Genomic DNA, 144,179 nt, shown 5'->3' with positions numbered 1-144,179 from the left:
AAAGTTACTGGATAGTAAGGAAGATGTGTTCGTTTTCGAAAAAAAAATGGGCACTAGATCGTAGAGAGAGTCCATGGCAGGGTGGTTGTGTTGGATTATGTAGTGGTTGTGTTGGATTGTTAGGTAGTTCTGTTGGATTGTAACTATACTCTTCTCGTAAGATATAATATTTGCTTTAATTCACCTTTTTCTTTCTTTTTCTTCGGACAGCGCATGTGCGGATTTTAGACAATACAATTTGGATACAAGAGTTTGATGGCAATCAAAAAGCAAGTTCTAGATGGATGGTGTGTTCGATGGATTGTATTTTTAAAACAACGGTTGCTGGATAACAGGATGTAAGTGTCTGTGTGTATGTTTGTGTGTGTGTTGAATTGTACATAAAAATGTAGCATTACATTTTCGAATGTTTGGCTCAATCGTGCCATTCTCAGTTTAAATTCCATTTATGACTATATCAATTATTTTGACTCGAAACAACTTTTGACCGAATAGATTTTAACCCCATAATACTAAATCCACGTTAAAACTATGAAACAGTTTAACATAGAATTTCTCATACGTTCCAAGTGAATCTTAATGACATCCAGTACCCCGTTATACCTACGGATATCAGACATTGATATACACAAACATGCAGACATAAATTGCAAGAGTGGCAATGATTAACTAATCTTTCTTTCCTAGAGAGCAGAGTGGTTCGCTATTATGCATTTTCTTTCTGTCACAGAATTAGGCAAAAAATAACTTGGCATTGCCTTAGAACTAGTTGACTATTTTTCGTTGTACATACGTACAACGTTATCTAGGGTGAATAAGTGTTTTGCCAAGTAAGCGACTGTATTAACATGTACCTCGCCGGAAATTACTTGCGACGATGGACATTAATAACATGATATGCACGGGTATTTTACCCTGACTATTGCTCACTCTCCTATGGATGTAAGTAAGATCAATTTCTAAACCGACACTGGTCGTTTTGGTTCACGTCAAGGAGTGTACGCTGTCCATTGTTCTCCAACCATAGGGGTAAGTGTTAAATTTATATTTCATTTGATATGCGAAGCTTATTCGGTTTGTAATGTCTTATCGCGTAATAATGCATTTATTGCAACGCAGATTTGAACTTTGAGTTACAAGTCACTATTAGAGGTAAATGTATTAGCATATATCTAGAGATTTTACAGAAACTATTATTATGACCAATTTGGTTTTATTGTAGCTGACTGTGACTATGACTAGAGTTGACTATAGATGTCTAGAGCTATCTGAAGCTGTTTAAAGCAGTCTGGAGTTTCCAGAGTATTTAAGGCTGCATGCTGTCGATACGTATGTATGTATGTACGTATGTCTGAGCCACGGACGTAGACGTAGCTAATTCAAAAGAGGGTGCTGTATGCTGTCTGTACGTGTGTATACGTATGACTGTACATGTGGTGGATCCATGAAGGGTGCGAGCGGCCGATAAGAGTGTGGGCCAACCCAAGGAAACGTGCTCCTGTACAAGGGCCTAGAAGCATACGTTTGGTTCAATTGTTGTTCCAATTGGGTGCATTTATATGCTCCAAAGATTATTTGAATCTTATGAGTTGTATACGTGAGATTATGTGAATCTCTTATAGTTAATGACATAATTTTGAAACACATTTGAATATCATAAGATTATTTTGAATCTTAATCAGAGTACATACTTGAGATTATGTGAATCTCTCTTGTAGTGTATAATACTGTTTGAAACGTATGTGCAGTCCATGAGGTTCTTGGATCTGTATGTCATATTGAGTTCATATTCTTGGTTTACTTTCAATGTGTGAATGTTTCTGTAGAGTGAGTGGGTCAATCGTATGTTGAGAGCGTGAGAGAATCATAGTACTTTTAGACCATATATTTTTCTTTATTAATTCATTTCATAAATTTCCATCTTTCACACATTGTGTTTCTCTTATTCATTTAGTCCAAAAACGCACTCGGTTTCTATTCTGCGATACTTTCTATATAAGTGAATTATCACATTCTTAGTTAAACTTTAGGTCGTTAAAAAGTTATGTGAGGGGAATTATTTATTTAATATAATCATTCGTTGGAATTGCAGTACTTTAATATTCATTATAGACTATTTCATATATTATAGCTGTATGTAATTATTTAGAGTCATTCAGAAACACTTGGATTTATGACTGTATTGGAATTATAGTGAATTCATTTAAAGACATTTTTAGATTATATAGATGATTTTTTCTTTGATGTTGACATATTAGTAGAGCATTGACATTATTCGGAATACCTTTGGAACTTATTCGGATTACTGTTCGATTTGATAGAATTTCAGGATTTTTTGAATTCATTTAACATAATGTAAGTTATTTTTAATTCTTTCAGTTTGTGCTTTAGGAAAATAAATTATTATTTTAGATTATACAAAACTTGCTGGTTATTGCTTTTTCTTGTTACCTAGTTTAAGACCCTACAGTCGTAACAAAAAAAAAAAAAAAATGGGGTTCCCGTTCTGGATTTGAATTTTTTAGTTTATTTTAAATATTTCGACATTTTAATATTTCAGAGATTTAGAATTTCAGATAAATTAGAAAATTTAAGTTTCACTTTGTTTTGAAATTTTCTTAGTCTCTGGTATTTTAATTTTACTTATTGGGGAAATTTATGGTGAGACCATCAAACTTTCAACATGACATCTAAAGTAAAAACTTTCTTGCAGATCCTACGCAGGAGTGGTTACAGTCCTTAAAAATGGACGGCCTACATGAGCTTGCCAGATATATTGATCTTTCTGAAGCTAAGGGTTTTATAACGAAGACGGAGATCAAGAATATTTTTTGATGTATTATTTTGTGATTAAGGATATTCTTGTCTAAAGTGTTTTGGGTTAGATAAAGTAGTTTCGGTTTTGATGCGGCCAACAATGAGCTTGGCAACCCCTTTAAAGATAATGAGGTAGATAACTATTTTCTTAGTGTTATGAAAATTACTGAAAACTCAGTGTAACCAAAAAGAGCATTGTACTCTCTTATTACGAAGTGTACTTACTGGCAAAGCTAATGAAGTTTACACTTCACTCTCAGTAGTGCAAAATGACGATTATCATTTGGTCAATTAATCCCGAAGGGTTTTGCTTTGGTGCCTGAGACATCGTCAGATGTTTAGAAATTATAGAAGAGAAGCTGAGTCATAACGCCATATGTAAAATACATTCGTGTTTGTCATCACCAAGATCAATTCAATGCTATTACTTACATCACAGGATTTCTCGGATATCGATATTATTGCCAAAACCAAAGTGCCTGTGAATTATTGAGATTTGTCTGGTACGAACGAATTAGCAAACGTAACACGTTTGTCCATGAAATAAACGACGCTGTTTTTGTAACCAAATTATCGACTTCATCAGTGTTACAATATAAAATGTGACAACAACGTCGAAAAAGTATTAAATGACGATTACAACAAGAATAGATATAATAAGAAACGTGCGGGTTTTATTTTATCTTTTTATATACTTTGAATATTTACAAGACCCTAACCCTAACTAACCCTAACCCTAACCCACATCCCTAACGTTTGAGTAGGTCATAGTGGTTATGACAAATGCAAAATAACTCTAACCCTTTCGTTGTCCAAATTTTAGTGTCATTCCAGAAGGACGATACAAGATATTTCATGGGCCCCATACACATACTGATTTTGCCGAATGGAGTTTAGACCCCGCCTACGACACTTGGAGCTCAGAGAATGTCAAGCGTTAAGGACGCTGCCATCAATACGCTACCGTATGAGCTTTATAATCAGCAGAAAACACTTTTAAGCATATGCAATGACAAGATTACAAAAACAAACACCATGAAATTATAAAACAAAAACAGGCCAACAATAATTAAAGAAAATGAACATTATTAAGTCTTTAAAACTGTAGCATGTAGTCAAAATGTAGCTACTGGAAATTAATGATAAATTGGGTGTTTGATAGTGCTAAAAAGTGGGTGTTTTGAGGAATAAAAAGTGGATTTGGGATGGTAATTAAAAAGCGAGTGTTCAATAGTAGGGAAAAGTGTTTGCTAGAAAATAATGAAGAGGTACATTTTGAATAGTACTCAAAAACTGTTTGTCGGAAATAAACAAAAATGTGACTGTTCACTAGTATCTAACAATGCTAACAATGCCTTTCCCATATAGGGTCAGAGACCCAGCAATTTGAAAATATGTTTATGTCCATACGTTACAACAACACGAAATCAGGCGCTGAGCTTGGTGTAAATGGACTCGCTGGACCAATAATATCGAAAATAGGAACCAATAAAAAATTAAAGTACATTCCGATTTGGAAGGTTATGATTGCTTGATGATGCAAAGTAAACTTCAAACAAAACTTTTGAGAGATTATCCGATTTGTTACTGAAATACGTAGAGATAATTCTGTAGATGCAAATTCTTTTACAGACTTGACTTTGGAACACTTACATTCTGTAGATGTAAATTCTTTTACAGACTTGACTTTGGAACACTTAAATGACTGCAATTAGCATGTTTGTTGAGGTATGGAATTTAAAATAAACGTTTCAAAGAACTGTATGCATAAACAATGCAGCTGCTCATATGTTTATCGAGGAAGTTCTCATCAGGACTTCGTTATATAATGAGAGATTGATTTCATCATGAGTATTTACAATGTTATAAATTCCTCAGTATAGTTGAATATCCATGGGTTTGTTATGGGAATAGCGTTGGTATCGTGCGTCTTTATGTGCCTTAACCGTTGTGTGTTTTGATGGTTCTCATTTTGTTTAAATGGTTGCACAATGATGGCATGGTCGTGAGTTACCTAGTAACCCTAAAGCTTATTACATGAAACATAGGTAATCATATTTTCAGAAGCAAGGTAAAGATCGTACAGAATTTCACCTAGCAAGTGCCAGTCAGTCTCCTAGTCCTAAACCTGATTCGAAAACCTAACTTTAACCTTAACAATGCAAGAAAACTTTAACCATAACCATGCCACAAAGCCTTAACCTCAAGACCGCGAGTGGTCATCCCGACAGACAAGCCGGTCATAGGCATATGGACTAAAATAAGTTCCACGTGGGTGGTTTAAACGTCAAAACCCCAAATGATGTTCATCAGGCGGATATTTTGTTTTTATTATACGACGTGGTACGTGGACACCGCACTTCAACGCGGATATCCAAGTGCGCTTTAGCCATCGTCGTTGTCGCTGGTCGATATAAAGAAGCTAAACCGTTAACGTCTGAAACGACCAACTCGTGAAAAGGTAATAGTAAGACTTGCCAACGTCTTTTCCAGGTGGCCGGACAAAATGGTAGCGGACAAAATGGTACGGACAAAATGGTATGGACAAAATGTTAAGTGGACATAATGGTACTGGACAAATTGGTATGGATAAAATGGTGCCGACAAAATGGTACGGACAAAATGGTATGGGACAAAATGGTACTAGGATTAAATGGTACAGACAAAATGGTACGACTACAAGTTTATTAATACGACATGTAAAAAAAACAGACAAGTTTTTACTAAATAACATTAATAGGCTGCTATTGTGAACTGACCATGGATGATTGATAAGAATTACCTATACAAACAATTTTAAAATAAAAAAGCAATTCAAGAAAAATAAAGTGCAAACTACAACCTCTGACTACTATACAATATAATTTAGAAATAGAAAAAAATTAACTAAAAAATGTCACACATCCAAGTTATACTCAAATAAAATTTATCATATGAGGTCAAACTTTTTAACCTAGTCGCAGTCAGATAACATTTATATTGAGCACTCTAGCAATGTCTCCCAAATATGTAACCGGATCTCGGTTATTGTAATCGACCACTATGGTGTGAAATGCTTCGTTGGTGCGAACATATGTTTTCTTCTTCTTTCCGGTTGTTGTTCCCAGTTCCATTTGACGACGCTGAATTTGAGTGCTATGCTGCTCCTGTTGTAGTTTTCGCGCCAAATTTGTGACGGATGGGCAAAACGAACAACGTTGTTAAAAGCATTGTGCCAACCCTCGAGTGCATTGTTGCTGCGAGGTAGGTTATCGATGTATCTAGAATATTGGTTCCACAACTGAATTGCGAATCTTGGTGTACCTCTTCTTCCTCTCCTTGGTCTTCCGATGAAGTTGACCTCCATGTAATCACATATTACTTCAGTTTCTCGGTATGGTGGATATGCGGTCAGAATTTCGAAGACTTCTATGACGCTATCTGTTGGAATAAATTCTAGAGCGAGAAGACGCTTGACAAGAAGCGCGAAATCAGGTTCATCTCTATAACGTTCTGAAAAACCTTCTGATTGCAGTTTCCTCCAGACGCACTGACCGAAGTGAAACATGTATCCAGTTACTGTTGCCATCGGAAATATAAGTAGTGAAGGGGGACACTTTACGTACAATGGGAATTAGCATTAAAAACACCCTTGGGACACTTTACGTACAATGGAAATTTAACATGGAGAAAAATCGTGGGACACTTTACGTACAAGGGGAATTAACATGGAATAAATCGTGGGATACTATACGTACAAGGGGAATTTAACATGGGAATAAATCGTGGGATACTATACGTACAAGGGGAATTTAACATGGGATTTTTTTTTTTTTTTTTAAAAGTTTTTTAAAATTTAAATTTAAATTTAAATTTAAAAAAGGGGTAGGCAATTCAAAGACTATCTCTTTTCGAGAAATATGGCTGGCCCTGAAAAGGGCCTTTGGGTTTTTTCTTCTTCTTCTTTTAACTTTTTAACTTCTTCCACCATCCTCTTATTTTGTCCATCATTCCTTTCTTCTTTTTCTTTTCTGTTTCCGGCAACCAGTCCGGGTGGCCCATGACCCGGAACTTCTCTTGGATTTTCATCCAGTTTGTGTTCAGTTTTTCAAATTCATCCCTTTTTTTTCTATTTTCTTCTTCTTTTCTTTCCTTTAACCACTTTTCTTTGATCTTCTTGACCTCTTCGGTCAGCACATTCCTCATTAGTTCTTCAGCTTTCTTAAGTTTTTCTAACCCCCACTTCGCGAAACACCAATCTGTCCATTCTGCAATGTCTTCTAGAAAGCACCTTGCACTCGTCACATGATCTATCGCTTCTTTTAACTTACCCACTTTGACATACGGTGGGTTAATTAAACCTCTGATTCTCTTCTCCTCATCATCTATCATTTCTTTTACAATATTTACGGATAAGTGTAGGCTGGTTACTTGTCTTGAGACGAAGTCTTTTGTCACTGCATACCTCCATTCCTGTTCAACCCTTTCTACTACACTCAATCCATCTACCATCCAATACCAACTTCCCATAAGATCGTTGTATAAAGCTGAAGCTGCTGGCATCTTCTTGTTTGCTTATTCCGTAGAATGGGTTCCAATGGCCAACACTGTTAGTTTTATACTCAAAGCGCGAACGTGAAGGAAAACATCCCCTAAAAACATAAAATGGATCTTACCTAGATCATGACCCAACAACGCGCGTACGTGAAGGAAAACATCCCCCTACTTTCTCATTTCATATAATAAAACCCTAACTATACTCTTCACATACGCTAAGAAACCCATAATCTACTATTCACACAAACATACCTGAGCTCTTACAAACACACAAACACACAAACTCATACCCTCACACTATCTTAAAAAAGAGTTAGTGTTTATATACACACTACTCTACCTACACACATTGGCAAATCGATCGTTATTTCTTTTCTAGAGTATTGGGTAGCCCTGAAAAGGGCTGTTTTTTTTAAACTCCAGATGCACCTATCTAATGGTTGCACCGTCCTGGCCTGGCGCCGCACACGCATCTTCTTCCCCAGTCTTCTTTCACCTTTCTTCTGGGGAGCGCAGAGGGAGGATGATTCGCTTCAGCACCCCAATCCTCTGTTTCAGGAATATTAAACGACATCATCTCTTCTCTTTTCTTTTCCTCCTCTTCCCTCTGTCTTCTCTCCTCTTCTTCCTTCTTTATTCTTGCTTCTTCTACTATAGCCTCCGCTGATAGTTCGTTTACTATCCGCCTGGCATATTCCAGGTGCATCTGGAGTTCTAACAGTTTCACTATTCTGCTAGTCATTCTTCTGGCTGTGTTGATCAATCAACAAGGGTAGCTGGACTGCCGAACGAGTTTCAATTTCTACTGAAAGCGCGAACGTGAAGGAAAACATCCCCCTAAAAACATAAAATTCATCTTACCTAGATCATTAACCAGAACAACGCGCGGACCTAAAAGAAACACTCGCTCACTTTTTATGCTACCCATCACTTCAATAGACTATCCACATACGCAAAGCAATCCAATCTAACCCCAAATATACACCTCAAACAGCCCAAAAAACTAACATCATTTTAATCTACTATCCACACCAACCTACTTTATCACTTACAAACACAAACACAAACACACAAACACATACCCTCATATTTTTTAAATAAAGAGTTAGTGTTTATTTTCACACTACTCTACCTACACACATTGGCAAATTAATAGTTATTTCTTTTCTAGAGTATTGGGTAGCCCTGAAAAGGGCTGTTTTTTGTTTTGCTATGGCATTCTTTTTTCAGTTTCTAAGAATGCGATGTCCTCTGAGGATAGACTTTCTGGCAATAGGTCTGCTTCTTCGGAAAGAGAAGAAGAATTCTTTGGTGTCGATACGACAATCGACAAAGCCTCTGTCAACTTCAGGTTGCTGCTGCTGCTGTTGCTGTTGTTGCTGTTGTTGCTGCTGTTTTTGAAGTCTGTACTTCTCTGTCCATTCTTCTTTCTCCCTGTTCATTTCTTCTCTGAAGAGCTCTTCTATCAGGTCTTCAGTGATTTTTAACATTCTCACATTCTCTATTTCTTCTGGTTTCGGTATCAGACTGTGTCTGACCCTATGCAAATTCACGTAGGCTTCGTTGAGCTTAGCTAGTTTGGAGCACATCTTCTTAGGAGGATGAGTCGACAATGGATGGCTAGACTGGGAACAACCCGGTTCTTAAAGTTAAAGCGCGGACGTGAAGGAAAACATCCCCCACACGGTTTTCGAGCCGCAACGTTCATGAGAGGGATAGTAAGAAATGAAAGAGCATCAATCCAACATTCTTCTAGCTAAACAAAAGACAAAGGCATTTTTTTCTAAACACAACATTTTTTATTCAAAAATCACTTAACACTAAACAACAACATTTTTAACAATAATCCAACACTATAACATCAAACAATTTTTTTTCAAATCACAAACATTTTTTTCTTCAAATACAATCTACTTTAAACAAGGCTGACAACGTTGTGAATGAAATTGTGATTTCCACTGTTGGAAATCATTAGGCCATTGATGGACACTACGTTTCCTAGCTTGAGACAAAAGATAAGCATAATGGTCACAAAACCATCGATCTACTTTCACATCGTTTCTAGCAGAAGACCGAGGATCGAAATGAGTCACTAAATGTTCTAAGGAATAGCCCAGGCTGCGATGATGCAGAAAATACACACAGTACTGTCCACACACCAAGGAATCTGTGCCTTGTAATTTCACGTTATTGAATCGGGTGGTTTGAGCATTTCTTCTCATAAAGTCGATGATATCGTCTTCCAAGGGGGGCAATCCATACGAATCGAAATATTCCACACATCCTTCTTGAGGAAAGTAGACGGCTACCCAGTGGGTTCCTGGGAGATGACTATCGTCCGTGTTGATCACGTAAGCTTGATGGTCTTTAGGTTTGCGATGAGGGAGTTCATCTTTAGCACAGACGACGGGATTCCAAGAAGCCGTATACGAACTGTGGTTCAAAAGGTAATAAAGTTCCCAGGTATCCATTGTTTTGTGTTTGTTTTCTTCTTCACAGGTAATAATAAGTCGTCAATTCGATCCTGACTTTTTGCTTGAAAATGTCTGACGAATAAACGGTTATTCGTTCTGTTTCCTCACTCTGATTCAGGAGAGCTTCGATACGATGGATCTCTTGAGTGGTTAATGGTGGACAAGAATGTTCACGCAAGTCTTTATACCACTGGTGCAACACGTCTTTGTTCGAGATGAGACTCCAAGCTTCGTCCAGATACTCGTCCAATTTTTCTTCTTGACTTAACATTAGGCATTTATCGTGTTGAATTTGACTGGGATGATCGTTTTGACATCCATAGCAATTTTTCTTGATCAATTCCGTCATTTTGTCGACCAAGTGTTTGGCAAAACAGCAGACTAAATGGGCTTCTTGTTCTGGCCATCTCGACTTCATTATGATATCTTCTTCGTCTTTGTCTTGAGATTCTTCTTTTTCCACGGTCTCCTTACATTCCATCTCCAAAGTTTCTCCACTAGGTAAAGAGGGATAACAGTCTTCCATGGCTTTCTAATAATCTAGAATGACTTCTCTCAAACTGTTGATTTCTATGGTATTATCGAATTCTGCATACAGGATGACGTTCACTGTCTGTTTCAGTTGTTCTGCAAACTGAAGTTCCACACGAATCTGGCCGGATTTTATAGGGTGGAAATGTCCCTCGTCGCTGCCTTGGTCTGGAGTGAAATCGAAAGCCCACAAAGCATAGCCTCCTGCATAATCCTCATACTCAATGCCGTGACTGGTGTTGGTTCCTAACTGACCGGTGGCTTCGTACAGGGACAAGTACGATCTCAAGTAATTCATCTTCTTGTCACTAAAGTCAGGTTCGAAAGGTCGGGTACACAAGGTCTTGCCATCACGACTGACTTCGACTTTCTTCACTAAAAAGTGTTGAAAGTTGAAAGGATTTTCTTTGAAGGCTCCGTTGAAGGCTGAATTCGTGACCATACCAAGGATCAAACGTTTGGGTAACTGTCCTTGGAACAGATGATCTTCGGTTATGGATTGTAGTCCAGCAGAAATGGTGAACGTTTTCACTTCCACACGTCGGATGGGATACTTGGCGGTTGTTCTGCTCAACGTTTGACTCATGTCGTTACCCACTTTGGGTAACACTTCCACGCGTCGTACGTAGAGTTTGGCCTCCTGGATTATGCTTTTAGGAGCCTTAGCAGGATCAGCAGCTATCAAATGGAAAGCGGCACTGCTGCGATTCAGTCTCAAGCGGACATTGACCCCGTTCAGCAAATATTTCTCTTGCAACCACATGTCCAAATGCAAACGATCCATCAGTTCTAAACTCTTCTTCTCTAAGATTTTGCTTTCTCTTGCCTCAAAGCCGGAATTGCTTCCATCTGTTTTTTCGAACTTGCCCGCTTCGTCAGCTACCCACAGCACGCAGGCATTGAGATGACTATCCTTGGCATCTATTCCGTACGTCAAGAGATTTTCCAAGTAGGCACGGTAAGGGTATGTATCCATGCTGCTGCTGACTAGTTTGTTATTCAAGTACAAATCCACTGAGCTGAACAAGGAATGCATGAAATTGTTGACGGGAGCTATTTCGTCAGCGTCATCTACTCCACTATCATCTTTTTCTAGAACTTGGACTTTCAAGTACAAGTAACTGCTATTCAGATCGATGTAATCTTCGGGCTGCCCCTTGATTTCAAATTCGATGGGAGCGGAATCGGTCAGTGAGGAGATGGGATTAAATTCCACCCACTGGGATTCTTGCATGGTCATCATGGTGGGGGGCATGGCAAACAGATCCAGTTCCGTCTTGGAACAGGCGCAAGACTCTCGGTGCATCATTTTTTGTTGTTGCTGTGTCTCAATAATCGAAAACGTCTAAGTCTCGAACGGTTCTTCTTTTCTTGGCCTTTCTCGCTTGAAGTCTGGTGAAAGGGTGTTTTCTTCTTCGTCGTCTCTTTCTGCCTTGTCCTTGCTGAATGCTTGACTCGGTAGCATGCAGGGCATTTATAGGTGTGTCTCGTCGGCCTAAAATGTCTTTGCCCGTTTGCAGCAAGACATTTTTACCTGCCCTCATGAAGGCTTCTTTAGGGTTTTGTTTGTCGATGATGACATTTTGGAGAAATTCTTTGCCTTGTGTCAGTGCCGCATCTTTCAAGGCGTGCAATCCGCGTGTCACCATCGGTTTCAACACCGGGGCCACCGAACGAAAGGCCGATTTTAACATGTCTCCTAAACCGTGTCCTCGCTGTCGTGCAACCCCTCGGTACACTGGATACATGACTTACTTACGAATCGTGAGAGAACCGTTTTCGAAAATGGAGTTTCACCGTGACTTTTCCTTTGGTGAATGGAATATTTTGCCCCAGATCTCCTTTTATAGTAATGTTGACCGTGTCCAAGTACGACTTGCTGACGGGTAAATAGTGAGGATGGTCAAATTCGCGGTGAACGTGGTAAGTGTTTCCACCTTCCTCGTCAGCGTTTGTGGCAGAATCCACTTTGAAAGGAATGACACGCAGTAACGGCACGGAGGTGTGTCCCACCACGTTGTACTCCACTATATCGGAATACACAAAGATCAAATTCAGTCCTTGGTTCAGTTCTACCGGGAAACGAAAATACCTGGCAAAAATATCGTTGTCGGAAATGACTGGCAATTCGTTTTTCTTTATCATGACCATTCTCATCTCCGTGTCACCGCCCAATATGTCAAACAATTCAGGACAAAATAAGAAAGACATGAATTTTTTGGACCCCTCGGAAAATTTCATCAGAAAGCGACGAGCTATTTTGTGGTATTCCAGGGTGACACTTTTTTGGACATTACTCAAAGCTTTATGGAACACGCCATTAAACCTGGAAGCTATGGCGCTGACCAAATGATGACCACTGAAATAATAGCCTGGGAGAATGGACAAGTTGTAGGTCCACGTTTTAAGTTTGTCATCATAGGTTCTATTGGTAGATGTGCCAATTTTATCCAACTCCACTTGCAATTGTTGGTCATGAACTTCCACCTTAAACCAATTTTGCTGGGCAATGACATTTTGGACTTGGGTCGGGTGAATCATTTCTACTAAAGCCACTTCCCAATGGGCTTCGTGATCTAAGGGGATGGCTTGAGGTAATTTGGCCGTGTAACAGCACAACGTGTTGTGGGGAAACACCTCCATGGAACTGTCACTGGGTAAGGTTAAGTAAAATTGGTTTTGGTGACTCATAATTCCAGAGTTCTGTGGCTGTCCGAGGGGTTAGTGGACGTCAGAGGCGTGTCTCCGCCCAAAATGGGGTTCTGGTTGTGGTTGTTGGAGTGGTGACTGGCACTGGCACTGGACACAACGTTCCCGTTCGAGGAGAATTTCAGGGAGGGATTGGGAAGTAGGTAACCGATGCAACTGCTCAATAAAATGGTCCACAATTGTTTGTCTCCTTGTTGCAAACTCAAATTGGCGATGGCTGCCCCGATGACACAATACACCACGAAGATTTGGCAGAAAAAGACGATTTGCGTTTTAGGCACACGTTCTCCACACCACACCCACAAGGGTTGTTTTTGTAAATCTTGCACAGAAGAACTAGGGGAAGAAGGACTGGTCGACGTAGCTGCGTCTGATGTGTGAAAGGGCATGATGGTCACTTCTTCTTTTTATAGTCGATGACTTGCGAAGCGTCGATCCAAGAATCGAAACTGGGTGGATATCCTTTCCAACGTACTTTGACTTCTTTGACACGTCGTTTGCCCACTTTACGGGTTCTGCGTTCGAGAATGCTTTCGATGTCGTACACGTCGTCTTCTTTTTTGGTGACACGTTGTAACTCGGGCAAATAAAACGTTCCTTTGAGTACTTCTCCGTTCATGTCTTCCAATTTATAGACGGCAGGATGACGGCCATGTACTCGTCCAGTGACGCGAAACAGTTCGGTCGTCCAGTTAGGTAAGTAACCTTTGTCGACAGTGCGTTTGGTTTTGCCAATGCGCACCCAATCTCCTACGGTCAACTCTCCACTTTTCTTGGGGACAGCCCTCGTCGGGGACGTACCGAACAGGCGCTCGAACACCAGCACTTCGTTGTCGGGAGTCACGTCTTGCGGGGCACGTCCGATGCTTCGATGGTAAGATTGGTTGTACGCTTGCACCAGGTGCGGTAAGATGTCGATGTACTTCAGAGTGTGGTGATGCGTAAAATATTTCCACATGCGTTCTTTCAAAGTGCGTTGAAAACGCTCCACGATGCTGGCTTTGGTTTCGGGATTCTCGGTGGTAAAAAAATGAATGTCACGTTTCTTTAATTCTTTTTGGAAAGCTTGATTCAGAAATTCGGTGCCTTTGTCCGTTTGCCATCGAAGAGGGCGACGACCGCTTTGTTTCAACACCCGTTGCAGGGCTCGCACTAACTCGCTGCTGGATTTGGAAGTCAAGGGTACGACCCAGGCAAATTTGGAAAAGACGTCGATGACACAAAACAAATATTTGTAGCCACGATTGTAGCTGGCCAAATGAGAGACATCGGCTAAATCGGCTTGCCATTGATGATCGATGCCTTCCACTCGGGTGCGACTTCTGGCAAACTTGCGTCGAATGGGTTTGTGTAAAGTGTAGGTAGCTTGTTCTTGTAACCATCGTTGCACTTGAGGTAAACGGAGACTTTTCAGTCGCGTTTTGGCAGCACGATACAATTTTTGAACTCCTGCGTAACCTGCAGGATGGGAGGGATCGTAGTAAATGCTAGCTAAGACTTTTTCCATTTTTTTGTGTGGATTGGTGTCTTAATAAGGCACCCACTCTTGGAAGAGGCTACTCTTTTTCTCTTGGGGTATTTTCTTGGATTGCAAGGCTTTGCGTGTGCGGCCAGCAATAGGTGTCGAAGAGGAGGAGGATGTCTGAGCAGCGGATATCGGTTCTTGTTTCACTTCTGTCTTCACTTCTGTCTTCACTTTCTTTTTCTCTTGTGAGGAAGAAGGGGTGGCCATCATCTTTTTAATCCATCCAATTCTGGAGGTAGGTGGTGTTGTTAACTTGCGTACTTTTTCTGGTGGAGTTTGAAACCCTTCTTCTTCTTCTTCTTTTCCTTTTTCTGTCTTGGTCACGGGTACTGGTGGTACTGGTACTGGTACTGGTGATGGTGCTGGACTTTTCATCAAGGTCTTAAAATCTTTCAAAGTGGGTAGAGCTGTTTCGTCTAAAGCTTTCTGGTGAAAGAGTTGCAGTCTTTGTAAGAGTTGACCGTACTTTTGCGATTTTTCTGTTTCGGACAAATCTTGGCGATCCAGCAAGGATTGCAATTCGTGTTGTAACTGGGACATCTCGCTCAAATTGGGATTGGGAGGTAAATACGGGGTGCGTTGTTCTTGCCACCGATGGTATTCCATCCATCGTTTGTAAGGCACTAAAGCTAGTTTTCGTCCTTCCATGGGGTTGTCAGGGGTGAATTCTGAGATCTTGGGACTTCCGAAGGCCTTTTTATCTTGCTCCCATCAGTCCTCCCAACATGGTTCCCAAGACTCCTTTCAGTATGGGGCCTAACAAGAGAGGTAAAATGTCTCCACGTTGGACCAACATCTTCTTTTTTTGACGAATGGGAATTTTCTTTTGAACCATTTTCCGAAGAACGTGACGATGTTTGCCTAAGCATTGTTTCTGGTGTTTGGACAAAGGGATCGTGCCTTTCAAAACGTTCAAACAACATTCGCACACGGTATCGATGACCTCTTTGGAGGCCGTTTGAATGAGTTTTTTTCGTAGGGGTGGAGAAGCTTTGGACAGGACAGATAACAGGTCCCCATGTTTGGCTAAACGTGGTGGTAGTCCTTTCCTTTTCTTTCCTTGGGGTTTTCTGGAGGGTGACATCTTTGAGTCTTTAGGAGCACCTAAAAACACTGATACCCTACTCGGTCACAGGCCTTTTTTATACTGGAACGCGTCGCCACTGATTGTCTTTACGTTTTATCAGTTTGAGGACAGGCATGACACGTCGTGCAGGGGTACGTAACGGACTAAATCGAGCCAGTTCTTGCTTGGACAAATCCAGTAAACTTTGTAACATGCCCGATCTTTCTTGAACTTTGATTTTGGGAGAAGGTACTTTGTGAGCAGCAGCCACTGCCGCTAAATGGGAAGGTCCTGCCACTGGGGAAGTTCTTTTGGGGGTCATCAACGGAGAAGTTCTTGGTGTAATCAACGTCTCCAAGTACTCTTCAGTTCCTGGTGACATCAACGGAGAAGTGGACAAACGTGAGGCTGCCGGAGACGTTGTGGCAGGTCGTGGCTTGCGAGTGTAAGGTTGCGTCCTGGCCGAAGTGCCTCTCTTGCGACTAGTTTTCTTCTTCTGTGGACTTTTCTTTTTTTGAGGACTTTTTCTCTGTTTCTTTTTCTGGGGGCTTCTTTTCTTTTTCCGGGGTGATGGTGGTGGTGTCTGGTAAGAGGAGGGTCCCGCCACTGGAGAAGTTATTCTTCTTGGGGACTTGGTCTTTTTCTTTTTCTTCTTGGGGCTTCGTTGGACTTTTGTCTTGGGGATAACTTTGGGGGCATTAGGATCCCATCTTAAGAGTGAGCGAATGATGACCCCTCCTAGAGTACCGCTCCCTCCAGGTTTCAAAATGATTTGTTTTTTGGTTTGAGTGTCGATGCGGGGATCGGCCAGTTGGACCAAAGCGACTTTGTTTCGATCGAAAAAGCGTTGGGTTTGATGAGGAATCTGAATGATTCCTTGGAGTAATTGACGTGCCGTCACCGTGAACCATCGTAAGACTTCTTTGAGACTAGCTTCTAAGACACGGGCTCGTGTTTGTGGATCTTTTTCTCGGCTGATGCCATACAAGGCACGAATCAATTTGACGGGAAGATGCGACTGAAGGGACGTCATGTTCACACTGTGTGAGATAGACGAAAAAGGGTCTGAGGTTTTTATAGATTTTTTTCATGGGGAGTGAAATGAAGTCGAGGACGGAGACGTGTACAGGACAGGCCCTCCGTCTTGGCACCAGTGGTGAAACAAGTGGGTACGAAATCGCAAATCCTCGGGAGTCGTAGGTTTCAAATCGACGAGTAAATAGGCGTGTGGCGTTTGAGTGGCATCGTCGTACGCCTGAGTCAGCCAAGGCGTTCCTAACTGTTTGGCTAAGACTTGCACTTGCGATTTATCTCGAGGGCTTTTAAACAAGACCACGTAATGCGCATTGAGACTGATGGTGCGATGGGCTTTACTTTGTTGAAACAAATTTTGGGTGATGTAAACGACACTGGCATTACGGTGATGCCCTTTGCGCGTGAACCACAGTTTAATTTCTTCTTCGTCTTCTCCTAACATGTCGTCGAAAATGACCAAATGGGTTAGACGGGAGTCAGAGACGATGCCATCGTCTTCTTTAGGAATGCCTTCCACAAACACGATGGAATCGCCTTGACTTTCTCGCAAGAGGCTGTACGCCGATTGCCACTCTTTGTAACACCACACGATCCGTTGAGGGGGCCGATCGATCAAATGATGTTTATGTTCGATCAAACGTTTGACGAATTCGGTTTTGCCCGAACCGCTAGGTCCAGCAATGAGCATGTTAAAGGGATGGCGAAGATACAAAGCCTCCCAACTGGCACGATCTAAGTGTTCGTCGATGACTTTGACAGTAGAGGAAGAGGGAGCAGAGACAGCAGAGGTAGCCATGGTATGAGAAATGTCACTTGTGACACGAAAAAACAAACAAGACAAGAGTTTATATACTTTTTCAGAACACGTTTATTGAATGTTTTTTTTCAAATATGAACACGAAAGACAAAAATACATACAACCCAAATAGTGATGTACAGGAATATAAAACACATCAAAGCGATCAAAGTGAAATATAAACAAGTGTCTGTACAACATGTTTTGGGTAACCAAGATGTCCTAGGGACAGTGTGTAATGTTCTTACAGTCTCTACATGAGGTATTGTCACACAAGTGTCCTCCCGGAATGACCTTTCAGGAATGTCCATGACAGTCCTGTCCTGAAGCGAGTGGTTGTTCTCGGTGACGGGTTCTTCTGGCACCGTCACTAACACAGGTTGAAAAGTAACTTTTTTCCTTGAACAACTCTTGTGCATACTGGGCCACTTCTTGGTTCCAAGCCTCAAAACCCTCCTTTTTCCAATCACGAACATCTGTCCAATGAGGGTGTAAGTCACAAGCTACACACACATCGTCATACACGTCTTGGGTCGCTAAAAGTTGACGAATCTTTTTTTCCTGTTGAGGTCGAGAAGTATCCAGATGAAAACGCAAGGCTTTGAACAAAAGGAGTTTTTCGTGACCATTTAAGGCCATGGAGGTGGTAAGTACTGATCGTAAAGAGTCCACAAGGAATCGGCTGGTAAACGAAATCCCAGAAAACAAGTCACTAAGACACACACCACTTGTCGTCCAAAATTGAATGGATACAGTTCTTGTAATAATTGATGGTAATGATCCACGGTTTGAATATGGTCATTGAGTTCCTTCCACGGAATCTGTTGGATGACATGTGACATAAACCGTGGCATGGCAGCCTGTTTTTATATTCTCTTTTTTCCGGATGCAATAGACGTACTTTCTAGCCAGAGATCTTCGTTCTCCAGTAGGGAATCTAAATCTTGCATACTGTAACCGAAACGTCAGAGTTCGTTTAGGTGTTTCCTCTTCCTCTAAGTAGATTCCACGTAAAATATGTTGGTAATCCTTTAACTTGTCTTCCTCAATGCATTGCACTAGGTGAATCTCGAAGTAACCATAATCATGAACATGTCGATCATTAGCGACCTCAAAGTTTTGAACAATGTCTGACCATTGAAAGAATTTCTGACGAATCAGTTCTCTTATACCATTCAAGTACCAGTGGTTAAAGATCTGGTGACGTATCGGATGCAATTGTTCTTTACGTTTCACTTGTATTTTCACCAGCTCTCGGTAAATGCGTTCTCTCAACTCCACAGGCAAAGCACGAATGTTCTCTTGTAAAGTATCCATGAATAGGTCATACTAAATCCTCTTTGGTCTGACACAAGAAATGTACTCTTTGCACAAACATGGTTTCACTTCAGTGTCGAATTTAAATCGTTGAGTCACTAATCTACACATTACAATTCGTTCAGAAGTTTCCTCTTTCACCAAGTTGACATTGTGTGAAAGATGTTGGTAATTCGTTAACTCTTCCTCTGGAATTCGATGCAATACGTTTACAATGTAGTAGATAGAATCGTCAATACCAAACCATTCCTTTTTATAACCAGGAGGTCGTTGATCAATGTCTGTCCAATGGAACACTTTCAATTGAATCAGTCCTTGTATAGCCTTCAGGTACCAGTGGTTCAAACACCGGTGACGTATCGGATGCAATTGTTCTTTACGTTTCACTTGTATTTTGACCAGCTCTCGGTAAATGCGTTCTCTCAACTCCACAGGCAAAGCAAAAATGTTCTCTTGTAAAGTATCCATGAACAGATGATTATGGTAAGAAGTTACTTCAATGTCTCGGTCCCACTAAAGGTAAGTAATGACAATTCGGTGACCATCGAGCATGTTCTACGTAGGCCGAATCTTGCGGTTCCCAGTGGTGAAGTGACACACCGCAACTGAAGCACTTGACTTTATCTCCTTCGCCCAAGTAGAAAAATCCGGCTCTGGCTAATTCTTCGGGGGTCGGTCCTCCCAGATACTTAGGCCATTTTCCTTTGAACGATTGAAGACGATTTTCAAAGTCGCAGTATTCCGACAAACGCACAGGGAACGAATATTCGTCTTTCACAGGTTCGTTTCGATGAGGGTTGAGTGACATGGGTAGGAGTTTGCTCAGGGCTGGATGACATCCGTAGGGAGGTAAACGTGAAGGTCGACATTCCCCTTTAAAACGAAACCCAGTAAAATGTCCAAGAGGACGAGCAGCATCGCTTTCGCATCCCACAGGTTTGACACGCACAGCATCACTTTCCATGACAGGGGTAGGGGCACTAAAGTTCCCATGATGCTTTACGGCATCGCTCAGTTCACAACGTACAGCATCGGTCCCATCGCAAGGCTCACAATCGCACTCGTCTGCAAACTCCGTTACGCAATTACAATGGTAACCACATGGACAATCGCAGTTTCCTTCCGGACATTTTCCGTCGCAATGCATGGGTCTTATCCATCCAGTATTAGTCGCACTAGAGAAAGATACAGCTTTTTTACAATCCCCAAACTGGAACGAAGTCTTTTTCAAAGTATTCATCTTGTTCGCTCGGTCTTGGTAGTCACAATGAACTATCGATCTTGACCATAGCCCCCTTTTTATACTAGTCTCAATGCAGTCTCCAGCTTGTACATCTTTCCTTTTTTACGTTTTTTATGTCTTGTTTCGGAAGGTACCGTCTCTAAGGTACCGTCAACATTGTACCGTAGTGTAATGAGTGGAAAGGCCATAGAAAGGTAAGGGCAGTGCGGAGACCATCGAGTATGTTCCAGAATAGCTGAATCTTTATAGATACATAGATCCATTCGTAACTTCAGTCCGCAAGCGAAACACTGTACCTCGTATCCCAATCCTGACTCAGGTCCCAAGTAGACAAATCCTGTTCTAGCTAAAACATGCGAAGAAGGTAATCCTTCCCTATCCGTAGGCCATTTCTGAAACGTGTCCAATCGACGGGCACAATCACAATAGTCAGGTAAGAAGACTGGAAAATGGTAGGGTTTGAACTTGGAGTTCTCATCGGGTTTCTCACTCGATTCTTGCTGTGGCGAAGTCATCTTTCTGGTGGGTAATTATCCTCTTACAACCAATGTTTTATACCAACGTGTCCATACGGTAAGGTAAAATGATTGGGAAGTCGAACTCGCTTCTGGTACACGATTTGATAGACTTTTTCCAAGGATCGACTGACGATGTGGTGAGTGGGTAAACGTACAATCTTGTTCGGTTGGTAGGTGGTCACTTTAAAGTTTCCATCCTCTCCCGATTGCAAGGCTTCTTTCAATACCCCAAAGTTGACCACTCGACTGGTACGATAATTCAGAGTCAGTCCTTTCACTTTGCACGTCGTGTGCACTTCTCCTTGTTTGTCACGGTATTCGTAGCCGTAATTTTTGGGACCGCCACTGACGAAACTTAGAATCTTGTCGTCGGGATGCTCGTCTGTCCAGGCTCCTAAACGGTCTCCTTCGATGTCAGGGTGATGTTGAATCGGGTGATGAATGTAAATGCAACTGTCCGTGTCAAAGTACAGGACGCGTTCTTCTAACAGTTCTAAAGCTTCGTACAATTTTAAGCGAGCATGGGCTGTCACGTAAGCCGCAATGATGACATTTCCAAAAGGGTCGTCTTGTACAAAGTCCAGATCTTCTTCGTAATTGACCAAGATCAAATTCTCTCGAACGACGTCCACGTGTTTCATGTATTTGGTTTTGTCGTGAATCATCTGGAAGTAGCGGGAAGGTTCTGTCAAATATTCCGTCTTGGGTAAACACGGTCGTTGTGCCATTTTACCCCACAAGCAATTTAACATCACTTTGGCAAACGATCGCCTGCCTTCGTTTTTCTCGATGTGGTCTAAAGTGATGCCTTCTTGTTCGTAGTATTTCTCTTTGAATTGTATTTGGTCTTTGGGAGTGTGACACCAGGAAGGATAGCCGCTGGCTTCTTGCTTCAGTTTCAAAAAGGCATCCACGTAGTCGGCGAAAATGCCTTTCTGCGTGGGGTCACCCTTGCGGTATTGTTGTGTCTTGGGAAAGTGGCAAATTTCGTACACTTCTAACAGTTGGTATCCCATGTCCAGAGCTTTGAACAATTCTACGCTGACCCAGGTTCCCGTCAAGGCCCGTTCTTCCTGGCTGTGATGGCAAGGTTGGTCTTGGTTGCACGTTTCGGCACAAGTACGGCACAAGGGAAACATCAGTTTGCCTTGACAATGGTGAGGTAAGACGGGATGGTATAGGTTCGTGGGAGGCAAAACTTTGCACTTGATCAAGCCTTCGTATTGTCGAATGTTTTTCAGGTCAATGTGTTCCGTCAGCAATTGCGGGTGCCCTACAGGAAAGCGACAATATTTGCACACGTAGGGATACAGCGAACACACGTCCAAGTATTTGATTTCTTCTCCTTTCTCTTCGTCGGCTTGGTACAGCAAACAGGTGGCATTGGTCCTTCCTCCGTACAAACTATCCCTCGGGTTCAGCGGGTCCATGAACTGGTAACTTTCCACGAGGCGTTTAAACTCGGGATCGGTTTTCATACGGTGATCGTACTCGTGTTCCCACATTTCCACCACTTGGTATCCTTGCTGTTCTAACTTTAGGCGTCGCTGACAAGTGTCCTGGTACAAGTCTTCCATGGTTCGTTGCAAAAACTGATTTTTAGTGCCACGGTCAGGGTAACAGACGGGACATCCGTGAAATAAGCAACCGTTAAACTCGTACACGATCTTGGGGTTTTCTAAGTCCCAGCCATCGACCGAATACGTTCCGATGGTCTTTTCGCCTCCTCCGTTGCGGGCATGCTGAATCCACTTGTCTTCCTTGTCGCACAAGTAATGTAACCAGCGTAGGGCTTTGACCGAGTATTGACGTTTGACAAAGTGGGTCGTTTGAGGACTGATGACAGCCACGGTCTTTTCAGGCATGAATCGTTGTCGATACACTAAGGAACACGCTTTGGCAATGGTGCAAGCTTCTTTCAAAGGATCGACCCCTCCGTGTTCCATGAACAGTTCTCGAAATTTTCCACAGCAACGTCGTAAAATGTCCACGTCGGAACGACAATACTTTAGCATTTCTTCCTGAAAGTCGAAAGGGTCCGAGGCGTGAGCCTGGTACCAAGCGTAGAAAGCTTCTCGTTGTTCGGTACGCATGTTGTCGGGGTCGTAATAGTGAGCCTCTGGTAAATGGGGTAGAACGACATGTTGGTTGGCTTCCGTATTGAAAAAGTGTGGAAAGTACCCTTTAGCCATTTCTGTCATTCCAAACGTTTTAGGCATTCGACTCAAAGGCATGGCCAAATAGCTCATCGAATCTTTAAACTGTACTTGTCCCACTTGCATGAAAATGATTTTGGCTCCGTTCAAAGTCACTTTAGGACGCTCGGTGCCTTGTTCCGTATAGTACCTCAAAAGAAACTGTCCATCGTATCCGGAGAAATTGTGAGCCATCACTGTGGCATGGCGATGACAATCTCGGTAACGTTCGATGTCCTCTTGGCTCCATGTCTTGTCGATGGGGTCTAAGACCCATTTGGCAAAATCGTCTAGCGTCTTTGGTCCCCGAAAGATTTTTTCACGCCCTCCGGGTATCTTGCTGCAGTGAGGGCAATGACTGAAGATAGGTTCTTGAATGCACTTCTCGCACGCTCGATGAGCCACGCAGAAATTAGGAATGTGAATGCCAGTCTCTTGCATGCATTCGAAATCGAAAAAGATGAAATTGCCTTTCTTCTTGTGACCGTCCTCTTTCTCTGGTGGGGGTTGGTATTTTTGCACGTAACATTGGTGTTCCAAGTCCACGATGTGGTGACAAATGTGACATTTTTTCTTTCCTGAACATACGTGTGCCTTGGTATTATTGGTACGTATGACTTGTTCACACGTAGAGCACAATCTCAGCAGTTGACAAGCGCATTTCTTCTGTGAACCTTGCGTTTTCAGATGTTGTTGGTAACAGGTAGGGCTGACAAACGTGCGCAGACAAGTGGAACAAGGCACTGGTTCTTCGCTCAGACAGGGTGAAGAGGCCAAACATCCTGTGCATTTCGATCCACAATGCTTGTGTTGCTCTCGATTGTTATAACCATGGTCACATTTCTCACAGTAATAACCGTATTTCAGGAATCCAGTGATACTGGTAATGGTATCGAAATGTTCATCGTGATGATAAAGGTGAATGTATTTTCCGTCCTTAAAATGTTGGCCTCGAAACAACAGAGGCCCGCGCATTTCTTGAGGGTGCACTTTCAAGGTGTAGCGTGGAGCTAGGGCATCTTGCAATTTTTGCATCTCAGGAATGCCACAGGGTGTGTCTTTGGACAGGCCAGCTTGTTGCAACAGGAGTTCTGCTTCGTTTAGTTGCTTGGCTCGATGGGAACGTTGAATAGTGTTCCAGGTTCTTTTCCATTCTACCGTGTCGTTCTTGTCGGCATAGGTTCGTCCCACCACGATGGCACGGGCTAAACACATCTGGTCATGAGAGTTGTTAATTCGGACGAGACTCTTTTTGGTGTTGCGAAGGTCGTCCACCAATAACATCTTTTTGCGTCCTGTCCCTTGAGGAGGAGAGACGTGGGTCATGTCCAGTGTGGCTTTACCATCGGTGATGTCAAACTGATCATTAGATTGTTGTACGTGTTGAATCTTGTCCATGACTTTGGAAGCAGTCAATTCTGCAGGGGTGCTAAACTCGATCCAAACAGGGGATTTCAAACCGTCGTGTTGTATGGAAAGTCTCAAACGATCGTCTTCTTTGGGTTGACATTGTCGCTTGAGTGCAGTGAGCAAAGAATCCCACACCTCAGTGATGAACACTTCTGCTTTCTCTAACGGCACTTCAGCCTTGAAATCTTTAAACTTCACCGTGTATTTGTAAGCCGTGGTTCTAAATTTTCTAGAGGAGCGCTTTTCCGTCTCTCGAATGGAATAGTACTTTTCAGGGTTGACTAAGGGTGGTGAACTTGGTTTAGAGGGTTCGGATTCTGGTTCACTCATGTCCTCTTCAAAATCACTGGCATGAATTTGTGCCAAGATTTCAGCCCTGGTACGAGGCGATAGATCACGTTTCTGCCTCTTACTTTCTTCTTTCTTCTCGAATGAATGGGATCGTTTCATCTTGAAAGCAAAAAGTCAAATGACTCAAGTTCAAACACCATAAACTACTTTATAGTCATAGCAGACCAGCGTATATAAAAGGGTGTGTGTCCTGTCCTTTCACTATTCATTTCACTCTCAAGCCGAACACAACGATGGAAGAGACTGACCAGATGGAACGTTTCGTCAGAGCTTTGCGAGGGGTCATTAGAAAATTCTCTTCAGACCAGCCTACGGACTACTCTCCTTCCTTTAGAGATAAAAGTCAAGATACTTGCTATATCTGTCAGAAGAAAGGGCATTGGTCTTCAGAGTGTCCAGACCGTCAAAAAAGAAAAAAAACAGGAAGTAAAAGAGACAAAAGTCAAGATACCTGTTATTATTGTCAAGAAAAAGGACATTGGTCTCCAGATTGCCCAAAAAAGAAACAAGAGGAGTCAGAAGAAGAGAGGAATTCTTCAGAAGAAGAGAGGGATTCTTCAGAGGAAGAGAGGGATTCTTCTGAGGAAGAAAGAAGACAGGTGAAGAAAAAGAAACAGGAGAAAAAAAGAAGAAGGGAAGAAAGCGAGGAGGAAGAAGAGGAAAAGAGTGTGACGGTGAAGAAATTCAAAAAACAGAGAGACTAAACAAGGAGAAAAGAAGAAATCAATGAACTTATTATTAAAGTGTTGTGTTGTGAATTGTGAATTGGATTGTAAAAAATGGAGAAAAGAATAAATGAATGATATAAGGTAAGAGTCTTTGAGTTGTGATTTTAAAATAAGAAGCTACACTCACGCACTCATACACAGACACGTACCATAAGGGTAACATGGGTGGGGTTTATTTTTTGACTTATTGGCAAATTGAAATTGTATTTCTTTTCGAGAAATGTGGGTGGCCCTGAAAAGGGCCTTTTTTATTTCGGTGCAGGGGTGAGTTTAAGCAATCAACTTTAACTGCCTTATGCCTTTGCCACGGCCAAGGCCTACTTCTGGACTGCGTAATGTTGATGATGATGATAATGATTGGGTTGAAATTACTAAGGGTGGTACGGTAGGCTTAGTCACAGGGTTGACATGTTTGGCTCGGGAAGGTCGTATTCTCTTCGGTCGTGATAAAGAAGTCTGATACATTTGTTTCAGACTTCTTAACTCCGCTAAAATGTCCAACAGTACCGTGACCGTTTGATTTTCACCCTCTTGTTTCTTTGCTGCTACTTCTTCTTGCTGTTGTTGCTGTTGTTTTTTTCTTACCTCTTCTTCTTCTTGTTGCTGTTGCTGTAGGAGAAAAGCCTGTTCCGCTTCCTTTTGTCGTTGTATAAATTTCTCCAATTCTTCTTTCTGTCTCTGTCTAAAATTCTCCACTTGCGGTAATGAAGAAAGTAACGAAGGTTCCGGAACAAATTCTTGCGAGGAGAGAAAATCCACAAAATCCCAATTCACCTCTTCTGAAAGTAAGTCCGAGTTCCCTTGGGCAGTCTCCCCTGCTGGTGCACCCCAATGGACCGTTTTCTGAGTTTCCGTCATGTTGAATCACTGTCGCATAGACTGACTGCACACAAGCGCTAGCGAATCTATATTGACTACGTGACGTCACAGACTGCTCTCTTCGGATTGGATGCGAGCTGACTGAATTCTGTAACGCGTGTTCGGATTGGTGAATGAACTCAATCCGTTTCAATCCTTTCTGTCCCTATAAATAAGTGCCGTTCAATGCATTGATTCACCTGTTCTCGTCGCTTCAAGATGTGGACTACAGTTGAGTCATCCACCCTTGTGTCTTCCATGATGTTTCGGATAGACTTGCTCATGTATGTCCGATCCAAGTGGACCGTTGTCCACAGGACAAACACCAGCCTGTGGATACGTAGGATCTACGTAGAAAGACAAGGATGCCTGAAAAGAGTGCTGATGTACGGACCAACAGTAAGACGCAGCCTAAGGACAAGAAGAAGACCAATGCGGTGCCATTTATGTTAATGAATACATTAACATAAAACCCAAAGGCCCTTTTCAGGGCCCCCATATTTCTCGAAAAGAGATAGTCTTTGAATTGCCTACCCCTTTTTTAAATTTAAATTTAAATTTAAATTTAAAAAAAACTTTTTAAAAAAAAAAAAAAATCCCATGTTAAATTCCCCTTGTACGTATAGTATCCCACGATTTATTCCCATGTTAAATTCCCCTTGTACGTATAGTATCCCACGATTTATTCCATGTTAATTCCCCTTGTACGTAAAGTGTCCCACGATTTTTCTCCATGTTAAATTTCCATTGTACGTAAAGTGTCCCAAGGGTGTTTTTAATGCTAATTCCCATTGTACGTAAAGTGTCCCCCTTCACTACTAATATATTCTGAAAAGCTCTAATTGCTGCCAATTCAAAATCAAATACAACAGTAACTGGATCTAAACCTGCATGCAAGGTGAGACTTTCTTGAAGGAGTTGTTGATATGCTTGTTCGTTTTTTTCGGATAGTAATGCATACACTGCAGGAAAAACTTCGCCATTGAAAAAGCCATGTATCGTGTAGAGTTGATCGTATCCACTCGGGCTGACTCGAAATGTGCCATCGGCAAACCAATGTTGGCATCTCGAAAGGAAATCCAGATCATCGTCGGCTGCAAAAATGATCATGTTATCTCGGTTGACACGGATGAATGGGTGGTTGTTCTGTGTCTGAGAATAAACCATAATGTCTTGTTGATCATTCGGTCCAGCCATTTGACTATGCCTTCGTACATCTCGTGATAAGGTTGCTCGTTTTGGAAGTAGATGAGCGGCTGCAACTGCAACACTCAGCAATTCATTGTGAACAATCGATCGTGTTGCTTCTTCGGTTGTTTCTGCTCTCCTTTTCATGTTGGCACGAGCTGTTTCAACCTCGACTTGCTCATGCGCTACCGTGTGATTATGAACTTCAACTTCAAGAACGATTACATTCGCTTGTGTATGAATTCGTGCCTTGCACGTTCTTCTTTCACAACACCAGAGCTCCTTGCCATCACTGCCATCGGTGTTCTTGGTAAATAAATAACCTTGAAATACAAGCTTGCGAGTCCCTTTTTGAGAAGTAACATATTCTAACATGATGATTTTTTTTACAAGTTTAAAATATAAATAATCAAGACAATAAAGTCCTCTTAAAATGATATGCAACTGTTTTCAGCTTTAGATTCAAACTACAAAACTTAAGGCACCCCAGACGTTAGCGCGCAGTTCACTTTGATACTTTGATCGATAAACTCTATGTGCCGTACAATACTGTTGTAACTCAGACTGCAATTTAGTTTATTGTACTCTGTCAGCTTAGTCTGACACCAGATTGGCTATATTTTAAGTTCAACTCGCGCAGTTCGGAAAATGTCACTCGTACGAGTGAAAATTTTGCACGGCAGACCGTCACCAAATATACGCAATATACACAGGTCTCGTAAGTCTTACCAGGCTTTCTAGTGTGTCACTTTTCCGCTAATCGCAAATGTCACAATTGCTGCAATATATTGTCGGCGCGTTTTTGACATGGGCGCAAACGACGGGACACCAAAAATTAAGGGTATGTAAAAGAAAAACAGTCATTAAAATTGCATTAAAATATTATTTGGTATCGTTGCATTTTGAAAGATTCGACATAAGTTATTTGCCGTTTCACTTCATTTTTTAAAAATAAAATACAATTAACATTTCCGAAAGTACACGAATTTAATAAAAAATCATTTGTATTGGTATCTTTTTCAGTTAGTTTATGGACGCGTGAATATTTTAATATGTAAATAAAAATTAAATTTTATTATGATTTTAGGTAAATATTATTTTCATTAGCAATCGAAATTCTAATATATTTAACATTTTATCCTGTTTTGTCCCATACCATTTTGTCTGCACTATTTTAACCATACCATTTTGTCTATACCAATTAATCCTAGTACCATTTTGTCCCATACCATTTTATCCGTACCATTTTGCCCGCACCTATTTATCTATACCAATTTGTCCAATACCATTATGTCCACTTAACATTTTGTCCATACCATTTTGTCCGTACCATTTTGTCCTAGTACCCTTTTCCACGTTGAGCAATGAAGTGATACGTGATGGCGATGAGAACCGTGTCGGCAATCTCCCTAAATTAAGTAACAACTGTTCAGCGCCTTTTGACGAGTAATCTGTCTGCGTGAACCCACACTAGGGCGCAACATTATTCTGAGATATTTGTACGTGTCAGGAGAATTAGAAGTGGAACAAGGAAAGCTACTGATCCCATCTGGTGTTTTACCTCGCCAGGATTTCTCGCGTAACCCGTCACAGCAATACACCAGCGATATATTATCTACAAAGGGACTGTAGGTACCAGTAACCAAGCATTGTTTTGTCCGTGAGGAATTGCAGGTGATATCCGGATACATGCAATTACCGCTTGAGTGGATATACACACGGGGTAAATCAGATAACTGAACAGCGCCTGGGTTGATAGCGATTTGACCACGGTTACGCTCAAGGTACGCCAACAAGACGATGTCGCGTTCATGACCTAGCCGAGTGTCAATGTAAATGATGATGAACTGTCCAGAATCACCAGCGTGATAAGTCAATAATATTTCGATGTTGCACTTGTGGCAATGGTTGTCTTGCCGTTGTGCTATCGTATGATGTACATGATAATTAAGTCAAGTCCGTGTTAGCTGATGCTATCGGTCGCAGCGTCGGTATGAGTTTAATCTTTTTTCTCAATCAACGAGCACGAGAAACTATTTAGTGAGTTGGGAAGCATTGTGGTCTGTAGACTAGTGATCTGACTGAAAATCACTATGGGCATCTGTGTATGTATGATTTGGAGTTTCACCGTTGTTTTAACAATTTTCAGTCTTATCGTTAAGATGTCTGCAGACTGTCAGTTTATAGTGATGTCTAGCACTGGGGCATCATTCCGCGGACATGTAGCATGATGTCCCACCCAGTCACATTATCCTGACACCAGGCCGACCAGTCCTAACATTAACCTCTTAATGCTAAGTGCCAAGCGAGGCAGCTGCAAGTACCATTTTTGTGTCTTTGGTATGACTCAACCTATTGTTTCGAACTCGTGACTTCCAAAATCTGAGGCGGACTCTATAATCACTTACGCCACCGGAGCGGTTCTGGAGATCTTCAACATGTATTTGGCCCATGACATGGTCGGTTAGTGAGATCTGACCATTCGATGCAATCGTCGATGGTCTGGACATGTTTTGGACGCAATATTGCTAATCCTTTATTATGGAACCTAGACACCTGTGGTACGGTTTAATGGCTGGTGATGTAACGTCTGTCATAGGTTTTAGTGTCAGCTCTACATTTCTTGCGGACACGGATACAGGACTTCCTTGAGAATCAGTGCCAGTATGTACTCGTGTATTATCTGGCAACGATTTTCCTCTGGATGATACAACAGTGGCACGGTCGCATCTGAGAATCCTAATTAAAGAAGTTTAAACAAATCTTGCTGATCTTTATCGAGCATTTGCTTGCTTGAAACCGCAATGCTATTGTCTGGAGTCCACGCACGCATATATGTTTTCATTGGCTTTACTGGAATACTTGCACGCATCTCCGCGTACTTAACTTTATCAGAATTCAAGCTGATTCTGAATTTCAGTTGTTTTAAGAGCTTGTCCATCGCACCAAATTAGAAATTGACGTCTTCGTACCATTCAGCATAACTACGCAGCCAGTCATGGGAAGATTCACCCATATCTGGGATGGTTGTCCCTGATCTTCATGCGTTATAACGCACATAGGTTTTGTGCAACCCATGTGAGAAATGTTTCCATAGTTTTTCTCGGGAGAGTGCAGATTTCATCTCAGACGATCACATATGGAGTGTATTCTGTCCCAATGCGCACTGAATCCCACACGTCGCCACACCATCCAAAAAATAAAAAAATGATACGTTTGTGATTTTTCATTTCTGTGTCTCGTCTCTCGTGCAAACGTTTGTGTTTTCGCCAGCATGATCACATCCAAGGGTGAAACAGTTTGATAGCACGCGCTGTCTTACCTGAACCTCCACTGCAGTTGAGGTACAGGAATATATGATGCCAATAGAATCATTCAATGACATTGCCGTTTACATCGTTGAGACCGTGGTTGAATTATTAAAGATAATCTTCGACGTCGCGCTTGTACTTCAACGTGATGGTGAGCAATTGTTTGTGAACTCTTCAGCAGAAACTGATCGACAAGGTCCGATATAGGATCACTGTTGAAGTACAAGAATCGCACTAGATGATGCCGTGCTGTCGCGAAGAGATCACTGCGATATAATGTAACTATGCGTCTTATGGGAAATTGCAGATCTGGTTATCATGCATGTGCTTTATGCTCGATAAGCTGCTGCCGCGCTGAGATTGACCAGATTTGTTCAGAATACCACACGTTGTTGTTGTGTTGACCATCCGACACTTTATTATGCATTCAAACGCTGGTATGTCAGTGAGTTTTGCACCGTTGTCGCGAACATTTGATTCTCAGTATTTGGATTTTGTTTCGCTTCTGTAACACTAATCCGTGGCATTAGTAATGTGCTCGATAACATACTGAGCTAAGCAATTCATTGTCCCCTAAGGCATTGGCGACAGATTGTCAACAAAGGGTATTTCATCAATAAACACCATATATTATAGCATTAACAGGATATGTATTCTCTTGACAAATTTTATCAATGCCAATTAGCAGACCAGGCTGGGACGTTTTTGATAATACAACAATTTGCTGTTCGTGTCCACGTTCCTCTCATACTGGTTCCATCTTGTCTCTTGTCGCCGTCGAGATTTTGTAATACAAATTTAATATTGACAATATAGTTGCGGTCGGGCAGAGGCTTGATAATTTCACGAGCACGTGTAGCGTCCATGTCTGTCTCATAGATGATGTGGCAACCGCGAATTCTAAGATACGACTTGAAATGTCGGGACGTTTAGTTACGTCTCGTTGCTCGACTAGCCACGCTATAAAGACATTGAAAGCATGGTTAACGGTAGACTCAGACCAGCCACGCTGCAAAGACATGGAAATCAGGGTTATGATAAAGGCATGGAAAGCACGGTTAACGGAAAACTCATCTATGGCATGAGATATTTCGCAGAATTTTCATCCGTGAGGAACTGACCGGTCAAGGTTAAGCTTTGTGTCACTAACATATTCGATTTAGGATTGTCACTGTAGTCCATCCATAAATATAATCATGTCAATCGTGGCATGAGATCATCCAGTTTCAAAATTGCTCGTGGCCAAGGAGACGATTCGAGTCAGCTAAGAATATTTTTTCCAATGGAGAGAGAGAGAGAGAGAGAGAGAGAGAGAGAGAGAGAATAAACATGCTTTTGTGTTGCTATACCATTGTCCGGACGTTGCTGTCTACTGCTCGTGTTACATCGTTCGCGATACACATATAGCATTTGTTAAGTCTTTCAGGTCCAATATCATCTTTGTAAAACCATCCGGAGACTCCTCACAAGTCAGTCTGCGATGCCGACGAAGTGCGAGGCGCGAAATACAAAAATAACTATTCTTCCACAACTGTATCAAATTTTTCTTCGCCATCCTTGTTAGTTCTTCACTGCTATGTTCTAGCATTTGACCTTGGAGAATGATGATGATAGTTTTCAAAACGTTCAACATGTTCGAGAAAACCTCGAAGACACATCAACGGATTAAATTAAAGTTACTCAATGTACCTAGCCCTTGTTATTTATACTATGCAATGAAAATTCATATTGCGAGGTACGATGACATTATATATCTGTAATACTGTTCCATTGTTGTCCTTGTATACATACAGAACAATATATCTTCAATTTAAAACTCACTATTATCCCGCACACACATGCAGCTTGGATGATCAGTACCAGTCGCCAGCGTAGTCTACGACCAACACATGTCTTGCTCAATGCAATTATTCCTCGCAGACCTTTCCCACGTTGGTTGCACGAAACAGGACCATCACTCTTGTGATTACGATTAGTATGATTCCAGCAGTATTTTTTCACACACTGTGGCTCCCATCGAATTGTTTTTCCCAGGAAAAGCCATGCACTTTGATTTTTTCTCTAATCATATGCATTACCGTTATAAATTCCAGTTAATAATTTATTAATTGTGCATGCTTGTTTTGTTTTCCTTTTTGTGTGGAGGCGTGTGCATGTAAATATTCCTGCAAACCGCAGATTTGGCATGCAGATCCACCTAAAACCCTCGTATCTGAAAATTTTTAATCAGACACGCCAAATATTAGGCAGCACCACACAAGACCGCAATCTCTGCTGTTGGAAATGGAATGGTCCATTACTCACTGAAGCATTTCAATCGGAAAATTGCTCAGCCATTTCCATCTAGTTAAAAAAACATAACCTCGTAAGTATTGCACGAATGCACATACATTTTTGTGATACAATTGCAACATATATTAACCAGTACTTTGCTATATCAACCAGTACTTTGCTATATCAACCAGTATTTTGCTATATCAACCAGTACTTTGCTATATCAACCAGTACTTTATATCAGAAGGTCGACAATGTTCATACTGTGACTTTGTCTTGTTCTGCCGTTAAATTGTGTCGTGCGAGCAAAAGTAGTTCCAAATATAGTTAGTTCTGCATGGCAGCTAATTAGAAATGATATTACTTTCTCTCCATTATTTCATTATCATGTTGCGGGAATAAAAGTAAAAATTACAAGTGAAGGCATTGAATTATATGTCAAAATCTCGTACTGTTTTCTTTTTAACACCATTCACTTTGAAGTTTGGGATTATCAAACAATTACTTCAGAGTCTCCTTAAGAGAGTTGAAGTTATTCGAGTCTTATCAGAAAAAGAAGAGGGTGATCCGATTGCTCTTCTATTTGGGAGGTAAATAGAGCTTACAAGTAGTTTGCAGTCTTAGAATGCATAAACGGCATGTGTATGTGTATGGTGATTTAGATTTTTAACATAGCTTTAACAATTTCATTTTAGCCATTTTGCTACGATGTCTGAAGTGTGGCAGATTATAGTTATGTCTAGCACTGGAACATCTTGAAGCAAACGTGTAGCATCAGGTCCCACTAAACCGACCAGTCCTAACACTAACCTCCTAATGCTGAGTGCCAATCAAGGCACCTGCTACTATTATTTTTGTTAGTCTTGGGTATGAATCTGCCAGGGTTCGAACCCATGACATCCTGCGTTCGAGCAGACGCTCTAACCACCAGGGCCACCGGAGAGTTTGCATACACGGAATTGATCGGCTTGAAAAAAATGGACTGACCTTTTTAATTTTGTGATACGTATTGGTAACGAGTGATGTCGTGTATATATCATTTTTAGAAAATCATGTCATTTGGGGTTGCGCGATAATCGGTGATTTTACTAAATCAGACTACCTTAAGCATGCATTGCGCGATGGCAGATCAGGGTCTACATTATTCGCATTTTGGTGTACATTAATCTATTAGCAGAAGGGCCATAGGTCAACAACGTTCGGTTAACTCCATCTTTATCCCTGGTTATTATTGAAATTCCTCAAACGTCTATATGAACTATTTGAAATTATGGTTAAAAAGGACACAGTGGGTACTTTGTCAGGCTTTTAATGGTGTATGTATGCATTTGTCGAGGTAGGGGTGGGGAAATTGCAACGCTTATGTATAGGGATTGAATTTATGTATGGATTTTAAAGCTGCCACAAGTATGTAGATGAAGCACGAATTATATCCTTCTTCAGACGAACTAATTAATGATACCCGAGTGCAATTACGAAGGACAAATCAATGAAATAATTATTTACTGTAAAGTGACATCATTTGAAACGTTTCTGAAATTATCCAACGTGTCTGAAAGTCCCAATTTGAATGCGGAGTGCACGCACAGAAATAAAGAATAAAATAAAATTAAGACCTTTACCGACTTTTAGATTTTATACTTATGTAGGATTTCTATAAAAAACGAAACAATAAACAATAAAAATTCAGGAAAAAAGTAGGATGATTTTGTTATTTTACAAAATGATAGAAGCAGCTTTTCCTTTTAATGCAGTTGCAAAAAATACAGGACATCAATTCATTCATTAATAAAGAACATCAATGCATTCATTAATAAAGGACATCAATATATACATTAACAAAGGACATCAATATATACATTAACAAAGGACATCAATATATACATTAACAAAGGACATCAATATATACATTAACAAAGGACATCAATATATACATTAACAAAGGACATCAATACATTCATTAATAAAATACATCCATACGTTCATTAATAAAGGAGATCAATATATACATTAATAGCAAGTAAAATATTGACAAATGTTGTTACAGAAATGTGACATAATTTTTACAGCTAATTCTTTTGTCGTTTAAGTATCAGATTTGTCTTTATCCAGAGGTATATTAGATCCAAATTTCCTTGGACACAAAATCAATTAAATCCATAGATAAATCAACAGCCCTGTACACAAAATAAATTAATTCCACGGATAAATCTTCAACCTTGGACAGAAAATAAATTAAATCCATAGATAAATCATCAGCCAGTTAAGTATTTCATGACATAGTAGCCATGCGAAAATAATCGTTCTATGACACAGTCCTTTAAAGCCATAAATAAATAACCAATCATTTAATTATTTTGTGTACTATATTTTATTTTGTTCATTTTCAATGCTCACGGTTAACAAAATATCTTAAATCAATTGACAAAAGATGAATAAAAGAATATGACGTAGCATTTGTATGAGATGCGTTTGTGTGTCGGTGGGTGTGATTTGGATTTTTAACTTTAACAATTTTCAGTCATATCGCTATGATGTCTGCAGTGTGGCAGTTTATAGTGATGTCTAGCACTGGGGCATCATGCCGTAGACATGAAGCATTATCTCCCGCCCAGACACATTATCCTGACACCAGGCTGACCAGTCCAAAACTAACCTCTAATGCTGAGCGCCAAGCGAGACAGCTGTTACTACCATTTTTTAAAGTCTTTGGTATGATCGGCCGGGGATCGAACCCACGACCTCCAGCATCCGAGCCGGACGCTCTAACCACTAGGCCCCCGGAGCGGCAGTATTATGAGATGCCGTAAATGACAGTGTTTCATTGTTTGTACAATAATACAGTGTTTCATTGTTTGTAGAATAATACTTGCATGATAAAGGGGTGTGAACAATACAAAAGTAGCACACTCGCTTAATAATCCTGTGTTTCCTCATTTGATATGGCAGGATGTGCAAGGGCTGCACACCAAACGTCAATGATTTCTGACGGATTGCACCCTGCGGCCTTTCTGCTGGGGGTGTATTATCCAATAGGCACAGTAGGCACTGTGCCTAGGGCCTATGACAACTATTTCCCTCTCCCCCCACTTTCAACGATAATACTTACCAGATCATAGTACCTTAGAAGAACTATTACTACCTCGCAAATCCAGCCATTTCAGTTAAAACGTTTTAGATAAATAGCTAAACGTTATTTGCCCACCTAGGTCGCAGTAAGGTAGAGTGATGTCCCTTTGATACCAGGATTAGCGCGACAAATCCCGTGCACTCGTCAGTTTCTACTGGAGTGGAAGGCACGCTCTCTATAATGTTAGGTATATGATGATAATATAATGGATAACTACAGTTAGAGAACAGTTCGCTCATATATAGCATATGAGCGAACTGTTCTCTTGCTGTAGTTTGCTGCGACTGTCCTAACTTCGTGAGCAGATATGCAAAGCAAATTCATTAGTCTAGGTTTAGTCCGATTTGCGGAACAGATAGCTTATATATTCATGACGAAAGCATCCATGTTGTTCCATCGCTCTTCGACTCTATGGAGTCAAATGAGTAGTGATGTCCCTCGATGCACTGCCTTGGTCTTCCTGAAATAATACGCCAGAGCTCGCACTGGGCCTGTAGATGTCACTGAGATGAATTATCCAATTTAGGCAGGAATTATTATAAATATCTGAGTACCATGAATGATAGTCTGCAATTAAGGGGCTTCTTCACTGATTTTGCCTGCCAATCGTCAAAGCAGTGAGTAGGCATGATATATAAAGAGGTGAACTAGTGAAGTTCTTGAGATCAGTTCAAAAGGGTATCTTGTTCAGGGAGGTTAATCCTAATGATACATTCCTCTTGGGAAAGGATCCAGTGTCATTGGCCAGGTGATATCCAAAATGAACAGAAAATTGGATAGGTCTTTGGTTTGATTGCTATCCTTTCTTCCATTATAACATAGGGTCCAGTGATTGTGGTACTGTAAGTTTAATTGTGATTGTTGCCAAATAATTCTCACTGAAGAGTCATAAGCATGGCTGCCTACATTGGTATAAAGTGCTCTTATGCGCTCCTCTGAGAATATATTCCATTGCCTTCGTATGTCTTTAATGTGGATGACCACGTCACTTGAGGGAATCTCCACCACTTGTTGTAAGAAGTATTTGTTCTTAATAAAGATCCGTACATGCAGGTTCGTTAGCTATATATTGGGATGAAACTCCTGACACAGTGCATGCGTAACACTCATTCTTTTGATTCCTGTATCAGCTTCAGAACTGAGGTATCGGAGAAGTGTATACATTTGGCCATCCAATTCCCAGAATGGGTATCAATTAGCCATGCCTTCTGGATCCGGGACATGTGAGACAAATGCTCGGAGTTTGGAAGTCCACTTGTCGCCAATAGGTCTATTACACATCGATTCCATCGAGCATCTATGGAATGAAAAATGAGGGATGAAGAGACCATCCCGTTTGTATTAGTTCCTTCTTTAGTACAATGAGTCTGCCAGCCTAGGATACGTCGAACTTAAGTGTGGAATTCTCACTGAGGACACCGCTGTATAAATCCCCCCCACCAAAAAAAACCAAAAAACAAAGTTGTCGGACATAATGAGAACTCCATTCCCATTTAGGTTCGTCTGCCACCAATGCAAAGCTTTCAAAATGGTTTGCATCACTTGAACGTTGATATGTAAATAATGTTCCTAAGTAGACCACACTCCTACGTCATTCCAAAATGACTGGAGACTAGCTCCCCCAGTACACGAATCCGAACTGAATGTGATTACCGGAGGTTTTACGTGCAGTGGTATCGCCGATGCAAGTCGATAGTGATTTCCATGCCTTCAAGATGCATTCTCATATTGTGCATATTGTAAAACTTGGTACAATGGTAAATGTTCGGCTCCATTTCAACCACGGAATCATTGTTATGTATGTCCAAGAAAAACAACAAGGGACTAAGACGTCAGCTGCTACATTAACCGAAACTCGGCAGATGAAGGAATTCTTTGCAGATGGAATGTTCCATATAGAGAAGAAATCTACCATTGCATTATTTTAATTCTCGTTCCTGGGGGAAATATATTCTTACCAGAATATTGATTCCAGACATGTGAACCAAAACTTTTAAATGGTACGAGGTCGGAGATGTCCTTCTTGACAACTAGATTGAGAATGAGAATGTAACTCGTGAAATCATGTCTTTCTCCAGAATACAACTACCCTGCTGTTTTGTAGCCTGTTGTTGGCGAATAACAAAACTTCTGGAAGTCCACTGCTGGTATACGATGTCAATCTTGGTGCCTCAGTTTCTCTGAGGTGTCTTTACTCGCCCTCAAGCCTCTGTCACCCAATGGGAGCCTCTACTTAGAGACACCTTACAAGGAATGGGACTTGTTTCTAACGTGATGCAAGTGTTGTGAGACATCATCCTCGATATTCCTCTCCAACTACTTCACAGGTAGCACAAGCAACATTTGCTTCACTATCTTAATCCAGAACCGATGAAAACTGACCCTCAAGTTCCCTTGTCGTTAATAGACTTTACTATGATGAGTGAATTTCCGCTTTACAGGCCTGGGCTGAAGAAGTTTTTCACCCACTCCCATCAGAGTTCTAACCTCCTCTTTTCCTCTACATCACCTACCGGGTCTTCATTTCCGACATTAAGTGCAGGTATGTACCAAAGGCGCCTAAGAGAGTTTTAAGACAGCAAATTGATAATATACTGAAAGTTAGGAAGCTTTGTCGTCGGCAATAGGAAGAACAGAAGAAAAAAAATGAATTTTATGTATGGAGTATACTTTCCTTCGAAGATGAAATTACTCCAACTTGTTTTGAGGTATAAAACTTCCAAACTACTTGTTTGAATTTTGCGAGGCCTGCAGAGAACATAAAACTCGGCACAAGCAAAAGTAGCAAATGGTGAATTCTTGGGATTTTGTTGTCAATCCCATTATTAATGGGAGATAATTATCTACTCTACCACCTAGATGGACAGATAACCTTAATCCGTTGTGTGCTTATACATTCTAGATAGTAATGCTCTAGAGTGCATTAAGTTTCAGTAACTGTCGTAGTCAGTATGGTACACCTTGACTAGACATAAAGGTTAGGGTTAGGGTCATAGTCAGTATGGTACACCTTACCAGTACATAAAGGAGAAACAACATAGCATGAAAATCACCAGATAGACTACATGTACTAAGTTTCAAGACAATCTGAGTTTAATAAACAACAATAAACTGTGGCAGGAGCATGTCGAAAATATTCTTCTTTGTATCATCATTTTTGTATGCATCTGTCACAACTGGTTATATATACACAAAGTAATAGCCAATACAATGGTGCAGTAAGCAATTCGACCACCTGCCTGCACACAAAACTTTATTATGGGGCACAATCCCAATAAAACAGTCACTGCATGAGAATTTTACCCACCCACCCCTCCTGATCACACTCCCATCCAAGCAGATGAAGCGGTTACTTAGGTGGTTGCTACGCCACTCAGCCAATAACGAGGATTACATAATACAATGTAGAACAAGGATAATATAGTAAACATTTAGTTGAACCGATGCATTCATCACTTTGTAAAAGGAGAAAAATACTAATATTTGAGATGCTCTCTCTCTCTCTTGATCGATCATCTTCTCCAATAACATTATTTGACGACAGCAAGCTGTACAGATGCCATGATATTGAAATGAATTCTACAGATTGATCCTCTCCTCGAATATTGCCAAGATAATCAAAATGGCCGCGCCTATAAACATCCCAATATTGTTATAAATTACGATGCGGAAACTTCTCTCTTTCTTGCTTTTGTGAAGAAGATCTGGAAGCTGCGAATAATAATAATAATAATAATAATAATAATAAATATGCATCACTTAAAATAACAATGGGAAAAATAATAACATTAAGTATTAACAGAGAACATAACTTAATACAAATTCCATCGTGCAAAAAGGATAACTGAGAATGTACTATGCATCTTTTCTGTACTTAGCATGAAGCATTCTTCTCTATTGCACGAATTCATAATGAGTGAATTATACTCCTTGAACACAATGTGAGCATGAATGATAATGTGTATAAACGCGTAGTATCTATGAATGCTGTTGCTGTATTTAACACCATTTTTTCAGCACATGATGGGCTATAAATGGCGGCCAGCATAAGGAGGAAGAACCCGGAAAACCCACGGCAAGAATCACAGACCCATGGGAAGGTACTGGCAAGCTTTCTGACATACCAACATTGATCGAGTCCGAAACTTGAACCCACGCGGACAGAGGTAAAATGATAGTAATTGGAAAAGGCCAGTTGTCCCCAGCATGTATGAATTATACTATGGTCCCCAGTATGTATGAATTATACTATGGTCCCCAGTATGTATGAATTATACTATGGTCCACAGTATGTATGAATTATACTATCGATGAACTTGGAGTTCGCATGATTGATATATGGTAAAAGCTCATATATAGCACGTATAAACAATGTAATGCGTGAATTAGTAGTGTGTATCAACGATATATTGCATAAATTAGTAGTGTGTATCAATGACATATTGCATGAATTAGCACTGTGTATCAACGATATATTGCATGAATTAATAGTGTGTATCAACGACATATTGCATGAATTAATAGTGTGTATCAATGATATATTGCATGAACTAGTAGTGTGTATCAGTGACATATTGCATGAATTAATAGTGTGTATCAATGATATATTGCATGAACTGCATGACTTCGTAGTATGTATCAATGATATATTGCATGAATCGGTAGTATGTATCAACCACATATTGCATGAATTAACAGTGTGTATCAACGATATATTCCATAAAACTAGTAGTGTGTATCAACGATATATTGCATGAATTAGTAGTGTGTATCAATGATATATTGCATGAATTAATAGTGTGTATCAACGATATATTGCATAAAACTAGTAGTGTGCATCAACGATATATTGCATGAATTAATAGTGTGTATCAATGATATATTGCATGAATTGCATGACTTCGTAGTATGTATCAATGATATATTGCATGAATCGGTAGTATGTATCAACCAGATATTGCATGAATTAACAGTGTGTATCAACGATATATTGCATAAAACTAGTAGTGTGTATCAACGATATATTGCATGAATTAATAGTGTGTATCAATGATATATTGCATGAATTGCATGACTTCGTAGTATATATCAATGATATACTGCATGAATTGGTAGTATGTATCAACGACATATTGCATGAATTTATAGTGTGTATCAACGATATATTGCATAAAACTAGTAGTGTGTATCAACGATATATTGCATGAATTAGTAGTGTGTATCAATGATATATTGCATGAATTAATAGTGTGTATCAACGATATATTGCATAAAACTAGTAGTGTGTATCAACGATATATTGCATGAACTAGTACTGTGCATCAACGATATATTGCATGAATTGCATGACTTCGTAGTATATATCAATGATATATTGCATGAATCAGTAGTATGTATCAACCACATATTGCATGAATTAACAGTGTGTATCAACGATATATTGCATAAAACTAGTAGTGTGTATCAACGATATATTGCATGAATTAGTAGTGTGTATCAATGATATATTGCATGAATTAATAGTGTGTATCAACGATATATTGCATAAAACTAGTAGTGTGTATCAACGATATATTGCATGAATTAATAGTGTGTATCAATGATATATTGCATGAATTGCATGACTTCGTAGTATGTATCAATGATATATTGCATGAATCGGTAGTATGTATCAACCAGATATTGCATGAATTAACAGTGTGTATCAACGATATATTCCATAAAACTAGTAGTGTGTATCAACGATATATTGCATGAATTAATAGTGTGTATCAACGATATATTTCATGAACTAGTACTGGGCATCAACGACATATTGCATGAATTAATAGTGTGTATCAACGACATATTGCATGAACTAGTACTGTGTATCAACGATATATTGCATGAATTAATAGTGTGCATCAATGACATATTGCATTAATTGCATAACTTCGTAGTATGTATCAATGATATATTGCATGAATTGGTAGTATGTATCAACGACATATTGCATGAATTAATAGTGTGTATCAATGATATATTGCATGAATTAACAGTGTGTATCAACGATATATTGCATGAACTAGTACTGGGCATCAACGATATATTGCATGAATTAATAGTGTGTATCAATGATATATTGCATGAACTAGTACTGGGCATCAACGATATATTGCATGAATTAATAGTGTGTATCAATGATATATTGCATGAATTAACAGTGTGTATCAACGATATATTGCATGAACTAGTACTGGGCATCAACGATATATTGCATGAATTAATAGTGTGTATCAACGATATATTGCATGAACTAGTACTGTGTATCAACGATATATTGCATGAATTAATAGTGTATATCAACGATATATTGCATGAACTGGTAGTGTGCATCAACGATATATTGCATAAATTAAAAGTGTATCAATGATATATTGCATGAACTAGTACTGTGTATCAACGACATATTGCATGAATTAATAGTGTGTATCAATGATATATTGCATGAATTGCATGACTTCATAATATGTATCAATGATATATTGCATGAATTGGTAGCATGTATCAATGACATATTGCATGAATTAATAGTGTGTATCAACGATATATTGCATGAACTAGTAGTGTGCATCAACGATATATTGCAAGAACTTGTATTATGCATGAACATTACTATTCATGAACTCGTGTCATGCATACAAAATAGTCTGCAAATGCCCCATATTGACTTTCAAAATATAATTAACGACTTGTTTCCTTATATCTTTGATACCACTGAATTTCCAATGACTTTTACCTGACACAAATGCTATGATTGTGGCTAGAACATAACATTGAAAAAGGATCCAATATGTGTTCAGTCTCTCAAGGCCTCTACAGAAACACATAACCCTAACCCAAAACCACTAGGACTGTTTAATATAAATATATCTGCAATATCATACTGAGAACATACAGAAGATAGAATGTTTTGTGTCCATGAAAGCGCATGTATTTATGTGTCTGTGTCAGTATTACCTATAAATAATTTCAATAGCGTAGTCATACCTCATAACGTTTCCTGCAATCGTCAGGATTAATTTATTTGGCATACACATGTTTCGTTTTAAAGATGTACGTGTATGTGTATATGTATATGTATATGTATGTATGTATGTATGTAGAGAGAGAGAGAGAGAGAGAGAGAGAGAGAGGGAGGACTGAGGGATAGTGAGTGAGATTTACCAGATCTGCAAGAGCTATGTACAGGAAGAGCCCAGATGTGACGGAAAATATCCATTTCCTAGTAGTGGCATGTACGGACACTCCCAGCCCTAGATACAACCCCAAAAGGGCTGTAAGGGAGGACATCAGATTCCAGAATATGGCTCTGGCTACAGTGAACCCGGAGCTCAGCAGTACTGCGAAGTCACCTGTTTGGGATGGATATATATATATATATATATATATATATATATATATATATATATATATATATATATATACTGCATAACAATTCTCAGAATTATTTGAGGATTACGGACAGATCAAACGATCGCATTTTACATCTTCAAACCATACTCTCGCCACTTTTTAGAAAGAAAGAAAATAATGAATTAAAGATAGAAAGAGAAAAAAGAGAAAAACAACATAAAGTTATATTTCCCCATTTATGAGGACATGTACAATAAGGAAGGATTCGTATTTATGGTATCAGAGTTTTGCTGATGAAAACCGTGCATGGAGTTTGAAAACAGATGCATATCCATTACATCCAGGCATTTAACATTATATATTATGTGCACTCTGCTGATAAAGGAGATCAGAAGCTAAAAAAGCAAATAAAGAAACAAACAAAACAAGGAAAGCTAAAAACAAAACCTGAGAGACTTAAATGTTCTTATTAGCATACTAACCTCGGGTGTTTAGCTAAAATTTTAAAACATTTTTCCTATTGATTGAAAACTAATTTGTACATGTCTCAGTAGGTACCAAAAGCATTATAGCATGTGATACATCAAAATAAAAAAACTGATAGAAACAATTGTTATATGATAGAATTTTCCACCAAGTGATAAATGAAACGGAATTCACCACCATGATTGTCTGATATTTTTTCATCGATTTCATGTATTTTCTTCAGCGTGATTACGAAGATAATTGGTCCTCTTTAGCAACTAAAATGTTTAAAATGTTCTAATTTGTGAATGCGAGAAAATAGTTTGAGATAAAAGAGACCTCAGACTTACCGAATTCGTGTGGAAGCTCATGACATAATACAGCTATTGTGGTGGCAATGCCAACAGTGACACCTTGTGTGAAGGCTGCACCTATAGCTAAACCATCTGCAAAGTTGTGGATGGCATCTCCGATTATCACCATCAGAGCCAGAGGAGCTATCGCTAAATTTTAAAAAAGCCAACCGCCATTATATTAGCAGAAATACAGAAAGAAAACACAATGCACGCAATCAAGCAATTCATCGTAACATTATTAAAAGTCACTCGTGTTTATATACAGGCAGAATTTATGAGGGATGTCCTTGCAAAAAAAGACATTCACGTATAATTTGCTCACTTTAACTTCGAGTTTACTGCCAAATAATCCAGATCGCAGTTGGAAAAAAAAGTTTTTACAACTTATATCATCCTTTCCTAACATTGTGAAAAATTGCATTTTGGATATAAACATACAACCCATCCCATCTTTAACTCACTTTACATGGATGGCACGTTGGTCACTAGGATTTATGTTTAACATCCAATAAACGTGTCAGGAATTTAGTTGAAAACACAATGTGTGGACATATGATTTTAGAGCACTATAATAATAATAATAATAATAATAATAATAATAATAATAATGATGATGATAATTTACATAATTAGCTTAAGAACTAAAATACCTCAAGGACCTCTTAAAAGTAACATGATTATATACAACAAAAAAACCCCCCAGACAATCACATACACATGCGTATAATTAGCAGCATACTCACATACGCATGCGTATACTTAGCAGCATACTCACATACACATTTTATACTTAGCAGTACACACATATGCATGTATATACTTAGCAAAAAACACTAACATATGCATGTATATACTTAGCACACACTCACATACACATGTATATACCTAGCAGCACACACTCACATATATATGTGTATACTTAGCACACACTCACATAAGCATGCATATACTTAGCAGTTCGAGTCTCGGATTCGGCCAATGTGGGTATGTGAGAAAGCTTGCCAGTAGCTTCTCGTGGGTCGGTGGTTCTTTCCGGGGTTTTCCCGGGTTCTTCCTCCACCATTAATACTGGCCGCCATTTATAGCCTATCGTGTACTGAAAAATGGCATTAAACCACACACAACACCATATACTTAGCAAAAAAAACACTAACATATGTGTATACTTAACACACACTCACATATGCATGTGTATACTTAGCATACACTCACATATGCATGTGTATACTTAGCATGCACTCACATATGCATGTGTATACTTAGCACACACTCACATATGCATGTGTATACTTAGCATACACTCACATACGCATGTGTATACTTAGCACAGACTCACATATGCATGTGTATACTTAGCACACAATCACATATGCATGTGTATACTTGGCAGCATACACTCACATACACATGCATATACTTAGCAGCACACTCACATACACAGGCATATACTTGGCAACATACAATCACATGGCATGCATATCATACTTAGCAGCATACACTCACATATGCATGTGTATACTTAGCAGCACACTCACATATGCATGTGTATAGTTAGCAGCACACTCATATATGCATGTGTATAGTTAGCAGCTCACTCACATATGTATGTATATACTTAGCAGCACACTCACATACACATATGTATACTTAGCAGCATATACAACCAATCTATTCAGTTTCTTTAATCCTCCTCACCAACAATCATCAATACATACGAAGCTGCATAATCAATAAACATGTAATAAGCAATACAAATGTCTCATTGTCACTGCATTACACATGCTTAGTTAATCATCTACACCTAACATATATATATATATATATATATATATATGTGTGTGTGTGTGTGTGTGTGTATTTGTGTTAGTATATTTCCTGTATAATTATAGGTTATGTATAATTGTATTTTGTACTTATCCTTCTGAAGTTCACTGTGAACCTTGCTAGAGACACTGACGTTTTTATTTTGTAAAAAAAATAATAGTGGTGATATGTGATTGGGCTTCAGTGGGATTCTCTCATAGGCAAAGGTGTGGGGACCCTATGGCCTCACTGGGAAATTAACATGGGAATGGCATTTGAGTCTCAGTGGAAAATTAACATGGAAAAGGCATTTGAGTCTCAACGGGAAATTAGCATGGAAATGGCATTTGAGTCTCAATGGGAAATTAACATTGGAATGGCATTTGAGTCTCAATGGGAATTAATATGGGTGACATCACGGTACTGGAGACTGGCTGACTTCAATTGGGCTGGAATTTAGTAAAGACTGGGGGTGGGTGGGAAAAGTGTTACAAGCAGCTGACCTCTGTCGGGTTGTAATTAAGTAACAGTGTTTGAGTTGACTTCAATATGTCACTATAATCAAATAATGTTTATAAGCTGAAAACAAAGACAATTTGGGGTGGGGGGGCAAAAATAGAAGAGTTGGTATTGCCATAATTTTGGATGGCCTTGAGAGCATTGGATTCTATTATTACAAAGTGTACTTATTGGCAAAACTCATGATGTATATACTTCACTGTCACAACAAAGTGTTGATTATGATATGGTTAAGGAATCCATCTTGAAGGATTATTAGTTGGTACCTGAGACATATCAACAAAGGTTTAGGAACTGTAAATAAGAAACGACAGACCCATGTCAGTTTCACACATAGTTTTGATGTGAACAAAATACTTTATTGTTGTTCTAATATCAGTCTTTGTGGAATCAGGTTTAGTTATTTCAGATATAATTTGAGAAGATTTATTCAAATTATTTAATGGAATTACAAAGTACTCATTGACATTATAAACCAAACCACTATACTGGGGATTATTGTGAATTCATTCAAAGACATTTTGGATGGTATTATTGTGATACATCAAAGACTGTTAGCACATTAGCACATTCAAGCTACTGGTACATCAACATTTTCAAGATTGACTTAATTTGACACATTTTATAATTCTGAACTCATGTTAGGACATTTAGTATTATTTGGGGTTTAAGTCACAATATTGTAAGTTCCTATTAAAGTTTTATTTCGTAACTTTTTGAATTTTGCTAAACTTGTTGGTTTTGCTTATTCTGTTACTTAGTTTAAGACCCTAGAATCGTGGGTGTGCTTAGAACTTTTAATGTAGCTTTAACAATATTTCAGTCCTATCACTTTGATGCCTGCAGTGTGGCAGTTTATAATGTTGTCTTGCACTGTGGCACTTTCCCATCCAGTCATATTATCCTGACACCAGGCCAACCAGTCCTAAAATTACCCTCTTAATGGTGAGCACCTAGTGAGGTAATTGCTATTACCATTTCTGTAAGTCTTTGGTATGAGTCTCCCATGATCTCCCATATCCGAGGTAGATGCTCTTACCGCTTAGGCTAACAGAATTGTCAAAAACGCATGAGACAGAGAGAGAGAGAGATGGAAAAGCATAGGTTTTTCCAACAAAACTGTATAGAATATCTAAGTCAAACAGAAATTGGAGTTAATGAAAATAACTTGAAAAATATTATTATGTTTTTTATGGAAATTCATCGCTGATCTAGAGATTGTGGGAGTGATAGTCTACTACTGAAACAATATTGAAACTTGTGTATTCATGAGGCATGGGCATATCACAGTTTGAGATACCAACATTATTCATATATCAAATTGCATTATGCCAACATCATAAAGGTTTCTTCCGATCATTTTCATCCTGGAGTTTCAAAATAAATCAAACATATTTACCCAAGTAGCTCATCTGGTCGAGCGTAGGATTTGTAATTCTAGGTTTGTGAGTTTGAATCCTGTCCAGCCAGTAAGGGTTGAAGCCTCCGTGTTTCCTAGGGAATGGCATTGTACTTTCATTTTGATCTAGTCCATAATGTCTTCCAAAAATGGTTTCAAATACCAACCATTTTCAAAATAAAATCAGATACTATGTCTCGAGGTCAAAATAATAATTATAATGTTTTCTATCTATGGAACACTACAGATGATTCAATAAAGCGGTGGTGGCACATCTGTAATTCCTGTCCTACTCCACGATGAAAAACTTCCTCCAAATGCATACAGGGGAAATAATACCTACCTCTACACAATGGTGGTTTGCTGATAGCATGAACTGATTTCTAATTTTGAAGTCACAGACAAATATATATTTCACAAACTATGGAACAAGCTCAAGAGGCAGAGTATTAAATACCTTTCTTTATTTTTGGCTCTGACAGGCTCATGTCTGATTTCCCACTCTCACACAGTTCTGCCTGTGAACCTGTATTTGACTGTAAAAATATAAAGGTAACTGAATATGACATGAAATGTCTTAAAAACTAACTGATCATGTCAACATATAAAACATTCAAGTGAAATATTTGATATAAAGATTAGACAAGAGCCATGGAAAGGAGCTGTGGTTATTATAATGGACTCACTTCTAGGGGGTTCAGGGTTCCATTCCTGCTTCGACCAGATGGGATTGACTGTAGTCGTGTAGTTTTGGGCAAGGCACTTTAATTCTATTGCCTTGACAGTAGCTTTCATGTTCTGATATCACAATTAAATTTGATAACACATATATCAACCAATCAGATTTTATAGCACATATATCAACCAATCAGATTTTATAGCATACATAACAACCTATCAGACTAGACAGCACACACATTAACCAATCAGACTAGACAGCCCACACATCAACCAGTACACACATTAACCAATCAGACTAGATAGCACACACATCAATCAATCAGACCCAACAACACATACATCAACCAATCAGACTAGACAGCCCATACATCAACCAATCAGACTTGACAGCACACACACCAACCAATCAGACTAAACAGCACAAACATCAACCAATCAGATTTTATAGCACATATATCAACCTATCAGATTTGATAACATACATATCAACCTATCTGACTAGACAGTACACATATCAACCAATCAGACTAGACAGCACACACATCAACCAATCAGACTAGACAGCACACACATCAACCAATCAGACTAGACAGCACAAATATCATGCAATCAGACTAGACAACACACACATCAACCAATCAGACTAGACAGCACACACATCAGCCAATCAGAGATGATAGCATTCACATCAACCTATCAGACTTGATAGCACACACATACTTGACCTTTCTGACCAGATCGTCTAACTCGAGTAGATTCTGATCTTGCTAAAAACTGTTAAATTTATACAAAAGTGATTTTCTTTTTAAAGTTTTCAAAAGATTCATCTGCAAAACATGGAAAGAAGAACAGATCTGAGTCTAATGTCATGATCTTTAAATCTGTAGCTAGTTTGGCAAAGCCCCGATCATATATACAAGCACTTGCAGTAAGCTCAACTGAATTGGATTGCAGGAGTTATTTCCCCTTATCAAAATGAGTCTCTTTGCATTTGGCTAATGTTAAGGACTCAATGTACTAATGTAGCTTCCACAATAAATGCATTCAATAACTTTAAATTTCTGAATGTGCATGACAAAGCCTCTAATTTTCAGTGCAGAGATATCCTTGCTGGAAGCTTCTGTGTAGAGTAGACCATGTTAATTGCAGAATTTTGGGATCAAAAAGTGTTTGAGATATGTATTTTCAATTCTGCACCCAAAAATCAGTTGCTAAATTACAGTAACGAGTTTTCAAACCTTAAATCTGTCAGATGTCTGAAATTCCATCAATAAAACATTGTTTTCCTATTTATTCCAGTTACAAGTAAGATAAACTCTCAAAAGAAAACATTTTGCTAAAATATGGCTTTCATTGTCCTGGCCAGCCAAATCCATATGTACTTTATTTTATGTGTACCTCTTTCTTGATTGGTTCCCATTACTCAATATAATTAGTACTGTGAGTCCTATATCCATTCCTGACAGACCAATGTATGGTAGAATAATGCAGGAATAAGCAGTGCACATAGTTCTGATTGTCCAAGATTACATTTGTCAAATTTAAATTATATTGCAAGTTCATGCGTAACAACAATAGCAATGGTGTATTTCCGGCATCATATAAGTATTTGAGCTTCATTTCAGAAAATAAAAAATTTTAAAATAAATCAGTTGACTCAAAAGTTACCTTGTTTGTTATCATCATTTATCTCCCTTCAATTAAGAATAAAATATATTTTCTGCCTTGACATCATTGCTTTGATATATGCAATACATTTACAATGCATATTTTGATTAAGGCACTTCTGAGAGAGAAGAATTCTAAAAGCCAACGAATTAGCAAAATATGAGATGTGTGTCTGTGTGAATAGTAACTAAAGATTTTGCCATTTCTGCTAAAAGGCAACTTGGCAAAGGGACATCTCACAAAAGTCACATATATTATAATAGGAAGTGGTTCTACATGCAATTTGCTTATTCTGGCTAGATTCTGAAAAGACTTTTGTACGAGTCCACTGCTTCTTCTGTGGCAAAGTATTGTTCTGGCCTTTGTGAGAAAGAGATTAATACTCTGTTAATTGAAATCGTCATTAACCTGGAAAAAGAAACAATCACGTGGAAGCAAAGTGAAATCAGTAAAAGATGATAAATTGTCCGTACCATATCCTGTTTGTTTTTTGTGATGGCAGAAATTTCTATGTCATGAGAGTGATGCAAATCATCTTCACTATTGTTGTTTCCCGACTGAAATTCATAATGTAAAGACACAATGTAAAGACATAATATAAAGACATGATGTACTTACTCTTATATAGGTTAGACTTGTCTTCAAGAGTTTTCACAACATATGAGTTAATAGTAAATAGACTTGTCTTCAAAAGTTTTCATAACATGAGTTAATAGTAAATAGACTTGTCTTCAAAAGTTTTCACAACATATAAGTTAATAGTAAATAGACTTGTCTTCAAAAGTTTTCACAACATATGAGTTAATAGCAAAAGTTGATATAGTGACCAAATACAATTTTCCTAATTTTCTAAGGACTGATATCAAAGCATGATAATTTCAAGAACAATGTCTTTAATATTATTTCATTGTACTGTTGCAACAAAATACAGAATACATTTGAACAAATAATGTTCTCAGAGTTTTTGTTATTTAATAAGCATCCTATTCATCTTTTATGTGTATATCACACTAAAGGATGATAGTACATTTAACTGATCTTGATTTGACTGAATCAAATTGAATTGCCGAAAATAAAAAAAAGAAATCTTGTGGAATGATTGTCTGATTAGAGGAGATTGTTTACTCAATAACTTTCTTACCTTACTGATCTGAATACAGCTCATAACAAGTTCAAGTAGATAAAATAGATAGATTCCTGAAAAATATATACGAACACAGTGGTAAGTTGTTGTTGTTGTTGTATGGTTTAACGCCATTTTTCAGCACACGATAGGCTATACATGGTGGCCAGTATTAATGGTGGAGGAAGAACCCGGGAAAACCCCGGAAAGAACCACTGACCCACGAGAAGCTACTGGCAGGCTTTCTCACATACCCACATTAGCCGAATCTGAGACTCGAACCCACGCAGACAGAGGTGAGATGGCAGTGATCTGTAATGGTGAGCGCTTTAGACCACTCGGCCACTCGGGGCCCACCACAGTGGTAAGACTCCAGGTCTTAAAATATGTAACATAAATAAACATAATCATCAATTTAACAAAATCTATAAGACTTTTTATTTTTCTACAATACAAATTGAATATTCAAGAAACACTTACAGTTTTGTGGATCAAATTCCATCTAATCCCAAATTAGTGTATATCCAAAACCAATGTCTGCTTAGTAATTCAAATGAATAATTTAAACAAATAATTCCTCTCGAATTAAATTTGAACACAACTGTAAATTGTGAATAAAGAGGATTTCCAGAGACTGTTCTAAAATAGGTCTTAATTATTTGTTGACCAAATCCCTAATTATATGCATTTTCACTTGACTTTCAAGGTAATACAATGTCTAAAGGAAATACCAAGTCCAATTGTAAACATAGATGACCTTGAACTCTTGATATGTAAACATGCAAGTAACTGTGACATCTCACAGCATTCTGTTCTACATGTTCTAAAGTCATTATTATAAATCGAAGTCCTAATTCTGAATAGGTTTGTTTGGTTTGGGTTTGTGATTTTGGGGGTTGTGTTTGGGATTGGGGTTTGGTTGGGTTGGCTTCGGATGGGTTTAGGTTGAGTTGGGTTGCAGTTATGTTGGGTTGGGCTAATTAGGGTTTGTTTGATTGTTTAGTCAGCATATCAATGCATGAAAGGTTATACTGCTGAGATGATGAGAGTCAAGTGCTTTGAACACTAACGTCAACTGAGGGATAAGCTAATATATGTAAGGCTTTTTGCACCTTATTTGAACCATATATATTGCTAACATCTTTCCCCATGAAGAGCTTTTATGTTACAGCTGGTACCCACCATTTCGGGTAAGAGAGCACCACGTGACGTCACATACAGTATAGAGGTGCGCAAGCATTCCTGCGAAGTGAATCGATGTGACATTGTTTGAGTATGGCTGAAACTAGGAATGTGAAGTATGGGAGTGCGCCTGCAGTGGAGACGAGAAGTGATGATATGCTGGCTACAAAAGCCATGGTCATACTTCCAGAAGAATGGATTTTCATTTCTCTTCACCAGCATTTGTACTGGCAACAGTACCTTCACTGCCTTCGTCCTTGTTACCTTGAGTAGAAGATTTTAGACAGAGACAGAATTTTTATTAGATAAATGCTTACAACAGCAAAAAGAGGCAGAACATTCCTTTGTCATTCAACAAAGCAAGAGGAGTAAATGAATAAAACTAGAAGAGACGAGAAAGTGTGAAAGAGTCAAGGATTTTTGTCAAAGTCAACGTCAACATTGTGGTCAAAGTCAAACGTTGACTGTGCTGCTAGGCAGTTTCGGCAGAATTAAGATATCTGAGAAAAATGTATCAGGCTTCTTTAACATGACCCAAAAGAAACAGACCTTCCAGTGCCAAGTCTTCCAACCCACCCATCACTACCTGTATGCTCACAACCACTGAGAGGCCATCATCAGCAATGACCCACAGCAGCAGGAGTAGAAGCAGTAATTGGTTTGCTAAGGGTATAAGGCAGTTAAAGTTCAACGTATGTTAACAAATACATATATCCAACCGTCTTTTTAAGGGCCACCACCTCTTTAGAACTGATATACTATGCAAAGATTCAAATACGGTACAAATTAAATCAATCCCTTTTTCCATCATGTTTGAATGATGTACATGTGTGAGTTCATGTGTGTTTGTCCATAGTATAAAAGATCAATGCAACAGAGATACTTACTTTTCCTTTGGTATATTCACTTTTGCAAACCACAACAAAATTTCACAACACATGACCAAAGGTCCATTTTCTTCTTCTTTCACTCCTTTTGAATTTTGTCACTGGTACGAACTCACCCTCATCATCACTTTCTTCTCGTGCTCTGGATTTCCTGCTTTTCGGGACTACCATTGGTTCTTCTGCATTTTCGAAAGACCTCTCCTCTTTCCTCTCTTGTTTCTTTGGTTGGTACTTTTCCTTCTTAGAGCAATGAAAACAGGTATCTTGGGCTCTGTTTTTCTTTTCCCCTGCCTTTTCTTCGCTTTGACAACATGGGCATTCTAGAGCCCAATGTCCTTTCTTCTGACACATATAGCTAGCATCTTGGCGTTTATCTCGAGGATTAGTAGTCCGTCATCTTCTCTAACTAAAGATTCTTATGACACCCTTCAAGGCTCTGATTAGAAGGGTAAGTTTTATTCTTAACTGAACGAATACTCTGACTCTAAGATAACTAACCCTATATATAGGGAGCCTTCTGCATGTAATGAAATTTTGCAATTAAGATGAAGAGATCGCACGATTTAAATGAGAAAGCAAAAAGCCAAGACCTATATGTCGAATCACACACGAGAGGTACACCTACAATGTGAAATTTGGAGTTGAAATCAAACGTATCACCTCCGAAAGTAGGTTTCATCACTAATTTGTGGGATTCCTTGTTAGCAACCCTGAAATGATGGCAGAACCAAGATGAGCTTTTGAGACTCTTCTTTCATCACAAAAGTTCGAAGTCATGCGTATGTATCGAGTTTAGCATCTTGGCATAACTGAAACCCTCCAAAGTCGTGGACAAAATTCATCATGTTCAGCAATCCAATGACAAGCTTTAAATCAACGATGGAAAAGCTACACTTTATATGACCCTGTCGCTTTCATATTGATACTTCTCTATTTCTGTGTGAAGTAAAGATTTTTGACACTTTCTTGACTTTGAATGCTTACGAAGATGTGTGTGCCTTCCCTGAAATATTCCAATAACAATGGTAGTCTCTCAGCCCCAAAACAGCAGCAACAGCCCTCTATTAGAACCTTTGGAAACTCCTTTTACATCGAGCAACTCATCAGAGAGCAGAACCATCGAATTATGAATAGCCACTTTTACTTAACTTTCAGTTCCATGGATGGTTTTCCCAACAGTACCTTGTGTTGTTTAATGTCCAAATTACCTCAGCTCATCCAGTTGGACCAGGAAGTGCATTGGGAAGTCAGTTTGATAGAAATAATTCATCCCACGCAAGTCCTGAACATCAGTGGAAATCAAACGATGTTTACTGTCGAAATCCTCAACAGACAGGTGCAAGACCACTTGGACAAAAATGATCCTTGCTTTCACGAATCCAAAAGACCATCGCCAGTCTATCCTCAGTTTAGCATCTATACCATGTAAATTCCTACAGGCTATTATTTTAGTGCTAAATATCTGGCATAAATGATTGCAACTATCTTCAACGATCTGTTTGTCAAAGCCCTTTACAAAACGAAACAGTGAACAGATAAAATACTATAACATAGCTGGTCGACTGAAGCAGCAGAGGGGGCGAATCGGACATTTTGTCCAATCGTTATTTTGCTTAATTATTACTTTCTGCACTCAACGATCTAGTGTCGTCAGCGCCTGGTAAAAAAAAAACGACGTCGGTCCATCCTACACGATGGTGACGTCATTTGGTTTAATTAACACCTTCTGCGCGTCGATCCCCAGCGTCGTCAGCGTCCGGTAAGCACGTCGACGACCGCGTCGATGTCATTGCCCCCCTGCTGCTAAGGAGTTATTTACAATGAGGGTCTTTATGATCTTACAATTTAACCGAATATTTGGTCGAGTCCGATACGATATCGTGTCCGAGGGTCATGTAAATTTATCGTTACAAATCCATGTGGGGTCGACTGAGCATGACTAAAAAAGTTTCGAAAAACATTAAAGTCCATGTCACCGCCGCACCATGTCTGCCAAATATTTCGTAGCGTGTGTGTATCAACGCCGTTGAATACAGCAAGAATATTACAGTTGTCTCTGATTACTTTTGGAATCTGAGTGTATCGTTGAGTGACATATATCACGTCAGTGTTTTTATGCCTGCCTCTGGAAAATATCCTAGCTGGGTTTTTTTGATTGTCTAACATAACATCATCGTACACGACTAGATTGTTAACGTCGCCATCAATATCATCGATACCTGGTGCATCATTGATATCTGTAATAAACTCGATGACATTTTTTTTAGCGATCGCTGATGCATTCTCGTTGAAATCTTTCAACACCTCGTAGCATCGTTGATCATCTACGCTAGGGGCGATTAAATACAACTTATCCCACTTCATCCATCTCATTATTAAATTAAGTAACAATTGCGTCTTGCCGGATCCAGATGGTCCGATGATAATCATCCGGATCGAGTTTGGTAACGCTGCAACATGCTTAACTGGTTCTCTTGTTTTAGTCGCTGAAAAGTCAATTATATTCATGTCTCTATATATAAATTATGGATCTATATTGTGTAAAGTGTAGAGTGCGTACTGGCACAAATGATATGACAACCGCTACAACAAGAAATAACAGATTGGCGCTTACTGGTAAGTGTGTACAATGCGGTACAAAGAAATTTAGATTTATTTCTATTAGACCCGGAGATGTTTTAAAAAAAAGCGAGGAGGTGACATCGCAGCCAAATTGGCAAAACTCCCCGGAACACCGTGGGCAAAGTATCCAGGAGAAAAACACCTCCCAGGATATAACTACTGTGGCCCCGGAACACGATTAGATATTAGACTCGATGATCAAAATCAGCCCAAACCCGGTGAGTATCCAATAAACGCTATCGATAAGGCGTGTCATGCTCATGATGTTGCTTACAAAAGTAGCGATCTGCAACAGCGTCATATCGCGGATGTAAAATTAATTCACGCGCTAAATGCTATTCCTGATAAATCCGTCAAAGAAAAATTGGCCTCATGGTTGGTAAAATCGGCTATGAAAGGTAAATTAATGATTGGCGCTGGTAATTAATAACAATCATCCAAGAAAAACGATGGATTCCATCTATTATTCTCCGAGAGGATACTGGAAGGGGAAGGCCGCAATTGGTAAGCTTGCAAGCGCTGCAAAGGTAACAAAGACCACTGCGGCTAATTGGTTATCCAAACAGGCTATATGGCAAATCTATCTACCACCGCCTAAACAAATCAACTTCTCGCGCTTTGATGTCAGCGTACCTAATGAAGTTCATCAGGCTGATATACTATTTCTGCCGCATGACAACGGTTACAAATACGCGCTAACCGTAGTTGATGTTGCGAGTCGATACAAACAAGCGGAACCGTTGAAAACAAAGTCAGCAACTGAAGTAGCCGATGCGTTTGAGCGGATTTATCGAAGAGGTCCTCTGCGCTGGCCAAATCTATTACAAGTTGATCCTGGTAGTGAATTTCGCGGCGCTGTTTTATCAACGCTGAAACATCATAGCGTCGCGATACGACGAGGTCATACTGCGCTACATCGTGATCAGGCAATTGTTGAACGATTCAATCGGACTCTCGCTGAACGGTTATTTGGATATCAATACGCGAAGGAATTCATCCAAGAAAAACGATCTCGTGAATGGGTTAAAAGGTTGCCAGGTGTAATTGTAGCGTTAAATAACGAGATTACCCGAGTAATCAACATGAAGCCCAGCGACGCGATTAAATACGAGTATATACCCGGAAAATTAAAAATAAATAGCGTTTCTAAGCCGATTCTTGGCGATGTCACTGTTAGATATCTATATGAACCAGGAGAGCTTGAAGGCGGTAAAAAAAGGGCTACCGATCCTATTTGGAGTGTTACCACACATAACATATCAACGATAACACGATCAACTGGTAGACCACCGATCTATAGACTGGATTCAACTGCTCCTCAGCGCGGATTTACACGCGAGCAACTACAAGTGATACCTAACGATACTCAATTACCCCCACGTGGTCTTAACTAGCGCCGTTGCGTCTATTGCACTCAAGACAGGTCAACCTCACATTGTTTTTGACATGACCGAGACTGTTATCGATCCTATCCACGGTAAATTGGCGAGTGTCTTTATCCGAATAACGCCAACTCATTATACAATTGCAACTCGCGCAGTGATTATTCTGTTGTTGTCGTAGCGAGATTATTAATTCGGCATCAATATCAAAACGCCGCTGTTTTTTTTTATCCTGTTGGCGGTAACCCGAGAGTTTTCTATCAATGACGCTTGCATCGATGGTGACTTTGTCGCCGGCTTCGTCAGTGACTCCGTCACCGGCTCCGTCAATAACAATTCTTCGAAGCTGATTTATCCTCCGTACTCTGGACACTGCAAGATAGACTAGATTCGACCATTCGATGCGATTATCAACTATCCAAACAATTGTGTCCGTGATGGTTAGTCCCTGCGAGGAATGTATTGTTGTTGCGTATCCTAGCGTCCACGGGGATTTATCAGCACGTAGCGCGTCCTCGACGACACCGATATCAACGAGCACGATATCATTCAGCACGAGAATTTGTTTTTTTGTCCCCGACGCTGTCGGGGCTGGAATTTCAACTTCAATGTTTTGCCGCCGTGTGTCCGCGGGTCTATAACATAACGGCACTGGACGCGTTGGAAACTTTTCCTTATGCAACGTAAACAACTTCCGCTGAAGTGTGTCTCTGACTATCTTTCTACTCGCTACAATCAAATCGTTTGGTCTCCATGTTTCCCAGAATTCATTTAACGGCGTTTCCGGAATTACCTCGCGGATTATTTCACATTGAATTCTATCCGGCTGTAATCTGATTAGTTTCTTAACCTCGCGCAGTTGTTCATCAAGTGCTCGGTAATCAGTATCGGTTTCTTCATAATAGTCCACAAAACCCTTTAACCAATCATGTGGGCCCTCGCCGACAAATGGTGGTGGTTGGCCATGGTCGCCACACATGATTACCGCTGTATTCGCGCGCAGCAACCACTCAAGAAACATTTGTAAAGTATCTAACGAAACAGTACATATCTCATCCCAAATGATAACCCCAGGAATAAATTTTTCACCCATTCGATCAGGAGTCCACTCACCGCCGCTGTATCGAAAGAAGCTGTGATAAGTAACGGCGTCAACATTTCGTTGTTTTATCTCTCGCGCTAGTCTATGGGTCGGTGTAAGCACGATTATACTTGCCCGCGTACGAAATAATTCAATTGCCCGAGTCGTCTTTCCTGACCCTCCACAGCCGCTTAAATAAACTGTTTTGTGTCTACAAATTGGATCAGAACACGATGGTGCATTAGACCATTCTGATAAATTATCACCGCGTAGGTAATTGTTCTCAACGGTGACATCTGCTGACGGGGAATAATCGCGTCGTATTTCTTCTTTAATTCTCCATGTACCCCAACTCTCGTCCGGACTAGTAAACTCGGCTAAGTTTCCCTTATACGCTACGTTAACATAAAACGAATCAACGGCTACTCTAACCGCGGTATCGGGGAATCTATTTATCATCGAGAATAAATTGATAGCGGCATAACCCAGCATAGACGCCCTCAAATGTGGATACGCGGGGCTGTCTCCATCGCCGTAGGTAACAACTGTACCCAACTTTGTTCCATTGGACAAGAAAGCTGTTTTGCAGTTCACGTATCTATTTTTTGCCACTGCGTCCTTGATTACGAAATCATATTCTGCGTCATCTATAATCAACCGTGAGCAATATCGTTTGTAATCGCAGTTTTTTCCACCTTGTGTAAACTTACCAATTATTCTTCTACCGAGATCTTTTGCCTCGTGGTTTCGTTGGTTGAATATCCTCCTGGACCATTCGATGATATATTCCTCGTCGGCATCAATGTGTGCTCTGGACTCGTCAATTATGCTATCTAGACGCTCCGGTTCTGGTAACCAGACTTCAGTCTGCGCCCGGTATGATATAATCGCGTCACTGACAATCAACGAAACTAGCATGCTACAATCAATCATGTACCGTAGCAACGCTATTGGCAGCCACTTTTTTTCAGCCATGTGTCTACCGATCCAAATATAACAACAGCGATGAAGTCCTGCTGCGAATTCAAATGATACTATGCGAGCGAATCCGGTTAAATCAAAATCAGGCAGTGGTCCATTAATAGCAACACGAGTCATTTCATGTCTGGGGTGTCCAAATCGTTTGAAATACTCAGCGGCGGATCCATACCCGAGAAAACTCGCTGGATAACAGGCAACCATATCAACCGAGATCATAGCGTCGCGGTTGTATTCAGTGTTCCATAGTCCACCGTGATAGTATTCCAAACAACTGGATTGTACATCCGGTAGAAATTCCTTGCGCGTTGGTCTCCACGCATTTTTCCTTGCTGCAACATGAGCTACAACCGATGGAATCGTAAAACAATTTGTTAGCAGTTGTTCATCATGCTCTTCAAATTCCATGGCGGTTTTTTTCATCTTGTTGTGAAATGCTTCAGTGCGATATAATTCACCGTTTGGTCTTACAAACTGATCAAAGGTATCCACATCGTTTTCAGCGCTGCGAAGTAACCACACTGATACAGGGTCGTTTTTACACAAGTAGGCAATAGCATCAAATAGTTTCCTCTCCGCGAGAAAACCGTCCTTGGAGAATTGTTCTTCCAGGAATTCTTCGGGTATATACTTTACTGTTCTATCCCGTGGAAATATTGTGATCGCGGGCGTCCATGCGTGTTCGTTATGATCAATAATTTTGATTGGGGCTCCCTTCGATTTATACTTTGATTCGTATAATACTTCACCGGTTATCGTTGTAACGGTTATTGGAAATCTCAACGACGTTTCTAATCTCGCTATGTCGCTGATGGTCGCTCCAGGCTCTTTTACGGTTAGTTCCCACTGGTTGATTTTGCTATGTCGTAAATCAGTCAATTTGTTTCCTCGACATGCATTTGTAAAATGCTCTATTATTCGTTCTGCTACACAATTTATCCCCGTTGACTGTTTCATCGGTTTCAGTTTTCCGATATCAGGTTTCTTATTTAACGGGTATATTCCATAAACAACTGCTGTTTCAGGATACGCTCGTTCATAGTATGGTCTGTCAATTCCGGTTAACAACCCCGGCTTGGAGTCGCGGCTGACAGTGACTGTTTTCTTGTCGCTGAAAACTGGTTCAAATTTATCACGTATGATCCAATCGCCTGATTTCACCCGGACAATGAATTTTACTCTGAAGAAATACCTTTTACCGTCAAGTTGTGATATTATCATTGCTGCGCGGTTGTCGTTCATGGTAGCATCAACAACACCATCAATTCGAAATGTTGACCAACTATGAGATGCACCATCACGTTTGAATTCATCGATACAATCGCGTATTTTATTCAACAGGGTTCTATCGTTTATTAACGCTTTTGGTGTGTCCTTGAGGACTCTATCGAGATTGAACTTAATATTTTTCCGGGGCTTAATTACTGCTAATCTCTCAAACTCATCCATATAATTAAAACAAGTATTTAAATGAAAGAATATAGTATAATGAATAAATGCAAATGGTTGATGATTGGGTCGACAACCCCGTGCAATAAATCATGTAGAGGTGAATTCTGCGGGTATCATTTACAAAGCGTTCGTAATGGTTCTCTTGGCCCCCTCCCGTGCTTGGTTTGCCACGTTGGTGTAAGAGGAAAATCGCAGTTGTGTATCAATTGTGGCGGAAAGCGATACAGGGAACTAAAACGCTATTATGACAAGCGAATTAAAAATGCCGTCATTGACCCCACCGCTGACTTCGTCATCAAAACCCCCCAAGACTACGTTGAAAGATTCATAATTAAACCAAATAATAAATTAGACAAGTAGTATTATTATACAAATGGACCAAGAATTTCAGCCGCATCCCCTGCTCGTCAATTACGAGGCATCTCGCGACGGCATTGTTAGAAACCGCAAACTGAAGAAGCCGGTTGGTACCGTGAATAATCGGGGGTATTTAATGTTTGGTGCCGGAAAGAAGAAGTATTATGTTCATAGGATGGTATATGAAGCGTTTAACGGATTAATCGAGAATGGGCTTGTGATTGATCATATTAATAATAATAAGACTGATAATTCTCTTACAAACCTGCAAGCCATCTCTCAGAGCGAAAATATTAAAAAAGGCCAAACCGGTAAATACCCAAAGAAAGCAAGAGGTGTCAAATCGTTTAATACATCAACGCACGAGGAAAAAACATTTCACTCCATGTATGCGGCAGGAAAATACTTTGACATTTGTAAGGCCTCAATACGAAGAGTAGCAGAAGGAATACAGAATTCAGCGATTTCAAAAAAGACGGATCACAGAATTCGATTTTCATATATAACAGAAATCAGTGAGTGACAAGGTCACCAGCGCCTATGGCGCTGACAAGGTCACCGTGACGAATTGTCTGTTTAATACTTAACACACCTTCGGAATTGATACACGGGGGTTTCATTTTTTTTTATATTTAAAAACAAGATGTTTTATAAGAATAATGAATATCGAAGACATCAATAATATATTAGCCGAGATTTCAAAATTAAAAAATCAAGGAATTGAATTATCTGATGGTCTCGACAGTGAAAAAATATTATCCGATTATGAGATTATTAACGAACAGTCGAAACGGGGGCGTTTTACCCTGGCCCGCGAGTATTTTTTTATTAAACGATTACAACATACGATCAATGAAAACTTGTACCACAATGACGCAAATGCATTCATTGGACTATTTACTGCCGTTGAAATAATACGAAAAAAACTCGGGCGTGTTTATGAACGACGTCGAGAAATCTCTAATAAAATTAAAAACATTAGAAGGATTATAGACGAAAACTCCGTGGAACCCCCGATGGTACACTCGGCGGAAAATTAGAAATTACGGAGCAATTGCAATAATGGTAGGCGAATCACTTACTACTCGGCTAGCCAGAGAGCGGCTAGCAGCGCTTAAAAAGTTCATACCGTTACGAGACAGGGTCCGAGAACAACTTCAAACGCGGCAACAACTACAAACTGATTTTGCTGTTGGAAGTGAACAGTTATTTACCCCGGTAACTAAAGCAACTAAGGATGTTACAGCGGCAACTGTACCCGTCCTCGATGCGCTTGAAAAGATAGCGGCAGAGACAAAACAAACAAAAAGGTCTTTAGAAACACTAGCGGCTGCTACAACACGGAGGCCACCACCACTCGCTATAACCGAACCACAAGAACCCTATGTTACAATGGCCGACGAAGAAGAATTAGGTGCTACTGCGAAAGAACCAGAAGAAGAAATACCAGAAGAAATACCAGAAGAAGAAATACCGGAAGAAAAAGAGGGGAACATACCCCGTATTGTACTCAAGAAGAACACAATAGATCAAATTAGAGGCTTCAGCAGCAGGGAAGAATTAATTAATTTTACTGCCAACAATTTTGCTAAGAGCATACGAGATAAGAAGCATATCAATAGCGGTTACGAGAAAAATATAAAGTCGTTAAAGGACTGGGCAAGAATAGTGTATTTAGCGAGTAAACATAAAGAAGCATTACCACATCGTGGTGATCCCGATTACGATGAATTCCACAAGGAAGTTAAGAGTATAACACCAAAAAAAGGAAAAGGATACTCTGTTGGTAAAGAATCCTACGGCGTTACCTGTCCTGGTAGTGTTCTCAGTGATATATCACGGCTAGAGGTACTAATTGGAGGAAAACGAGCCGGAAATAACTCTCCGGAAATAATCAATGAGGCCGCTGATATTTGCAAGCGTTTATTTGCAGGCGGTATTATGGACATTAATGCATATCGAACGCTCATAGACGAACTCGTGGATGATTAATTGGAAAACTGGTGTTTTTAATAAGGATGATCATACACTACAACCACGATAAACCAGTACTCGTCTACGTGGTAAACTCGCGATTGTCTGTTTACCGCGCGTACTATGGAGATGGTCTCGGTAGCACCATTGCGGGGTTATTTACAAGAATGGCTCCAAAAGTAGCGCCGTTAGCCAAACAATTAGGAATGAAGGCTATTGATGTTATTCGTGATAAGGGAATCAGCGCTATTGGAGATGTTGCCGGAAAGGCGCTTTCAGCCGCGCGGGACAAACTAATGTCATTGGTGAAATCTAGGGGATTTTCAAAAAGAAAACAGAAACCACCGGTAATGCCATCAACGACAGTGATGCCTGCAAATGTCAGTAAAGTAATAAATAACGCCGTGGAAGAAAAATTAGAGTCGTTGGCGACGACTCAGTCGTTGGCGACGACTCCGTCGTTGGCGACTTCGCCATCCGCCGATGCGGCAACCAACGCGCTCATGAACGCGATAGCGGGAAGTGGTTTAAATTCAAAGAATTTACGACGAAAAAATCGCAATTGAAAACATCAACATGATAAATAATAGAATGTTTGCGCGTACCGCTGATCCCGCGTTTGATATGGATGCCCCAGTGCGCAGGGATGATTCTGTCCGTGATTATCAATATTATTCTTATTATGCAGCGCAACCTGACCTACGATCGCGAATTGAACTTCAAGTCCAAGATACCAGTAAATACTTTCTGCCGTGTGAAGCGTTTATCGAAATCGAGGGAGAACTCGTGACAAATGCCGCCGATAATGCACCATACCCAAATGACCATCGTGTTCGAGTTGGCTTCGTCAACAACGGTATCATGGCGTTATTTGAGAGCGCCAGATATCTTATTGACGGGCGAGAAATTGAATCAATAGAACGCGAGGTTGATGTTGCAACGACGATAATTGGGTTAGCGAGATATTCAGATGATTATACAAGATCGGCGGGCCCATCTATGATGTTTGCGAAGGACACCACCGATAATGCTGACCATCTTCAGTACATCAACGTGCTGATGGGAAAAGATACCGCAATTGATCAGGTTGAAGCAAATAACCCAGACCGCAGAGTAAAACCAAACGCTGATTTCACTGTTATAAAAAGTCTTAACGATAATTACAATATGGGATTCGCAGCACGAGTAGGGATGTTGCAAAGACCACGCCGACAGTTTTCATGCGCGATTCCACTCCATCACATATTCGGATTCTGCAGAAATGTCAGGAAGGTTATCTATGGGGCTAAGCATACAATCGCGCTGACGCGAAGGGGCGATGATAACAATGCAATATGGCGTGCTGCTGGCGTCGCTGCCGGTAAAGTCGTTTTAACTAAAATGGCATTGTGGATGCCGGTGCTGACTCCATCAGTTACCACGGAAGCACGATTGTTAGCATTTATGGAACAGGGGGGGAAATCGTTGTTGAGTTGGCTAGCGGTAACAACTGATGCTAAAGAGGATAACGTCGCCGATACGTTTACATGGCACCTGGCATCAAAACAGGGTGTTTCAGCCCCGCGTCATATATTCATAGCGCTACAGAATAGGGAACGATTGGGTAATCAAGAACGCAGCCATATGATATTTGATCAATTAGGAGTCATGGAGGTTTCGCTGAGAATAAACGGACAACAGGAACCATCCGAGGATATACAGCTTAATTACGGTGACAACCATATTGCACGTGTCATCGATTGCTGTCATATATGGGCCGTGATCAAAACGTCGACACCGGTTTGCAAATATCACAACTTGATTTTAAAAACCTGTATCCGATTTATTACTTTTCGTTGGAACATCTTGATTTAACGAGACAATCCGTCGTTGATATACACTTCCGAGCTCGTATAGCCCCGGCTGGTGCCAATTATAGAGCGGTTGCTGTCATTCTCAGCGATAAATCAATGCTGCTAGAAGGTGTTGGTGGACGAATGAGAATCGTTGATGCGCCAGTAGAAAACATGTAATTGAAAGCACAAAACGCGTTTACAATAAAATGTCGTATAGTGTCGTCAGTGTAGAGTTGACTGATGGTCAAGTCAAGAAATTACGATCAAAGTCGGCTAAACAATGCGGGACCACAATAACGCTGAAGCCGTCACAGATGGCGGGTGGTAATCATAAGATATCGTTGACGGCGCGTCAAATAAAACATTTCAATGATGCGATGAAGAATAAAAAGGGTGTTCAAATAGATTTTTCAGCCGCAGCAATTAAAAACATGGAAAAGACCGGTGGGATATTTCCGCTGTTAGCTGCGATTCCAGCGTTGATTGCCGCGGCCGCACCAGCAGTGGCGAAGGCGGCGGCGTTAGGAGCCGTTGGTACCGCGGCGGGAATGGCATTGAAGAAGGCAACCGGGAAAGGCTACAAAAAAAAACGAACCGTGACCGGAAAGGGTCTAAGACTACCGGGAACCCCGTATTCATGGTACTCGGGAAAGGGTCTAAGACTACCGGGAACCGTTTATTGACTCGGGAGTCAATGACTCCTGAGTCTATGACTCCTATGTCTAATTTTGATTTAATAGACGCTGAAAACGCGTTAGCGATAAAAAACTTCAGAGGTGTTTTCATGAGGGATCAATTACCGACAAAACCAAGAAATATTGAAACCGGTATAATTAACCTCGATAAATCCTCCGGAGCGGGGACTCATTGGGTTGCGTACGCGATTGATCCGCGTGCGATTGTCTATTTTGATTCATACGGGTTAGCTCCGCCGAAAGAGTTCATGCGGTATGTCCGGGCGTGTTCAGCCCGGGTTTTTTATTCCACGCTGCCAACACAGCGATTAAGTGACCCACCGATATGTGGTCGTGAGGTATTGAACGTACTCGCGGCGATTTCATCATCGCGGAAACCACCTCATGTGGTTGTAAACGAATACACTAGTGGGGTCGTAGAAGCTCAACGGATTTTAGAGAATAACATTTACAATAATAATGATTGATATTTGGGGACGATCGGTTTCGGCGCTGAAAAAACCCACGGAAACGGCCGCCACCGATGACATAAAAAAACTAATTGAGGATGAAATCGCTGATACGTTGAATTTAACAAGTGTTGACCCAGGCGAAATAGTTGTATTTCAAGACCGTCAGGGTAAATTGAAATCCGGTAATGTGTCACTGAATGACGTTTTAATACGAAAGCGTGATACCGCCGAGGACACTATCGCGTTGTTTACCAGCGACGGACGAATCAAACCGGGTGAATCCATCTTGACGATAAATGGAAAAATAAGTACACTTGGCGAAAATTATATAACCATGTCAAATTCGTTAAAGGGTTTACATAGTGAATTTAACTTGCATGAAAAACAGTTCGAGGGGGTACAAGTATCTGTCGTCGGTATGCAATTCATTATCAGTAGTTTTTTTGGAACCACGACGATAACCGAACCAAATCTTGAAACAATAAGAAATGCTATTTTGGAGTTTACGGCGATGTCAGCCAATTTATCCTCGTTACGAAAAAATGTTAACAAGATTGATAGCGCCGTTGATAAATTCTTTGGTAAAAAAAATATCAAACCGGATGAAATCACAATAACTATAAATGATATCACTGCGTATAGACAGGAAATAGAAACAATCAAATTTACTGTTGAAGCGATTAGAAAAGAACTATTGAGAACAGAGCAATCCGAAAAAATAAAAATCCCTCATGAGAATATCATCAACACAGTATACACAATTCAGCATGGATCATTCGATTGGACTCCTACACAGAATACAGTAGATATCACCGCAACTGTTAAGGGTATTTATCGATTGACATTGATTTCGGCGATGCAGTTTAGTATATCATCGTCGAGTTCATCCGGGTTTAACAATACAATATCAACAATTATAGACAAGGACGCAACTGAACGGTTTGTGATTAAGGCCGTTGATAGCAGTATATTTAGGACAGACATTACATGGTATGTGGAATTTGTAGCGAATCTAAGTAATTAAAAACACTAGCTCTTTTAAAATAAAAATGACCACCAAGGAAATTGAATCAGAGGTATCACCGACGTCACATCAATATCGATTCGATACCGCAAAAGAATTTTCCGCGAATTTGAAAACGCTTTCCGAACAATACCGTGCAAAAATAAAAAAATACCGTCGTAAAATAACCGCCATCGACGCGGTCGTGTACTCGGTGTCGGGTATAGTAGCTGGCGCCGGTGTTATTTTATCCACGGTGACCACGATAGCCCCGATCGCTGTTCCAATCGCTGTCTCCGCAATGACAACAATTGCTGGAGTCGCCAACGCAATCACTAGGAAGATATCATCGTGTTTTCAGAAAAAACTCAACGAGTATACAGTAAAACATCAAATAGTATCCGACGCGTACTCGAAATTATCCGGGTTGATCTCGTTGTCAATTGATAATTTGTTCGTATCCGATGTTGAATTCTCCACGATGGTCCAGTTGTATAGCTCCGCGATGTCAAAAATCGAGGATTTTCAACTGGAAGCCGAAACCACCTGGTTGTTGAAATTAGACACTAAAGAAAACGAATAATAATAATGTCGCTGAACCCCGAGGGGGTTCAATTACTTCAGCGGATCGCGGAGAACACCACTCCGGTACAAACAAATATGATATCGATAACGTCAACGAAACCCGAATTCAGTGTGAACTTCCCATCGCCGGTTCCAGTGAAGGAAATAGCGCTGGCAAAATTGCGAGTATATCACAGTTGGCCTAATATTCGAGCAGACGCATTTAACGGACAACAACCTAATAACTCGCTGGTTTTTGCATGGACAAATAAGCCCGATGGGACCCCAGACTGGAATGAGGTTACAATACCAACTGGGTCATACCAAATAGAACAAATCAATAAAGAATTTCAACGCAGGATAAAATCGATCACAGGAAAAGAATCAAAAATCGCTATTACGGTTCATGAACCGACGTTATCGTCAACGATTGAAATAAACACACCGGGGTATATGGTTGATATTTATAACAGTTCAATAAGAACCATACTAGGTTGGCCTAAGAATCCACCCGCGGACTTGCACACGAATGAGAAATCGTATCATGAGATTAATCCCGGGTATCGAGATAATTTGTCTATTACGAAAAACACGTCATTACCCAGCAGGTTTATATTTCAAGACATGGACGCCATGCAGTGGTATTTTCAGTATGACAAAACCCCTGAATCGATCGTCGTATTAACAGTTAATTTAAATGATATCACTAATGCGTTTGCCGAGATTAATTATATTTACCATTCACAACTAGAACAACTACGGCAAACAAAAACACGAAAACACGTTGAGGTGTTAAATCAACTTATATCAGACATGGAATATATCAATGAACGAATCGTTAAAATAATATCCGCTAACAGCGATGGTAATAAACAAAAACTCCTAACCGAGTATAATATCACAGAAGCCGATTTACCCGATTTAAAGTTTTCAGGATACAACGCACCAGAACTAAGAAAATCTCTTAATGATTTTCTCGGTCCATCAACTCATATCCTCAGACACGATAACGGGGATGATGGTAGGCATATTGCCCCGTACAACGTAAATATCGCATCGGTGATAGCAATCAATCTAGTGTGTGATGCTATCGAAGGGAGTTACCAGGTGGATACCAATCAATCAAATCAAGCTCAACAGGGATATATCCTTTATTCATTTTCACCAACAGCCCCTCCGGGATATTTAATCGTTGAGAATCCGATTAATCCGGTCTATATGCGATGCCATGATCGGTTTTTAACGAGAATTAATTTTAAACTCACCGATCAGTCAAATAACCTAATTGATCTACAGGAGGAGGAGTTAGTGATCACTCTGTTTGTAAGATCATAAAGACCCTCATTGTAAATAACTCCTTAGCAGCAGGGGGGCAATGACATCGACGCGGTCGTCGACGTGCTTACCGGACGCTGACGACGCTGGGGATCGACGCGCAGAAGGTGTTAATTAAACCAAATGACGTCACCATCGTGTAGGATGGACCGACGTCGTTTTTTTTTTACCAGGCGCTGACGACACTAGATCGTTGAGTGCAGAAAGTAATAATTAAGCAAAATAACGATTGGACAAAATGTCCGATTCGCCCCCTCTGCTGCTACTGAACCTAAAATTTTTGGATGCCCAAACATTGTCCATCACTTTTACTCTCAGTTTTGTTTCATATTTGATATTCTGGTTTGATACAACAAAATAGCCCTGAATTCAAAAGTCATACACAACAAGGATCAATTTTACAACTATTGTCATTGCCATGTGGAATTGAATGCAGGAATGAATTTGATCTCTGTGTATTCCAATGTGGTGGAGTACAACATGGCGGGAAACACAGCTGCTCGATTACTGAGAGTCATTCATTTCAAAGTGCATCTTGCCGACAATGCTTACAAGGAAGGTGGAAACATGTATCAAGTTCACCATTAATTTGTACAGCCTCAGTATTTGCCTGTTAGTAAGTTATATTTTGACAGGGTCTACATTGGTATAAATGGAGATCAGGGACAAAATATTCAGTTCTTCAAAGGAAAAGTCAGGGTGAAACTACATTTTCGAAAAACGTCTGTCTGGTGAATTGTAAACCATGTATCATGTTCACCGAGGAGTCGCTCGGCAATGGGGACAATGGTTCGGAAAAATGCTCAAATCTGCTTTTAGTATGGTGACTCTCTTCTTAACTTTATGGGATAAGGCGAGAAAGGAAAAGGAGAATGAGAGGAAACAACAAGATTTGGAATGAAGGATTGAGAACTGGTAAAAGGTTAAGGAAAAGTTTAGAAAGATGGGACATCCAGACTAGGTGCCTTAAAGTTTCTAGGATCCATCAAGAGATGGTGGAAGAACTGGAGGTAAGGGTGGAAATAGAAGAAACTAACTGGCCCTTTTCAGGGCCACTACCATGCTTAAAAAAAGATCATATTTCACTCTTGCCAAAAATGTGTTTTGTCTCTGTGTTGTGTGTCTATGTTCATTTGTGTGTTTACAATTTAACCTTAATAGTCCTTTCCCTATCCCATTTGATCCTATCAACCCTTCTGTCCGATCAACCCATTCACATGTTCAACCTATGAATCCCTTTCACATAGGATTTTCCAACCCCCATATAGTGACGTATTGAAGTCAACTCAAACACTGTTACTAAGTTCCTACCCGATTGAGGTGGGCCTCTTCTAAAATTGTTCCCATTTTAAACCAAGTGCAGTGACGTCACCAATGTTATATTCCTCTTGTCACTAACAGCCCCCTCCCCCAATGTTAAATTCACATTGTCACTAGCAACCTTCCTCTTTTTAAATTTACCCTTGTCGGTAGCAGCCTCCCTTTGGCATATATTGCTATTAATGTTTGTTGGCAATTTTAGACAATGTTTGCATGCATATAAATTTTTGTCAATCCATTTCACTCGGTATTATAGAAGCACAGACAGAAAATGCTTTTTGATGTGTTGCAAATTATTACTTTTCCACTACTTACGAGAGAGAGAGAGAGAGAGAGAGAGAGAGAGAGAGATTGTATGACCTGCAAGAGTGACCATCCCGTACCAGATGTACTCCTCAACAACTATGGGCCCTGCTGAATGTACTTGACCTGCCTCTGCTTGTGAGTCATGATCATGAGCTCCGAAAACCTGTATACAAACGTGGAACCTACACTCTTTGAAATAAGCACAGCCTACTCAAATACATGCAACCATAATATTAATAATCAAGGTAATGTAGGTCACAGCGAGCTTTGTTTTTAATGGCAGCATATGCATTCTTTGCATACATTTACAACCAAAACCTTGTGGCAGTCAGGACACAATAGGTTTCAACTTAATTTACTACTTTTTATATTGATTTTTCCAACGAGTTCTACCTTTAAAACAAACTAATAGGTATGCTAGCACTGAGTGGAGGAAACATACTAATTTAAACATATATATATATATATATATATATATATATATATATATATATATATATATATATATATATATATATATATATATATATATGTATTCCATAAAACGGTTCAGTAAAATGTGGCCCAATCTGAGCACTCAGATACTCAGGTAGGTATAAACATTGGCATTTTACAGGGATAGTTTCTTGGTCCGACATGTGTTTGTCCAACCGTGTGCATGTTATCTAGACTGTCTTCTACAGGGATATTTTGGCAGCCAGACAACTGTTTGTCTACACATGTATGCCATCCATGCAGCCTTGTAGAGGGATAGTTTGGTGGTTCTTTAAGTGTTTGTCTAACCTTGGTCACCTAGTCAGTCCTGTTGATATGACATTATAATGTCAAGTCTTTATTAACTCTTAAAATTTTCGTTCAGTTTTCACATGTAATGCAATCTGTAAACTACTGTAATTTTGATCCCTACCCTCCCATTACCTATTTAGTGGAAGTGGCATTTGTAAATTATGAGACATCAATCATATATGTTAGGTCAGGGGTTTGTACCGATGACCAAGGATATATAAGGCAAGTGCATTACCACTGAGCCACTCGTGTCCTAAAGTTTTTATCACAATGTTGCATGAAAAAGTTCATGTCTGAATCAATGAGAACTTTGACTCCTTGGATGTATATGAGTGCAAAAAGCTTGCAAAAATGCCAAATTTTCTGTGAAACGATATCAGTCTTTAAATGGCATCATTTTAAACTAGGACGAGGACAGAGTCAGATGCATTTTTTGCATCTGAGCTTCAGTCATTCTTTGACATGTCGAGGAGCTTTGCTAATGAGATATGTACAAGCAATGTACAAACTGAATATGTGTAGATCCAGTTGTTATGAATTAACTGCGTTTTCTATGTTCACATTGGATATAAACAGTTACTTGATACTGATTTGGAATTTTTTACGCATTGATAAATTGTGCGGACTACTTTTGGTTCCCTGTTTTCAGGTCATTTGATGTGAATTTTATCTATATGAACGCCTTACACCCTAATAATAACAACAACCCTAACAGTAACAACAAGCCCCCACCCACCCACTCCTGTGATTTCTGATTAAAAGTTCCACCTCCCAGATTAAATCGACCATCAGAAGGTAAATCAATGTAATTGTACTTCCTGCGCTCCAACACTTAACTCTTTTGCCGAAGAAGGCATAGGACAGGCTTTAGAAGCCAATGTTTGGAAATTACAACATGTTGCCTCGACAATATGTTCCAGCAGCTGTTATTAAAGGTCAGGATCATATGTTAAGCAAGGGATATCACTAAAAATAGACATGAATTTGCTTTCAAAATATCGTAATGCATAGAAGTGACAACTACAAATGCTATAACAACACGTGCCATACGTAAACATAATTCTTGAAAAAAGGAATAACCAGGTTGAAACAGCATCAACCAATGTCATGCATATTAAAATAATGATTATAACAATATATCACTGGCATGACCGGCTATGACACTCTACCCTATATTATTGTATAAAGAATCGATGACTCTTGGCTATCGAAGATTGGGCTTTGTATTCTGTCGCAGTTAAGAGACTAACTAAAGAAAACTTTGACTGAATGTTTTGTTTTGATGAAATCTGCTGATCTGATAACAGAACGAAAGTACATTGGAATTATAAGTATTAAATGATCATGCTTGGGTATTTATTGTAAATTGTTATCTAATCACTCACAAAGATAACACGTATATATGTATATATGTATGTGTGTGTGCATGTATGTATGTATGTATGTATGTATGTCGACATTAAAATAAAATTAGTAAATTGAAGAGTCAATAGGTAAGAAGGTAGGCATATAAATAGGTGAATAGATTGATTGTCACATGATAAGGATTGCAGGTTGGTGAATGGGAAGTAGGTTGGATATGTGGTGTGAAAGGTGGCTAATTAGGTAAGCTGATAGGTACTACTTAATTAATAAAGATAAAAAGAATTTCTGAAAAATTAAATAAAGAATATCTGTTGACAATGATACTATATTAAGGAGATTACCTCAGGAAGCAGATGGAGTATGGGATCGGTAACCAGAGTCCCCACTGCCAGACCCTTGAATACCTCCATCAGAATTTGGAAAACAGATCGCTTGACTACGGGAAGAAATACAGCACCCAATATGGAACACAGACAGACAAGTACTACAGCAACTGTCGCATATCCATATCCTGAGGAAGAAAATATGAAACTGAATCTGTCCATACTTCTGCTGAATTTCAAAGATGTCCTATATAGAAATTTTTTGATATGTCACTCAATTTAATATTATGTTACATTTCTAAACTACTATGCTTAATCTTGTTTAAGGCCGTATTAAGCCATTTCAGGTCATTAAATAAACAGGACTGAACGGTAATAAAGCCATTTCAGGTCATTAAATAAACAGGACTGAACGGAAATAAAGCCATTTCAGGTCATTAAATAAACAGGACTGAACGGTAATAAAGCCATTTCAGGTCATTAAATAAATGGAACTGAACGGAAATAAAGCCATTTCAGGCCATTAAATAAACAGGACTGAACGGAAATAAAGCCATTTCAGGTCATTAAATAAACAGGACTGAACGGAAATAAAGCCATTTCAGGTCATTAAATAAACAGGAATGAACGGTAATAAAGCCATTTCAGGTCATTAAATAAACAGGACTGAACGGAAATAAAGCCATTTCAGGTCATTAAATAAACGGAACTGAACGGAAATAAAGCCATTTTAGGCCATTAAATAAACAGGACTGAACGGAAATAAAGCCATTTTAGGCCATTAAATAAACAGGACTGAACTTAAATGAAACCATTTTCAGGCCATTAAATAAACAGGACTGAATGTAAATGAAGCCATTTCTGGCCCAATAAATAAACAGGACTGAACGTAAATGAAACCATTTCAGGCCATTCAATAAACAGGACTGAATGAAAATGAAGCTATTTACGGCCCATTAAATAAACAGAACTGAATGTAAATGAAGCCAATTTGGGGCCATTAAATAAACAGGACTGAATGGAAATGAAGCTATTTTCGGCCCATTAAATAAACAGGACTGAATGTAAACGAAGCCAATTTTGGGCCATTAAATAAACAGAACTGAATGGAAATGAAGCCATTTTCAGCCCATTAAATAAACAGGACTGAATGTAAATGAAGCCAATTTTGGGCCATTAAATAAACAGGACTGAATGGAAATGAAGCCATTTTTGGGCCATTAAATAAACAGGACTGAATGGAAATGAATCTGTTTTCGGCCCATTAAATAAACAGGACTGAATGTAAATGAAGCCAATTTTGGGCCATTAAATAAACAGGACTGAATGTAAATGAAGCTATTTTCGGCCTATTAAATAAACAGGACTGAATGTAAATGAAGCCAATTTTGGGCCATTAAATAAACAGGACTGAATGTAAATGAAGCTATTTTCGGCCCATTAAATAAACAGGACTGAATGTAAATGAAGCCAATTTTGGGCTATTATATAAACAGGACTGACTGGAAATCAAGCTATTTTCGGCCGTTAAATAAACAGGACTGAATGGAAATGAAGCCAATTTTGGGCCATTAAATAAACAGAGCTGAATGGAAATGAAGCCATTTTCAGCCCATTAAATAGACAGGTCTGGATGGAAATGAAGCCATTTTCAGCCTATTAAATAAACAGGACTGAATGGAAATGAAGTCATTTTTGGGGCATTAAATAAACAGGACTGAATGGAAACGAAGCCATTTTTGGCCCATTAAATAAACAGGACTGAATGGAAATGAAGCCATTTTTGGCCCATTAAATAAACAGGACTGAATGGAAATGAAGTCATTTTTGGACCATTAAATAAACAGGACTGAATGGAAACGAAGCTATTTTTGGCCCATTAAATAAACAGGACTGAATGTAAATGAAGCCATTTTCAGCCCATTAAATAAACAGGACTGAATGGAAATGAAGCCATTTTCAGCCCATTAAATAAACAGGACTGAATGGAAATGAAGTCATTTCTGGGCCATTAAATAAATAGGACTGAATGGAAACGAAGCTATTTTTGGGCCATTAAATAAACAGGACTGAATGTAAATGAAGCCAATTTTGGGCCATTAAATAAACAGGACTGAATATAAATGAAGCCAATTTTGGGCCAAAAAATAAACAGGACTGAATGTAAATGAAACCATTTTTAGTCCATTAAATAAACAATAATGAATGCAAATGAACCCAATTTTGGGCCATTAAATAAACAGGACTGAATGGAAATGAAGCCATTTTCAGCCCATTAAATAACCTAGTATAAACTGTCACTTGCCGACTCATGCAGCTTACATACTGCCCATTGAGCATTATTTGCTGTGTTGTTTGGCCCATTAAATAAGCAGGACTGAATGGAAATGAAGCCATTTTATACTAGGTTAAACTCAGAAAATGACAACATTAAACTCTTATAATTGCAGTTCTCTATAAAAGTATGAATTCCTTTATTTTTTTTTTTTTTTTTTTTTTTAAAGATATCTCCTATCAGTTTTAGAGCCTAGTTTAAGCATATGAATTTTTGTTGAAGGGTCTGCTTCAAAGCTATTTACAGAACAAGGGATTCTCAATTTGTAATGTAATAGCTACGCCAACATCAAACAGATAATTCTACCCATGGTAGGGTAACAAAGTGTTTCAACAGTCCACATCATGGTCTTAATATTTTATCTAGATTGACGTACATGTTCTGAGTAGTACTTCAATGCTCAAAGCACAGGATGTGGGGATTTTCTTGACATATAAATGATTCTTGGATGTCATGCTTTCATGAGCTGACTGTGACTTGGCTGAATAATTATTGTCAGGAAATGTGAGTAACCATATTTTCTTTCTTTAAATCTATGTTCGTGTTCATGAAAAGTTTAGGCTGCCTACAGGAGCTACTAAGAAATGAAATTAAGACTGTTGGTAAACAGTTATAGTGATGAGAGTCCAATAGTAAAACAGTGCAATACATCGACCCTGACAGTAACGATGGGGGAGTAGCAGGATCTATCTTCCACCCACCCCACATTGTAACCATCAGGGTTGGCATCTTACATTGTAAAAAAGTGAGTAAAATTGTTATAATGTTAGTGTTTGAACCCACCCCTCCCAAAACCTATATTCATTTACATAACCCTAACCCTAACCCTAACCCTCCCCCCAAACCTATATTCATTTACATACATATAGTTTTAAATTCATTTATAATGAGCTGTGTTGTAGCCCCAATGTTCTTCTTGGTATATTTTGAGCTTACCAGCATTTTGTTTTAAGATTAATAAAATAAAGAATTATTTATCTTCAGATAAAATTTCAAAGATTTGTTGTTTGATTTAGTCAAGTTAATTTGTTCAACTTTCTAAATATAATCCTGATGTCTTTATTTCATTTTAAAGGTGTGCAGTGTGTATACCTTCCAGCTGAGTATTCAGTATGTCACTCTGCATGTGACTATTTATAGAAGTTAGTATAAAGGAGATCTCCGTACAGTTGATACAGAAATAAATGCAACCAGGCCTGATCACATGGTCATGTTCTGACCAACGGAAATCATCCCTACATTAATCAACTGAAATATTGCTATTATTTGATAGGTGGTGCTCAGCCAAGAAAACTGATCAAAATTACAATAACCTCAGAAAAGTCATAGTAATTATTGAAGTCAAGAATTGCGTTCATAGTGAGGAAAAGACCTATCTTGATGATCAAAAAGAGGAAACTTTGGAAAATGCTGCCTGTACAGTTGATGACTATTCCTTGACTCCAAAATTTATGTAAGTCTTCCTCTCAGCACTTTTTTCGTGGAAAGTAATCTCAGTCATATATGAGCAAATTTCCAAATCTCAATCCAGCACAAATGCTAGGAATCAAACATCTGATACAACTGATCAGAAATCTCTATGCCTTCTTACGTGCACTTTTGTAAGACACATGGGCACATTATTTTGTATTTCTACATATTAAAAAATAAGCAACATAACATAAATACAGTGATCCCAAAATGCTGTTGTTTCAAATAGGTCAGTACGATTTTGAATTGCAAACTATATTTTGGCCGAGTCAAGGAAATCCCAGTCTGATTCTATTATGGAGAATTATAAGCAACCGATTTGAGACGGTCCTATATCACTCATTGGTGATTCTGCCAAAGCTATTCTTATTTAAATATTAAGGGACACAGGAGCTTCTCAGTCTTTTATTATGAAGCCTTCATTTGAGAAGTCAAAGTTGGAATTCAAGAAGAATAGTGCAGCTTTGGTAATACTTCTCTCCATTGTGGCATCAGAATTGGTATCAGAACCTGTGACTGTCGGAATAGGACTTCTTTACCTATTGAGGGTATTTTTTATGACAAGACAATGACCTAGCTGGATATAAGATTGTGGTTAATCCACTTGTATCTGACAAGCCTTGATTGGATCAAAATGTTCATCCTGTTAAAAATGAAATCCCAGAATTATATACCCTGCTTGTGCAATTGCTAGAGCTATGGCAAAAGGAGCACTCGAGGATGATGTTGATGAGGAAAGTATTTCTTCATCTGACACATTTATTTGTCAGTCTTTTGATGATGTCACTTTTGCTTCTCGTACTGATCAATCAAGGGATATTTGTCACAGTGGTCCTCTGTTTATTACTCATCCTCTCTATTCAAATCCAGATGACAAAAGACAATCACTCGTTGTAGAACAGGAACAAGATCCTGAGACCACCCGTTTGTTTCAGAGGGCTATCAATTAAAATGAAGACATACAAGTATCAGTTTGTTATTTTTGTGAACAATGGGGTCCTTCACTGAGCTATCAAATTGTTATTCATTAAGTCACATCAACAGGAACTTCAGAGTCCAGCCTATGAAACTCCCTTGGCTGGTCATTTAGGAATCAGTAAAGCTTATGACAAGATCTCAAATCATTTTTATTGGCTGAAGGTTAAAGTTCAAAATACTCTATATCTGGTAACACTTATTAAATGATAGGAAAACCTAAGCAGAAGAGCTCACCCTATTCATGCATTTGATGAACCATTTATCGGAATAATGGTAGACTGTGTCGTTCCCTTACCTAAAACCAGATCAGGCAACCAATAATGTGTGCACTCACAAGATTTCCAGAGGGAAATCCTTTGAGGAATATTAAAATTAAAATCATAGTAAAGGATTTGCTATTTTAACACCTTTTGGCCTACCCTTGTCCTAGAATCGTAACACTTTCTAAATGTAATCCATGATTACAGTAATAAACATTGGAATGTGTTCTCTGTACTTATGTCTCTGATTGACCTTTAACCTTGCTAGATTTTAGTGAGTATCCATTCATTATGGGAAGCCGTTTATGGAAGACAATTCTCCAAAAGATTAATTAGCAAAATTTTAGGAGCAGATATCATAATGACGTACAATATTCATGAAACTTTATGGTAGAATGGACTAATGGTTGGACAATCCTTAATTCTTAACGTATGGCATTTTCAGGATATTCTAACATATACGTGTTTTGTAATTTGAGACAGGAATGTATCTTAGCAATAATGTGTTTAGGTTGTGTTTCGTGATGCATGGCATATATTACCAATAATCGACATGGAAAGGCTTACTAATAGGTAATAAAAATCGGAAACAAAAAAACACATAAAAAACCCATGCAATTGTGAAATGTCTGGACATTAGGTTATTAGAGGAATTTATCTATTGTCTTTGCTGTTTAAGGACCTTTCAGTTGCCATACAGATCCTTGGAAACAGGGGAAACATGACCAAGCCAGATGCACACAGTAGTTGTTTGATTCACTCGGTAGTGAGATCCCCAACTGTTTGTTACATTACCATCGCTCATATGAAGGTTTCTCTCTCGCCTTCATGTCAAGGTTGTCATATCTCTTAATATGAAGTGATTACTATATATGTGGATTTTGTCTGTACATACGTTGAGCATCAGAGACAGTATGTTGTTCTACTTGGACCTCCTGAGAAGAGTCGCATGCCCCCTTTATTTTCTCTAGCACTAGTGCTGGGCAGATATCAGCAAAATCGGCCTTTGTAATGTTCTTGCCCTCTGGTACAGAGAATATGGACAAAAGTTCTTCTCCCGAGAAACACCGTGTCCACTGAAAACAAGCATTGAAAAGAAGCATTAGCAATAATAAATGTTGAAATTATTAGTCAAGGATATATTCACGCATATTCACACATAAATGTTAGGCAATGCATATTCACACATAAATGTTAGGCAATGCATATTCACACATAAATGTTAGGCAATGCATATTCACACATAAATGTTAGGCAATGCATATTCACACATAAATGTTAGGCAATGCATATTAACGCATAAATGTTAGGCAATGAAATACAGTCCCGTAGAAAACACTTTACATAATCTTGCATTCTACCGGCCCTTTATCTTCCAGTCTCTATCCTAAACAATTCTTTACATGCATCAATATTTGCAGTTCAGTTATATGTTTAGTCAGTTTTGTTAAACACACATGGATATAATTATATTATTCTCACTTTCCCATCAAAAATGTGCAGACACCTCCCTCATTTCCTTCCTGGGGCCATGAGTGGCCATGTGGTCTAAAGTGCTCACTGTTACAGATCACTACCATCTCACCTGTCTGCGCGTATTGAAGTCTCGGGTTCAGCCAATGTGTGTATGTGAGAAAACTTGCCAGTAACTTCTCGTGGATAGGTTGTTCATTCAGAGCTTATCCCGGGTTCCCATGTATAGCCTATCTTGTGGTGAAAAATGGCGTTAATCCCAACAACAAAAACAACATACTTTCCTCCATCTCTAACAATAGAGGTCACCAAATTTATATTGTGTACTGATACTTCGTTATGAACAATTAAAATATTGTTATTGGTGTTCTAAATGAAGTCCGCTAACCCTAACCCTAACCCTCCATCAAATCAGTTTGTAGGCCATATTTGAAATAGAACTGAATAAAGGAATATATGTAGAAAGTTTAATGTTACATTTATTTAGAATATATATGTAGTTTTCACACACACACACACGCAGATATATATATATATATATATATATATATATATATATATATATATATATATATATATATATATATATATATATATATATATATATATATATATTGTTCTTTTATTTGTAGTGCTCAGCTCCTGGAACCATGTTAGAACAAAGTTATAATTAAACAAATACACTATATTTGATTTGATGTATCTAGCATCATGGCATATATATATATATATATATATATATATATATATATATATATATATATATATATATATATATATATATATATATATATATATATATATATATATAAGGAAAAGCCCTATAACCCTAACCCTAAATCCTCAACCTAACCCTAAAAACATGGGAAATAATATATACATCACAATGTCTGCGATTCAACATTTACAGAAAAATGTTAGAGTTTCTTTATCATATAGTGTAGAAACTGTACAAATAGTGGGTTAAGGTTAATATTTTGGCGTGTCTAATGGTTATTGTAATGCGTCTGGTGTGGCATTATAATGTGGTAGGGCATGTCGCTCTCGCTTTCAGCTTTCTCTGCTGGCTAGTAGCAATGAGGAAAGGAGAGCCAAGTGCGTAAGCCTCTACCTGCCAGTATAGAGCCTATCCAGCAAAATGCCTCATGTAATTCCTCCTTGTGGAGAGATACGGAAATTGAGTACCCTGCAAATTCAGGCTCAGATACAGAGGACTTGGAGGTGATCTTGTCCCGAGACACGCAGCATTCAAGACTACCAGAGAAAAACGACACACTGTTACACTTGAGCCAGATAAATAGCTATGGGCAAATAGCTCCGCTGTCTTGAGTGTGCCTCAGGAGAGACAAAGGCTAACGGAGTAAAACCCAAATAAACAATTAGGAGTGAAGCCCCTAAGGCGGTGATATGACATCTGGCAACTCCATGGCAGCTCCTGCAGCTGAACTGATACCAATTGTATTGGGATTTCCTTTTCTTTGATGTATCTATTGAGGCCAAGAGGGGGACCCTGATGTACGGGCAACCCAGGGTCTTCTGGGCCCAGGAGATGGTACTTCAGCTTAGCCATATGGTGCCAACACAACACCTGAATTAGCAGTTACCAATCATAATACCTTCTTTTTCATCCTGCTCAAGTGTGCTTTTGGAACATCAACATAAGGTATGTACGCTAGCACTAGATCGGACGAGAGGCTTTTCAACCTTTGAAGACTTAGGGCAAAAATAAAATTAAAACTGAAATGCATTAGGGACTTCCGATTTACTGACAACACAGCAGTCCCAACCCACTCAAAGGAGGATCTGCAATGACTCATGGATTGCTTTGCAGACGTATGTAGACACTTCGAGTTCACCATCAGTCTAAACAAGATGCAAGCGATGGGAAAGGGTGTGGACGATCCTCCATCAATCAGCATTCAAGACTTCGAGCTTCAGACGTTTGGGGTCAGTAGTCACAGGCAATCTTTCCTATGAAAGCTAACTTAATAGGTGCATCGTGAAGGCGGCCACCATACTCTCCAGACTGACAAAACAAGTATGGGCCAATAACAAGCTGACGGAATACACCAAAGTCCAAGAATACAAAGCTTGTGTGTTGAACACATTCCTATTCCTTAAGAAAGCTGCACCTGCACTGTATCAGGCTCGTAATGAACATTTCCTGGAGAGAAAAGTTCCCAACAGCACCCTGCTTGACAGAGCAGGGATCATGTGTATGTACACCCTTCTTAGGCAAAGACACTTGTGTTGGTTGGGCCATGTGTCGAGAATGGAGGGCAGCTGCATTCCCAAGAACCTCCTCTATGGGGAGCTGAAAACTGGGAAAAGACCGATCGGAAGACCATGTCTATGCTTTAATCATACATGCAAGCGTGTCTTAAAGGTATTTGACATCAGAATCGACACTTGGGAAAAGGCTGTTTTAGATAAGCATGTGTGGCAACATGAAGTGCAAGAGGGTCGCAAAAAGTACAAGTGTGATCTTAGGGGTAAAGCACAAGAGAGAGTATTTACAGAAAGATTCAGCACCAAGAAAATAAACCAAATAAAGATCATAAGTGCAACAAGTGTGGCAGAGACTGCCACTCTCACATCGGACTTTGCAGACATAGATCCATGGTCTCATGAGACTGAAGGATTTCTACTACTACTTATTTCATTTTATATTACAACACGTTAGCATATCACTTTATGTAATTCTGATTGGTCCAAATAAACCCATGAAATTCTTGCACAGTATTCCTTGTACTGATTGGCTACAATCGTAGGAAAATTTTCTGTAATCCCGCCTGGTGGAATGGATTTTTTAAAAAGAATAATACTATGAAAATTTTGCGGCCATTATTTTCATTTACTACCCAAAGGGAATTGGGACAAAATTGTCACATCTTCTGAATACGGCAAATTTATCCTACATGAGCTCATTACGCCTATCATTAGCGTTAAACGCAAAACAAGAAAAACAACAAATAAAACTAAGGGTATTTATTAGTCAATTCATAGCGGATGCGGGAGTCGGGGGTCGGTGATAGTCCTTAACCTGGAATACTCCCTACATAGAGAAGTGGTCTTGTGGAAGTAAATAAACTCACATCTCTTCATAAAAGTGTGTGGACATCAAACGGTCTCCCGAATGACAGAATGTCAGGCTTATCAAGCCATAGCATATATACACGGTAAAATAGCTCAAACTATCTAATGTTTCCCATGTGATGCAATTCCAAATGTCAGCTGTTCTACATTAACTAATACAAATATCCACTCACAAACAAATTAAACTAAATATGGAATTTATTCATCACGTAATCATTTTTTCCAATAACTTTCAGTGTTGAAACTGACATACCTTAGGTGTTAACAGTATTATATTGATTGTCTAAGATAAACGAATCAATCAACGTGACATCACATGGAACTTACATATACATTCTGTGTTCAAAAATGATGTTGCCTAAGTCAAGTGTTTTATTTATTCGGAATGACAGTTGCTCTTTGAATTATAATTTGCAAAGAAAAATATGACTTTAAATTAAATTGATTATAAAACTGCACACAAAAAATCAACAGGCATTTGGGACTATTTTTTACGCTCAACAAATTAATGGTTCATCATCTGAGTCAGAATGAACAAAATTTTTCTCTCTATTTCTATTAAAATAAAAAGTGTGATAAACATAATCTCAAATGGGTAATGATTTATTATTAAAATTTATGAAACTCGTTGAATAATACAGTATCCAGATTTTGCTTGCCAAGGCTCGCAAAAGCTGGACATTATTCAACTCATTTCATAAATTCAATATTAAATCCTTACCCATTTGAGTTCCTCTTTGTATGTCATCTTTATAAGGAGATATCTTCGGAAAAGTTCACTCAGTACAGAAGAGGCAGCTCGAAACAATACCACCTGAAGCAGGAAGAATCAACCTTGGGGCAAACAAATCCACGTCATATGCTAGAAGTTTACAAGATATGATATTGGGAAGACTTCAATAAGACACCAAAAACAAACTTGTTCACTGATGATCTGAACAATGTATTCGCCATCATCTTGAAAAAACATATTGACTGGTCAAGTTTAAAAGGAAGGGATATAATCCACGATGCACAGCCTGGTTTCCCAAAGTGGTAATATCCTGTGTCTGGTCAAGTTTGAAAGGAAGGGATCTAATCCACGATGCACAGCCTGATTTCCTAAAGTGGTAATATCCTGTGACTGGACAAGTTTGAAAGGAAGGAATATAATCCACGATGCACAGCCTGGTTTGCCAAAGTAGCAGTGTCCTGTGACTGGTCAAGTTTGAAAGGAAGGGATATAATCCACGATGCACAGCCTGATTTCCCAAAGTGGCAATATCCTGTGACTGGTCAAGTTTGAAAGGAAGGGATATAATCCACGATGCACAGCCTGATTTCCCAAAAGAGTAATATCCTGTGCATAACATGTATATTTGCCATAATGCACTGCATACAAGTTTTGATTAGACATGGTGGCAAATTATTACATTTTGTCAAATTTTTGTTACGTTGTTTTTGCTGCATTCGGTTTATTACTCAAAACCTGTTATATGTTTTAGCGAAGAAGGCGAGAGGAGGAAGTTTTTACGTATCATATCATCATTGTATAACAATCTTTGTGCATGTGTGTCCAGGTTAATTAGCAGTTCACAATGATCTTTTTGTGCATGTGTGTCCAGGTTAATTAGCAGTTCACAATGATCTTTTTGTGCATGTGTGTCCAGGTTAATTAGCAGTTCACAATGATCTTTTTGTGCATGTGTGTCCAGGTTAATTAGCAGTACACAATAATCTTTTTATGCAATCTGTCCGGCCTAATAAGCAGTAATGTTACGAGTCTATGCTCTTAAAATAAGTAACAGCAAAGAGTGAAAGACAACAAACTTTGTAAAATTTAACAAATAATTTATTTTCCAGGAATACAAAATGAAAGTGAGAAGAAAAAAAGAACTTAAGGTATTGCAAATTAAATCCCAAAATAATCCAAAGAATTACAGACACAAGTCCTAGTAATTTAAAGTGCTGAATTAAACTCAGTACAAGTCCCGAAGAAATCAAAAGCCTGAAGTCAATGACATGTCTGTTATAGCTTATGGAGTGTTGATGAGTCAACAGTCTTTTGTTGAATCACAGTAATATAATTCCAGGTCTGAATTCAGTACAAATTCCAGTGAATGTCTTTATCTAAGACTTTTATCAGAGCACTTTTGTATTTCCAGCGAAAATAATCACTTGAATTCAATAATTATAATTTGAACAAAAAACATTCCATCCAAAAATTACTGGTCATATCATATAATATACAACTTGAAAGTGCTAGATATTAAAGCACGAATGATCAAGTCCTCACAATTACATGATTTTATAGTTCTCTACTTGACCTCAGGTCACAATTAGCATTTTCTAAAAAAAAAACCCATAACCTAATGGAAAATAACCTTCTAGAATGATCCTGATGTTTACAAAATCAAAACCAAACTTGTATTACACTCAGGAAATTCCAAAACTTAGACCCAAATAAACATATTTACTTCTATTAATAATGATCCTGATATTAAGACACAAACACTTGATTCAGGGATAAACTAATGTGTACACTCACCAAAAACACAAGTTAACTAACTCTCGCAGGTCTCAATCTGACCCCTCAATGACTCCAATCTAATTTTCCGATACTATCTGCGCATTCAGTCACTCATAACATACTCCACTGTAAAGAAAACGTACACCACTAAAGAAGACACTCCACATCTTTCATCCATCACCATTTAAGTAATCTTACTGATTCTGAAGGGCCAATTTGCGAAACGTTTATCCGTTGCTTCGTGTCTTCCACACATAGGCAATAATTCAAGGGCTCAACTTCTGGTCTACTTCGGAGTGAATGCGATTATTGGGCAGGATGTATATAAGCAACGAGTACATATAAATAAGAATGATCAAAATTAAAATTAAGTTAATTTTCTTTCAGGATCATTCAGTCAATATTGTATCGTATATTTTTTTTCAATAATTTGTTCATTTAACATATTTTACGTGTATCATTGAGGTCATGACACTTTAACATTTGCATAAAAGAAGAGATATCTCGAAAAGAGGGAAATTGAAAATATTTTTTCTTAATACGGAAATCACTAAAACCCAAACGTTTAGCACGATATAAAGCTTAAGAAAATCTGGTTAATACAGGGAATGACAGAAATTCCTGTGACAGTATGTATGTATGTATGCATGCATGCATGCATGCATGCATGTATGTATGTATGTATGTATGTATGTATGTATGTATGTATGTATGTATGTATGCATGAATGTATGTATGTATGTATGTATGTAAATAAAATGTCGTAATACCTGTACTTCAACAGCCTCACGTCGCCGTCGTTTGTGGTCATGTCCTTCATTCACACCTGTCATCCCAGAGGTGACTGTTGTCCGTAGAGATCCCAAGATAGTGGTTAGAAAATCTGAAATAGCCTTTAATTATATATTTTATATGGTGTTTTTACAATACACATGCATATCATATATACTGTATGTTTTACACTTGTTTGTATTTAGGCACATGTATGTATGTATGCATGCATGTATGTATGTGTGTATGATGTATGTATGTATGTATGTGTATGTGCGTGCGTGCGTGCGTGTGTGTATGTATGTATACATTAATGGATGTTTGCATGTATGCATGTATGTATGTATGGAAGGATGTATGTATGTATGTATGTATGTGTGTATGCATGTATGTATGTATGTATGTATGTATGTATGTATGTTTGTATGTATGTATGTATGTATGTATGTATGTATGTATGTATGTATGTGTGTGTGTATGGAAGGATGGATGCATGTATGTGTGTATGTATGTATGTATGTATGTATGTATGTATGTATGTATGCATGTATGTATGTGTGTATGCATGTATGTGTGTGTATAAATGGATGGATATATACATTCATGCAAGCATGCCTGTCTGTTTGTCTGTCTGTCTGTATGTATGTATATATGTATGTATGTGTGTATAAATTAATGGATGTTTGCATGCATGCCTGTCTGTCTGTCTGTCTGTATTTTTGTCTGTCTGTCTGTCTGTATGTATGTATGTATGTATGTATGTATGTATGTATAAATGGATGGATGTATACCATGCAAGCATGCCTGTCTGTTGTTGTTGTAGGGTTTAAAGCCATTTTTCAGCACACGATAGGCCATACATGGCGGCCAGTATTAATGGTGGAGGAAGAACCCGGAAAACCCCGGAAAGAACCATCGACCCAGGAGAAGCTACTGGCAAGCTTTCTCACATACCCACATTGGCTGAATCCGAGACTCGAACCCACGCAGACAGAGGTGAGATGGCAGTGATCCGTAACGGAGAGCGCTTTAGACCACTCGGCCACTCGGGGCCCCCTGCCTGTCTTTCTGTATGTACGTATGTATGTATGTATGTATGTATGTATGTATGTATGTATGTATGTTATGTATGTATGCATGCATGCATGCATGCATGCATGCATGTATGTATGTATGTATGTATGTATGTATGTATGTATGTATGTATGTATGTTGGTATGTATGCATGTATGTATGTATGTATGTATGCATGTATGTGTGTGTGTATAAATGGATGGATGTATACATTCATGCAAGCATGCCTGTCTGTCTGTATGTATGTGTGTGTATGTATATATGTATGTATGTGTGTATAAATTAATGGATGTTTGCATGCATGTCTGTCTGTATTTTTGTATGTAAGTATGTCTGTCTGTCTGTCTGTATGTATGTATGTATGCATGTATGTGTTTATAAATGGATGGATGTATACATTCATGCAAGCATGCCTGTCTGTCTATATGTGCGTGAGTATGTATGTATGTATGTATGTATGTATGTATGTATGTATGTATGTATGTATGTATGTATGTATGTATTCAAGGATGGACCGATTACTGGCTTGATTGATTGACTGATGGGTGGGCTATTGCATCCATCTGTCCCTTCCTCCGTCTATCTATCTATCTCTCTATTTATCTATGTGTCCATCCACTAACAGACGCGTGACTTGTTTATTAGTGTGAGCGTTCTTAAGATTACGGACCCACCAATACTTTTCCAAAATACAGACAACAAGAAAGAACAATGAAAAGAAACATCAAGAAAGAACAATGAATACAAACTGCAAGAAGTAACAATGAAAACAAACGTCAAGAAATAACAATGAATACAAACAGCATGAAGGGCAAACACAATGTAAATCTTTTGATATCTTAAAAAGATGTTTCAAAGGAAAAGAAAGCACATACCTGTTCAAATTGTTTGCTTTTGTTGTTTACAAAAAGCAAAAAAAATTCTACATTTCAAATTGTCTTTGGTCCTATTTTTAATTTGTTTCATCATTTGAGTTAAATATGTACAAAAAAAAGTATTTCCGTTATCTGATCTTCAAACCTCAGACAGATTAAAAAAAATAAAATTAAATGAAAATTCAACTTCATAGCCAGAAAATCAGGATCCATACTGTATGCTAATGTGCTAGTAAATCGGGGTCAATATTGTATACCTGTCATCAGAATGTGCAGGTAAATCAGGGTCAATATTGTACAACTGTCATTAGAATGTGCAGGTAAATCAGGATCAGTAGCGTACACCTATCATCAATCAGAATGTGCAGGTAAATCAGGGTCAATGTGTTATACTTGTGATCAGAATGTGCAAGTAAATCATGGTCAATATGGTATATTGTCATCAGAATATGCAGGTAAATCAGGGTCAATGTGGTATACTTGTCATCAGAATGTGCAGGTAAATCAGGGTCAATATTGTACACCTGTCATTAGAATGTGCAGGTAAATCAGGATCAGTAGGTACACCTATCATCAATCAGAATGTGCAGGTAAATCAGGGTCAATGTTTTATACTTGTGATCAGAATGTGCAAGTAAATCATGGTCAATATGGTATATTGTCATCAGAATATGCAGGTAAATCAGGGTCAATGTGGTATACTTGTCATCAGAATGTGCAGGTAAATCAGGGTCAGTAGCCTACACTTGTGATCAGAATGTGCAGGTAAATCAGGGTCAATATGGTATACTTGTCATCAGAATGTTTAGGTAAATCAGGGTCAGTAGTGTACATCTGTCATAAGAAATGTACCAGTAAATCAGGATCAATAGTGTACACCTGCCATCAGAATGTGCTGGTAAATCAGGGTCATTATTGTGAACTTGTCAACAGAATGTGCATGTAAATCAGGGTCATTATTGTACACTTGTTACAAGAATGTGCTTGGTATCATAATGTGTACGCAGATGGGGTCTATACCATATCCTTGCCACCATATGGCCCTGACAAATATCTGGTCCATACTGTACACTTGATGTCGTAATGCGCTACCAGATCAGAGCTAATACTGTGAAACAGATTAAGGACTGTACTATAATCTTGTTGTCATAATGAGCTGATAGATTAGGGTCTATACAGTGAACTAGTTGTCATAGTGATATGATAGATTAGGGTCTATACAGTAAACTAGTTGTCATAGTGATATGATAGATTAGGGTCTATACAGTAAACTAGCTGTCATAGTGATATGATAGATTAGGGTCTATACAGCAAACTTGTTGTCATAGTGATATGATAGATTAGGGTCTATACAGTAAACTAGTTGTCATAGTGATATGATAGATTAGGGTCTAACAGTAAACTTGTTTTGAGAATGATCTGATAGATTAAGGACTGTACTATAAGCTTGTTGTCATACTGATCTGATAGATTAAGGACTGTACTATAAGCTTGTTGTCATACTGATCTGATAGATTAAGGACTGTACTATAAGCTTGTTGTCATACTGATCTGATAGATTATGATTTGAAATCTACGCTTGTCGTCATAATAATCTGATAGATTACAGTTTGAACTGTAAGTTTGTTGTCATAATGATCTGATAGATTAGGGTCCGAACTGTAAGTTTGTTGTCATAATGATCTGATAGATTAGGGTCCGAACTGTAAGCTTGTTGTCATACTGATCTGATAGATTAGGGTCCGAACTGTAAGTTTGTTGTCATAATGATCTGATAGATTAGGGTCCGAACTGTAAGCTTGTTGTCATAATGATCTGATAGAAGTAGTGAATGGGGTCACCCTACGTACAATGGGAATTAGCATTACAGGGACCCCTGGGTAACTCTACGTACAATGGAAATTTAACATGGCGAAAAATCGTGGGTCACTCTACGTACAAGGGGAATTTAACATGGGAATAAATCGTGGGTCACTCTACGTACAAGGGGAATTTAACATGGGAATAAATCGTGGGTCACTCTACGTACAAGGGGAATTTAACATGGGATTTTTTTAAAAATTTTTTTAAAAAAAGGGTAGGCAATTCAAAGACTATCTCTTTTCGAGAAATATGGCTGGCCCTGAAAAGGGCCTTTGGGTTTTATGTTAATGTATTCATTAACATAAATGGCACCGCATTGGTCTTCTTCTTGTTCTTAGGCTACGTCTCACTGTTGGTCCGTACATCAGCACTCTTTTTAGGCATCCTTGTCTTTCAACGTAGATCCTACGTATCCACAGGCTGGTGTTTGTCCTGTGGACAACGGTCCACTTCGATCGGACATACATGAGCAAGTCTGTCCGAAACATCATGGAAGACACAAGGGTGGATGACTCAACTGTAGTCCACATCTTGAAGCGACGAGAACAGGTGAATCAATGCAGTCAACGGCGCTTATTTATAGGGACAGAAAGGATTGAAACGGATTGAGTTCATTCACCAATCCGAACACGCGTTACAAAATTCAGCCAGCCGCATCCAATCCGAAGAGAGCAGTCTGTGACGTCACGTAGTCAATATAGATTCGCTAGCGCTTGTGTGCAGTCAATCTATGCGACAGTGATTCAACATGACGGAAACTCAGAAAACGATCCAGTGGGGTGCACCAGCAGGGGAGACTGCCCAAGGGAACCCGGACTTACTTTCAGAAGAGGTGAATTGGGATTTTGTGGATTTTCTCTCCTCGCAAGAATTTGTTCCGGAACCTTCGTTACTTTCTTCATTACCGCAAGTGGAGAATTTTAGACAGAGACAGAAAGAAGAATTGGAGAAATTTATACAACGACAAAAGGAAGCGGAACAGACTTTTCTCCTACAGCAACAGCAACAAGAAGAAGAGGTAAGAAAAAAACAACAGCAACAACAGCAAGAAGAAGTAGCAGCAAAGAAACAAGAGGGTGAAAATCAAACGGTCACGGTACTGTTGGACATTTTAGCGGAGTTAAGAAGTCTGAAACAAATGTATCAGACTTCTTTATCACGACCGAAGAGAATACGACCTTCCCGAGCTAAACACGTCAACCCTGTGACTAAGCCTACCGTACCACCCTTAGTGATTTCAACCCAATCATTATCATCATCATCAACATTACGCAGTCCAGAAGTAGGCCTTGGCCGTGGCAAAGGCTTAAGGCAGTTAAAATTGATTGCTTAAACTCACCCCTACACCATGAAGAAAAAAGGCCCTTTTCAGGGCCACCCACATTTCTCGAAAAGAAATACAATTTCAATTTGCCAATAACTCAAAAAAAACTCACCCATGTTACCCTTTTAGTACGTGTCTGTGTATGAGTGCGTGAGTGTAGCTTCTTATTTTAAAATCACAACTCAAAGACACTTACCTTATATCATTCATTTATTCTTTTCTCCATTTTTTACAATCCAATTCACAATTTATAACACAACACTTTAATAAAAAGTTCATTAATTTCTTCTTTTCTCCTTTTTAGTCTCTCTGTTTTTTGAATTTCTTCACCTTCACACTCTTTTCCTGTTCTTCCTCCTCGCTTTCTTCCCTTCTTCTTTTTTTCTCCTGTTTCTTTTTCTTCACCTGTCTTCTTTCTTCCTCAGAAGAATCCCTCTCTTCCTCTGAAGAATCCCTCTCTTCTTCTGAAGAATTCCTCTTTTCTTCTGACTCCTCTTGTTTCTTTTTTGGGCAATCTGGAGACCAATGTCCTTTTTCATTACAATAATAACAGGTATCTTGACTTTTGTCTCTTTTATCCCCTGTTTTTTTTCTTTTTTGACGGTCTGGACACTCTGAAGACCAATGCCCTTTCTTCTGACAGATATAGCAAGTATCTTGACTTTTATCTCTAAAGGAAGGAGAGTAGTCCGTAGGCTGGTCTGAAGAGAATTTTCTAATGACCCCTCGCAAAGCTCTGACGAAACGTTCCATCTGGTCAGTCTCTTCCATCGTTGTGCTCGGCTCGAGAGTGAAATGAATAGTGAAAGGACAAGACACACACCCTTTTATATACGCTGGTCTGCTATGACTATAAAGTAGTTTATGGTGTTTGAACTTGAGTCATTTGACTTTTTGCTTTCAAGATGAAACGATCCCATTCATTCGAGAAGAAAGAAGAAGAAAGTAAGAGGCAGAAACGTGATCTATCGCCTCGTACCAGGGCTGAGATCTTGGCACAAATTCATGCCAGTGATTTTGAAGAGGACATGAGTGAACCAGAATCCGAACCCTCTAAACCAAGTTCATCACCCTTAGTTAACCCTGAAAATTACTATTCCATTCGAGAGACGGAAAAGCGCTCCTCTAGAAAATTTAGAACCACGGCTTACAAATACACGGTGAAGTTTAAAGATTTCAAGGCTGAAGTGCCGTTAGAGAAAGCAGAAGGGTTCATCACTGAGGTGTGGGATTCTTTGCTCACTGCACTCAAGCGACAATGTCAACCCAAAGAAGACGATCGCTTGAGACTTTCCATACAACACGACGGTTTGAAATCCCCTGTTTGGATCGAGTTTAGCACCCCTGCAGAATTAACTGCTTCCAAAGTCATGGACAAGATTCAACACGTACAACAATCTAATGATCAGTTTGACATCACCGATGGTAAAGCCACACTGGACATGACCCACGTCTCTCCTCCTCAAGGGACTGGACGCAAAAAGATGTTATTGGTGGACGACCTTCGCAACACCAAAACGAGTCTCGTCCGAATTAACAACCCTCATGACCAGATGTGTTTAGCCCGTGCAATCGTGGTGGGACGAACCTATGCCAACAAGAACGACACGGTAGAATGGAAAAGAACCTGGAACACTATTCAACGTTCCGACCGAGCCAAACAACGAAACGAAGCAGAACTCCTGTTACAACAAGCCGGACTGCCCAAAGACACACCTTGTGGCATTCCCGAGATGCAAAAATTGCAAGATGTCCTAGCTCCACGATACACCTTGAAAGTGCACCCTCAAGAAATGCGCGGGCCTCTATTGTTTCGAGGCCAAGATTTTAAGGACGGAAAATACATTCACCTTTATCATCACGATGACCATTTCGATACCATTACCAGTATCACTGGATTCCTGAGATATGTTTATTATTGTGAGAAATGTGACTATGGTTATAATAATCGAGAGCAACACAAACATTGTGGATGGAAATGCTCAGGATGTTTGGCCTCTCCACCCTGTCTGAGCGAAGAACCAGTGCCTTGTTCCACTTGTCTGCGCACGTTTGTCAGCCCTACCTGTTACCAACAACATTTGAAGACGCAAGGTTCACAGAAGAAATGTGCTTGTCAACTGCTGAGATTGTGCTCTACGTGTGAACAAGTCATACGTACCAATAGTGTCAAGGCACACGTATGTCGAGGAAAGAAAAAATGTCACATTTGTCACCACATCGTGGACTTGGAACACGAATGCTACGTGCAAAAATACCAACCCCCACCAGAGAAAGAGGACGGTCACAAGAAGAAAGGCAATTTCATCTTTTTCGATTTCGAATGCATGCAAGAGACTGGCATTCACATTCCTAATTTCTGCGTGGCTCATCGAGCGTGCGAGAAGTGCATTCAAGAACCTATCTTCAGTCATTGCCCTCACTGCAGCAAGATTCCTGGAGGACGTGAAAAAATCTTTCGGGGACCAAACACGTTAGCCGATTTTGCACAATGGGTCTTAGACCCCATCGACAAGACGTGGAGCCAAGAGGACATCGAACGTTACGGAGATTGTCATCGTCATGCCACGGTGATGGCTCACAATTTCTCCGGATACGATGGACAGTTTCTTTTGAGGTACTATACGGAACAAGGTACCGAGCGTCCTAAAGTGACTTTGAACGGAGCCAAAATCATTTTCATGCAAGTGGGACAAGTACAGTTTAAAGATTCGATGAGCTATTTGGCCATGCCTTTGAGTCGAATGCCTAAAACGTTTGGAATGACAGAAATGGCTAAAGGGTACTTTCCACACTTTTTCAATACGGAAGCCAATCAACACGCCGTTCTACCCCATTTGCCTGAGGCTCACTATTACGACCCCGACAACATGCGTACCGAACAACGAGAAGCTTTCTACGCTTGGTACCAGGCTCACGCCTCGGACCCTTTCGACTTTCAGGAAGAAATGTTAAAGTATTGTCGTTCCGACGTGGACATTTTACGACGTTGCTGTGGAAAATTTCGAGAACTGTTCATGGAACACGGAGGGGTCGATCCTTTGAAAGAAGCTTGCACCATTGCCAAAGCGTGTTCCTTAGTGTACCGCCAACGATTCATGCCTGAAAAGACCGTGGCTGTCATCAGTCCTCAAACGACCCACTATGTCAAGCGTCAATACTCGGTCAAAGCCCTACGTTGGTTACATTACTTGTGCGACAAGGAAGACAAGTGGATTCAGCATGCCCGCAACGGAGGGGGCGAAAAGACCATCGGAACGTATTCGGTCGATGGTTGGGACTTAGAAAACCCCAAGATCGTGTACGAGTTTAACGGTTGCTTATTTCACGGATGTCCCGTCTGTTACCCTGACCGTGGTACTAAAAATCAGTTTTTGCAACGAACCATGGAAGACTTGTACCAGGACACTTGTCAGCGACGCCTAAAGTTAGAACAGGAAGGATACCAAGTGGTGGAAATGTGGGAACACGAGTACGATCACCGTATGAAAACCGATCCCGAGTTTAAACGCCTCGTGGAAAGTTACCAGTTCATGGACCCGCTGAACCCGAGGGATAGTTTGTACGGAGGAAGGACCAATGCCACCTGTTTGCTGTACCAAGCCGACGAAGAGAAAGGAGAAGAAATCAAATACTTGGACGTGTGTTCGCTGTATCCCTACGTGTGCAAATATTGTCGTTTTCCCGTAGGGCACCCACAATTGCTGACGGAACACATCGACCTGAAAAACATTCGACAATACGAAGGCTTGATCAAGTGCAAAGTTTTGCCTCCCACGAACCTATACCATCCCGTCTTACCTCACCATTGTCAAGGCAAACTGATGTTTCCCTTGTGCCGTACTTGTGCCGAAACGTGCAACCAAGACCAACCTTGTCAGCACACCCAGGAAGAACGTGCCTTGACGGGAACCTGGGTCAGCGTAGAATTGTTCAAAGCTCTGGACATGGGATACCAACTGTTAGAAGTGTACGAAATTTGCCACTTTCCCAAGACACAACAATACCACAAGGGTGACCCTACTCAGAAAGGCATTTTCGCCGACTACGTGGATGCCTTTTTGAAACTGAAGCAAGAAGCCAGCGGCTATCCTTCCTGGTGTCACACTCCCGAAGACCAAATACAATTCAAAGAGAAATACCGGGAACAAGAAGGCATCACTTTAGACCACATCGAGAAAAACGAAGGCAGGCGATCGTTTGCCAAAGTGATGTTAAATTGCTTGTGGGGTAAAATGGCACAACGACCGTGTTTACCCAAGACGGAATATTTGACAGAACCTTCCCGCTACTTCCAGATGATTCACGATAAAACCAAATACATGAAACACGTGGACGTCGTTCGAGAGAATTTAATCTTGGTCAATTACGAAGAAGATCTGGACTTTGTACAAGACGACCCTTTTGGAAATGTCATCATTGCGGCTTACGTGACAGCCCATGCTCGCTTAAAATTGTACGAAGCTTTAGAACTGTTAGGGGAACGCGTCCTGTACTTTGACACGGACAGTTGCATTTACATCCATCACCCGATTCAACATCACCCTAACATCGAAGGAGACCGTTTAGGAGCCTGGACAGACGAACATCCCGACGACAAGATTCTAAGTTTCGTCAGTGGCGGTCCCAAAAATTACGGCTACGAATACCGTGACAAACAAGGAGAAGTGCACACGACGTGCAAAGTGAAAGGACTGACTCTGAATTATCGTACCAGTCGAGTGGTCAACTTTGGGGTATTGAAAGAAGCCTTGCAATCGGGAGAGGATGGAAACTTTAAAGTGACCACCTACCAACCGAACAAAATTGTACGTTTACCCACTCACCACATCGTCAGTCGGCCCTTGGAAAAAGTCTATCAAATTGTATACCAGAAGCGAGTTCGACTTCCCAATCATTTCACCTTACCGTACGGTCACGTCGGTATTGGTCTGTATATAAAAAAGGAACCCTAGGCAAGATCGATAGTTCATTGTGACTACCAAGACCGAGCGAACAAGATGAATACTTTGAAAAAGACATCGTTCCAGTTTGGGGATTGTAAAAAAGTTGTATCTTCCTCTAGTGTGACTAATATTGGATGGATAAGACCCATGCATTGCGACGGAAAATGTCCGGAAGGAAACTGCGATTGTCCATGTGGTTACCATTGTAATTGCGTAACGGAGTTTGCAGACGAGTGCGATTGTGAGCCTTGCGATGGGACCGATGCTGTACCTTGTGACCTGAGCGATGCCGTAAAGCATCATGGGAACTTTAGTACCCCTACCCCTGTCATGGAAAGTGATGCTGTGCGTGTCAAACCTGTGGGATGCGAAAGCGATGCTGCTCGTCCTCTTGGACATTTTACTGGGTTTCGTTTTAAAGGGGAATGTCGACCTTCACGTTTACCTCCCTACGGATGTCATCCAGCCCTGAGCAAACTCCTACCCATGTCACTCAACCCTCATCGAAACGAACCTGTGAAAAACGAATATTCGTTTCCTGTGCGTTTGTCGGAATACTGCGACTTTGAAAATCGTCTTCAATCGTTCAAAGGAAAATGGCCAAAGTATCTGGGAGGACCGACCCCCGAAGAATTAGCCAGAGCCGGATTTTTCTACTTGGGCGAAGGAGATAAAGTCAAGTGCTTCAGTTGCGGTGTGTCACTTCACCACTGGGAACCGCAAGATTCGGCCTTCGTTGAACATGCTCGATGGTCACCGAATTGTCATTACTTACCCTTAGTGGGACCGAGACATTGAAGTAACTTTTTACCATAATCATCTGTTCATGGATACTTTACAAGAGAACATTCGTGCTTTGCCTGTGGAGTTGAAAGAACGCATTTACCGAGAGCTGGTCAAAATACAAGTGAAACGTAAAGAACAATTGCATCCGATACGTCACCGGTGTTTGAACCACTGGTACCTGAAGGCTATACAAGGACTGATTCAATTGAAAGTGTTCCATTGGACAGACATTGATCAACGACCTCCTGGTTATAAAAAGGAATGGTTTGGTATTGACGATTCTATCTACTACATTGTAAACGTACTGCATCGAATTCCAGAGGAAGAGTTAACGAATTACCAACATCTTTCACACAATGTCAACTTGGTGAAAGAGGAAACTTCTGAACGAATTGTAATGTGTAGATTAGTGACTCAACGATTTAAATTCGACACTGAAGTGAAACCATGTTTGTGCAAAGAGTACATTTCTTGTGTCAGACCAAAGAGGATTTAGTATGACCTATTCATGGATACTTTACAAGAGAACATTCGTGCTTTGCCTGTGGAGTTGAGAGAACGCATTTACCGAGAGCTGGTGAAAATACAAGTCAAACGTAAAGAACAATTGCATCCGTTACGTCACCAGATCTTTAACCACTGGTACCTGAATGGTATAAGAGAACTGATTCGTCAGAAATTCTTTCAATGGTCAGACATTGTTCAACACTTTGAGGTCGCTAATGATCGACATGTTCATAATTATGGTTACTTCGAGATTCACCTAGTGCAACGCATTGAGGAAGACAAGTTAAAGGATTACAAACATATTTTACGTGGAATCTACTTAGAGGAAGAGGAAACACCTAAACGAACTCTGACGTTTCGGTTACAGTATGCAAGATTTAGATTCCCTACTGGAGAACGAAGATCTCTGGCTAGAAAGTACGTCTATTGCATCCGAAAAAAAGAGAATATAAAAAGAGGTTGCCATGCCACGGTTTATGTCACATGTCATCCAACAGATTCCGTGGAAGGAACTCAATGACCATATTCAAACCGTGGATCATTACCATCAATTATTACAAGAACTGTATCCATTCAATTTTGGACGACAAGTGGTGTGTGTCTTAGTGACTTGTTTTCTGGGATTTCGTTTACCAGCCGATTCTTTGTGGACTCTTTACGATCAGTACTTACCACCTCCATGGCCTTAAATGGTCACGAAAAACTCCTTTTGTTCAAAGCCTTGCGTTTTCATCTGGATACTTCTCGACCTCAACAGGAAAAAAAGATTCGTCAACTTTTAGCGACCCAAGACGTGTATGACGATGTGTGTGTAGCTTGTGACTTACACCCTCATTGGACAGATGTTCGTGATTGGAAAAAGGGGGGTTTTGAGGTTTGGACCCAAGAAGTGGCCCAGTATGCACAAGAGTTGTTCAAGGAAAAAAGTTACTTTTCAACCTGTGTTAGTGACGGTGCCAGAAGAACCCGTCACCGAGAACAACCACTCGCTTCAGGACAGGACTGTCATGGACATGCCTGAAAGGTCATTCCGGGAGGACACTTGTGTGACAATACCTCAAGTAGAGACTGTAAGAACATTACACACTGTCCCTAGGACATCTTCGTTACCCAAAACATGTTGTACAGACACTTGTTTATATTTCACTTTGATTGTTTTGCTGTGTTTTATATTCCTGTACATCACTATTTGGGTTGTATGTATTTTTGTCTTTCGTGTTCATATTTGAAAAAAAACATTCAATAAACGTGTTCTGAAAAAGTATATAAACTCTTGTCTTGTTTGTTTTTTGTGTCACAAGTGACATTTCTCATACCATGGCTACCTCTGCTGTCTCTGCTCCCTCTTCCTCTACTGTCAAAGTCATCGACGAACACTTAGATCGTGCCAGTTGGGAGGCTTTGTATCTTCGCCATCCCTTTAACATGCTCATTGCTGGACCTAGCGGTTCAGGCAAAACCGAATTCGTCAAACGTTTGATCGAACATAAACATCATTTGATCGATCGGCCCCCTCAACGGATCGTGTGGTGTTACAAAGAGTGGCAATCGGCGTACAGCCTCTTGCGAGAAAGTCAAGGCGATTCCATCGTGTTTGTGGAAGGCATTCCTAAAGAAGACGACGGTATCGTCTCTGACTCCCGTCTAACCCATTTGGTCATTTTCGACGACATGTTAGGAGAAGACGAAGAAGAAATTAAATTGTGGTTTACGCGCAAAGGGCATCACCGTAATGCCAGTGTCGTTTACATCACCCAAAATTTGTTTCAACAAAGTAAAGCCCATCGCACCATCAGTCTCAATGCGCATTACGTGGTCTTGTTTAAAAGCCCTCGAGATAAATCGCAAGTGCAAGTCTTAGCCAAACAGTTAGGAACGCCTTGGCTGACTCAGGCGTACGACGATGCCACTCAAACGCCACACGCCTATTTACTCGTCGATTTGAAACCTACGACCCCCGAGGATTTGCGATTTCGTACCCACTTGTTTCACCACTGGTGCCAAGACGGAGGGCCTGTCCTGTACACGTCTCCGTCCTCGACTTCATTTCACTCCCCATGAAAAAAATCTATAAAAACCTCAGACCCTTTTTCGTCTGTCTCACACAGTGTGAACATGACGTCCCTTCAGTCGCATCTTCCCGTCAAATTGATTCGTGCCTTGTATGGCATCAGCCGAGAAAAAGATCCACAAACACGAGCCCGTGTCTTAGAAGCTAGTCTCAAAGAAGTCTTACGATGGTTCACGGTGACGGCACGTCAATTACTCCAAGGAATCATTCAGATTCCTCATCAAACCCAACGCTTTTTCGATCGAAACAAAGTCGCTTTGGTCCAACTGGCCGATCCCCGCATCGACACTCAAACCAAAAAACAAATCATTTTGAAACCTGGAGGGAGCGGTACTCTAGGAGGGGTCATCATTCGCTCACTCTTAAGATGGGATCCTAATGCCCCCAAAGTTATCCCCAAGACAAAAGTCCAACGAAGCCCCAAGAAGAAAAAGAAAAAGACCAGGTCCCCAAGAAGAATAACTTCTCCAGTGGCAGGACCCTCCTCTTACCAGACACCACCACCATCACCCCGGAAAAAGAAAAGAAGCCCCCAGAAAAAGAAACAGAGAAAAAGTCCCCAGAAAAAGAAAAGTCCACAGAAGAAGAAGAAAACTAGTCGCAAGAGAGGCACTTCGGCCAGGACGCAACCTTACACTCGCAAGCCACGACCTGCCACAGCGTCTCCGGCAGCCTCACGTTTGTCCACTTCTCCGTTGATGTCACCAGGAACTGAAGAGTACTTGGAGACGTTGATCACACCAAGAACTTCTCCGTTGATGACCCCCAAAAGAACTTCCCCAGTGGCAGGACCTTCCAATTTAGCGGCAGTGGCTGCTGCTCACAAAGTACCTTCTCCCAAAATCAAAGTCCATGAAAGATCGGGCATGTTACAAAGTTTACTGGATTTGTCCAAGCAAGAACTGGCTCGATTTAGTCCGTTACGTACCCCTGCACGACGTGTCATGCCTGTCCTCAAACTGATAAAACGTAAAGACAATCAGTGGCGACGAGTTCCAGTATAAAAAGACCTGTGACCAAGTCGGGGGTATCAGTGAACTTGTAAAAGATGTCACCTCCAAGAAGCCACAAAAGAAAGAGACAAAGGCAGACGCGTCATCCGACAAAGCGCTTAGCCAAGCATCGACGTTACCCTAAAAAAAGACACAGTCGTTCCAAGAAAAAGAGGCGTCAACAAAGGGGAGGATTCCTTGGCGATTTTCGGAAAAACATTGTCACCTTTATGACAAAGCGATAGTCCCAGAAAAAAAGATAAAAGGGTGTGCGTTAAGTCATCGACGTTAGTGTCTGTTCGGTGAATGTCCCGGAACCCACAAGCAAAAATGTCACCCTCCAGAAAACCCCAAGGAAAAAAAAGGAAAGGACTGCCACCACGTTTAGCCACACATGGGGACCTGTTATCTGTCCTGTCCAAAGCTTCTCCACCCCTACGAAAAAAACTCATTCAAACGGCCTCCAAAGAGGTCATCGATACCGTGTGCGAATGTTGTTTGAACGTTTTGAAAGGCACGATCCCTTTGTCCAAACACCAGAAACAATGCTTAGGCAAACATCGTCACGTTCTTCGGAAAATGGTTCAAAAGAAAATTCCCATTCGTCAAAAAAAGAAGATGTTGGTCCAACGTGGAGGCATTTTACCTCTCTTGTTAGGCCCCATACTAAAAGGAGTCTTGGGAACCATGTTGGGAGGACTGATGGGAGCAAGATAAAAAGGCCTTCGGAAGTCCCAAGATCTCAGAATTCATCCCTGACAACCCCATGGAAGGACGAAAACTAGCTTTAGTGCCTTACAAACGATGGATGGAATACCATCGGTGGCAAGAACAACGCACCCCGCATTTACCTCCCAATCCCAATTTGAGCGAGATGTCCCAGTTACAACACGAATTGCAATCCTTGATGGATCGCCAAGATTTGTCCGAAACAGAAAAATCGCAAAAGTATGGTCAACTCTTGCAACGACTGCAACTCTTTCACCAGAAAGCTTTAGACGAAACAGCTTTACCCACTCTAAAAGATTTTAAGACCTTGATGAAAAGTCCAGCACCATCACCAGTACCAGTACCAGTACCAGTGGTCAAGACAGAAAAAGGAGAAGAAGAAGAGGAAGGGTTTCTAACTCCACCAGAAAAAGTACGCAAGTTAACAACACCACCTACCTCCAGAATTGGATGGATTAAAAAGATGATGGCGACCCCTTCTTCCTCACAAGAGAAAAAGAAAGTGAAGACAGAAGTGAAGACAGAAGTGAAACAAGAACCGATATCCCCTGCTCAGACATCCTCCTCCTCTTCGACACCTATTGCTGGCCGCACACGCAAAGCCTTGCAATCCAAGAAAATACCCCAAGAGAAAAAGAGTAGCCTCTTCCAAGAGTGGGTGCCTTATTAACACATCAACCAACACAAAAAATGGAAAAAGTCTTAGCCAGCATTTACTACGATCCCTCGCATCCTGCAGGTTACGCAGGAGTTCAAAAATTGTATCGTGCTGCCAAAACGCGGCTGAAAAGTCTCCGTTTACCTCAAGTGCAACGATGGTTACAAGAACAAGCTACCTACACTTTACACAAACCCATTCGACGCAAGTTTGCCAGAAGTCGCACCCAAGTGGAAGGCATCGATCATCAATGGCAAGCCGATTTAGCCGATGTCTCTCACTTGGCCAGCTACAATCGTGGTTACAAATATTTGTTTTGTGTCATCGACGTCTTTTCCAAATTTGCCTGGGTCGTGCCCTTGACTTCCAAATCCAGCAGCGAGTTAGTGCGAGCCCTGCAACGGGTGTTGAAACAAAGCGGTCGTCGCCCTCTTCGATGGCAAACGGACAAAGGCACCGAATTTCTGAACCAAGCTTTCCAAAAAGAATTAAAGAAACGTGACATTCATTTTTTTACCACCGAGAATCCCGAAACCAAAGCCAGCATCGTGGAACGTTTTCAACGTACTTTGAAAGAACGCATGTGGAAATATTTTACGCATCACCACACTCTGAAGTACATCGACATCTTACCGCACCTGGTGCAAGCGTACAACCAATCTTACCATCGAAGCATCGGACGTGCCCCGCAAGACGTGACTCCCGACAACGAAGTGTTGGTGTTCGAGCGCCTGTTCGGTACGTCCCCGACGAGGGCTGTCCCCAAGAAAAGTGGAGAGTTGACCGTAGGAGATTGGGTGCGCATTGGCAAAACCAAACGCACTTTCGACAAAGGTTACTTACCTAACTGGACGACCGAACTGTTTCGCGTCACTGGACGAGTACATGGCCGTCATCCTGCCGTCTATAAATTGGAAGACATGAACGGAGAAGTACTCAAAGGAACGTTTTATTTGCCCGAGTTACAACGTGTCACCAAAAAAGAAGACGACGTGTACGACATCGAAAGCATTCTCGAACGCAGAACCCGTAAAGTGGGCAAACGACGTGTCAAAGAAGTCAAAGTACGTTGGAAAGGATATCCACCCAGTTTCGATTCTTGGATCGACGCTTCGCAAGTCATCGACTATAAAAAGAAGAAGTGACCATCATGCCCTTTCACACATCAGACGCAGCTACGTCGACCAGTCCTTCTTCCCCTAGTTCTTCTGTGCAAGATTTACAAAAACAACCCTTGTGGGTGTGGTGTGGAGAACGTGTGCCTAAAACGCAAATCGTCTTTTTCTGCCAAATCTTCGTGGTGTATTGTGTCATCGGGGCAGCCATCGCCAATTTGAGTTTGCAACAAGGAGACAAACAATTGTGGACCATTTTATTGAGCAGCTGCATCGGTTACCTGCTTCCCAATCCCTCCCTGAAATTCTCCTCGAACGGGAACGTTGTGTCCAGTGCCAGTGCCAGTCACCACTCCAACAACCACAACCAGAACCCCATTTTGGGCGGAGACACACCTCTGACATCCACTAATATTCCCTCGGACAGCCACAGAACTCTGGAATTATGAGTCACCAAAACCAATTTTACTTAACCTTACCCAGTGACAGTTCCATGGAGGTGTTTCCCCACAACACGTTGTGCTGTTACACGGCCAAATTACCTCAGGCCATCCCCTTAGATCACGAAGCCCATTGGGAAGTGGCTTTAGTGGAAATCATTCACCCGACCCAAGTCCTCAATGTCATCCCCAATCAAAATTTTTTTAATGTGGAAGTTCATGACGAGTCATTGCAACAGGAGTTGAATAAGAAAGTCACGTATGACAATAAAATCTATAATGAGAAAACTCAAAAATGGACCTACCACTTTTTAATTCCCCCAGGTTATTATTTCAGTGGTCAACATTTGGTCAACGTCATAGCTGCCAAGTTTAATGGCGTGTTTGGGAAAGCTTTGGAGCATGCCAAAATAAGTGTCACCATGGAGTACCACAAAGTAGCTCGTCGCTTCTCGATGAGATTTGAGCGGAGTAAAATCATGTCCATTTTATTTTGTCCTGAATTGTTTGACATGTTGGGCGGAGACATGAACCTGAGAATGAGCATACTCAAGAACAACGAATTACCCATCGTTTACGACAACGAGTCTTTTAGCAAGTTATTTCGTACCCCAGTAGAACTGAACCAAGGACTGAATTTGATGTTCGTGTACTCCGATGTGGTGGAGTATAACGTGGTGGGACACACCTCCGTACCGTTACTGCGTGTCATTCCTTTCAAAGTGGATTCTGCCGCGAACGCTGACGAGGAAGGTGGAAACACTTACCACGTCCACCGCGAATTTGTCCATCCTCACTATTTGCCAGTCAGCAAGTCGTATTTGGACACGGTCAACATTACTATAAAAGGAGATCTGGGACAAAATATTCCATTTACCAAAGGAAAAGTCACGGTGAAACTCCATTTTCGAAAACGGTTCTCTCACGATTCGTAAGTAAGTCATGTATCCAGTGTACCAAGGGGTTGCACGACAGCGAGGACACGGTTTAGGAGACATGTTAAAATCGGCCTTTCGTTCGGTGGCCCCGGTGTTGAAACCGATGGTGACACGCGGATTGCACGCCTTGAAAGATGCGGCACTGACGCAAGGCAAAGAATTTCTCCAAAATGTCATCATCGACAAACAAAACCCTAAAGAAGCCTTCATGAGGGCAGGCAAAAATGTCCTGCTGCAAACGGGTAAAGACATTTTAGGCCGACGAGACACACCTATAAATGCCCTGCACGCTACCGAGTCAGGCATTCAGCAAGGACAAGGCAGAAAGAGACGACGAAGAAAACACCCTTTCACCAGACTTCAAGCTAGAAAAGCCAAGAAAAGAAGAACCGTTCGAGACTTAGACGTTTTCGATTATTGAGACACAGAAAAAATGATGCACCGAGAGTCATGTGCTTGTTCCAAGACGGAACTGGATATGTTTGCCATGCCCCCCACCATGATGACGATGCAAGAATCCCAGTGGGTGGAATTTCATCCCGTCTCCTCTTTGACGGATTCCGCTCCCATCGAGTTCGAAATCAAAGGACAACCCGAAGATTACATCGATCTGAATAGCAGTTACCTGTATTTGAAAGTCAAAGTGATCAAAACTGACAACACCAATCCTGGAGCCAATGATAGGGTAGCGCCCGTCAACAATTTCATGCATTCCTTGTTCAGCGAAGTGGACTTGTACTTGAATAACAAACTGGTCAGCAGCAGCATGGATACTTACCCATATCGTGCCTACTTGGAAAATCTCTTGACGTACGGAAAAGAAGCCAAGAATACTCATCTGGATGCTTGCGTGGTATGGAAACCTGACACGATAGGCACGTTTAACGACACAGCCCTGACAGAAGATGACAGTCTTCACAATGTGGGGTTTAACACACGTAGAACTAAAATTTTGCAAGGACGTAGTTTAGAACTGATGGATCGTTTGCATTTGGACATGTGGTTACAAGAAAAGTATTTACTGAACGGAGTTGATATTCGCCTGAGACTGAATCGTAGCACTGCCGCTTTCCATTTGATGGCCCATGCCAACGAATACAAAACTGTTATCCAAGAAGCCAGACTTTACGTACGCCGTGTGGAAGTGTTACCTAAAGTGGGAAACGACATCAGTCAGACGTTGAGCAGAACGAACGCCAAGTATCCCATAAGACGTGTGGAAGTGAAAACGTTCACCATTCCTGTTGGACAGCGATCCATGATCGAAGATCATCTGTTCCAAGGACAGTTACCCAAGCGTTTGATCGTTGGTATCGTCAGGAATTCAGCTTTCAATGGACTTCACAACGAAAATCCTTTTGAGTTTCGACACTCTAGCGTGTCCAAAATCGAAGTCAGTCGTGACGGCAAGACCTTGTGTACACGACCCTTTGAGCCTAACTTTGCCCAGAACAATTACTTGAGATCGTACTTGTCCCTGTACGAAGCCACCGGACAGTTAGGAACCAATACCAGTCACGGTATTACGTACGAAGATTATGCAGGAGGCTACGCTTTGTGGGCTTTCGATTTCACTCCAGACCAAGGCAGCGACGAGGGACATTTCCACCCTATAAAATCTGGCCAGATTCGTGTGGAAATTCAGTTTGCAAATCGAGACCCTGCTGATCCAACGTTGAACGTGATCCTGTATGCAGAATTTGACAATACGATAGAAATCAACAGTTTGAGAGAAGTCATTCTAGATTACTAGAAGCCATGGAAGACTGTTATCCCTCTTTACCTAGTGAAGAAACTTTGGACATGAAATGTGAGGAGACCGTGGAAGGAGAATCCCAAGACAAAGACGAAGAAATTGTCATGATGAAGTCGAGATGGCCAGAACAAGAAGCCCATTTAGTCTCCTGTTTTGCCAAACACTTGGTCGACAAAATGACGGAATTGATCAAGAAAAATTGTTATGGATGTCAAAACGATCATCCCAGTCAAATTCAACACGATAAATGCCTGATGTTGAGTCAAGAAGAAAAATTGGACGAGTATCTGGACGAAGCTTGGAGTCTCATCTCAAACAAAGACGTGTTGCACCAGTGGTATAAAGACTTGCGTGAACATTCTTGTCCACCATTAACCACTCAAGAGATCCATCGTATCGAAGCTCTCCTGAATCAGAGTGAGGAAACAGAACGAATAACCGTTTATTCGTCAGACATTTTCAAGCAAAAAGTCAGGATCGAATTGACAACTTATTATTACCTGTGAAGAAGAAGAAAAAAACAACACAGAAAACAATGGATACCTGGGAACTTTATTACCTTTTGAACCACAGTTCGTATACGGCTTCTTGGAATCCTGTCGTCTGTGCTAAAGATGAACTCCCTCATCGCAAACCTAAAGACCATCAAGCTTACGTGATCAACACGGACGAAAGTCATCTCCCAGGAACCCACTGGGTAGCCGTCTACTTTCCTCAAGAAGGATGTGTGGAATATTTCGATTCGTACGGATTGCCCCCTTTGGAAGACGATATCATCGACTTTATGAGAAGAAATGCTCAAACCACCCGATTCAATAATGTGAAATTACAAGGCACAGATTCCTTGGTGTGTGGACAGTACTGTGTGTATTTTCTGCATCATCGCAGCCTGGGCTATTCCTTAGAACATTTAGTGACTCATTTTGATCCTCGTTCTTCTGCTAGAAACGATGTGAAAGTAGATCGATGGTTTTGTGACCATTATGCTTATCTTTTGTCTCAAGCTAGGAAACGTAGTGTCCATCAATGGCCTAATGATTTCCAACAGTGGAAATCACAATTTCATTCACAACGTTGTCAGCCCTGTTTAAAGTAGATCGTTCATTGAGAAAAAAAGTGTTTGTGATTTGAAAAAAATTGTTTGATGTTATCATGTTGGATTATTGTTAAAAATGTTGATGTTTAGTGTTAAGTGATTTTTTGAATAAAAAATGTTGTGTTTAGAAAAAAATGCCTTTGTGGTTTGTTTAGCTATAAGAATGTTGAATTGATGCTCTTTCATTTCTTACTATCCCTCTCATGAACGTTGCGGCTCGAAAACCGTGTGGGGATGTTTTCCTTCACGTCCGCGCTTTCACTTTAAGAACCGGGTTGTTCCCAGTCTAGCCATCCATTGTCGACTCATCCTCCTAAGAAGATGTGCTCCAAACTAGCTAAGCTCAACGAAGCCTACGTGAATCTGCATAGGGTCAGACACAGTCTGATACCGAAACCAGAAGAAATAGAGAATGTGAGAATGTTAAAAATCACTGAAGACCTGATAGAAGAGCTCTTCAGAGAAGAAATGAACAGGGAGAAAGAAGAATGGACAGAGAAGTACAGACTTCAGAGACAGCAGCAACAGCAGCAACAGCAGCAGCAGCAACCTGAAGCTGACAGAGGCTTTGTCGATTGTCGTATCGACACCAAAGAATTCTTCTTCTCTTTCCGAAGAAGCAGACCTATCGCCAGAAAGTCTATCCTCAGAGGACATCGCATTCTTAGAAACTAAAAAAGAATGCCATAGCAAAACAAAAAAACAGCCCTTTTCAGGGCTACCCAATACTCTAGAAAAGAAATAACTATTAATTTGCCAATGTGTGTAGGTAGAGTAGTGTGAAAATAAACACTAACTCTTTATTAAGATATTGTGAGGGTATGTGTTGGTGTGTTTGTGTTTGTAAGTGATAAAGTAGGTTGGTGTGGATAGTAGATTAAAATGATGTTAGTTTTTTGGGCTGTTTGAGGTGTATATTTGGGGTTAGATTGGATTGATTTGAGTATGTGAATAGTCAATTGAAGTGATTTATAAAAAATTTTAAAATAGTGATGGGTAGCATAAAAAAGTGAGCGAGTGTTTCTTTTAGGTCGGCGCGTTGTTGTTGTTTTTTGGTCATGATCTAGGTAAGATTAATTTTATGTTATTAGGGGATGTTTTCCTTCACGTCCGCGCTTTCAGTATAAATTGAAAGTCGTTAGGCAGTCCAGCTACCCTTGTTGATTGATCAACACCAAAAAAATGAACACGAGACTTGAGAAACTGTTGGAGCTTCATGTGCATCTGGAATATGCCAGGCGCATATTAAATGAACTGGCCGCGGAAGCCATTGTCGAGGAGGGAAGGATAAGAGAGGAGGAAAGAAGAAACAAAGAAGAGGAGGAGAGAAGATATAAAGAAGAAGAAGAAAGAAGATATAAAGAGGAAAGAAGAAACAAAGAAGAGGAGGAGGAAAAGGAGAGAAGAAATTTCAAAATCCCGGAGAGCGAAAATTGGGATTCTGAAGCAACATATCCTGCCTCTGCTCTCTCCCCCCAAAAGGTAAAAAGTAACTGGGGGATAAGATGCGTATGTGGCGCCAGGCCTGGAAGGTGCCACCATTAACCAGGTGCCCATGAAGTTCCAAACAAAACAGCCCTTTTAAGGGCTACCCAATACTCTAGAAAAGAAATAACGATCAATTTGCCAATGTGTGTAGGTAGAGTAGTGTGTATATAAACACTAACTCTTTTTTAATAAAAATGTGAGGGTATGAGTTTGTGTGTTTGTGTGTTTGTGTTTGTAAGAGCTCAGGTATGTTAGTGTGAATAGTAGATTATGGGTTTCTTAGCGTATGTGAAGAGTATAGTTAGGGTTTTATTATATGAAATGAGAAAGTAGGGGGATGTTTTTATTAACGTAAGCGCGTTGTTGGGTCATGATCTAGGTAAGATTAATTTTATGTCTTGGGGGATGTTTTCCATCACGTCCGCGCTTTTCGTATAAGAACTCACAATATTCGTCGTTCAAACCATTATAGGAATAAACAAAGAAGATGGAGGTGACAAAATTATTTAACGATTTGAGACATAGCTATTTTTGGATCATGGATGGAACTTATGTAGTAGAAAGATTGAATAAGGAAGGAAGATTTGAAGGTAGCCTGAACAATGTGAAGAATCTTGGAGTAGCAAAAGATCAAATAGGGGGAATGATTGAGGAAGAAGTAGAAAGAATCAGAGGATTCATTGACCCACCTTACGTGAGAGTAGGTACTTTAAAGGAAGCCTTGGATCACATCACAGAAGTCAGGAGCTTCCTAGAAAATATCTTTTATTGGACTGACTGGTGGTACGTAAAGTGGGGTTGTAACCAGTTGATAAAAGCAGAAGAACTAATTAGAGAGGTAATGAAAGTAGAAGTGATGAAGATAAAAGAAAAATGGAGCAAAGAGAGAAAGGAAGAAGAGATTAAGAAGAAGAAATTAGAGTTTGAAAGATTGAATAACAACTGGATGAAGATCCAACAGAAATTTAGAGAGATGGGCCATCCTGACTGGATAACAGAGGAGGAAAAGAAGAAGAAAGGAATAATGGAAAAAGTGAGGAATTGGTGGAAGAAGTGGAGGAGTTAGAAGAAGAAGAAGAAGAAAAACCCAAAGGCCCTTTTCAGGGCCAGCCATATTTCTCGAAAAGAGATAGTCTTTGAATTGCCTACCCTTTTTTTAAAAAAATTTTTAAAAAAATCCCATGTTAAATTCCCCTTGTACGTAGAGTGACCCACGATTTATTCCCATGTTAAATTCCCCTTGTACGTAGAGTGACCCACGATTTATTCCCATGTTAAATTCCCCTTGTACGTAGAGTGACCCACGATTTATTCCCATGTTAAATTCCCCTTGTACGTAGAGTGACCCACGATTTTTCGCCATGTTAAATTTCCATTGTACGTAGAGTGACCCAGGGGTCCCTGTAATGCTAATTCCCATTGTACGTAGGGTGACCCCATTCACTACTGATAGATTAGGGTCCGAACTGTAAGTTTGTTGTCATTATGATCTGATAGATTAGGGTCCGAACTGTAAGTTTGTTGTCATAATGATCTGATAGATTAGGGTCCGAACTGTAAGTTTGTTGTCATAATGATCTGATAGATTAGGGTCCGAACTGTAAGTTTGTTGTCATTATGATCTGATAGATTAGGGTCCGAACTGTAAGCTTGTTGTCATTATGATCTGATAGATTAGGGTCCGAACTGTAAGCTTGTTGTCATTATGATCTGATAGATTAGGGTCCGAACTGTAAGCTTGTTGACATTATGATCTGATAGATTTAGGGTCCGAACTGTACGTTTGTTATCATTATGATCTGATAAATTAGGGTCCGAACTGTAAGCTTGTCATAATGCGCCTCCTGATTTGGGTCTATATTTTTCGCGTAGCCCCGGGTGGCCGAGTGATCTAAGGCCCCGGGTTGCTCAGAGGTTGAAGGCGCTCTCCTTTAATGATCACTGAGACATATCACCTCTGTCCCTCCCAAATGAATGACAGTACATCCACGGACCAAGCGTTTGGGTCTGGAACTGGAGAGACGAAGGTGGGTAGCTTGTTTAAATAAACATTATGAAACCCCTTGCAAAATAAATTATGTTGTTGATAATAACAACAACATATATACGACAAAAAAGTGTTTTTCATTTTGTCAAGGTTAGTAGCACTGATTAACATATCCTCGTATAGAATTTCCTGGAAGCGCTACAAAAACACCATTGTCTAGTTGTTGACAAAGTTGTACATAGTTTCGACTTACCAAAATTGAAGCGGATCTTAAATTAGATGTGAGGTTTTAGTACTTAAGTGCTTCAGGAAGAACGGATTTAAAAGCATCTAAGTTTTGACATTGCTTTGAATTGGCACATTAAAAAGACATCCATATAAATATGATCTGCATGGTAATGAGGATTTCATTTTATAACCATATTTATACACTAACCCTAACCCTAACCCTAACCATATTTATACACAGGCGTTTCAATTATCCACAGTAATGCAAATGAAACTGAGAAGGAAATTTACTCTTACCTGCATTCTATCGATTGACTGATTGAAAGGGAAAATGCCATGCTGTGTTGGTGTGAATAACATGATGTGTTGGTGTGAATAACATTATGTGTTGGTGTGGCCTACTGGGGATGAACCATACTCACATTCCTCACTCATTGTTTCAGCATCTTGAAAAAGTTCATCCACAAAATAAGAAGACCTGGGAAGATTTCTACAGTGTTCCGCCACCTTTGACCCTGAAAAAATGAAGCAGTTTCGTCTATACTCTTCTAATTGGCATTATTCGTGGCGTCTGTTGTACAGACATGTCATTTATATAATTGACCTCGTCCATAGTATAAAACTAACAGGACAAGTCATTTATATAATTGACCTCGCCCATAGTATCAATCCAACAAGACAAGTCATTTATATAATTGACCTCGCCCATAGTATCAATCTAACAAGACAAGTCATTTATATAATTGACCTCGCCCATAGTATCAATCTAACAAGACAAGTCATTTATATAATTGACCTCGCCCACAGTATCAATCTAACCAGACAAGTCATTTATATAACTGACCTCATCCATAGTATCAATCTAACAAGACAAGTCATTTATATAATTGACCTCGCCCATAGTATCAATCTAGCAAGACAAGTCATTTATATAAATGACCTTGGTAACAACCGGACAAGAAAAGTAATATTTAAAACTAACTACATGCAGAGTATCAATCTAAAAAGACTCGTCATTTTCTTAAACTTACCGCATGCGTGGTTTCATTGAAGCTGGTTCCGAAGGCGGGAGGGGTATCAGGACCCCCCAACCCCCGCTAAAATGTACACACACAAACATACAATCATTTCGCACTTGAAATGTGACCATCGTTTTATTCTTGCGCACGTTTATATGGCATTATGCACACTTTGATTAAATAGACACGTGGACGTTTGCTTTGGTGCCCTTTCGAGAAAGTCAGGGACACACTGAAAATTTGGACCCCCCCCCACTACTTTACCTGATACGGCTCTCTTATTTATTCAACATTTTAAATAGTTTATTGAAACTGCCATTCGGAAATGGGTTACTGCATGGCAGTTTTGAGTGATTTATTTGCCCTTTCATGGCTCTCTCTTTACCTATATGACAAGGCAGCAAACAACAACTAGGCAGCAAACAGTACAGACTACTGTTCCCATGTTTGTATAATACCAGATTAAATATTTTCCCATGCCCTCTATGCGGAAAGGTAATCGAAAACGATGATGAAATGTGTTCTATCTCTGCATTAAAAATTGAGGAAAGTCTCTCACTCTCACCACTGTTGACCTTAGGTCTCACTGGATAGTTTCGTATTTTGACACCCCCCCCCCCCAATTTTTAAGGTAGAAGGCATGAACCTAATTATCACAAGCCTAGCATTTATAAATTCACACATAAGCTAAATCTATAATGTGGTTCAGATTTACTTTGAGTTAGGCTTGGAAATGGGTTGGCTTGTTGGTGACTGCCTGTCACAGTTAGATTTGCATTGGAGATCAAATGCGTAACTTGGGCTGCAAATGAGGTGTCGACTTGGCTTACGTATTTATGTGTGTCTGCTACAGAGGTAAATATCTAAAAATCTAGATGGTTGAGGGGTGATGAAAAGTATGCTAATTTGTTATAGTACTAGTGAACTTTATTCATGCATAAGGCACATACTGATTCTTTTAGCTGCTTTGTCACAGAAAAATATTCAAATTAGCTATTTCTTGTCAAAAACGAATGTAAAATTTAGGGGTTGGCGGCAGTGTTGGTTCAGTATAAAAACCACCAGTTGCATCAGGAATTAACCTGATTACTGCAGTCAAAATCTTACATGCATGCTTTCTATACAAATCATAAGTTTGTTTTTATTTGTATCTTCAGTGTAAAATTATTCTCATTTTTCTGTAATTGGTCATCGTTGGATGAAAATTCACCAGATAAACTGTCCAGTGAGACCTTAGTATTTCCTCTCTCTGAAGTATGTATACATGTATCTATCCACAAGTCTCTCCATCTCATCATATATATATATATATATATATATATATATATATATATATATATATATATATATATATATATATATATATATATATATATATATATATATATATATATATATGAAGACTTCATGTAGACTTACTTATACGTGTTGACCGCTCCGGTGGCCTAGTGGTTAGAGGTTAGAGAGTCCGCCTCCGATGCAGGAGGTCGTGGGTTCGAACCCCGGCCGAATCATACCAAAGACTTAAAAAAAATGGTACTAACAGTTGCCTCGCTAGGCGCTTAACATTAAGAGGTTAGTTTTGGACTGGTCGGCCTGGTGTCAGGATAATGTGAATGAGTGGGACAGCATGCTACATGTCTGCGGCATGATGCCCCAGTGCTAGACATCACTATAAGGTGTCACACTGCAGACATTGTAGCAATGTGACCGAAAAATTGTTAAACCTAAATCACACACACACACACACACACACACACACACACACACTTATACGTGTTAATTTTTGCAACCTCCATGGCACCGTTAGAAATAACAGTTTGTAAGCTAAGTGTCATGATTTGATTTAGGTATAACTGAGCAATGTTTTAAAAATGCAAAGCCGAACTTAACATTGTCGTGGTTTGCTCAATTGGCTTTTAGTGAATTTCCGCAAACAAAGAGGAACGTAGCCTTTACGAATCATATATGACGCTATAGGGAAATAATATATAAACCACTGATATCGAGGGGGATTACTGCCATAGTCCTATGCGGGTATTTTCTAATCTTTCTTGATGCATTATTGTAAATGACTGCTTGCAAGTGCTCCTTTCATAATTCTATCAATATATACACTGAAAGCATAAAACAGTCGAGTTACAGAGCTTGCCTTACAGGCAGTAAAGGTTACAAAATTAATCTTTTTCCCAACTCATTTATTGCTGACCATATTGGTATGTACCCATACCCAACCAAAATGTACTTTACCCTTGCTGACCATATTGGTATGTACCCATACCCCACCAAAATGTACTTTACCCTTACTGACCATATCGGTATGTACCCATACCCCACCAAAAATGTTCTTATAGCACTTATCATGTCAAAAGTAAAAATTCAAGAAGGGGCCATCCATTTAGTATGTACGCAAAAATCTGGCAAAGCTTGATCCCTCCCACTCCCTGTAAACATGTGAACTTTTTTACACCACCCCCCACCTGCGTACGTACGCTTGACCCCGACCACCCCCGAATTCTATAGAACGGCCTATATTTAATCCATGCAGAAACGATCAAGGAATAGTAATATTAACGTGTTTAATAAAACATATAGTCCAGCGAAGATGAATGTCTGGCTGCATAAAAAATAAGCTACATAACTTTAAAAAGTTTGTCTAGCGTCCGCTAAAATTCAAACGCCGACCAAGTTTTCATCCCCACCCCCGTTTCCTATGCGTACGTACATTATCAGTAGACCCCCCCCCCACGCAAGTGTATGCATTTGGGTTAACCCCCTCCATGTGTACGTACAAAATGGATGGCCCCTACCTGTGACAAAAAGTCGGACTATATGAGAATAAAAGGAAGTGGTCCGACAGTGATTTTCTGGAAACTTTTCAGGTATGGAAATGGGAGAATATCTTCGTCTCTAAGACACAAAATCCGATCCTCTTGTGTTCTGAGCTGCCTCGAAATAAGGACTGATCAAGTAAGCTCTACCAGTCCAAGGACATTTATATCACGTGACTCAAACTTTAATGCGTTAGATGCGATTAGAAATTTACAAAAACAAACAACTTTTAGAGGGATTATTTAAAGAGACGGGACTTGAGTTTAGGAGTGGTCCGAAAGAAAGCCTTAGGCCAAGATCATGCCTATCATCAAGGAAGGATGATGCTCGTGCAGTGTTATGTCCAATAATAGAAATGGACACATAGAAGTAGTGACATCATATATTTTACGCCCAAGCTAGTGAACTAGTTTAAAACGGGGTCATTCAAGGTCACCCAAAACAGTTGTGATATAACCCAATCCGAACTAGGTTATTTCAAGTCACTTCCAAACACATGAAACGACCTCTGGTGTCAACAACTCCAATGAAGTTCATACATGAAGTTTATGAAACCAGATCATTAATCTAGACTCAAGCTCCTGGACAAAAGTATACTCGATACAAGGTCAACAGTTGCTGTCCAAGACTAACCCAAAGACTTTGGAAGCTAATAAAGCTCATGTGGAGAAGAGATAAGTCGACAGGGAGTCGGCTGCATGCAGAGGATGGCTTTATTCGGAAGGAAGATAATTCATCAGCAATCAAGCTTTATTCGGAAGGGAGGTATAAATTAGGCAATTCAGGACACTAACCCTTTTAAACGTGGAAGGAAAGTCGCCGTCCCTGCCAGACGTCAGACGAAATACATTCTCGAGTGTTGTGCTTAGGCCTCGCCAACACACGTTAGCATTCCACACAAGTTGGCAAATCTCACTACAGAGAAGTATCATGGGTCAGAGAAGTTCAGAGACATGCTTCACCACTGCCTCGATAACTTCAAAGTGCGCTTCGCCCGTGTCAGACAACACAACATCATGGCAGAGACTAGAAGCTGCCAGCATAACTGGCTGCACGATTTCGGCTGTACTATTTTTATCTTCAATGAATCTATGTGAAGACAGCAGAGAAGATGAGCCGAGAACCAATTATTTCATCTGGAGTTTGCAACCTCCTACAATGTCCTTCATGGGTGATATGACAATTACAGCCAAGTCAATACCTGAAGGTATGGATGTTAGAAGATCGTGGAGACCTGATAACTGGGCCATGATGCAGTTCATGTTATTTAAGTCAAGAAATCTTGTTCTGAATATAGGGAAGCTGCAAGACAGATACGGGTAGAAATTAGAGAGGTATAAATACAAAAACTTAGTGAGCAAGCACTTTACTGTATCGGCATGTGGCAGTAAGAGTGTGGCAGTCATTAAGCGACACTCCAAAAACTGGATGGAATCCAGTGACAAGATTTGGCTTCCTGGAATATTCAATGTCTGGTATTACCAGCATGGTATTCTAACAGGAATCCTTTTAAAACTTGTAGTGTACCAAGTCCCATTTACAGAAGCGGTTGCAAGAATACTCGATACATTTCTACGACGATGGAAGAGAGAGCTAGTGAGCTTCAGTAATATCGGCTTGTACAGTACTGGCAGCAAGCTTCAGTAGTATCGGCGTGTACAGTACTGTCAGCAAGCTTCAGTAGTATCGGCGTGTACAGTACTTGCAGCAAGCTTCAGTAGTATCGGCGTGTACAGTACTGTCAGCAAGCTTCAGTAGTATCGGCTTGTACAGTACTGTCAGCAAGCTTCAGTTACCACTATCATCAATGACGGACTAGTCCAATGTGACCAAGACCAGACAGATAATGATGTTGAAAGACAATGCAGATGAGGTGCGAGAAGTAGCAGTGGATATGTCGGTGGAAGGCAGAATGTGTGGATATACACAGGAGAACGAAAAACGGTCCCAGTAGTTATCAGCTCTGTGAGAAGAGTCCAGGCATAAAGGCAAAAGGAATCTAGCGGTGGAATTAGAATATCATGGCTTTGTACCACAGATTACATTGGGATTAATCCGGATTACAGGATCTAGCCGCACTAATTTAATTACCAAGGTTGGATGAAGAAACCTCGCAATGAAATTGCCGTAAGAGAGAGGAGTGATGGAAACGCTAATCGGTATCGGGTTGAGACTGATCAATTCTGTCCTCACACAAGAAATAGAGTGTGTTGCGGTCAACGTCGAAATGCCCTCGAAAGGGGATCCCCATTTGCTGAGGACACGTATTGCAGTGCATAGCTCTCTGTCTGTCTGTCTGTCTGTCTCTGTCTCTGTCTCTCTCTCTCTCTCTCTCTCTATATATATATATATATATCCTTGGTTGATCTCTATATATCCTTGGTTGATCGCTAACCCTCATATTTGTACTTCTGTCGCTAGTTGATAAGCCTTTTTGATTGTCCGTTTTTATCGTATAACCTGTTTGTGATGATTTATAGCCTTACAGTCCTCGTGTGTTGTAAAATCCACAATTTACCTACTAACGTAAACATGAAAAGTGTCTATTTCGAAAAATGGTAAATTAATTAGAGCTCAAACTTTACTTACTTTACCCTAATTACAAACAATTAACAAAAAATAAAATTCAAACTTAAACCCATTAATCTCGAAGCCGCAGATTGCTACACATTATGAACTGACTGACCCACCCAACTCTTTCGGGTGATGTTTGTGTATTATACCGAAACAGATAACCAGTCTATAAATTTTGTAGTACAGTCTTGACAGGTTGTGAAGGCCAAGCACTTTTTGAGTTCTATTGGACTGAAAACACACACGGGTGCACATTGAAAATGGGGAATTCCTGGAGCGTTGTCTAGCCGACAGGGTCTCAAAGCTAGTGGTTTCAAGTGCAAAACTATTTGAGTTTCATTATATTGGGCTATTCACTGAATAATATCCTACTCATACCTGTATATACACATGCACCTGTATATACACAACCACTTGCATATACCACAACATGTATATACACAACCACCGGGTTAGAAAATGACAAAAGAATGTCAAGGTGAATGGAACAACGTAGCTACAAAAATTGACGATTTATTTCTTCACTTTTTCAAAGCTTAACTGGGGACATTGTCCAATAAATTTATAAAAGAGAATTTTCCTTTGACTCTATATATTTAATGGCTTTCACCTAGAAATTGCCTCTTTCGTTAATACCTATACCTATAATGGACCTACCATTTAATTTTTGGAAGGGGGAGGGTCGAGGAGGGCATTTTGGAAGGTAAGCGGTCTCTTATAGTTTCTCGAGAGGCGACATTTTCTTATTTTACATGAAAATATATTTTTTTAATCCCAACTTAAATAATGCATATAATGTTACGTGTTTAACCATAACCCTCATAAACAGTAACAAACACCTTGACGTCGAAGTATTTAAAAGCCCGACTGACTAAATTCTCTATAGAAAAAGGTTACCTATACACTAATTTAAGACGCAAAACAGCTTCCCGTATGAGGGTCACGTGATCACTTTCTAGACCAAGATAGACTATTTCCATGTCTAAGGTCACGTACTCCCAGTATAGCCTCGATTTTACTTATGTATCCCACAATAAAAATAAATTTAAAAAAGGTGTTTACTCCAACTCTTACTAATTCTGAATCAAGGTTAGGAACGAAGTCAGCATTAAGATACAAAGTTCTATTATTAGGTGTTTACGAAAATGTCAGGTCAAACTAATTTCTGGAAAATGTCAAATTCCAGTAAACAAAATTACGTTACTATAGCATGTAATAGAATAAAAATAATTAAAAAATAACAAACAAACAATAAAATTAAATCAAATATAAGTTAAATCAAATATACATAACGCTTCCCCTTAAAGAAAAAGAAAGATTTATATGATAAAGCTTTCTTTTTACCATAAATTATACACGAGGTTAAAAAAGACATAACAACTCTTATGAATTATACACAGTATATATGAAATAATACATTTCTATACATAGCAAAGTGAATCTGCTATTAAATTATATTTTCCCCTATGTGCATGATGTCAATATTATATTCCTGTAACAACAAACTCTACCTAAGTAGTCTTTGATTTTTATTGTTCATCTTACCGATGAAAGTAAGGGGGTTGTGATCACCAAACACAATAATCGAAGAAGGAGCTGAACTAATGTAAACTTCGATTTTTTTTAATGCCAATATCAAAATCAAACATTCCTTCTCGATTGTTGAGTAATTTGTTTGGTGCTTATTTATGATATTTATTTTAGAAAAATAGCACACTGGATGATCAACACCATTTCGTCTTCTTAAATCAATACTGCCCCAACCCCAACGACACTTGCATCAACCTACAGTTTAAATGATTGGCTGTAATTTGGAGCTGTAAGATCTGGCTCGCTTTTAAGTAAGGCTTTTAACTTATCAAAAGCATCCTAACATATTTCATTCCAAAGAAACCTGATTTTCTTACTCAACAAATTTGTCAGGGGTTCAGCAATTATTAAAAAATTGGAACAAAATTTCTGATAGTATCCAGTCATACCTAACATTCGCATCAGTTGCTTTTTTACTAACAAGCACAGGGAATTCAGAGACAGCATTGACCTTAGCATCTATACGTTTAACTTGTCCGTGTCCCAAGATATGTCCTAGAAATGTTACACTAGCACGACAGAACTCACTTTTGGATAAATTAATTGTCAAACTTGCATCAGTGAGTCCGTCATAGAATTTCCGAATTGTTGCTAAATGTTCTTTCCAGGTGTCGTGTAGATGATGACATCATCGATGTAAGCATCACAATTGTTTAGACCAGATGCAATCATAGTCATAAGGCGTTGAAATGTACTTGGCAACCCTTTTATCCCATACGGCATTGCTTTATATTGGTAAAGTCCATCTGGAGTTACGAATGCCGAGGATTTCCTTTACTCTTTCCATCAGTGGACTTACCCAAAATCCTTTCAGAAGGTCAAATTTGGTGACATACTTTACATTTCCGATCTTATCAATGCAGTCATCGATTCTTGGTAATGGAAATGAATCTGTTTTAGTCAAACTGTTCACCTTCCTATAATCAGTGCACATGTGGAAATTATTATCTGGTTTCGGAACAAGTGTACATGGTGAACTCCAATCACCTTTACTGAGCTCTATGAAGTCATTCTCTAGCACACAAAACATATTTTTGGAAGCATTCCTGTTTGAGAGGGTTCATCCTGTGCTGGTGTTGTTATACAGACTTACTGATCGAAACCAAAGCACTTTTATCCAAAACATTTTTTTCTAACAAATACTGGATCAAAATACTTTATATTTCTTGCTTCGTTAAGGAAGCTTTTGCCTCAGAAAGATCATATTTTCTGACCAGTTGAATTAATTCATATTTTTGCGAAAGGTCTAATTGTTCCTGGGTAGGACGTGAAAGAAATATTTCCACTTTTGATGAGATTGTAGAAAAAGCTTGCTTATTTCACTAAATATTTTAAAATTGTAAAAGAATATTTGGGATTTTGTTTTTAAATTAAAAATTAGGGTAATTTAACTTTCAAAAAAAAGTTTTCTAAAACAGTTTAACCAAAATTCATAAATCCCGGACGAGCTCCCAATTTCTTTGGGCTCTCATAAGTAGTAACAAAGAAAAAGTGACGATAACAAGCTCTGTAAAATTTAACAATAATATATTTCCCTAGAAAAACAAATATTCATAACAATAATAATGTTTTATATGAATCAGAGGAATTATATTTTATTAAAATTAAGGTCGGATTATTTTTTTCTTAAAATAATACCCCAGCCTCCTACCCCAGTTACAATGGAAGGTCAAATATCTGGATAAGTATTCATGCTATTGGGTTGAATCTGGTATTACGAAGGCGTTAACATAATTTTTGTTTGTATCGTGTGTACTTAAGTCGCAAAGGTAGATTGTGTTTCATTTAAGTTTATTATAATGTATCTATTCTCTATTGAGTATGTTCAAGGAGATTTTATCTCCACCGTTTTGCTTAAAAAAGACCTTTGAAGTTTTTATAATAGCCTATGACCATTACGCTATCTCGTTCTACAGGTTTAGATAAAAAGTAAAGAAACTTGTGCATTAGCTTCCCTATGATGTAAAGTGGCGTGACACATATTTGGTTTCTTGCTACCAGCCATTGGGGCTCCATGGAGGAGTAAGTAAGTCTTAAGGTGGAAAAAGTACTGCCACAATAGATTTTAACCTTAACCACCTAGCCCTTACCCTACTGCCACAATATATCTTAGCTAAACTTTGAAAACTTATTTGAAAACTGATTTGAAAAGCATTGGTTCAATACGTAGGACATTAGGACAAGACATTCAGATAGGCAGCCAGCACTGGTCCCGGTGTGTAAACAGCATTTCCTTCCGTCATACCTACACACCGTACACCCTTGGACTAAATTACACCAACAAATATGCGTGTAAATTTTTTAAACATATCACTACGCATACAACAACAAACTGTGAGATACTACTACTACTGCTACTACTACTACATCAATTATTATTATTATTATTATTATTATTATTGATAGACGCACCTGCAACTATGTGGTAGACCAGTACAGCAGCCAAGTTTCCAACATCGTCTTTTTGCACGTGATCACCTTGGCGGCGACCTAGTTGTTCCAGAAGTAAATCGGGACTGACACACTAAAATGGATAATATGAAATTTTGAGTGTGGATCCTAGTTAAAGGAAATATGAGTTTGAAACATTGTACTTAACAGAAATGTACAAAACATTCATCTGAAGTGAAATAATTGTGGATTCTAGTGAGTGTGGATCCTGGTTAACACAAATATGTGTTTGAAACATTGTATTCAACATAAATGTACAATACAATTATTTGAAGTAAAATAATTGTGGATTCTAGTGATTATTTGAAATCTACGGGTACTGCGCACAAGTTTAGTAGACAAATAAATTTCGTATCAAAGTTGACGCTGCTAATGCCGGAGTGTATAAAACCTTCTCACTGGTTGAATGACTAAACGCGATTTATTATTATCAGAACTAAATTTAGATCTGCTTTTCAATTAGATCCGATTCCATGGTGACTTTATTACCGTATATACTACCTTACAAGTCGAATCCAACTGCATAGACAAAGATCAGTCGCTTGATTATGCGCCAGGTGATCTGTGTCTATGCAGTTTTGTTCGGAATAATAAGGACAAGCTACATAGACCACAATGTCACGTATAAGGTCTAACATATTAACAGCTGGACTCACATATTATTCGTGTATCTACGGTAATTAATCGACATTTTCAGTGATTATTAGAACGAGATATTTATATTATTTCTTAAGTAGTTATAGTTGGCGAATTCTTTAAAAACATATTGCAAAATCAATGAAGTTTTATTTATGTATGAACTCATCTTAAGCATTCAGTCTAAATTTCGTATTGAATAAACACCATTTTGAATACTTACATTATCTTTGATCGGCTTGACGCGGTGTTCATCTGTATGACCAGGATCAATTTCTGAGTATTGTTCTAAATACTTCGTTAACAACCTTCCCAAATCTGCTTCTTCAATGTCAATCCCACCAGCGTTTCTAACGATGCTATTCACAAGTTGTGCTCGGATGTCCTCAATGGTTATGTTTTCGTTGGTAATGGCGTCTTTGCTTCCTTTGCAGAATTCGCCACTAAATACGTGTAGAAGCAGGACGGTCGCCATGTTGATAAAGTCTTCTTGTTTTACGCCATCAGTGACGTTTGCGTTGAGGATTGTGATGAGGTTAGTGACATTCAGGCACTGCAACATAAGTGGATAACACAGATACAGACACTGCAACATAACTGGATAACACGCATGCAGACACTGCAACATAAATGGATAATACACACCCAGGCACTGTAACATAACTGGATAACACACATGCAGGCACTGCAAAACAACTGGATAATACACACTCAAACACTGCAACATACTTGGATAACACACATTCAGGCAATGCAACACAACTGGATAACACACATGCAAGCACTGTAACATAACTGGATATTACACACCCAGGCACTGTAACATACAGTCACTGCAGCATAATTGGATAACACACATTCAGACACTGCAACATAACTGGATAATACACACCCAGGCACTGTAACATAACTGGATAACACACATGCAGGCACTGCAAAACAACTGGATAATACACACTCAAACACTGCAACATACTTGGATAACACACATTCAGGCACTGCAACACAACTGGATAACACACATGCAAGCACTGTAACATAACTGGATATTACACACCCAGGCACTGTAACATAACTGGATAACACACATGCAGGCACTGCAACACAACTGGATAATACACACTCAGGCACTGTGACATACAGTCACTGCAACATAATTGGATAACACACATTCAGACACTGCAACATAACTGGATAATACACACTCAGGCACTGTAACATACAATCACTGCAACATACTTGGATAATACACATTCAGACACCACAACATAACTGGATAATACACGCTTACATTGATTACAACATATGCATCGTTCCTCCAATACAACCCACCTTTTCACAAGCGAAGTACCAAAAATAAACTTTATTTCATGTGACCCTTCATCGACCTGAGGACCAGTGTCAAAGCAAAGATGGTAAGCAGGCACTGTGATCTTTCTTATGTACGAGTATATATATAAATGCAACAAACTGACAACAAGCAGTGCGAAACTAGTATCTAGCTAGCCTGAGCGGTTTCGACTCTAATGAGTCTTGTACAAAGGCAAATACGAAACATAGACAAGACAAACAAATAAAACAGAAAAACGGTTATGTTTGCGAAACTTTACATGGCTATTTCTACAAGAATTCAACTTTTTAACTATGGCATGTGTCAGCTAGTTTATTTTAGCTAGTTGCTGATACTGGAAACTGTTCGTATTGATGAGACATAACGACATGTAGTATGTTGTGTAAAGTTATGTAAGCGCAGATTATATCCCAGATACTTCATTGTTATAGTAGTCATAGGCTATTAAGCAAATTTAGAGAATGATTTAAAAAAAATGTGTCGGCTGCAAAAGATAATTTTATTTGTGCATGGTTGTCTTTTTCTAGTCTTCTTGGTTTAAACCACTTGGTTTCGAATGTTCTATGGTGGCATATCCAGTAAGATTCATTTTCTTTCCTGGTTTGGGGACTCCAGTTGGGGTTGTGAGGAATAGCAATAAGTGTTATATCACTGAAAGTGTGGCATGGGGACGAGAAGTGTTCTGCGACCAGGCTTCTGTACTGCATCTTTGTCATTCAATCAGATCTATGAAGGTTGATCCTTTTGTGTAGTTTTTCAGTTTCTCCGACATACTGAAGGCTACAGATCTTACATGTGATGAGATAAATTACGTTCTCTGTTTTGCACGTTTTGTTTGAACCATGTATGTTTAGTTTTTCTCTAGTCACTGTGCTAGAAAATGTCATGGTCTCTATTATATGTTGACAGGTTTTGCACCTTTTATCGCCACAGGGACCATATTGACTAGCTTGGTCTTAATTAGTGATTGGCGTTAGCTTCACCCTGGCTAGGATGTCCTTGAGGTTTTTTGGTCTCCAGTAGGCAACTACTGGTTTGTTAGGGAGGATTAACTTTAGTGCGTCCGACGATTCCACGATGGGTCAGTGTTTCCCGATGATTTTACCTAGTTTTGGGGTTGTCTGGATGGTAGGTCAGGATAAATGGTATCCTATCAGCCTTTTCCTGCTTTCCATAATTTAGTAGGTCATCGTGGTTTGTTTGCTTAGATCTTTGGGTTGCCTCCGTAATCAGGTTTTTGTCGTAGCCTCAGTAAATAAAATGTTTAGATAGCTCTTCACACCATTTTAGGAATGTTTCATCGTTGAAGCAAATTATGCGTATCCTCAGTGCCTGGCTATATGGAATGTTCCTAATGCAGTGTTTTGGATGACTGCTGCTTGGGAGGAGATACTGGTGTTTGTCGGTTGGTTTGGAGTATATCTTTGTATGGAGTTTGTTTTCTACCAGTCTGGTTGTTGTGTCCAGGATGACGTGGTTTGAGCTGGAGATTTCTGCCGTTAATTTTGTTGAGGGACGGAAGTTGTTTGCCTTTGATATCAAATTATCCAGACTTTTTCTTCCATGTTGGCTCTTCATTTCTCCATCATCGATAAAGCGTACCCACTGGTATGGTGTAAGTTCAACCGATGCTAAAAGTTGACCCTCCAGTTTTCCCATAAAAATATTAGCATACGAAGTGGCCATTTTTGTACCCATTGCGGTTCCGTTAATTTTGAATAGCTTTCGTCATTAAATTCAAAGTTATTAAGTTTTAGGACAAGCTGCAGGAGTTGGACTAGGAAGTGTGTGGGTGGATTGTCTACAGTTCTAGTTTCCCATGCTTCTCTACACGCCTTTATCCCTTCGTTGTGCGGTATGTTAGTATACAAAGACGTGACGTCTAAGGAAACAAGCAATGCATTTGGCAGTAATGGTTCGCTTGCTTTGCTTTTAATGAGGTAATCTGTCGTGTCCTGAAGGTATGGTGGTAATTTGTGGACATGTGGTCTCATAAAATGATCCAAATATTCTGATGACCTTTCTGTGGGATGCCTTTACCGGAGATTATAGGTCTGCCCGGGTTTCCTTGTTTGTGGATTTTAGAAGATCAAATCTAAGGTAGAAGATCAAATCTACCTGCCCTTTGGTTTTCTGGGCTTAAGTAGTGTCTCGTTTGCTGGTCTATGTGCCCGATTTGGTCCTCCTTGTCAATAATATTAGTGATGGTTTTTGCATATTCCAGTGTTGGATCATGGTCTAGCTTTTGGTAGAACCTACCGTCACTTATTTGTCTACTTGCTTCACTGATGTAGTCTTCCCTATTCATAACGATCACAGCGGAACCCTTATCTGCAGGCTTAATTATGTCTGTTCGGCTTTTCAGTGAGAGTAGGGCATCTCTCTCTTCCTTTGTCAAATTAGAATATCTGTTAGTATGGTTGATGTATCTGGAAGTATCGTTTTCAACTGAGATGATAAAGGCTTCTAGATTTGGAACTGAACTTTTTGGTGGGGGTCCAATTACTTTTATTTCTGAAAATGGGTTGGTCGCAACTTATATTTTCCTCTAATGTTTTTATTGACTGCACGGCTAAATGGGCACTGAGTCTTAATCGGCGACTAAACTCTTCTGTGTCCTTTTTCAGCTTCCCTTTGTCATATGTCTTTGGACGGGGACAGAAACTCAAACCCTTTGATAAAAGGTTTATTTCTGCTTCCGTAAGTTTTAACTTAGAGATATTGACCACTGAGTTAGTAAATGTTCAATTTGATATTGCTATAGAGTGCTTCCTATTCTTCCTTTTACTGCGATTTTTCTTCTTACGTTTGATTTTAGAAGGAATTTCATCAACTGAAATTTCTTCACTACAGTGATTTGGTTGTAGATCATGACTTCTAAGTTTTCTTTCTCTGAATTTGTATAGTTTTGCAGAGAGTCGTTTTTTATCCTTACTTAATTTAGAGTAAAACGTTTGCAATTGTTACTCTGTGGAAACTGAATTCATCTACTGTTTAATGTTTCCATGGTTGCTGATTTGACTAGATATTGATGATTTATCTTTTCCTCAAGTAGGGCTGCGAGTTTCATGGACGTATCGTGCTTTATTTTATTCCATCTCTTGCTGAATCTGTCTGAGCTCTTGCCAATAATTTGCAGCTTGACATGAATCTGAAGACCTTTAGTGACTGTGTTTGTTTCGAGGAAATGATGCAAGATAGTGCAATGATGCTTTAGACGAAGTAAGGCATTAGTTTCATCGCGAAACGTTTTGAGTGTTTTCTGTATTAGTTGAGACATCGTATCAGTTCTACTAGATGTGGCAAATACCTAAATACAAGAAGGAAAAAATTGGAATGTATATACTAACACGACATAAAATACAAAACTGAAAGGATGTTAGATCACTCCAAAGGTAGATCTTGCCATACCAGGTTGATAATATAAAGAATACAAATCAGATGGCAAATAACAATCCTTACAAGTGCACTGGATCCAGCAAGGGGTCACGTGTGTCAGGGATTGATTAAAATAAATGCAATAAAATGACAATGAACAGTGCGAAACTAGTATCTAGCTAGCCTGAGCGCTTTCGACTCTAATGATTCTTTTTCAAAGGCAAATACAAAACATAGACAAGACAAATAAATAAAACAGAAAAACGGTTATGTTTGCGAAACTTTACATTACTGTTTCTACAGGAATTCAACCTTTTAACTATATTATGTGTCAACTAGTTTATTTCAGCTTGTTGCTGATACTAGAAAATACTGGAAAATACTTTTATTGACCTACAAATTGATGAACCATAACGACATCTATTATTTTATGTAAATTTATGTTAGCGCAGATTATATCACGGATATTTGATGTTATAGTAGACATGACTGCAATAATAATAAATACATGGCTTTAAGTATCAACGCCAAATACAAACCCAGAATAACCCACCAATTGCTATATATCCATGCTAACTTATGAAATGATATGTATATAATATTGATATAATTACTAAATAGAGATGAAATTAATTCTACTTTTTATTCGAGATGGTGAAGTCCTCACAGAACTTTCTAAATTTATACTTTACTGCTACCTTTTTCTGTTACTTTGTGGTATTTCTCTTGAAATGCTGAACGCTCTGCCGACGATATATATATATATATATATATATATATATATATATATATATATATATATATCCCTATCTTGCATGTAATTTGTAACGCTCGAATGCGCAGTTTATGCACGAGTTCATGTCCACAATTGTCATGGCCTCTGAACGTGACACATTTATTTTGTCGTTGATATCAATCAAACATCCTTTATGGCCGCTAAAATCTCAGAACTTGACACATTTGTTTTGTCGGTGATGTCAATCTAACATCCTTTGTGGCCGCTAAAATCTGTGTTAGCAAGATGAATTGCGTCATGACCACAAAATAGCGGACAACAGCAAGAACAAATATGTTGAGTGCAATATGTTGAGTGCAATCGAGAAATACGGGTCATGTGTGTCCAAATAAAACGTTACAGATGGACACCTGTGTACACACATATTAGATTCAAATCTGTAAGAAAAACGAAACCTTTTACGGCAGCACCTGCTTTAATAGACCGCTACAATTTTTGTCTACACCATGTAAAATAATGTCCACTAAAACCAAGAAAAATGTTCTAAGGAACTCGTGATGACACGAGCTGTCGTAAGGGCGTAAGCCAATGGCTCCATATCACCAAAAAAAAGACATAGCCCAATGACCCCATATCACCAAAAACGACATAAAGTAATGACCACATATCACCAAAAGGACATTAACCAATGATCCTATATCATGAAAACGACATAACCAATGACCCCGTATCAGCAAAAGGACATAATCAATTGACCCCATATACCAAAAGGACATAATCAATTGACCCCATATACCAAAAGGACATAACTTATTGACCCCATATCACCAAAAGGACATAACCAAATGATCCCATATAACCAAAAAAGACAAAACCTAATGCCCCGATATCAACAAAAATGACATAATTCAATGATCCCATGACCCCGAAATCCAAAGGAAGTAATTCCAAAAAAGGCACTGGAAATATATGATGATAGCATATATACCAAGAATCAGCAAGAACAGGTGTCCACAGACATCTAATGAGTTTGAGTAATAAATGAATCCTGGGAAAACTCATCCAATTAATTTACACTATACACTATACACTATACATTATGCAAATTTCTTTGTCGTGATGTTGGCATCTGAAATAAAGTCTGCCTATAAAATGAATTTTTTTGTGAATCATTATCATGAATACATGATACGGCTTGGATGGTTCGCGGGCTGCGTGTTTGATAGAGAGTCTTGCTATCATTGGACTGTTTTAATTTCTCTGTTACTACTTCCCATCTATTTTCCAGTAAAATGAGCTGTGTACGTATATCTCGTTTGGGTCAAGTCCTAATTTGTCGCCAAGAAAGTCAAGAACGACATCCAAACAATCCTCGTTTACGACATCTGGTAATCCCCAACATAGTTAGATAGTTCCGTCTGTGTCGTTCATAGAAGTGGATTGAATTGTAAGCCAGTGTTTTGATTTTATGTGAGTTAAAGTCGGCCATATCACTAGCGGCACGTGCAAACTGCTCCACAGAGGACATTCGCTCGTCGGCATTTTGTATTTTTGTAAAGAAATAAACAGAGTTTCTAATTTATTCTCGATGTTCTGTCTTAAACTGTTCAAGTGAAACGTTACTCACACCTGCATGTCATCTGCATGTCACACCTGCATGTCGCGTATCTCTTACGTTTTGAGTCCGTATGGTAACCCTTTTCAGCCATTTCATGTCTAAGTCGTGACTGCCACCTCCTAACAACTCTTCCACAGAATCAGAATTTTCAGCCACTCCTGAATGATCGAAGTCCAAATTATAAGGCCGTTCCAACTTACGTTTAGGAAAGAGTACCAGCAACCAAAGGCTTAACGGAAAATCTACTCTCATGTTAAGTCGCACATCTCACGGCCATCTACTACTAATATATTTAACTTCAGTTAGGAAAGTGTTTTGCAGTGTTTTGTACATTCTCGTTACTATATATCAAAGATATCATTTAGATTAGTTCATTGATGCACCATGGGGCAATAGATGAACGTGTAAGAATATGAACTGGTATAATAACCGACCTTTCCATTACGGTTTGAAAAGGGCATCACCATATTCGTGTCACGTGACATTGCACCATTACGGTATTTGTATCGCCAGTACTGGGTACTACCTGTACATTATTGCGATCATTCAAATTTACTCTGAATACCTTTTGTCTACTCAAGTAGTGCATTATCATGAAATGATATTTGGTTAACTGGGTAAAACGCAGTCTTATTCTTGTTATAGCTTAGGCTTCTCCTTGTATAATTTCATTTAGTAGTCGGCCTTTTGTCCTTAAAATGTAGTTTATGTTATCGCGCGCGCGCGATAATGTGTGTGTGTGTGTGTGTGAGAGAGAGAGACTGAGAGAGAGAGAGAGAGATTGGATTTTTAACGTAGCTTTAAAACGTAGCTTGGTGCTCAGCATTAGGAGGTTAGTGTTAGGACTGGTCGGCCTGGTGTCAGGATAATGTGACTGGGTGAGACATGCTACGTGTCTGCGGCATGATGCCCCAGTGCTGGACATCACTATAAACTGCCACACTATAAACATCGTAGCAGTACCGGATTTACCATTGTGCTTATGTGTGCTTAAGCACAGGGCCCCGTTGGCCAGGGGGCAACCCCCCCACCCAAAAAAAAAAATTACGAAGAATTTTTCAAATGTTTTTCAAAAGTCAAAACGTCCTAAACTTCCTGAGTATGTATGACTGACTACCTGTGTATGTCTACCTCTTTCAGGGCCCTGAGTATGTATACCTGACTACCTGTGTAGGCCTACCAGGCCTATCTCTTTCAGGGCCCAAGTAAGGGGCCTCATAACTTAACTAGTACAGGGCCTCATTTGTCCTAAATCCGGCACTGCATCGTAGCGATATGACTGATTTTATGTAAAGCTACGTTAATAATCCTAATATCACACACACACACGCACACGCACACACACTTGTTCTTTTTTGTTCAATCTCCGAAGCACAATGAATAAATCAACAGTGACTCATAAGTTATGTGAATGGTAGCTTATCCGGTTACAATGAGCAAGTCCTCGTTTAAATGTGAAGGGCACGCTACGTGAACACATTCGACAGGCGCTATTCAAGTGCTCATAAACTGAACCATTATCGAGTAAAAGGGGATCTCGAATGTAGAGCTGTTGTAAAGAATGAATTTGTTCCTGGCTATTTTTCTTTTTTAAATAACGTCTCTAATGATAAATAATAATTAATAAATTATAAATAAATTGCTACGTGTGTTCATGTACATGACTTAGGTGAAGCCTTTGTTACTACGTATGAAATACCGAATTCAATGGAGCAAGAAATTTCAGGTGAATTAACAAGTCCTGGGACCAAGTAGACTGTTATGTTGGCTGTTTGTTTATTTATTATGTTTGTTACGGCGGGTTTTTTGGAAGTCCATTATTTTTGTTTTGTAGTCATTTTAAAAATAAACCTAGGTTAATATTATCGATCGATCGATAGAAAAATCTGTTTTCACCTACCTGCTAATAGAGCCATCAGCTGGGGAGTAAAGCTATCTTCAGTGGTAAAGTTTGTTATCACTGGTAATTAATTATTTTTTTTAATCAAACTATTTTAGAGGTATTGTGCTTCATTTTTCTTCTTGAGAAGTGCATTTGTTTATTGGTATTCATTGTGTGTGGACCACTCTGGTGGCGTAAGAGGTTAGAGCGTCCGCCTCTAATGTTGTAGGTAGCGGGTTCGAACCCCGGCCGAATCATATCAAAGACTTATAAAATGGTACTAGCAGCTGCCTCGATTGGTGTTCAGCGTTAAGAGGTTAGGAATGGTCGCCCTGGTGTCAGGATAATATGACTGGGTGGGAGGTGTCTGCGACATGAAAGCATCAGTGCTAGACATCACTATAAACTGCCACTTTGCAGACATCGCATCGATATGGCTGAAAAAATGTTAAATGTACGTGAAAAATCCAAATCTCACATACACACACACACACACACAAATTCTTTGTGATTGTAAATTTTCGTTCGTATCATTGCTGTCCTTAATATGGGGTGTGTCTCTGACCTACCCATGTAACATCAAAATACACCCCCCCCACACACACACACCATCAATTCAAAGCAGAATTTGATACATCGGTATGTGGTCCAAGCTGTATGGTATATATGGCTTTATTTTTTTATAACTGTTCTGTGAAATATACATATTTAGTTTTTTTATACCCCCACCCCACCCCAACTAAAGATGTATATTTTACACGAACTGTGTGCAAATGTAAAATCTGGTTTTCGGTACAATTTGTTTGCTTAGTAAAATCAGTCAGTATAGATTGGCTATGAAAAGAGAATAAATTAAAATGTTTTTGACATAGAAACAAAACTGCCGCCAAACTGGCCAAGTCTCAGCATTATTTGAACCAGCAAACCACGGATTCCAAGTCTAGCACGTTAACCACTGAACCATCAAGGATGGGGTGGTCATGCACAAATTTCGTGAGGAATAAACATATTTCAGAATGACGTCATCAACTATCAATTTGGATTGAGCTGAAAATATTGCAGTTGATTAAAATAATTGAAATAAATTTGATGACTATCGAGAATATGAGCTGGCAACGAGATCAGTAGAAAGAGTAGACAATATATTCTATATCATCTTCCGGGGCCCCGAGTGGCCGAGTGGTCTAAAGCGCTGTCCGTTATGGATCACTGCCATCTCATCTCTGTCTGCGTGGGTTCGAGTCTCGGATTCAGCCAATGTGGGTTTGTGAGAAAGCTTGCCAGTAGCTTCTCGTGGGTCGGTGGTTCTTTCCGCGGTTTTCCCGGGTTCTTCCTCCACCATTAATAGTGGCCGCCATGTATAGCCTATCGTGTGCTGAAAAATGGCGTCAAACCCTACAACAACAACAACAACTATATCACCTTCCATGTTAGCAATTTGTGTTGAATTTGTATAGAAGTGACAAAAAGTTGTTTTTAGTATACGTATATTATTGAACCATCTTCGCTACCCAAGGTTCCGATAACTCCATCTACACCTTGGCGGATCAAACATATATATTGGTGCTTTGTTCTAGGGACATCTATTGCATTTCATGAATGCCTCCCTTTGTAAGTAATGCCAACTAAGCAATAACTGGATGCATTTTTACATGGGCCGAAAACGTTGGAGGCAAATGACTTATAAAGGATACTTTGTAAGTTTAACGTCGAAAGTATGAATATGTTCCAGAGGGAAGCCATTAAATGTGTATTGGAGTGAAATGTATTTGTGCAAACACGGACCGTCACTGGAAAATTGCTTATTTATCCGTCCATTAAAAGCATGTGCTCCCCTTGTCTCGATCACATAGGAACTATGTTCAAATTCGAACAACTTAGATTTGATTGGATGCGGTGGCTTGCCGCCGCATCCAATGAAATTCACAGACTCGAAATGTCTACTAGTTATGCCAAGGTGTAGATAGGGTTATCATATCGGAACCATGGTTAGCGAAGATGATATTGAATGAGCTGCCATTTTTTTCTCCATACTGTTAAATTAACGGCATCTGAGGCATGCACTGTTTGCTAGCGGACTTACTTACAAATGTCAATTCCGCAGTTTCTTTTTGTACCAGTTACCAGTTAAGCACCTATTAAAAATTATAATCTCACTGTTACTATATACAACTAGAGTGGCCACATAAGATGAATATACTAAATCGAATGTACGCAGAGTACATATTTAATTTCTGTTTGTTTTTTCGTATACATATACGTAGCGTGCAGGACCAAAGATCTCACACAAAATTATAGTAGTCGCACGTTTACAAAATTTCATACCACAGGAAATCTTCTCTATATTGATGAGTCCTTTCGAAGGGAATTCTTCCCAATGGTTATTGATCTCCAAATATTATTATACCAAGTACTATCTGTATTATTTTCAAGCTGGCTTAGTTTGGGGATTTGCTATGGCATTAGTAAGAAACAACTAAATATATGTCTTTCCCAAGAATTCACCATGAATGAGCGTTTACAAAAACCTAATGACTTCGAACTATGAATGGACCATGAACCAACTCGTCCAATCAAATTACAGGATATTAACTTCCTCGTCGTGCTGTTCAGTTAAATCCACCACACATAGTTCGCGTGTACCAATATTTTCTTGCTATACAGTTATCTCTTTTTGTATCATTCTCGTTACAGAGTGGTATACAAAACATTCGACTCAATAATTTCAGTATGGAAACGATGCATGCGATCGTTACAAGACAATACATGCGTGGATGGATATATACATGCAAATACACATCATACATGCAAACATACATACATACATGCATACACGTGTGTTTGTGATTTGGATTTTTAACGTAGCTTTAACATTTGTTTCAGTCATATCGCTACGATGTCTGCAGTGTGGCAGTATATAGTGATGTCTAGCACTAGGGCATCATGCCGCAGACATGTAGCATGATGTCCCACCCAGTCACATTATCCTGACACAAGGCCAACCAGTTCTAACACCAACCTCATAATGCCGATCTCCTAGAGAGGCAGTTGTTAGTACCATTTTTACAAGACTCTGGTATGACTCGGTCGGGGTTCTTACCAGCGACCTCCCGCGTCCGAGGCGAACGCTCTAACCACTAGTCCACTTAAGCGGTCGACATACATGCATACATACATACATACATACATACAGGATACATATAAGGTATATGTTATAGGTGTTAACGTTTTCGTTTATGGCTGTGTTAGATATTAGTGTTTATTTTTTTATTACGTGGAGTCGGTGTTGGGGAGATATTTCTCAAACGAATGACTCGCACAGTCTCTTGGTTGGATCATTGTATCTCTTTCACATTCGGCTCATTCCTCCATTAGTGATACGAGAATAGCTGACACCCTAGTAGGGTCCGACCATCTTCGTAACTTATTGGCCATGAATTCTCATCTATTTCCTGGATTGGGTTCTTACCCTAATGAACTCGTAAATTTGAAATACAACATCAATCGGTCAGGCCTCACTGCCGACGAAACAATGAACTACACTCAAACATCTGCATTCGTATTAAACAAGGTAGAGATCCCATACTGCGTTGCAATCTGTACTGATCATGGTTGTAAACATCAGGTGTTTAATAACCAGTTTAATGGATTATATATATATATATATATATATATATATATATATATATATATATATATATATATATATATATATATATATATATATATTAGTAAAAACTCTGTCAAACTTTAGTAAATGTTTAAATTCAAAGTTGGTCATCGGGTTTTATCAGGCTTGAATGACTGTCAAAGAACTGCATGACTTAGCACGGAATGCTTACCTTACGTGGAGTGGTAACGATAAACCTAGTCATGGACCTTTTAGGAGCCAAATTCGCAAAACTATAGCTCAATTTAAGTATGTTCTTAGATTATGTAAGAAGGAAGAATTATAAAGAAAGAATTAAAAAGAAAGAATTAAAACACAGGGCAAACACGCTTGCAAATAAATTTGAAAATTTAGATCAACGGAAATTCTGGAAGCAAGTTAAACAAAATACAACAGCTATTTCTAACAGGCTACCAATTTACATTGATGGGAAGCAGTAAACTGTTGCAAATGTGTGTGTGTGTGTGTGTAAAATATATATGATCTTTTATGCTGAAGATACTTTTATTTTATATGTATGTTTAAATTTAGATGTATAGACTATGTAGTCTGGCCTTAAAATAAACCCCAATGTTATCTTGACTTGCCTTGACTTAAATAGCTGACATCTGTTTGGGTAGTATTACTAAAATGATGTTATCAATCGGACGTCCTCATTTCGAGTTGACATTGAGTCGGAGTGTGACAAGATTGTTACTGTTCAAATCTTGGCGCTGCGTTGACATTTTCTCTAAATCTGCACTGGTGCCACCCTTAAGAGAAGGTGGCTGGATGATTTTCTTACTAATCTTTCAGATATTTAATAGCAGCTTAGAGTTCGCAACATCGGCTTAAGCCGCGGGCGACAATCAGCTACTGTCATATATCACATTTATGGCCACTTGTGTTGAGATTTCAGCAGTTTCCCATAATCAACAATGCAAGCTGGCGTATTCGAAGACCGTGATGTTTCGTCTGCGCACCACATTTGACTGACTTAAACATGCAGCAAAGTATACACGTGTCAGACTCCCAGTGAGCCCGGAGGTTTAAACTACCCGCCCCACTTTCTTATTGCCGTCAGCCGTGCCCAAGAAAAGAATTTAAAACATAAAAAAAAAAAAATTAAAAAAAAAAAAAAAAAAAATAAGAAGACCAAGAGCGCGATTATATTTTTTTTTGCCATTGTCACCAGGCGTGACCTGTCGCTCTGTTTGAATGAGCAAATCAAAGTTTCCCTTCCAATCCAAACCACTTATGCATAGATAAAACGGGAGGGTCCTTTCATGTTTTGGAGAGTATTACATTATTTCGTTGATGACGAATGTTTTGTTTATGCGTATTCAAGAAACACAATTATGGCAAATCTCAGCATACGCAGCCAAGGTTCACAAGGAGAGTAGCGGAATATCGTTTGCAGCTTGTGACAATGGGTCCCCAAAGGTACGTCAGTCATGTACCTAAGTAATTAAAATCTATATCCCAATTCATGTACATGTACCGGATAGAAAAACCGAATACAAATTCTAATATATTCTAATATATTTAACTTTAATTAGGAAATTATCTTTCTCAATGTTGTGTTCCTCTCTCTCTCTCTCTCTCTCTCTCTCTCTATATATATATATTATCTGATGCATCTCGTGACAATTGTTTACAAATTGATAAATGTGTATATGTTAGAGTTAGACCTTTCCAAAAAGCCATATCCATATTCGTGTCACATGTCATGCTACCAGTACTTGTATTAACCAGAGCTCGGTAATACATAACAGTGGTCTTACACCTTATTGTGAATGCCTATTTGTCAACGCAAGTAGTGAATCACCATAGAGCAATGTTTGGTGAGTTGGGTAAATTACAGTTTTATTATATTTATAAACTAGACCTCTTGTTGGAAAGTGTCATTCAAACAGTTTCGTTTTTCATTCTTTACTCACGGTTTAATTCTCATCAATTATCAAAGTTTTACATTTGAAATATTTTAACAAATCCCTCGAAAAGATAATTTTTCAGTAAAAATATTTGCCTCTTCAGGTACAAACTCATTTAAATAATTATTTTAAAAATGAAACATAATTATCTTAGGTATCATGAATGGAGAATAATATATACTAAAATTACGTCTGTGCCAAAATCAGCGAAATTTACTAATATTTTAAGGAATTTGTAAAAATTATTATTTGTTAAAAAGTGCATTGTTTCCGTTCTCACGAACAGGGAAAACTAATTTCTTTCTAGTTTATAACGATATATGAAGGGGTACATATAATCCTCAATTATTTCAACTAGGTGAATTTCCAATAAATTGCGGTTTTGGTGCTATTTGTTAACAGACAATTTGTCAATTTTTTGAGTTCCTCCGCAAGTTCATTTTGTAAGATTTTTGTTTTAAAAAGAAAGCTTTCCATATTCAGTTGTAACTAAAAGGATTGGTTGGTTATCACAAAATGCACGTGCACGGAGGCTTTAAAAAAACGTAAATGACTAAACAGCTTATGTTACTGATAACCTCAGTGTACAAATTCAAAGATTTCTGCAAAAATAAAGTTTATTCATAGTCTTGCACAACTATGGAAGGACTTGTCTTTATTTATTCAGTGTCAAATGCATATATAATCAGCACTTCTAAACCATGTACAGACACGTAGCGACGGCATGTCTGACCTAACACGTGCACAAGTCTGTCATTAACCTGAGTGGGTATTACAGTAATTCCGTTCCATGGAAACATCATCATGTTTAAAATTCAATAACTTGAAATTTGTACGTATGCGTGATCAAACTGATGCAAACCTAAGTGTGAAGAAAACCATATGAGCAGAATCATTTTAGATATACACTTGTTTCCGATTCTGTACCTACAAAATCACGTGCTATTTCTGTACTGATTGATACCAAGTCAAGTCTATAAAAGGACTGAAATGCATGAAAAGAACGTTGTCTCTATTTGTTTCAGCTACAAATAGGATAAAATCTCAAGAAATATTTTTACTGAAATTTTACTTTTCATTATCAACCAATCATGATTCCCAAATCCGTATTTATTCCATTTTATGACATCCATTTCTAGACTGGATCCCATTTTATTAATTTAATTATTATTGAGAGTCTTATATACATTCCTATCTACCGTTTTCTAAATTTAGATTGGTCATCGGGCTGTTAGAGGTTCTGTTATGCGACTGTTGATTAGCAATCTAAGTACAAGGATTGGAGGTTACTTTAAATAATGGTTTGGCAGTTTTGAGAAAGCAAGTGAATCCTTGTTATCCACAAACTCTAGTAGTCTCTTTACACCACCGTGTCCCTTGCAGTCTTACCACTACACCATCTCGCCCTTACATCACTCTGTACTACCACCAGTAAGTAGGCATTTTGAAAAATACACGAACCTACGAAGTTTGAACCTTAAATCTCCCTTGCACCAAGACGGCTCTTAAAGATCTCATCACAACATCCCGTGAGGACCTGCATGTTTACCACAATGCATTCAAGCGTTTCTATGAAGAACTGACAAATCTACCAGCAAGAACCTATCTCCTCTCGTTTTCATCAGGCGGCTATAAGTGACATTCCGATTTTGATGGATATGAGAGAGAGAGAGAGAGAGAGAGAGAGAGAGAGACCTTACCGCCAGACATATTTGAGAATTCCCATCCCTTTCTTCACATCGTACACCTTCATAGTAGTCGTAAGTGACATTATGCAAAATGTCGGTGAACTCTTTTTCCGAACTGACGTTGAAAAAGTCTCGAATTTTCACATATGGATTTGGTAGTATCGAAGTTTCTTGATCTACACACGTTGAACTCATTTCACATTTCACGAGATTCGCGATACATAAAACTGTCAACACGTGAATGAGAAATTTCAAATACATGCTGTCATTAAATGACTTACGTTCTGTCTTGTTAAAATGGCGGCAATTTTCTAAAGTCCCTTTTTAAGATCCTCCGTGCAATCAATCAGTCTACAATGTCTCTTGAGTTATGTGAAAGGCGGCTCAACCTGGTATATGAAAAGAAGTCTTCTCGTTTAAATGTGAAGGACACGCTACGTGAACACATTCGACTGGTGCTATTCACGTGGTCATAAACATAACCCATTATAGGTAATAGTGGATCTCGAGTATAGAGCCGTTGTATAAAGCAAAGAATATCTTGATGGGTGTTGTTCTTTATTAGATAATATCTATAATAATAAATAAATTGCTACTTGTGATTATGTATTTGCCTCACGTGAAACCTGTATTACATACGAGGCATCCAGTTTAGAAGGGCAAGATTTTTCAGGTGACTGAACAAAACCTGGCAACTAGCCGTGGGGTAATTTGGTGTTGCGCTGGCTGTTTAGTTATGTCTTTTAGTTTTTGTTGCCGGGAGGGGCTTGTAAGGCAATTACTTTTTGTTTTTCACCAATTTCAAAATTAACCTAGGATACTATTATCGTTTGAAGTGAAATCTGGTGTCACCTACCATGTAATAGAGTCATAGGCTGGGGAATAAAGCTATCATCGGTGGTAAAGTTTGTTATCACTGGTAAATCATACAAGTTATAAACTATTACGTCAGTGTATGATTGTTTAGCTGAAGGAAGGTGTGTGTGTGTGTGTGTGTGTGTGTGTGTGTGTGTGTGATTTCGATTTGTTAACGTAGCCTTAAAAATGTTCAGTCATATAGCTACGATGTCTGCAGTGTGGCAGTTTATAGTGATGTCTAGCACAGGGGCATCATGCCGCAGGCATGTAGCATGATGTCCCACACAGTCATGTTATCCTGACACAAGGGCGACTAGTCTTAACGTTAACCTATTAATGCTGAGCGTCTAGGGAGGCAGATCTTAGTACCATTTTTATAAGTCTTTGGTATGACTTGACCGGGCTTTGAACCCGAAGGCGCTCAGTGCGGTCCATTGAACTGTGAATATAATTTATAAAAAAAGGTATAGAAATTGTTGAAGTATTTCCATTCTTGCTTCTTATTTTGTTTAGATGCATATTTTTATTGATATTCTTTGTAAATATGAAGTTTCTTTCGTATAGTTTTCTTCTGCTTTTTCCGAGTGAGTTGGGTGGGTGGATGGGTGGATGGGTAGAAAAAAGCTAGGTCTCTGATTTGCCAATGTATCATCAAAATAAAATCGCCCCCCCTCCCCATCCACGCCCTTCAAAGCACGAACAAGGCTCCCCAGGTAGTTCGCATTAAGGCGAATTTACATTGCGTGGGCATTAGATTTTGTGACGTCTGTAATCGAGGCCTGTCTAGATTGTATTGCATAGCAATATTTGCAAATGTAAGGCCCGGTTACAGTTTTTCCTAAAGAATTTCTAAAATTAGGCACTAACACTAACGTAGAATTACTGATTCCAATATTACCAACAGGTTGACCGGCAATATGACTGTCTTAGTCTGGCTTATCATCCATGACAATGGTTCTAGCTAATGTTCTATTTGAACTCACTGTAGACTAAAGACTTTCAGGTGTGCTTATGGAATTAATGGTTTATGGAAGTAACGGATCTGTTATAACAAATATTGTCAAAACTAGCAAATAAAAACTGCAAAATCCTCTTTTTTATTTCTTAACGTCAAGAGTAATGGTGAATAAAGTATTAATCGACCAATTTAACTGAGGTACCTGCAAGCAATATGCAATGCCAATATCGTTCGAAACATACTACAAACAAACAGATCATGATCAATTTTTTTATACACATTATCTGATTATTACACACGACCAGATGGTTTGCAAACTGATCTGAACGTCATGGAAGAGTGTCTTCAGACACTGCATAACGTCAAAAAGAAATAAAACCATCACATGAAAGAAAAAGGTAAATATAGCTAACTTTTTTCTTAGTGCTGGTGAAATATAAAAAGGTTTTAATACGAAATAAATCTTGTGCATTCTTTCTACATGTCTGGTTTGACCAGAGATATCTAAAATGATTTTCCTCAAGGAGTACATTAACAAACTTCGTGAGCAAACATTGTATTATTTCATTAATTTCATGCTGTTCAGAACTAAAGCAATCCTTGATAGGACTCTAAGGACACACCGTAATAATGGTATGGAAAAATGGGAACCAGCTTGGAAATGGGTGAACATAAAATAGAGTATATATGGGTTACGCTGACCAGGATTGGTAAATAATGTAAGCTATGTTTTAGAAAAAAGAATCTTTTAGGAGTTTATCCTAGTTATAAGTGAAAAAATTAGAGACATTGTTTTATTGGTGGAATTTTAGTCCTTTAACAGTCTTGAGTTTGGAACACTGATTACTAAAATTAGTACGTGACTCTTTGGTGCGGAATTGAAAGCACATGTATCAAACACATGCATGTCCAGAAAATGCCGCGGCTCATATCCTTTCCTCAACACAGAAGGTGACATCCAGGTTTCATCTATACTGATAAATATAGGTTTGATCATGAACACTCAAAAAATGTAAGTTATTGAATTTTTAATATCATGGTGTTTGCATAGGTTTACTATGGGAACTGAATTAGTACCGTGAATCCTTATGATTGGCACATTATTAGAATCGAGACGAATGACATATTAGCACTATAAAATTGGAATTTATTAGGAACAACACTGGAATTCATTTATACTCTATACTTTTGGGCGTGTGACATAACTTTTAGGACTATTTGAGATTTAATTCACAATATTGTCAATTCATTTTAAATTTCCACTTTTATTCATAGGACATACTCATTTGTTTAATTATACAAAACTTGTTGCTTTTCACTCTTTTGTTACTAAGTTTAAGATTATAGAATCATAGCAATTTAAACTACAGTTTTAAGCTAATAAATTGGAACATTTCACTTATTACGTAATAGACGTGATATTTGGCTATATCACACCGACGCTGCTGAGCATATTAAATTACCAATTCACGAGAAGTTACGAGATTTCAACTTTGTAGGATCTCGGAAAGATTATGTGGTGTCCCTAACAAGATTGAAGATACCATTACGTTAATATAGAAGATTTCTCAAACTGCTATTGTCAGATATAAATAGACATTGCATACATTAAGCAGCAGAGAGAGCGAAACCACCTCATTAAATCCGAGCAAAGAAGTCTATACGGCTTACCTTAATGGAGGAAGGATCCATGTTTGAACACAACAGAATAATGCTGTCAAACATACCGTGGATGTCACTGGTGTGTACAGACTATCTGTGTGTTACAAAATGCCCAATATGGCTCATTTAGTCTTCCATACTTTTCATATAATCAGGTTGTCTTGTTTCACGCGCCGTAATATTTCTGTAAATGTAATTTTTCGTCGTATCGCGTGACGCTTTTATTGCTCGCGCGGCACGTGCGAAATAATTCATTATTGCGCACTACTATATATATCGGGTAGAGATATTGAAGGACACAGCAAATACAGAGGGAAGCTCTGAACATATTCAGCTGTCGGGCAGGTGCCATTGTAATTTAGTTAGAGCCAAACAGTTGGGTGAGTCGAATGTTTTTTAGTCAACTCTTTTATTATTTACAATAATTATTCAGTTTTGTAAAAGCACGTTCATTGTTGTATTACGTGGTCACATCGTTTATCGTATTTGCAATTCAGTTTATTAAGATATAACCTAGGCAATGTGGTAGCGAGTTAATTTCATCTAGTCGCTATCACGACTAATTTCGAAAACATATTATGTATGTATTAATGTCATAGCATTACGTATATTTATTTTTATTGCATAGCATTCCTATGTCATACTTCGTACCTATCGTATAGTCTTAAAGTAGTTGCAACAAAACCCATTCCAATTAAATTAGACTATTGGAAAGGTGTGTTTATTTTCCATATTCAGCTCGCCGGTTATGAGCAGCCGGATGGACTTGTGGATACCATGACGTCTGGTGTACCATTACTAGTATAACCCACCAATTCAGTGCCAACGTACGGGTACAAGTGCGGAGGGGAAAGTGACCATGCCAGAGAGAAGGCCGTGTCAACATGTATTTTCCAATCAAGTAGTGTATTGACTACAAGTAAAGCACAATAACAAGTAGTGTATTGACAAGTAAAAGCATAATAACAAGTAGTGGTTTGACTACATGTGAATTATGACAGTAGTGTCTGACTACATAAATGTTTGCAACCAGTAGTTGATTATATAGGTTTGCAACAAGCATTTGTTTATATGAAAGTTTGCTAGAGATATTTGTATACATGAAGTTTATATGGAGTTGCTAGAACTTTTTGACCACATGAATGTGACGTAGTAGTCAAAGTATATTTCATGTGTTTCATGTTCATTTTATATGCTTTTCTGTGTTATTTTCATATCATTAGTACCAGTATTTAATATATTGTCATTTGTCATCCACGAACGTGTTTGTTTCTTTAAAACCCTGCCCGGTCTCAAAGGGTCAGCTCGACTACGTTACACTGTGTTCAGCGCTGAAAAATTTAGTATCTAGACTACATATCGCTGGTGTTATTCAACTCATCCGGGGTTGTGTCTATTGTGTTAAAAAAGCGGAGACAAAGAAACATTTATACTAGAATCAGCTGATAAGAAATTAACCACAGCATCTTACTGGTGGTGTCTGGAATTTGTTGCTAAAACGCCTCAGCTGGTTACTGTGTAAAATATAATGGCCATAACAGAGTTAAGCGTTGAAAAATTTAGATATAATCAAGTACGTGAATGGCAAACAGCGCTAAAAACCATCGTTGACAAGTATACAACGAAAGTAAAAGTATCGAAGACGTGCGGTTTTCATTGATGTTGCTGTATACTCGGTATCCGCGCTCACTGCTGGTACCGGCGTAGTATTATCAGCACTAACACCAGCGACAGCAGCAGTAGCAGTGACAAAATGTGTTTCATCATCGGCAACCATCGCTGGGGTTTTTAATATTATCGCGAAAAGATATCCACTTGCACGAGTACTCTGTAAAATTACACACGGCAACACATTTCAACACGTTTCATCGTTAAGGCTTGATGATATCGGCGACGATAATTTAGAATACGCGTGTTGCCGTGTGTAATTTTACCGTGGTAGCACCAAGAACTCTACGAATTATGTCATTGCACTTGATGTTACTTGTTTTTAAAACGCCGTATTTATCCTGAAAAACAACTTCATCTCGGTCACCTCCAGAGAGGTTCATAATAAATCAGCGAATTCATCCTTTGTCGTGTAATTTGACTAATCTATTTCGTCGAATTTTTTTTTTACTCTTAGTATTATCGCCTCGGGATCATCCGTAAATATCTACCATTATTCTTTAAGATCTGTTTAATTTACTACTTGTATAATCGTGTATGACTTTGTGAGGTGGTTTGGTTGATTTTGATACAGCGTCAAGTACAGCGATTGCTTCATGACCGTTTATTG

The 144,179-nt window shown here is 39.3% G+C and overlaps 1 protein-coding gene across 1 annotated transcript; it reads right to left on the bottom strand.

Annotated features, from left to right (window-relative positions):
* Nucleotides 1–34,499: 34,499 nt before the first annotated feature.
* Nucleotides 34,500–138,826, bottom strand: LOC149791148 (zinc transporter ZIP4-like). The gene is made up of 14 exons (XM_089969596.1): nucleotides 138,436–138,826; nucleotides 122,411–122,740; nucleotides 121,513–121,624; nucleotides 111,508–111,600; nucleotides 86,212–86,324; nucleotides 79,259–79,439; nucleotides 73,339–73,508; nucleotides 70,901–71,009; nucleotides 51,440–51,495; nucleotides 50,772–50,855; nucleotides 48,407–48,485; nucleotides 44,223–44,375; nucleotides 43,219–43,406; nucleotides 34,500–39,723 (listed from the first exon to the last, which is right to left on the bottom strand). The coding sequence occupies exons 1-14, from the start codon at nucleotides 138,682–138,684 to the stop codon at nucleotides 39,592–39,594; spliced, it is 2,049 nt and encodes a 682-aa protein (XP_089825722.1). The 5' UTR covers nucleotides 138,685–138,826; the 3' UTR covers nucleotides 34,500–39,591.
* Between the last annotated feature and the right edge of the window lie 5,353 nt (nucleotides 138,827–144,179).

The sequence above is a fragment of the Sinohyriopsis cumingii genome, chromosome 9 (genome assembly GCF_028554795.1).
Source record: "Sinohyriopsis cumingii isolate HCF-2022 chromosome 9, ASM2855479v2, whole genome shotgun sequence".
Lineage (NCBI taxonomy): Eukaryota > Metazoa > Mollusca > Bivalvia > Unionida > Unionidae > Sinohyriopsis > Sinohyriopsis cumingii.
The sequence above is the reverse complement of the archived record's forward strand: the minus strand, read 5'-3'. Positions and strand labels throughout refer to the sequence as shown.

What these genes read in the sequence shown, in the direction of transcription:
- LOC149791148 (XM_089969596.1), bottom strand. Translation starts at nt 138,684, where the DNA reads ATGTATTTGAAATTTCTCATTCACGTGTTGACAGTTTTATGTATCGCG. An exon ending in AGAGCCAAAAATAAAGAAAG is followed by an intron (nt 44,376 to 48,406) that starts GTATTTAATACT and finishes TTTAAAATTTAG; the next exon opens with CGATAGCTCCTCTGGCTCTG. An exon ending in ACATAGCTCTTGCAGATCTG is followed by an intron (nt 39,724 to 43,218) that starts GTAAATCTCACT and finishes TATTATTCGCAG; the next exon opens with CTTCCAGATCTTCTTCACAA.